Here is a 144,179-nt window from a genome sequence, read left to right as displayed (position 1 = left end):
ATGAAACATCTTCAGCATGTCTATAGGACAACACAACAAGACAATATGAAACATATTCAGCATGTCTATAGGACAACAAGACAATATGAAACATCTTCAGCATGTCTACAGGAAAACACAACAAGACAATATGAAACATCTTCAGCATGTCTTCAGGAAAACACAACAAGACAATATGAAACATCTTCAGCATGTCTATAGGACAACAAGACAATATGAAACATCTTCAGCATTTCTAATGGACAACACAACCAGACAATATGAAACATCTTCAGCATGTCTACAGGACAACAAGACAATATGAAACAACTTCAGCATGTCTACAGGACAACAAGACAATATGAAACATCTTCAGCATGTCTACAGGAAAACACAACAAGACAATATGAAACATCTTCAGCATGTCTACAGGACAACACAACAAGACAATATGAAACATCTTCAGCATGTCTGTAGGACAACAAGACAATATGAAACATCTTCAGCATGTCTACAGGACAACAAGACAATATGAAACATCTTCAGCATGTCTATAGGACAACACAACAAGACAATATGAAACATCTTCAGCATGTCTACGGGACAACAAGACAATATGAAACATCTTCAGCATGTCTATAGGACAACAAGACAACATGAAACATCTTCAGCATGTCTACAGGACAACACAACAAGACAATATGAAACATCTTCAGCATGTCTACAGGACAACAAGACAATATGAAACATCTTCAGCATGTCTATAGGACAACAAGACAATATGAAACATCTTAAACATGTCTACAGGACAACACAACAAGACAATTTGAAACATCTTCAGCATGTCTATAGGACAACACAACAAGACAATATGAAACATCTTCAGCATGTCTATAGGACAACAAGACAACATGAAACATCTTCAGCATGTCTACAGGAAAACACAACAAGACAATATGAAACATCTTCAGCATGTCTACAGGAATACACAACAAGACAATATGAAACATCTTCAGCATGTCTTCAGGAAAACACAACAAGACAATATGAAACATCTTCAGCATGTCTATAGGACAACAAGACAATATGAAACATCTTCAGCATGTCTACAGGACAACAATACAATATGAAACATCTTCAGCATGTCTATAGGACAACACAACAAGACAATATGAAACATCTTCAGCATGTCTACAGGACAACAAGACAATATGAAACATCTTCAGCATGTCTATCGGACAACAAGACAATATGAAACATCTTCAGCATGTCTACAGGAAAACACAACAAGACAATATGAAACATCTTCAGCATGTCTACAGGACAACACAACAAGACAATATGAAACATCTTCAGCATGTCTATAGGACAACAAGACAATATGAAACATCTTCAGCATGTCTATAGGACAACACAACAAGACAATATGAAACATCTTCAGCATGTCTACAGGACAACAAGACAATATGAAACAACTTCAGCATGTCTACAGGACAACAAGACAATATGAAACAACTTCAGCATGTCTACAGGACAACAAGACAATATGAAACATCTCAGCATGTCTACAGGAAAACACAACAAGACAATATGAAACATCTTCAGCATGTCTACAGGAAAACACAACAAGACAATATGAAACATCTTCAGCATGTCTACAGGACAACACAACAAGACAATATGAAACATCTTCAGCATGTCTACAGGACAACAAGAGAATATGAAACATCTTCAGCATGTCTATAGGACAACACAACAAGACAATATGAAACATCTTCAGCATGTCTACAGGACAACAAGACAATATGAAACATCTTCAGCATGTCTACAGGACAACAAGACAATATGAAACATCTTCAGCATGTCTACAGGACAACACAACAAGACAATATGAAACATCTTCAGCATGTCTACAGGACAACAAGACAATATGAAACATATTCAGCATGTCTATAGGACAACAAGACAATATGAAACATCTTCAGCATGTCTATAGGACAACACAACAAGACAATATGAAACATATTCAGCATGTCTATAGGACAACAAGACAATATGAAACATCTTCAGCATGTCTACAGGAAAACACAACAAGACAATATGAAACATCTTCAGCATGTCTTCAGGAAAACACAACAAGACAATATGAAACATCTTCAGCATGTCTATAGGACAACAAGACAATATGAAACATCTTCAGCATTTCTAATGGACAACACAACCAGACAATATGAAACATCTTCAGCATGTCTACAGGACAACAAGACAATATGAAACAACTTCAGCATGTCTACAGGACAACAAGACAATATGAAACATCTTCAGCATGTCTACAGGAAAACACAACAAGACAATATGAAACATCTTCAGCATGTCTACAGGACAACACAACAAGACAATATGAAACATCTTCAGCATGTCTGTAGGACAACAAGACAATATGAAACATCTTCAGCATGTCTACAGGACAACAAGACAATATGAAACATCTTCAGCATGTCTATAGGACAACACAACAAGACAATATGAAACATCTTCAGCATGTCTACGGGACAACAAGACAATATGAAACATCTTCAGCATGTCTATAGGACAACAAGACAACATGAAACATCTTCAGCATGTCTACAGGACAACACAACAAGACAATATGAAACATCTTCAGCATGTCTACAGGACAACAAGACAATATGAAACATCTTCAGCATGTCTATAGGACAACAAGACAATATGAAACATCTTAAACATGTCTACAGGACAACACAACAAGACAATTTGAAACATCTTCAGCATGTCTATAGGACAACACAACAAGACAATATGAAACATCTTCAGCATGTCTATAGGACAACAAGACAATATGAAACATCTTCAGCATGTCTACAGGACAACACAACAAGACAATATGAAACATATTCAGCATGTCTACAGGACAACAAGACAATATGAAACAACTTCAGCATGTCTACATGACAACAAGACAGTATGAAACATCTTCAGCATGTCTACAGGACAACACAACAAGACAATATGAAACATCTTCAGCATGTCTATAGGACAACACATCAAGACAATATGAAACATCTTCAGCATGTCTATAGGACAACAAGACAAAATGAAACAGCTTCAGCATGTCTATAGGACAACAAGACAATACGAAACATCTTCAGCATGTCTACAGGACAACAAGACAATATGAAACATCTTCAGCATGTCTACAGGACAACACAACAAGACTATATGAAACATCTTCAGCATGTCTACAGGACAACACAACAAGACAATATGAAATATCTTCAGCATGTCTACAGGACAACAAGACAATATGAAACAACTTCAGCATGTCTACAGGACAACAAGACAATATGAAACATCTTCAGCATGTCTACAGGAAAACACAACAAGACAATATGAAACATCTTCAGCATGTCTACAGGACAACACAACAAGACAATATGAAACATCTTCAGCATGTCTGTAGGACAACAAGACAATATGAAACATCTTCAGCATGTCTACAGGACAACAAGACAATATGAAACATCTTCAGCATGTCTATAGGACAACACAACAAGACAATATGAAACATCTTCAGCATGTCTACAGGACAACAAGACAATATGAAACATCTTCAGCATGTCTATCGGACAACAAGACAATATGAAACATCTTCAGCATGTCTACAGGAAAACACAACAAGACAATATGAAACATCTTCAGCATTTCTACAGGACAACACAACAAGACAATATGAAACATCTTCAGCATGTCTATAGGACAACAAGACAATATGAAACATCTTCAGCATGTCTATAGGACAACACAACAAGACAACATGAAACATCTTCAGCATGTCTACAGGACAACAAGACAATATGAAACAACTTCAGCATGTCTACAGGACAACAAGACAATATGAAACAACTTCAGCATGTCTACAGGACAACAAGACAATATGAAACATCTCAGCATGTCTACAGGAAAACACAACAAGACAATATGAAACATCTTCAGCATGTCTACAGGAAAACACAACAAGACAATATGAAACATCTTCAGCATGTCTACAGGACAACACAACAAGACAATATGAAACATCTTCAGCATGTCTACAGGACAACAAGAGAATATGAAACATCTTCAGCATGTCTATAGGACAACACAACAAGACAATATGAAACATCTTCAGCATGTCTATAGGACAACAAGACAATATGAAACATCTTCAGCATGACTACAGGACAACAAGACAATATGAAACATCTTCAGCATGTCTACAGGACAACAAGACAATATGAAACATCTTCAGCATGTCTACAGGAAAACACAACAAGACAATATGAAACATCTTCAGCATGTCTACAGGACAACACAACAAGACAATATGAAACATCTTCAGCATGTCTACAGGACAACAAGACAATATGAAACATCTTCAGCATGTCTATAGGACAACACAAAAAGACAATATGAAACATCTTCAGCATGTCTACGGGACAACAAGACAATATGAAACATCTTCAGCATGTCTATAGGACAACAAGACAACATGAAACATCTTCAGCATGTCTATAGGACAACACAACAAGACAATATGAAACATCTTCAGCATGTCTACGGGACAACAAGACAATATGAAACATCTTCAGCATGTCTATAGGACAACAAGACAACATGAAACATCTTCAGCATGTCTACAGGACAACACAACAAGACAATATGAAACATCTTCAGCATGTCTACAGGACAACAAGACAATATGAAACATCTTCAGCATGTCTATAGGAAAACAAGACAATATGAAACATCTTAAACATGTCTACAGGACAACACAACAAGACAATTTGAAACATCTTCAGCATGTCTATAGGACAACACAACAAGACAATATGAAACATCTTCAGCATGTCTATAGGACAACAAGACAATATGAAACATCTTCAGCATGTCTACAGGACAACACAACAAGACAATATGAAACATATTCAGCATGTCTATAGGACAACAAGACAATATGAAACATCTTCAGCATTTCTAATGGACAACAAGACAATATGAAACATCTTCAGCATGACTACAGGACAACAAGACAATATGAAACATCTTCAGCATGTCTACAGGACAACAAGACAATATGAAACATCTTCAGCATGTCTATCGGACAACAATACAATATGAAACATCTTCAGCATGTCTACAGGAAAACACAACAAGACAATATGAAACATCTTCAGCATGTCTACAGGACAACACAACAAGACAATATGAAACATCTTCAGCATGTCTGTAGGACAACAAGACAATATGAAACATCTTCAGCATGTCTACAGGACAACAAGACAATATGAAACATCTTCAGCATGTCTATAGGACAACACAACAAGACAATATGAAACATCTTCAGCATGTCTACGGGACAACAAGACAATATGAAACATCTTCAGCATGTCTATAGGACAACAAGACAACATGAAACATCTTCAGCATGTCTACAGGACAACACAACAAGACAATATGAAACATCTTCAGCATGTCTACAGGACAACAAGACAATATGAAACATCTTCAGCATGTCTATAGGACAACAAGACAATATGAAACATCTTCAACATGTCTACAGGACAACACAACAAGACGATTTGAAACATCTTCAGCATGTCTATAGGACAACACAACAAGACAATATGAAACATCTTCAGCATGTCTATAGGACAACAAGACAATATGAAACATCTTCAGCATTTCTAATGGACAACAAGACAATATGAAACATCTTCAGCATGACTACAGGACAACAAGACAATATGAAACATCTTCAGCATGTCTACAGGACAACAAGACAATATGAAACATCTTCAGCATGTCTATCGGACAACAATACAATATGAAACATCTTCAGCATGTCTACAGGAAAACACAACAAGACAATATGAAACATCTTCAGCATGTCTACAGGACAACACAACAAGACAATATGAAACATCTTCAGCATGTCTGTAGGACAACAAGACAATATGAAACATCTTCAGCATGTCTACAGGACAACAAGACAATATGAAACATCTTCAGCATGTCTATAGGACAACACAACAAGACAATATGAAACATCTTCAGCATGTCTACGGGACAACAAGACAATATGAAACATCTTCAGCATGTCTATAGGACAACAAGACAACATGAAACATCTTCAGCATGTCTACAGGACAACACAACAAGACAATATGAAACATCTTCAGCATGTCTACAGGACAACAAGACAATATGAAACATCTTCAGCATGTCTATAGGACAACAAGACAATATGAAACATCTTCAACATGTCTACAGGACAACACAACAAGACGATTTGAAACATCTTCAGCATGTCTATAGGACAACACAACAAGACAATATGAAACATCTTCAGCATGTCTATAGGACAACAAGACAATATGAAACATCTTCAGCATGTCTACAGGACAACACAACAAGACAATATGAAACATATTCAGCATATCTACAGGACAACAAGACAATATGAAACAACTTCAGCATGTCTACATGACAACAAGACAGTATGAAACATCTTCAGCATGTCTACAGGACAACACAACAAGACAATATGAAACATCTTCAGCATGTCTATAGGACAACACATCAAGAGAATATGAAACATCTTCAGCATGTCTATAGGACAACAAGACAATATGAAACATCTTCAGCATGTCTATAGGACAACAAGACAATACGAAACATCTTCAGCATGTCTACAGGACAACAAGACAATATGAAACATCTTCAGCATGTCTACAGGACAACACAACAAGACAATATGAAACATCTTCAGCATGTCTACAGGACAACACAACAAGACAATATGAAACATCTTCAGCATGTCTACAGGACAACAAGACAATATGAAACAACTTCAGCATGTCTACAGGACAACAAGACAATATGAAACATCTTCAGCATGTCTACAGGAAAACACAACAAGACAATATGAAACATCTTCAGCATGTCTACAGGACAACACAACAAGACAATATGAAACATCTTCAGCATGTCTGTAGGACAACAAGACAATATGAAACATCTTCAGCATGTCTACAGGACAACAAGACAATATGAAACATCTTCAGCATGTCTATAGGACAACACAACAAGACAATATGAAACATCTTCAGCATGTCTACAGGACAACAAGACAATATGAAACATCTTCAGCATGTCTATCGGACAACAAGACAATATGAAACATCTTCAGCATGTCTACAAGGAAAACACAACAAGACAATATGAAACATCTTCAGCATTTCTACAGGACAACACAACAAGACAATATGAAACATCTTCAGCATGTCTATAGGACAACAAGACAATATGAAACATCTTCAGCATGTCTATAGGACAACACAACAAGACAACATGAAACATCTTCAGCATGTCTACAGGACAACAAGACAATATGAAACAACTTCAGCATGTCTACAGGACAACAAGACAATATGAAACAACTTCAGCATGTCTACAGGACAACAAGACAATATGAAACATCTCAGCATGTCTACAGGAAAACACAACAAGACAATATGAAACATCTTCAGCTTGTCTACAGGAAAACACAACAAGACAATATGAAACATCTTCAGCATGTCTACAGGACAACAAAACAAGACAATATGAAACATCTTCAGAATGTCTACAGGACAACAAGAGAATATGAAACATCTTCAGCATGTCTATAGGACAACACAACAAGACAATATGAAACATCTTCAGCATGTCTATAGGACAACAAGACAATATGAAACATCTTCAGCATTTCTAATGGACAACAAGACAATATGAAACATCTTCAGCATGACTACAGGACAACAAGACAATATGAAACATCTTCAGCATGTCTATAGGACAACACAACAAGACAATATGAAACATCTTCAGCATGTCTACAGGACAACAAGACAATATGAAACATCTTCAGCATGTCTATCGGACAACAAGACAATATGAAACATCTTCAGCATGTCTACAGGAAAACACAACAAGACAATATGAAACATCTTCAGCATGTCTACAGGACAACACAACAAGACAATATGAAACATCTTCAGCATGTCTATAGGACAACAAGACAATATGAAACATCTTCAGCATGTCTATAGGACAACACAACAAGACAATATGAAACATCTTCAGCATGTCTACAGGACAACAAGACAATATGAAACATATTCAGCATGTCTACAGGACAACAAGACAATATGAAACAACTTCAGCATGTCTACAGGACAACAAGACAATATGAAACATCTCAGCATGTCTACAGGAAAACACAACAAGACAATATGAAACATCTTCAGCATGTCTACAGGAAAACACAACAAGACAATATGAAACATCTTCAGCATGTCTACAGGACAACACAACAAGACAATATGAAACATCTTCAGCATGTCTACAGGACAACAAGAGAATATGAAACATCTTCAGCATGTCTATAGGACAACACAACAAGACAATATGAAACATGTTCAGCATGTCTACAGGACAACAAGACAATATGAAACATCTTCAGCATGTCTACAGGACAACAAGACAATATGAAACATCTTCAGCATGTCTACAGGACAACACAACAAGACAATATGAAACATCTTCAGCATGTCTACAGGACAACAAGACAATATGAAACATATTCAGCATGTCTATAGGACAACACAACAAGACAATATGAAACATCTTCAGCATGTCTACAGGACAACAAGACAATATGAAACATCTTCAGCATGTCTACAGGACAACAAGACAATATGAAACATCTTCAGCATGTCTACAGGACAACACAACAAGACAATATGAAACATCTTCAGCATGTCTACAGGACAACAAGACAATATGAAACATATTCAGCATGTCTATAGGACAACAAGACAATATGAAACATCTTCAGCATGTCTATAGGACAACAAGACAACATGAAACATCTTCAGCATGTCTATAGGACAACACAAAAGGACAATATGAAACATCTTCAGCATGTCTACAGGACAACACAACAAGACAATATGAAACATCTTCAGCATGTCTATAGGACAACAAGACAATATGAAACATCTTCAGCATGTCTATAGGACAACACAACAAGACAATATGAAACATCTTCAGCATGTCTACAGGACAACAAGACAATATGAAACATATTCAGCATGTCTACAGGACAACAAGACAATATGAAACAACTTCAGCATGTCTACAGGACAACAAGACAATATGAAACATCTCAGCATGTCTACAGGAAAACACAACAAGACAATATGAAACATCTTCAGCATGTCTACAGGAAAACACTACAAGACAATATGAAACATCTTCAGCATGTCTACAGGACAACACAACAAGACAATATGAAACATCTTCAGCATGTCTACAGGACAACAAGAGAATATGAAACATCTTCAGCATGTCTATAGGACAACACAACAAGACAATATGAAACATCTTCAGCATGTCTACAGGACAACAAGACAATATGAAACATCTTCAGTATGTCTACAGGACAACAAGACAATATGAAACATCTTCAGCATGACTACAGGACAACAAGACAATATGAAACATCTTCAGCATGTCTATAGGACAACACAACAAGACAATATGAAACATCTTCAGCATGTCTACAGGACAACAAGACAATATGAAACATCTTCAGCATGTCTATAGGACAACAAGACAATATGAAACATCTTCAGCATGTCTACAGGACAACACAACAAGAAAATATGAAACATCTTCAGCATGTCTATAGGACAACACAACAAGACAATATGAAACATCTTCAGCATGTCTATAGGACAACAAGACAAAATGAAACAGCTTCAGCATGTCTATAGGACAACACAACAAGACAATATGAAACATATTCAGCATGTCTACAGGACAACAAGACAATATGAAACATCTTCAGCATGTCTACAGGACAACACAACAAGACAATATGAAACATCTTCAGCATGTCTACAGGACAACAAGAGAATATGAAACATCTTCAGCATGTCTATAGGACAACACAACAAGACAATATGAAACATCTTCAGCATGTCTACAGGACAACAAGACAATATGAAACATATTCAGCATGTCTACAGGACAACAAGACAATATGAAACATCTTCAGCATGTCTACAGGACAACACAACAAGACAATATGAAACATCTTCAGCATGTCTACAGGACAACAAGACAATATGAAACATATTCAGCATGTCTATAGGACAACATAAGGACAACAAGACAACATGAAACATCTTCAGCATGTCTACAGGACACAACAAGACAATATGAAACATCTTCAGCATGTCTACAGGACAACAAGACAATATGAAACATCTTCAGCATGTCTACAGGAAAACACAACAAGACAATATGAAACATCTTCAGCATGTCTACAGGTCACAACAAGACAATATGAAACATATTCAGCATGTCTATAGGACAACAAGACAATATGAAACATCTTCAGCATGTCTATAGGACAACAAGACAACATGAAACATCTTCAGCATGTCTACAGGACAACACAGACAATATGAAACATCTTCAGCATGTCTACAGGACAACACAACAAGACAATATGAAACATCTTCAGCATGTCTACAGGACAACAAGACAATATGAAACATCTTCAGCATGTCTATAGGACAACACAACAAGACAATATGAAACATATTCAGCATGTCTACAGGACAACAAGACAATATGAAACATCTTCAGCATGTCTACAGGAACACAACAAGACAATATGAAACAACTTCAGCATGTCTACAGGACAACAAGAGAATATGAAACATCTTCAGCATGTCTACAGGAAAACACAACAAGACAATATGAAACATCTTCAGCATGTCTACAGGAAACAACAAGACAATATGAAACATATTCAGCATGTCTACAGGACAACACAACAAGACAATATGAAACATCTTCAGCATGTCTACAGGAAACACAACAAGAGAATATGAAACATCTTCAGCATGTCTACAGGAAACAACAAGACAATATGAAACATATTCAGCATGTCTACAGGACAACAAGACAATATGAAACATCTTCAGCATGTCTATAGGACAACAAGACAACATGAAACATCTTCAGCATGTCTATAGGACAACACAACAAGACAATATGAAACATCTTCAGCATGTCTACAGGACAACAAGACAATATGAAACATATTCAGCATGTCTATAGGAAACAACAAGACAATATGAAACATCTTCAGCATGTCTACAGGAAACAACAAGACAATATGAAACATCTTCAGCATGTCTACAGGACAACACAAAAGGACAATATGAAACATCTTCAGCATGTCTATAGGACAACAAGACAATATGAAACATCTTCAGCATGTCTACAGGAAAACACAACAAGACAATATGAAACATCTTCAGCATGTCTACAGGACAACAAACAAGACAATATGAAACATCTTCAGCATGTCTACAGGAAAACACAACAAGACAATATGAAACATCTTCAGCATGTCTATAGGACAACAAGACAATATGAAACATCTTCAGCATGTCTACAGGACAACAAGACAACATGAAACATCTTCAGCATGTCTACAGGACAACAAGACAATATGAAACATCTTCAGCATGTCAACAGGACAACACAACAAGACAATATGAAACATCTTCAGCATGTCTACAGGACACAACAAGACAATATGAAACATCTTCAGCATGTCTACAGGACACAACAAGACAATATGAAACATCTTCAGCATGTCTATAGGACAACAAGACAATATGAAACATCTTCAGCGTGTCTACAGGACAACACAACAGGACAATATGAAACATCTTCAGCATGTCTACAGGAATACACAACAAGACAATATGAAACATCTTCAGCATGTCTACAGGAAAACAACAAGACAATATGAAACATCTTCAGCATGTCTATAGGACAACAAGACAATATGAAACATCTTCAGCATGTCTACAGGACAACAAGACAATATGAAACATCTTCAGCATGTCTACAGGACAACACAACAAGACAATATGAAACATCTTCAGCATGACTACAGGACAACAAGACAATATGAAACATCTTCAGCATGTCTATAGGACAACAAGACAATATGAAACATCTTCAGCATGTCTATAGGAACAACAAGACAACATGAAACATCTTCAGCATGTCTACAGGACAACAAGACAATATGAAACATCTTCAGCATGTCAATAGGACAAACAACAAGACAATATGAAACATCTTCAGCATGTCTACAGGACAACAAGACAACATGAAACATCTTCAGCATGTCTACAGGACAACACAACAAGACAATATGAAACATCTTCAGCATGTCTATAGGACAACAAGACAATATGAAACATCTTCAGCATGTCTACAGGAAAACACAACAAGACAATATGAAACATCTTCAGCATGTCTACAGGAATACACAACAAGACAATATGAAACATCTTCAGCATGTCTTCAGGAAAACACAACAAGACAATATGAAACATCTTCAGCATGTCTATAGGACAACAAGACAATATGAAACATCTTCAGCATGTCTACAGGACAACAAGACAATATGAAACATCTTCAGCATGTCTACAGGACAACAAGACAATATGAAACATCTTCAACATGTCTACAGGACAACACAACAAAACAATTTGAAACATCTTGAGCATGTCTATAGGACAACACAACAAGACAATATGAAACATCTTCAGCATGTCTATAGGACAACAAGACAATATGAAACATCTTCAGCATGTCTATAGGACAACAAGACAATATGAAACATCTTCAGCATGTCTACAGGACAACACAACAGGACAATATGAAACATCTTCAGCATGTCTATAGGACAACACAACAAGACAATATGAAACATCTTGAGCATGTCTACAGGACAACAAGACAATATGAAACATCTTCAGCATGTCTACAGGACAACAAGACAATATGAAACATCTTCAGCATGTCTATAGGACAACAAGACAATATGAAACATCTTCAGCATGTCTATAGGACAACACAACAAGACAATATGAAACATCTTCAGCATGTCTACAGGACAACAAGACAATATGAAACATCTTCAGCATGTCTACAGGAAAACACAACAAGACAATATGAAACATCTTCAGCATGTCTACAGGAAAACACAACAAGACAATATGAAACATCTTCAGCATGTCAACAGGACAACACAACAAGACAATATGAAACATCTTCAGCATGTCTATAGGACAACAAGACAATATGAAACATCTTCAGCATGTCTACAGGACAACAAGAAAATATGAAACATCTTCAGCATGTCTACAGGACAACAAGACAATATGAAACATCTTCAGCATGTCTACAGGACAACACAACAAGACAATATGAAACATCTTCAGCATGTCTATAGGACAACACAACAAGACAATATGAAACATCTTCAGCATGTCTATAGGACAACAAGACAATATGAAACATCTTCAGCATGTCTACAGGACAACACAACAAGACAATATGAAACATCTTCAGCATGTCTATAGGACAACACAACAAGACAATATGAAACATCTTCAGCATGTCTACAGGACAACAAGACAATATGAAACATCTTCAGCATGTCTACAGGAAAACAACAAGACAATATGAAACATATTCAGCATGTCTACAGGACAACAAGACAATATGAAACATCTTCAGCATGTCTACAGGACAACACAACAAGACAATATGAAACATCTTCAGCATGTCTACAGGACAACAAGACAATATGAAACATCTTCAGCATGTCTATAGGACAACAAGACAATATGAAACATCTTCAGCATGTCTACAGGAAAACAACAAGACAATATGAAACATCTTCAGCATGTCTACAGGACAACAAGACAATATGAAACATCTTCAGCATGTCTACAGGACAACAAGACAATATGAAACATCTTCAGCATGTCTACAGGACAACAAGACAATATGAAACATCTTCAACATGTCTACAGGACAACACAACAAAACAATATGAAACATCTTCAGCATGTCTATAGGACAACACAACAAGACAATATGAAACATCTTCAGCATGTCTATAGGACAACAAGACAATATGAAACATCTTCAGCATGTCTACAGGACAACACAACAAGACAATATGAAACATCTTCAGCATGTCTATAGGACAACACAACAAGACAATATGAAACATCTTCAGCATGTCTACAGGACAACAAGACAATATGAAACATCTTCAGCATGTCTACAGGACAACAAGACAATATGAAACATCTTCAGCATGTCTACAGGACAACAAGACAATATGAAACATCTTCAGCATGTCTATAGGACAACACAACAAGACAATATGAAACATCTTCAGCATGTCTACAGGACAACAAGACAATATGAAACATCTTCAGCATGTCTATAGGACAACAAGACAATATGAAACATCTTCAGCATGTCTACAGGACAACACAACAAGACAATATGAAACATCTTCAGCATGTCTATAGGACAACACAACAAGACAATATGAAACACCTTCAGCATGTCTACAGGACAACAAGACAATATGAAAAATCTTCAGCATGTCTACAGGACAACAGAACAAGACAATATGAAACATCTTTAGCATGTCTACAGGACAACACAACAAGACAATATGAAACATCTTCAGCATGTCTATAGGACCACAAGACAATATGAAACATCTTCAGCATGTCTATAGGACAACAAGACAATATGAAACATCTTCAGCATGTCTATAGGACAACACAGCAAGACAATATGAAACATATTCAGCATGTCTACAGGACAACAAGACAATATGAAACAACTTCAGCATGTCTACAGGACAACAAGACAATATGAAACATCTTCAGCATGTCTAAAGGAAAACACAACAAGACAATATGAAACATCTTCAGCATGTCTACAGGAAAACACAACAAGACAATATGAAACATATTCAGCATGTCTACAGGACAACACAACAAGACAATATGAAACATCTTCAGCATGTCTATAGGACAACAAGACAATATGAAACATCTTCAGCATGTCTACAGGACAACAAGACAATATGAAACATCTTCAGCATGTCTATAGGACAACAAGACAATATGAAACATCTTCAGCATGTCTACAGGACAACACAACAAGACAATATGAAACATTTTCAGCATGTCTATAGGACAACAAGACAATATGAAACATCTTCAGCATGTCTACAGGACAACAAGACAATATGAAACATCTTCAGCATGTCTATAGGACAACAAGACAATATGAAACATCTTCAGCATGTCTACAGGACAACACAACAAGACAATATGAAACATATTCAGCATGTCTATAGGACAACACAACAAGACAATATGAAACATCTTCAGCATGTCTACAGGACAACAAGACAATATGAAACATCTTCAGCATGTCTATAGGACAACACAACAAGACAATATGAAACATCTTCAGCATGTCTACAGGACAACAAGACAATATGAAACATCTTCAGCATGTCTACAGGACAACACAACAAGACAATATGAAACATCTTCAGCATGTCTACAGGACAACACAACAAGACAATATGAAACATCTTCAGCATGTCTATAGGACAACAAGACAATATGAAACATCTTCAGCATGTCTATAGGACAACAAGACAATATGAAACATCTTCAGCATGTCTATAGGACAACACAACAAGACAATATGAAACATCTTCAGCATGTCTACAGGACAACAAGACAATATGAAACATCTTCAGCATGTCTACAGGAGAACACAACAAGACAATATGAAACATCTTCAGCATGTCTATAGGACAACACAACAAGACAATATGAAACATCTTCAGCATGTCTACAGGACAACACAACAAGACAATATGAAACATCTTCAGTATGTCTACAGGACACAAGACAATATGAAACATCTTCAGCATGTCTATAGGACAACACAACAAGACAATATGAAACAGCTTCAGCATGTCTACAGGAAAACACAACAAGACAATATGAAACATCTTCAGTATGTCTACAGGACAACAAGACAATATGAAACATCTTCAGCATGTCTATAGGACAACACAACAAGACAATATGAAACATCTTCAGTATGTCTACAGGACAACACAACAAGACAATATGAAACATCTTCAGCATGTCTATAGGACAACAAGACAATATGAAACATCTTCAGCATTTCTAATGGACAACAAGACAATATGAAACATCTTCAGCATGACTACAGGACAACAAGACAATATGAAACATCTTCAGCATGTCTATAGGACAACACAACAAGACAATATGAAACATCTTCAGCATGTCTACAGGACAACAAGACAATATGAAACATCTTCAGCATGTCTATAGGACAACAAGACAATATGAAACATCTTCAGCATGTCTACAGGACAACACAACAAGACAATATGAAACATCTTCAGCATGTCTACAGGACAACACAACAAGACAATATGAAACATCTTCAGCATGTCTATAGGACAACACAACAAGACAATATGAAACATCTTCAGCATGTCTACAGGACAACAAGACAATATGAAACATATTCAGCATGTCTACAGGACAACAAGACAATATGAAACAACTTCAGCATGTCTACAGGACAACAAGACAATATGAAACATCTCAGCATGTCTACAGGAAAACACAACAAGACAATATGAAACATCTTCAGCATGTCTACAGGAAAACACAACAAGACAATATGAAACATCTTCAGCATGTCTACAGGACAACACAACAAGACAATATGAAACATCTTCAGCATGTCTACAGGACAACAAGAGAATATGAAACATCTTCAGCAAGTCTATAGGACAACACAACAAGACAATATGAAACATCTTCAGCATGTCTACAGGACAACAAGACAATATGAAAGATCTTCAGCATGTCTACAGGACAACAAGACAATATGAAACATCTTCAGCATGTCTACAGGACAACACAACAAGACAATATGAAACATCTTCAGCATGTCTACAGGCACAACAAGACAATATGAAACATATTCAGCATGTCTACAGGACAACAAGACAATATGAAACATCTTCAGCATGTCTATAGGACAACAAGACAACATGAAACATCTTCAGCATGTCTATAGGACAACACAAAAGGACAATATGAAACATCTTCAGCATGTCTACAGGACAACACAACAAGACAATATGAAACATCTTCAGCATGTCTATAGGACAACAAGACAATATGAAACATCTTCAGCATGTCTATAGGACAACACAACAAGACAATATGAAACATCTTCAGCATGTCTACAGGACAACAAGACAATATGAAACATCTTCAGCATGTCTACAGGAAACACAACAAGACAATATGAAACAACTTCAGCATGTCTACAGGACAACAAGACAATATGAAACATCTCAGCATGTCTACAGGAAAACACAACAAGACAATATGAAACATCTTCAGCATGTCTACAGGAAAACACAACAAGACAATATGAAACATCTTCAGCATGTCTACAGGACAACACAACAAGACAATATGAAACATCTTCAGCATGTCTACAGGACAACAAGAGAATATGAAACATCTTCAGCATGTCTATAGGACAACACAACAAGACAATATGAAACATCTTCAGCATGTCTACAGGACAACAAGACAATATGAAACATCTTCAGCATGTCTACAGGACAACAAGACAATATGAAACATCTTCAGCATGTCTACAGGACAACACAACAAGACAATATGAAACATCTTCAGCATGTCTACAGGACAACAAGACAATATGAAACATATTCAGCATGTCTATAGGACAACAAGACAATATGAAACATCTTCAGCATGTCTATAGGACAACAAGACAACATGAAACATCTTCAGCATGTCTATAGGACAACACAAAAGGACAATATGAAACATCTTCAGCATGTCTATAGGACAACAAGACAATATGAAACATCTTCAGCATGTCTATAGGACAACAAGACAACATGAAACATCTTCAGCATGTCTATAGGACAACACAAAAGGACAATATGAAACATCTTCAGCATGTCTACAGGACAACACAACAAGACAATATGAAACATCTTCAGCATGTCTATAGGACAACAAGACAATATGAAACATCTTCAGCATGTCTACAGGACAACACAACAAGACAATATGAAACATCTTCAGCATGTCTACAGGACAACAAGACAATATGAAACATATTCAGCATGTCTACAGGACAACAAGACAATATGAAACATCTTCAGCATGTCTACAGGAACAACAAGACAATATGAAACATCTCAGCATGTCTACAGGAAAACACAACAAGACAATATGAAACATCTTCAGCATGTCTACAGGAAAACACAACAAGACAATATGAAACATCTTCAGCATGTCTATAGGACAACACAACAAGACAATATGAAACATCTTCAGCATGTCTACAGGACAACAAGACAATATGAAACATCTTCAGCATGTCTACAGGACAACAAGACAATATGAAACATCTTCAGCATGTCTACAGGACAACACAACAAGACAATATGAAACATCTTCAGCATGTCTACAGGACAACAAGACAATATGAAACATCTTCAGCATGTCTATAGGACAACAAGACAATATGAAACATCTTCAGCATGTCTATAGGACAACAAGACAACATGAAACATCTTCAGCATGTCTATAGGACAACACAAAAGGACAATATGAAACATCTTCAGCATGTCTATAGGACAACAAGACAATATGAAACATCTTCAGCATGTCTACAGGAAAACACAACAAGACAATATGAAACATCTTCAGCATGTCTACAGGAAAACACAAGACAATATGAAACATCTTCAGCATGTCTTCAGGAAAACACAACAAGACAATATGAAACATCTTCAGCATGTCTATAGGACAACAAGACAATATGAAACATCTTCAGCATGTCTACAGGACAACAAGACAATATGAAACATCTTCAGCATGTCTACAGGACAACAAGACAATATGAAACATCTTCAACATGTCTACAGGACAACACAACAAAACAATTTGAAACATCTTCAGCATGTCTATAGGACAACACAACAAGACAATATGAAACATCTTCAGCATGTCTATAGGACAACAAGACAATATGAAACATCTTCAGCATGTCTATAGGACAACAAGACAATATGAAACATCTTCAGCATGTCTACAGGACAACACAACAAGACAATATGAAACATCTTCAGCATGTCTATAGGACAACACAACAAGACAATATGAAACATCTTCAGCATGTCTATAGGACAACAAGACAATATGAAACATCTTCAGCATGTCTACAGGACAACAAGACAATATGAAACATCTTCAGCATGTCTACAGGACAACAAGACAATATGAAACATCTTCAACATGTCTACAGGACAACACAACAAAACAATTTGAAACATCTTCAGCATGTCTATAGGACAACACAACAAGACAATATGAAACATCTTCAGCATGTCTATAGGACAACAAGACAATATGAAACATCTTCAGCATGTCTACAGGACAACACAACAGGACAATATGAAACATCTTCAGCATGTCTATAGGACAACACAACAAGACAATATGAAACATCTTCAGCATGTCTACAGGACAACAAGACAATATGAAACATCTTCAGTATGTCTACAGGACAACAAGACAATATGAAACATCTTCAGCATGACTACAGGACAACAAGACAATATGAAACATCTTCAGCATGTCTATAGGACAACACAACAAGACAATATGAAACATCTTCAGCATGTCTACAGGACAACAAGACAATATGAAACATCTTCAGCATGTCTATAGGACAACAAGACAATATGAAACATCTTCAGCATGTCTACAGGACAACACAAAAAGAAAATATGAAACATCTTCAGCATGTCTATAGGACAACACAACAAGACAATATGAAACATCTTCAGCATGTCTATAGGACAACAAGACAAAATGAAACAGCTTCAGCATGTCTATAGGACAACACAACAAGACAATACGAAACATATTCAGCATGTCTACAGGACAACAAGACAATATGAAACATCTTCAGCATGTCTACAGGACAACACAACAAGACAATATGAAACAGCTTCAGCATGTCTACAGGACAACAAGAGAATATGAAACATCTTCAGCATGTCTATAGGACAACACAACAAGACAATATGAAACATCTTCAGCATGTCTACAGGACAACAAGACAATATGAAACATATCCAGCATGTCTACAGGACAACAAGACAATATGAAACATCTTCAGCATGTCTACAGGACAACACAACAAGACAATATGAAACATCTTCAGCATGTCTACAGGACAACAAGACAATATGAAACATATTCAGCATGTCTATAGGACAACAAGACAATATGAAACATCTTCAGCATGTCTATAGGACAACAAGACAACATGAAACATCTTCAGCATGTCTATAGGACAACACAAAAGGACAATATGAAACATCTTCAGCATGTCTATAGGACAACAAGACAATATGAAACATCTTCAGCATGTCTACAGGAAAACACAACAAGACAATATGAAACATCTTCAGCATGTCTACAGGAAACACAACAAGACAATATGAAACATCTTCAGCATGTCTTCAGGAAAACACAACAAGACAATATGAAACATCTTCAGCATGTCTATAGGACAACAAGACAATATGAAACATCTTCAGCATGTCTACAGGACAACAAGACAATATGAAACATCTTCAGCATGTCTACAGGACAACAACAAGACAATATGAAACATCTTCAGCATGTCTACAGGACAACACAACAAGACAATATGAAACATCTTCAGCATGTCTATAGGACAACACAACAAGACAATATGAAACATCTTCAGCATGTCTATAGGACAACAAGACAATATGAAACATCTTCAGCATGTCTACAGGACAACAAGACAATATGAAACATCTTCAGCATGTCTACAGGACAACACAACAAGACAATATGAAACATCTTCAGCATGTCTATAGGACAACACAACAAGACAATATGAAACATCTTCAGCATGTCTATAGGACAACAAGACAATATGAAACATCTTCAGCATGTCTACAGGACAACAAGACAATATGAAACATCTTCAGCATGTCTACAGGACAACAAGACAATATGAAACATCTTCAGCATGTCTACAGGACAACACAACAAAACAATATGAAACATCTTCAGCATGTCTATAGGACAACACAACAAGACAATATGAAACATCTTCAGCATGTCTACAGGACAACAAGACAATATGAAACATCTTCAGCATGTCTACAGGACAACACAACAGGACAATATGAAACATCTTCAGCATGTCTATAGGACAACACAACAAGACAATATGAAACATCTTCAGCATGTCTACAGGACAACAAGACAATATGAAACATCTTCAGTATGTCTACAGGACAACAAGACAATATGAAACATCTTCAGCATGACTACAGGCACAACAAGACAATATGAAACATCTTCAGCATGTCTATAGGACAACACAACAAGACAATATGAAACATCTTCAGCATGTCTACAGGACAACAAGACAATATGAAACATCTTCAGCATGTCTATAGGACAACAAGACAATATGAAACATCTTCAGCATGTCTACAGGACAACACAACAAGAAAATATGAAACATCTTCAGCATGTCTATAGGACAACACAACAAGACAATATGAAACATCTTCAGCATGTCTATAGGACAACAAGACAAAATGAAACAGCTTCAGCATGTCTATAGGACAACACAACAAGACAATATGAAACATATTCAGCATGTCTACAGGACAACAAGACAATATGAAACATCTTCAGCATGTCTACAGGACAACACAACAAGACAATATGAAACATCTTCAGCATGTCTACAGGACAACAAGAGAATATGAAACATCTTCAGCATGTCTATAGGACAACACAACAAGACAATATGAAACATCTTCAGCATGTCTACAGGACAACAAGACAATATGAAACATATTCAGCATGTCTATAGGACAACAAGACAATATGAAACATCTTCAGCATGTCTACAGGACAACACAACAAGACAATATGAAACATCTTCAGCATGTCTACAGGACAACAAGACAATATGAAACATATTCAGCATGTCTATAGGACAACAAGACAATATGAAACATCTTCAGCATGTCTATAGGACAACAAGACAACATGAAACATCTTCAGCATGTCTATAGGACAACACAACAAGACAATATGAAACATCTTCAGCATGTCTATAGGACAACAAGACAATATGAAACATCTTCAGCATGTCTACAGGAAAACACAACAAGACAATATGAAACATCTTCAGCATGTCTACAGGAATACACAACAAGACAATATGAAACATCTTCAGCATGTCTACAGGACAACACAACAAGACAATATGAAACATCTTCAGCATGTCTATAGGACAACAAGACAATATGAAACATCTTCAGCATGTCTACAGGACAACAAGACAATATGAAACATCTTCAGCATGTCTACAGGACAACACAACAAGACAATATGAAACATCTTCAGCATGTCTACAGGACAACAAGACAATATGAAACATATTCAGCATGTCTATAGGACAACAAGACAATATGAAACATCTTCAGCATGTCTATAGGACAACAAGACAACATGAAACATCTTCAGCATGTCTACAGGACAACACGACAATATGAAACATCTTCAGCATGTCAATAGGACAACACAACAAGACAATATGAAACATCTTCAGCATGTCTACAGGACAACAAGACAATATGAAACATCTTCAGCATGTCTACAGGACAACACAACAAGACAATATGAAACATCTTCAGCATGTCTATAGGACAACAAGACAATATGAAACATCTTCAGCATGTCTACAGGAAAACACAACAAGACAATATGAAACATCTTCAGCATGTCTACAGGAATACACAACAAGACAATATGAAACATCTTCAGCATGTCTTCAGGAAAACACAACAAGACAATATGAAACATCTTCAGCATGTCTATAGGACAACAAGACAATATGAAACATCTTCAGCATGTCTACAGGACAACAAGACAATATGAAACATCTTCAGCATGTCTACAGGACAACAAGACAATATGAAACATCTTCAGCATGTCTACAGGACAACACAACAAGACAATATGAAACATCTTGAGCATGTCTATAGGACAACACAACAAGACAATATGAAACATCTTCAGCATGTCTATAGGACAACAAGACAATATGAAACATCTTCAGCATGTCTATAGGACAACAAGACAATATGAAACATCTTCAGCATGTCTACAGGACAACACAACAAGACAATATGAAACATCTTCAGCATGTCTATAGGACAACACAACAAGACAATATGAAACATATTCAGCATGTCTACAGGACAACAAGACAATATGAAACATCTTCAGCATGTCTACAGGAAACAACAAGACAATATGAAACATCTTCAGCATGTCTATACGACAACAAGACAACATGAAACATCTTCAGCATGTCTATAGGACAACACAACAAGACAATATGAAACATCTTCAGCATGTCTACAGGACAACAAGACAATATGAAACATCTTCAGCATGTCTACAGGAAAACACAACAAGACAATATGAAACATCTTCAGCATGTCTACAGGAAAACACAACAAGACAATATGAAACATCTTCAGCATGTCTACAGGACAACACAACAAGACAATATGAAACATCTTCAGCATGTCTATAGGACAACAAGACAATATGAAACATCTTCAGCATGTCTACAGGACAACAAGACAATATGAAACATCTTCAGCATGTCTACAGGACAACAAGACAATATGAAACATCTTCAGCATGTCTACAGGACAACACAACAAAACAATATGAAACATCTTCAGCATGTCTATAGGACAACACAACAAGACAATATGAAACATCTTCAGCATGTCTATAGGACAACAAGACAATATGAAACATCTTCAGCATGTCTACAGGACAACACAACAAGACAATATGAAACATCTTCAGCATGTCTACAGGACAACAAGACAATATGAAACATCTTCAGCATGTCTACAGGACAACAAGACAATATGAAACATCTTCAGCATGTCTATAGGACAACAAGACAACATGAAACATCTTCAGCATGTCTATAGGACAACACAACAAGACAATATGAAACATCTTCAGCATGTCTACAGGACAACAAGACAATATGAAACATCTTCAGCATGTCTACAGGAAAACACAACAAGACAATATGAAACATCTTCAGCATGTCTACAGGAAAACACAACAAGACAATATGAAACATCTTCAGCATGTCTACAGGACAACACAACAAGACAATATGAAACATCTTCAGCATGTCTATAGGACAACAAGACAATATGAAACATCTTCAGCATGTCTACAGGACAACAAGACAATATGAAACATCTTCAGCATGTCTACAGGACAACAAGACAATATGAAACATCTTCAACATGTCTACAGGACAACACAACAAAACAATTTGAAACATCTTCAGCATGTCTATAGGACAACACAACAAGACAATATGAAACATATTCAGCATGTCTACAGGACAACAAGACAATATGAAACATCTTCAGCATGTCTACAGGACAACAAGACAATATGAAACATCTTCAGCATGTCTATAGGAAACACAACAAGACAACATGAAACATCTTCAGCATGTCTATAGGACAACACAACAAGACAATATGAAACATCTTCAGCATGTCTACAGGACAACAAGACAATATGAAACATCTTCAGCATGTCTACAGGACAACACAACAAGACAATATGAAACATCTTCAGCATGTCTACAGGACAACAAGACAATATGAAACATATTCAGCATGTCTATAGGACAACAAGACAATATGAAACATCTTCAGCATGTCTATAGGACAACAAGACAACATGAAACATCTTCAGCATGTCTATAGGACAACACAAAAGGACAATATGAAACATCTTCAGCATGTCTATAGGACAACAAGACAATATGAAACATCTTCAGCATGTCTATAGGACAACAAGACAACATGAAACATCTTCAGCATGTCTACAGGACAACACAAAAGGACAATATGAAACATCTTCAGCATGTCTACAGGACAACACAACAAGACAATATGAAACATCTTCAGCATGTCTATAGGACAACAAGACAATATGAAACATCTTCAGCATGTCTATAGGACAACACAACAAGACAATATGAAACATCTTCAGCATGTCTACAGGACAACAAGACAATATGAAACATCTTCAGCATGTCTACAGGACAACAAGACAATATGAAACATCTTCAGCATGTCTACAGGACAACAAGACAATATGAAACATCTCAGCATGTCTACAGGAAAACACAACAAGACAATATGAAACATCTTCAGCATGTCTACAGGAAAACACAACAAGACAATATGAAACATCTTCAGCATGTCTACAGGACAACACAACAAGACAATATGAAACATCTTCAGCATGTCTACAGGACAACAAGAGAATATGAAACATCTTCAGCATGTCTATAGGACAACACAACAAGACAATATGAAACATCTTCAGCATGTCTACAGGACAACAAGACAATATGAAACATCTTCAGCATGTCTACAGGACAACAAGACAATATGAAACATCTTCAGCATGTCTACAGGACAACACAACAAGACAATATGAAACATCTTCAGCATGTCTACAGGACAACAAGACAATATGAAACATATTCAGCATGTCTATAGGACAACAAGACAATATGAAACATCTTCAGCATGTCTATAGGACAACAAGACAACATGAAACATCTTCAGCATGTCTATAGGACAACACAAAAGGACAATATGAAACATCTTCAGCATGTCTACAGGACAACACAACAAGACAATATGAAACATCTTCAGCATGTCTACAGGACAACAAGACAATATGAAACATATTCAGCATGTCTATAGGACAACAAGACAATATGAAACATCTTCAGCATGTCTATAGGACAACAAGACAACATGAAACATCTTCAGCATGTCTATAGGACAACACAAAAGGACAATATGAAACATCTTCAGCATGTCTATAGGACAACAAGACAATATGAAACATCTTCAGCATGTCTATAGGACAACAAGACAACATGAAACATCTTCAGCATGTCTATAGGACAACACAAAAGGACAATATGAAACATCTTCAGCATGTCTACAGGACAACACAACAAGACAATATGAAACATCTTCAGCATGTCTATAGGACAACAAGACAATATGAAACATCTTCAGCATGTCTATAGGACAACACAACAAGACAATATGAAACATCTTCAGCATGTCTACAGGACAACAAGACAATATGAAACATATTCAGCATGTCTACAGGACAACAAGACAATATGAAACAACTTCAGCATGTCTACAGGACAACAAGACAATATGAAACATCTCAGCATGTCTACAGGAAAACACAACAAGACAATATGAAACATCTTCAGCATGTCTACAGGAAAACACAACAAGACAATATGAAACATCTTCAGCATGTCTACAGGACAACACAACAAGACAATATGAAACATCTTCAGCATGTCTACAGGACAACAAGAGAATATGAAACATCTTCAGCATGTCTATAGGACAACACAACAAGACAATATGAAACATCTTCAGCATGTCTACAGGACAACAAGACAATATGAAACATCTTCAGCATGTCTACAGGACAACAAGACAATATGAAACATCTTCAGCATGTCTACAGGACAACACAACAAGACAATATGAAACATCTTCAGCATGTCTACAGGACAACAAGACAATATGAAACATATTCAGCATGTCTATAGGACAACAAGACAATATGAAACATCTTCAGCATGTCTATAGGACAACAAGACAATATGAAACATCTTCAGCATGTCTATAGGACAACACAAAAGGACAATATGAAACATCTTCAGCATGTCTATAGGACAACAAGACAATATGAAACATCTTCAGCATGTCTACAGGAAAACACAACAAGACAATATGAAACATCTTCAGCATGTCTACAGGAAAACACAAGACAATATGAAACATCTTCAGCATGTCTTCAGGAAAACACAACAAGACAATATGAAACATCTTCAGCATGTCTATAGGACAACAAGACAATATGAAACATCTTCAGCATGTCTACAGGACAACAAGACAATATGAAACATCTTCAGCATGTCTACAGGACAACAAGACAATATGAAACATCTTCAACATGTCTACAGGACAACACAACAAAACAATTTGAAACATCTTCAGCATGTCTATAGGACAACACAACAAGACAATATGAAACATCTTCAGCATGTCTATAGGACAACAAGACAATATGAAACATCTTCAGCATGTCTATAGGACAACAAGACAATATGAAACATCTTCAGCATGTCTACAGGACAACACAACAAGACAATATGAAACATTTTCAGCATGTCTATAGGACAACACAACAAGACAATATGAAACATCTTCAGCATGTCTATAGGACAACAAGACAATATGAAACATCTTCAGCATGTCTACAGGACAACAAGACAATATGAAACATCTTCAGCATGTCTACAGGACAACAAGACAATATGAAACATCTTCAACATGTCTACAGGACAACACAACAAAACAATTTGAAACATCTTCAGCATGTCTATAGGACAACACAACAAGACAATATGAAACATCTTCAGCATGTCTATAGGACAACAAGACAATATGAAACATCTTCAGCATGTCTACAGGACAACACAACAGACAATATGAAACATCTTCAGCATGTCTACAGGACAACACAACAAGACAATATGAAACATCTTCAGCATGTCTACAGGACAACAAGACAATATGAAACATCTTCAGTATGTCTACAGGACAACAAGACAATATGAAACATCTTCAGCATGACTACAGGACAACAAGACAATATGAAACATCTTCAGCATGTCTATAGGACAACACAACAAGACAATATGAAACATCTTCAGCATGTCTACAGGACAACAAGACAATATGAAACATCTTCAGCATGTCTATAGGACAACAAGACAATATGAAACATCTTCAGCATGTCTACAGGACAACACAAAAAGAAAATATGAAACATCTTCAGCATGTCTATAGGACAACACAACAAGACAATATGAAACATCTTCAGCATGTCTATAGGACAACAAGACAAAATGAAACAGCTTCAGCATGTCTATAGGACAACACAACAAGACAATACGAAACATATTCAGCATGTCTACAGGACAACAAGACAATATGAAACATCTTCAGCATGTCTACAGGACAACACAACAAGACAATATGAAACAGCTTCAGCATGTCTACAGGACAACAAGAGAATATGAAACATCTTCAGCATGTCTATAGGACAACACAACAAGACAATATGAAACATCTTCAGCATGTCTACAGGACAACAAGACAATATGAAACATATCCAGCATGTCTACAGGACAACAAGACAATATGAAACATCTTCAGCATGTCTACAGGACAACACAACAAGACAATATGAAACATCTTCAGCATGTCTACAGGACAACAAGACAATATGAAACATATTCAGCATGTCTATAGGACAACAAGACAATATGAAACATCTTCAGCATGTCTATAGGACAACAAGACAACATGAAACATCTTCAGCATGTCTATAGGACAACACAAAAGGACAATATGAAACATCTTCAGCATGTCTATAGGACAACAAGACAATATGAAACATCTTCAGCATGTCTACAGGAAAACACAACAAGACAATATGAAACATCTTCAGCATGTCTACAGGAAAACACAAGACAATATGAAACATCTTCAGCATGTCTTCAGGAAAACACAACAAGACAATATGAAACATCTTCAGCATGTCTATAGGACAACAAGACAATATGAAACATCTTCAGCATGTCTACAGGACAACAAGACAATATGAAACATCTTCAGCATGTCTACAGGACAACAAGACAATATGAAACATCTTCAGCATGTCTACAGGACAACACAACAAAACAATTTGAAACATCTTCAGCATGTCTATAGGACAACACAACAAGACAATATGAAACATCTTCAGCATGTCTATAGGACAACAAGACAATATGAAACATCTTCAGCATGTCTATAGGAAAACAACAAGACAATATGAAACATCTTCAGCATGTCTATAGGACAACACAACAAGACAATATGAAACATCTTCAGCATGTCTATAGGAAACACAACAAGACAATATGAAACATCTTCAGCATGTCTACAGGACAACAAGACAATATGAAACATCTTCAGCATGTCTACAGGACAACAAGACAATATGAAACATCTTCAACATGTCTACAGGACAACAAGACAATATGAAACATCTTCAACATGTCTACAGGACAACAAAACAATTTGAAACATCTTCAGCATGTCTATAGGACAACACAACAAGACAATATGAAACATCTTCAGCATGTCTATAGGACAACAAGACAATATGAAACATCTTCAGCATGTCTACAGGACAACACAACAGGACAATATGAAACATCTTCAGCATGTCTATAGGACAACACAACAAGACAATATGAAACATCTTCAGCATGTCTACAGGACAACAAGACAATATGAAACATCTTCAGTATGTCTACAGGACAACAAGACAATATGAAACATCTTCAGCATGACTACAGGACAACAAGACAATATGAAACATCTTCAGCATGTCTATAGGACAACACAACAAGACAATATGAAACATCTTCAGCATGTCTACAGGACAACAAGACAATATGAAACATCTTCAGCATGTCTATAGGACAACAAGACAATATGAAACATCTTCAGCATGTCTACAGGACAACACAACAAGAAAATATGAAACATCTTCAGCATGTCTATAGGACAACACAACAAGACAATATGAAACATCTTCAGCATGTCTATAGGACAACAAGACAAAATGAAACATCTTCAGCATGTCTATAGGACAACACAACAAGACAATACGAAACATATTCAGCATGTCTACAGGACAACAAGACAATATGAAACATCTTCAGCATGTCTACAGGACAACACAACAAGACAATATGAAACATCTTCAGCATGTCTACAGGACAACAAGAGAATATGAAACATCTTCAGCATGTCTATAGGACAACACAACAAGACAATATGAAACATCTTCAGCATGTCTACAGGACAACAAGACAATATGAAACATATTCAGCATGTCTATAGGACAACAAGACAATATGAAACATCTTCAGCATGTCTACAGGACAACACAACAAGACAATATGAAACATCTTCAGCATGTCTACAGGACAACAAGACAATATGAAACATATTCAGCATGTCTATAGGACAACAAGACAATATGAAACATCTTCAGCATGTCTATAGGACAACAAGACAACATGAAACATCTTCAGCATGTCTATAGGACAACACAACAAGACAATATGAAACATCTTCAGCATGTCTATAGGACAACAAGACAATATGAAACATCTTCAGCATGTCTACAGGAAAACACAACAAGACAATATGAAACATCTTCAGCATGTCTACAGGAATACACAACAAGACAATATGAAACATCTTCAGCATGTCTACAGGACAACACAACAAGACAATATGAAACATCTTCAGCATGTCTATAGGACAACAAGACAATATGAAACATCTTCAGCATGTCTACAGGACAACAAGACAATATGAAACATCTTCAGCATGTCTACAGGACAACACAACAAGACAATATGAAACATCTTCAGCATGTCTACAGGACAACAAGACAATATGAAACATATTCAGCATGTCTATAGGACAACAAGACAATATGAAACATCTTCAGCATGTCTATAGGACAACAAGACAACATGAAACATCTTCAGCATGTCTACAGGACAACACGACAATATGAAACATCTTCAGCATGTCAATAGGACAACACAACAAGACAATATGAAACATCTTCAGCATGTCTACAGGACAACAAGACAATATGAAACATCTTCAGCATGTCTACAGGACAACACAACAAGACAATATGAAACATCTTCAGCATGTCTATAGGACAACAAGACAATATGAAACATCTTCAGCATGTCTACAGGAAAACACAACAAGACAATATGAAACATCTTCAGCATGTCTACAGGAATACACAACAAGACAATATGAAACATCTTCAGCATGTCTTCAGGAAAACACAACAAGACAATATGAAACATCTTCAGCATGTCTATAGGACAACAAGACAATATGAAACATCTTCAGCATGTCTACAGGACAACAAGACAATATGAAACATCTTCAGCATGTCTACAGGACAACAATACAATATGAAACATCTTCAACATGTCTACAGGACAACACAACAAAACAATTTGAAACATCTTGAGCATGTCTATAGGACAACACAACAAGACAATATGAAACATCTTCAGCATGTCTATAGGACAACAAGACAATATGAAACATCTTCAGCATGTCTATAGGACAACAAGACAATATGAAACATCTTCAGCATGTCTACAGGACAACACAACAAGACAATATGAAACATCTTCAGCATGTCTATAGGACAACACAACAAGACAATATGAAACATATTCAGCATGTCTACAGGACAACAAGACAATATGAAACATCTTCAGCATGTCTACAGGACAACAAGACAATATGAAACATCTTCAGCATGTCTATAGGACAACAAGACAACATGAAACATCTTCAGCATGTCTATAGGACAACACAACAAGACAATATGAAACATCTTCAGCATGTCTACAGGACAACAAGACAATATGAAACATCTTCAGCATGTCTACAGGAAAACACAACAAGACAATATGAAACATCTTCAGCATGTCTACAGGAAAACACAACAAGACAATATGAAACATCTTCAGCATGTCTACAGGACAACACAACAAGACAATATGAAACATCTTCAGCATGTCTATAGGACAACAAGACAATATGAAACATCTTCAGCATGTCTACAGGACAACAAGACAATATGAAACATCTTCAGCATGTCTACAGGACAACAAGACAATATGAAACATCTTCAGCATGTCTACAGGACAACAAGACAATATAAAACATCTTCAGCATGTCTATAGGACAACAAGACAACATGAAACATCTTCAGCATGTCTATAGGACAACACAACAAGACAATATGAAACATCTTCAGCATGTCTACAGGACAACAAGACAATATGAAACATCTTCAGCATGTCTACAGGAAAACACAACAAGACAATATGAAACATCTTCAGCATGTCTACAGGAAAACACAACAAGACAATATGAAACATCTTCAGCATGTCTACAGGACAACACAACAAGACAATATGAAACATCTTCAGCATGTCTATAGGACAACAAGACAATATGAAACATCTTCAGCATGTCTACAGGACAACAAGACAATATGAAACATCTTCAGCATGTCTACAGGACAACAAGACAATATGAAACATCTTCAACATGTCTACAGGACAACACAACAAAACAATTTGAAACATCTTCAGCATGTCTATAGGACAACACAACAAGACAATATGAAACATATTCAGCATGTCTACAGGACAACAAGACAATATGAAACATCTTCAGCATGTCTACAGGACAACAAGACAATATGAAACATCTTCAGCATGTCTATAGGACAACAAGACAACATGAAACATCTTCAGCATGTCTATAGGACAACACAACAAGACAATATGAAACATCTTCAGCATGTCTACAGGACAACAAGACAATATGAAACATCTTCAGCATGTCTACAGGAAAACACAACAAGACAATATGAAACATCTTCAGCATGTCTACAGGAAAACACAACAAGACAATATGAAACATCTTCAGCATGTCTACAGGACAACACAACAAGACAATATGAAACATCTTCAGCATGTCTATAGGACAACAAGACAATATGAAACATCTTCAGCATGTCTACAGGACAACAAGACAATATGAAACATCTTCAGCATGTCTACAGGACAACAAGACAATATGAAACATCTTCAACATGTCTACAGGACAACACAACAAAACAATTTGAAACATCTTCAGCATGTCTATAGGACAACACAACAAGACAATATGAAACATCTTCAGCATGTCTATAGGACAACAAGACAATATGAAACATCTTCAGCATGTCTACAGGACAACACAACAAGACAATATGAAACATATTCAGCATGTCTACAGGACAACAAGACAATATGAAACATCTTCAGCATGTCTACAGGACAACAAGACAATATAAAACATCTTCAGCATGTCTATAGGACAACAAGACAACATGAAACATCTTCAGCATGTCTATAGGACAACACAACAAGACAATATGAAACATCTTCAGCATGTCTACAGGACAACAAGACAATATGAAACATCTTCAGCATGTCTACAGGAAAACACAACAAGACAATATGAAACATCTTCAGCATGTCTACAGGAAAACACAACAAGACAATATGAAACATCTTCAGCATGTCTACAGGACAACACAACAAGACAATATGAAACATCTTCAGCATGTCTATAGGACAACAAGACAATATGAAACATCTTCAGCATGTCTACAGGACAACAAGACAATATGAAACATCTTCAGCATGTCTACAGGACAACAAGACAATATGAAACATCTTCAACATGTCTACAGGACAACACAACAAAACAATTTGAAACATCTTCAGCATGTCTATAGGACAACACAACAAGACAATATGAAACATCTTCAGCATGTCTATAGGACAACAAGACAATATGAAACATCTTCAGCATGTCTACAGGACAACACAACAAGACAATATGAAACATCTTCAGCATGTCTATAGGACAACACAACAAGACAATATGAAACATCTTCAGCATGTCTACAGGACAACAAGACAATATGAAACATCTTCAGCATGTCTACAGGACAACAAGACAATATGAAACATCTTCAGCATGACTACAGGACAACAAGACAATATGAAACATCTTCAGCATGTCTATAGGACAACACAACAAGACAATATGAAACATCTTCAGCATGTCTACAGGACAACAAGACAATATGAAACATCTTCAGCATGTCTATAGGAAACACAACAAGACAATATGAAACATCTTCAGCATGTCTACAGGACAACACAACAAGACAATATGAAACATCTTCAGCATGTCTATAGGACAACAAGACAATATGAAACATCTTCAGCATGTCTACAGGACAACAAGACAATATGAAACATCTTCAGCATGTCTACAGGACAACAAGACAATATGAAACATCTTCAACATGTCTACAGGACAACACAACAAAACAATTTGAAACATCTTCAGCATGTCTATAGGACAACACAACAAGACAATATGAAACATCTTCAGCATGTCTATAGGACAACAAGACAATATGAAACATCTTCAGCATGTCTACAGGACAACACAACAAGACAATATGAAACATCTTCAGCATGTCTATAGGACAACACAACAAGACAATATGAAACATCTTCAGCATGTCTACAGGACAACAAGACAATATGAAACATCTTCAGCATGTCTACAGGACAACAAGACAATATGAAACATCTTCAGCATGACTACAGGACAACAAGACAATATGAAACATCTTCAGCATGTCTATAGGACAACACAACAAGACAATATGAAACATCTTCAGCATGTCTACAGGACAACAAGACAATATGAAACATCTTCAGCATGTCTATAGGACAACAAGACAATATGAAACATCTTCAGCATGTCTACAGGACAGCACAACAAGACAATATGAAACATCTTCAGCATGTCTATAGGACAACACAACAAGACAATATGAAACATCTTCAGCATGTCTACAGGACAACAAGACAATATGAAACATCTTCAGTATGTCTACAGGACAACAAGACAATATGAAACATCTTCAGCATGACTACAGGACAACAAGACAATATGAAACATCTTCAGCATGTCTATAGGACAACACAACAAGACAATATGAAACATCTTCAGCATGTCTACAGGACAACAAGACAATATGAAACATCTTCAGCATGTCTATAGGACAACAAGACAATATGAAACATCTTCAGCATGTCTACAGGACAACACAACAAGAAAATATGAAACATCTTCAGCATGTCTATAGGACAACACAACAAGACAATATGAAACATCTTCAGCATGTCTATAGGACAACAAGACAAAATGAAACAGCTTCAGCATGTCTATAGGACAACACAACAAGACAATACGAAACATATTCAGCATGTCTACAGGACAACAAGACAATATGAAACATCTTCAGCATGTCTACAGGACAACACAACAAGAAAATATGAAACATCTTCAGCATGTCTACAGGACAACAAGAGAATATGAAACATCTTCAGCATGTCTATAGGACAACACAACAAGACAATATGAAACATCTTCAGCATGTCTACAGGACAACAAGACAATATGAAACATATTCAGCATGTCTATAGGACAACAAGACAATATGAAACATCTTCAGCATGTCTACAGGACAACACAACAAGACAATATGAAACATCTTCAGCATGTCTACAGGACAACAAGACAATATGAAACATATTCAGCATGTCTATAGGACAACAAGACAATATGAAACATCTTCAGCATGTCTATAGGACAACAAGACAACATGAAACATCTTCAGCATGTCTATAGGACAACACAACAAGACAATATGAAACATCTTCAGCATGTCTATAGGACAACAAGACAATATGAAACATCTTCAGCATGTCTACAGGAAAACACAACAAGACAATATGAAACATCTTCAGCATGTCTACAGGAATACACAACAAGACAATATGAAACATCTTCAGCATGTCTACAGGACAACACAACAAGACAATATGAAACATCTTCAGCATGTCTATAGGACAACAAGACAATATGAAACATCTTCAGCATGTCTACAGGACAACAAGACAATATGAAACATCTTCAGCATGTCTACAGGACAACACAACAAGACAATATGAAACATCTTCAGCATGTCTACAGGACAACAAGACAATATGAAACATATTCAGCATGTCTATAGGACAACAAGACAATATGAAACATCTTCAGCATGTCTATAGGACAACAAGACAACATGAAACATCTTCAGCATGTCTACAGGACAACACGACAATATGAAACATCTTCAGCATGTCAATAGGACAACACAACAAGACAATATGAAACATCTTCAGCATGTCTACAGGACAACAAGACAATATGAAACATCTTCAGCATGTCTACAGGACAACACAACAAGACAATATGAAACATCTTCAGCATGTCTATAGGACAACAAGACAATATGAAACATCTTCAGCATGTCTACAGGAAAACACAACAAGACAATATGAAACATCTTCAGCATGTCTACAGGAATACACAACAAGACAATATGAAACATCTTCAGCATGTCTTCAGGAAAACACAACAAGACAATATGAAACATCTTCAGCATGTCTATAGGACAACAAGACAATATGAAACATCTTCAGCATGTCTACAGGACAACAAGACAATATGAAACATCTTCAGCATGTCTACAGGACAACAATACAATATGAAACATCTTCAACATGTCTACAGGACAACACAACAAAACAATTTGAAACATCTTGAGCATGTCTATAGGACAACACAACAAGACAATATGAAACATCTTCAGCATGTCTATAGGACAACAAGACAATATGAAACATCTTCAGCATGTCTATAGGACAACAAGACAATATGAAACATCTTCAGCATGTCTACAGGACAACACAACAAGACAATATGAAACATCTTCAGCATGTCTATAGGACAACACAACAAGACAATATGAAACATATTCAGCATGTCTACAGGACAACAAGACAATATGAAACATCTTCAGCATGTCTACAGGACAACAAGACAATATGAAACATCTTCAGCATGTCTATAGGACAACAAGACAACATGAAACATCTTCAGCATGTCTATAGGACAACACAACAAGACAATATGAAACATCTTCAGCATGTCTACAGGACAACAAGACAATATGAAACATCTTCAGCATGTCTACAGGAAAACACAACAAGACAATATGAAACATCTTCAGCATGTCTACAGGAAAACACAACAAGACAATATGAAACATCTTCAGCATGTCTACAGGACAACACAACAAGACAATATGAAACATCTTCAGCATGTCTATAGGACAACAAGACAATATGAAACATCTTCAGCATGTCTACAGGACACAACAAGACAATATGAAACATCTTCAGCATGTCTACAGGACAACAAGACAATATGAAACATCTTCAGCATGTCTACAGGACAACAAGACAATATAAAACATCTTCAGCATGTCTATAGGACAACAAGACAACATGAAACATCTTCAGCATGTCTATAGGACAACACAACAAGACAATATGAAACATCTTCAGCATGTCTACAGGACAACAAGACAATATGAAACATCTTCAGCATGTCTACAGGAAAACACAACAAGACAATATGAAACATCTTCAGCATGTCTACAGGAAAACACAACAAGACAATATGAAACATCTTCAGCATGTCTACAGGACAACACAACAAGACAATATGAAACATCTTCAGCATGTCTATAGGACAACAAGACAATATGAAACATCTTCAGCATGTCTACAGGACAACAAGACAATATGAAACATCTTCAGCATGTCTACAGGACAACAAGACAATATGAAACATCTTCAACATGTCTACAGGACAACACAACAAAACAATTTGAAACATCTTCAGCATGTCTATAGGACAACACAACAAGACAATATGAAACATATTCAGCATGTCTACAGGACAACAAGACAATATGAAACATCTTCAGCATGTCTACAGGACAACAAGACAATATAAAACATCTTCAGCATGTCTATAGGACAACAAGACAACATGAAACATCTTCAGCATGTCTATAGGACAACACAACAAGACAATATGAAACATCTTCAGCATGTCTACAGGACAACAAGACAATATGAAACATCTTCAGCATGTCTACAGGAAAACACAACAAGACAATATGAAACATCTTCAGCATGTCTACAGGAAAACACAACAAGAGAATATGAAACATCTTCAGCATGTCTACAGGACAACACAACAAGACAATATGAAACATCTTCAGCATGTCTATAGGACAACAAGACAATATGAAACATCTTCAGCATGTCTACAGGACAACAAGACAATATGAAACATCTTCAGCATGTCTACAGGCAAACAACAAGACAATATGAAACATCTTCAGCATGTCTACAGGACAACACAACAAAACAATATGAAACATCTTCAGCATGTCTATAGGACAACACAACAAGACAATATGAAACATCTTCAGCATGTCTATAGGACAACAAGACAATATGAAACATCTTCAGCATGTCTACAGGACAACACAACAAGACAATATGAAACATCTTCAGCATGTCTACAGGACAACAAGACAATATGAAACATCTTCAGCATGTCTACAGGAACAACAAGACAATATGAAACATCTTCAGCATGTCTATAGGACAACAAGACAATATGAAACATCTTCAGCATGTCTACAGGACAACACAACAAGACAATATGAAACATCTTCAGCATGTCTACAGGACAACAAGACAATATGAAACATCTTCAGCATGTCTACAGGAAAACACAACAAGACAATATGAAACATCTTCAGCATGTCTACAGGACAACACAACAAGACAATATGAAACATCTTCAGCATGTCTATAGGACAACACAACAAGACAATATGAAACATCTTCAGCATGTCTATAGGACAACAAGACAATATGAAACATCTTCAGCATGTCTACAGGACAACAAGACAATATGAAACATCTTCAGCATGTCTACAGGACAACAAGACAATATGAAACATCTTCAACATGTCTACAGGACAACACAACAAAACAATTTGAAACATCTTCAGCATGTCTATAGGACAACACAACAAGACAATATGAAACATCTTCAGCATGTCTATAGGACAACAAGACAATATGAAACATCTTCAGCATGTCTACAGGACAACACAACAGGACAATATGAAACATCTTCAGCATGTCTATAGGACAACACAACAAGACAATATGAAACATCTTCAGCATGTCTACAGGACAACAAGACAATATGAAACATCTTCAGCATGTCTACAGGACAACAAGACAATATGAAACATCTTCAGCATGACTACAGGACAACAAGACAATATGAAACATCTTCAGCATGTCTATAGGACAACACAACAAGACAATATGAAACATCTTCAGCATGTCTACAGGACAACAAGACAATATGAAACATCTTCAGCATGTCTATAGGACAACAAGACAATATGAAACATCTTCAGCATGTCTACAGGACAACACAACAAGACAATATGAAACATCTTCAGCATGTCTATAGGACAACAAGACAATATGAAACATCTTCAGCATGTCTACAGGACAACAAGACAATATGAAACATCTTCAGCATGTCTACAGGACAACAAGACAATATGAAACATCTTCAACATGTCTACAGGACAACACAACAAAACAATTTGAAACATCTTCAGCATGTCTATAGGACAACACAACAAGACAATATGAAACATCTTCAGCATGTCTATAGGACAACAAGACAATATGAAACATCTTCAGCATGTCTACAGGACAACACAACAAGACAATATGAAACATCTTCAGCATGTCTATAGGACAACACAACAAGACAATATGAAACATCTTCAGCATGTCTACAGGACAACAAGACAATATGAAACATCTTCAGCATGTCTACAGGACAACAAGACAATATGAAACATCTTCAGCATGACTACAGGACAACAAGACAATATGAAACATCTTCAGCATGTCTATAGGACAACACAACAAGACAATATGAAACATCTTCAGCATGTCTACAGGACAACAAGACAATATGAAACATCTTCAGCATGTCTATAGGACAACAAGACAATATGAAACATCTTCAGCATGTCTACAGGACAGCACAACAAGACAATATGAAACATCTTCAGCATGTCTATAGGACAACACAACAAGACAATATGAAACACCTTCAGCATGTCTACAGGACAACAAGACAATATGAAAAATCTTCAGCATGTCTACAGGACAACAGAACAAGACAATATGAAACATCTTTAGCATGTCTACAGGACAACACAACAAGACAATATGAAACATCTTCAGCATGTCTATAGGACCACAAGACAATATGAAACATCTTCAGCATGTCTATAGGACAACAAGACAATATGAAACATCTTCATCATGTCTATAGGACAACACAGCAAGACAATATGAATCATATTCAGCATGTCTACAGGACAACAAGACAATATGAAACAACTTCAGCATGTCTACAGGACAACAAGACAATATGAAACATCTTCAGCATGTCTACAGGAAAACACAACAAGACAATATGAAACATATTCAGCATGTCTACAGGACAACACAACAAGACAATATGAAACATCTTCAGCATGTCTATAGGACAACAAGACAATATGAAACATCTTCAGCATGTCTACAGGACAACAAGACAATATGAAACATCTTCAGCATGTCTATAGGACAACAAGACAATATGAAACATCTACAGCATGTCTACAGGACAACACAACAAGACAATATGAAACATCTTCAGCATGTCTATAGGACAACAAGACAATATGAAACATCTTCAGCATGTCTACAGGACAACAAGACAATATGAAACATCTTCAGCATGTCTATAGGACAACAAGACAATATGAAACATCTTCAGCATGTCTACAGGACAACACAACAAGACAATATGAAACATATTCAGCATGTCTATAGGACAACACAACAAGACAATATGAAACATCTTCAGCATGTCTATAGGACAACAAGACAATATGAAACATCTTCAGCATGTCTATAGGACAACACAACAAGACAATATGAAACATCTTCAGCATGTCTACAGGACAACAAGACAATATGAAACATCTTCAGCATGTCTACAGGACAACACAACAAGACAATATGAAACATCTTCAGCATGTCTACAGGACAACACAACAAGACAATATGAAACATCTTCAGCATGTCTATAGGACAACAAGACAATATGAAACATCTTCAGCATGTCTATAGGACAACAAGACAATATGAAACATCTTCAGCATGTCTATAGGACAACACAACAAGACAATATGAAACATTTTCAGCATGTCTACAGGACAACAAGACAATATGAAACATCTTCAGCATGTCTACAGGAGAACACAACAAGACAATATGAAACATCTTCAGCATGTCTACAGGACACAAGACAATATGAAACATCTTCAGCATGTCTATAGGACAACACAACAAGACAATATGAAACAGCTTCAGCATGTCTACAGGAAAACACAACAAGACAATATGAAACATCTTCAGTATGTCTAAAGGACAACAAGACAATATGAAACATCTTCAGTATGTCTACAGGACAACAAGACAATATGAAACATCTTCAGCATGTCTATAGGACAACACAACAAGACAATATGAAACATCTTCAGTATGTCTACAGGACAACACAACAAGACAATATGAAACATCTTCAGTATGTCTACAGGACAACAAGACAATATGAAACATCTTCAGCATGTCTATAGGACAACACAACAAGACAATATGAAACATCTTCAGCATGTCTATAGGACAACACAACAAGACAATATGAAACATCTTCAGCATGTCTACAGGACAACACAACAAGACAACCGGTTGGTCAGGAAGTTAATCCAATGAGCCACAGAATAACAACAGACCAGGGAGGATGTCTATCATAGGTTTCAGAGTAGCAGTGCTGATCTAGGATCAGGTCCCCCCTATCCATGTAACCTTATTAATTGTTATCTAAAAGACCATAGTCCTACTCTGAGACCAATGATACAGACAACCCCAGGCCTACTAGTGACTCTAACAGAGGAGAAACGTGTCGTGTCTAATTATACAGTTGTGTGTGAACCAGTGATAGCAGTGTTTTGTGTTTACGGCTGTCGCTGGGTGAATACAGGGTAACTAAAATAGTGTAGTGTGTTGTGAATTCCCCTGCCGGGGACTCTTATCAAGAGTCACCGACTGGGAATTCATAACACAGTGCGAAACACATCACACTCTTAGAAAAAAGGGTTCCAAAAGGGTTCTTCAACTGTCCCCATAGGAGAAACCCTTTTTGGTTCCAGGTAGAACCCTTTTTGATTCCAGGTAGAACTCTTTTGGATTCCATGTAGAACCCTGTGTGGAAAGGGTTCTACACGGAACTCAAAAGGGTTCTACCCACAGGAACAGCCAAAGAACCCTTTTAGCATATTTTTTTCTAAGAATGTAGGAGAGGATTTTAGGGATTTCAAGCTGTAATATTTCTCAACATCAAGTATTGATTGATAGTCAAATGAAATAACACATAATGTTCTGAACAGAACTGTGGTTTCACCCTGGTGACTGCCCAATGTTTACCTGTTTTCTTTGGCATCTTGGTGAGGGTCAGTTTGACAGTGCGACAGTGGGAGTTGTCCCCACCACAGACTCCACACTTGTCTTCTTGTTTGTACGAGCCAACCTCTTTGTCGCAGCCCACATGCTGGGAGAGAGAAGGGCACAGTCAGTCAATCAACCAAGGGGAGGCTCCATCTAGGCTGTCTGACTTTTACACTGACAGAGATTAGGCTGGGGGAGGCTCAGTCTAGGCTGTCTGACTTTTACACTGACAGAGATTAGGCTGGGGGAGGCTCAGTCTAGGCTGTCTGACTTTTACACTGACAGAGATTAGGCTGGGGGAGGCTCAGTCTAGGCTGTCTGACTTTTACACTGACTGAGATTAGGCTGGGGGAGGCTCAGTCTAGGCTGTCTGACTTTTACACTGACTGAGATTAGGCTGGGGGAGGCTCAGTCTAGGCTGTCTGACTTGCAGTGGAACACTACTCTCCAGACTTCTGCTATAGAAGTGATTGGTAAGGGAGACATAACATATGTTGAATCTGGTCCTCAATCTACAAACGTTTTGGTCTGGTCTGGAAAATGCCAACGTCTGTTATGGTATCTAACCTACAATCAAAACATTAAGTAGATTTCATGGAAAGACAGAGGGAGAGAGAGAAACAGAGAGAAAGAGAGGCACTGAAGCCACTGTAGATATAGAGAGGTATAGATAGAGAGGAATAGATAGAGAGGTGTAGATAGAAAGAGGTATAGATAGAGAGGTGTAGATAGAGAGAGGTATAGAAAATGAGGTATAGATAGAGAGAGGTGTAGATAGAGAGAGGTATAGATAGAAAGAGGTATAGATAGAAAGAGGTATAGATAGAGGTGTAGATAGAGAGAGGTATAGATAGAGAGAGGTGGAGATAGAGAGAGATATCGATAGAGAGCGGTATAGATAGAGAGAGGTATAGATAGAGAGAGGTATAGATAGAGAGAGGTATAGATAGAGAGGTACAGATAGAGAGGTACAGATAGAGAGAGGTATAGATAGAGAGGTACAGATAGAGAGGTGTAGATAGAGAGAGGTATAGATAGAGAGGTGTAGATAGAGAGAGGTATAGATAGAGAGGTATAGATAGAGAGGTATAGATAGAGAGGTATAGATAGAGAGTGGTATAGATAGAGAGGTATAGATAAAGAGGTATAGATAGAGTGGTGTAGAAAGAGGTATAGATAGAGAGGTGTAGATAGAGAGAGGTATAGATAGAGAGGTATAGATAGAGAGGTGTAGATAGAGAGAGGTATAGATAGAGGGGTGTAGATAGAGAGAGGTATAGATAGAGAGGTATAGATAGAGAGGTATAGATAGAGAGTGATATAGATAGAGAGTGGTATAGATAGAGAGTGGTATAGATAGAGTGGTATAGATAGAGAGTGGTATAGATAGAGAGTGGTATAGATAGAGAGAGAGCTATACTGTACATACCAGACATTCCCCCCGGGTGCAGACACTGAAAGGGTCTGTGTAGCTGCACCGCGTCCCATCATGCATCACCTGGTTCATGACCACCACCTCACCGGTCTCTTTGGACTGACAGCTCAACTCACACTTGTGAGCCTCTACACGGGTGAAGATCAATCAATCAATCAAATGTATTTTATAAAGCCCTTTTTACATCAGCAGTTGTTACAAAGTGCTTTTCAGATACCCAGTCTACCAGAGAGAAAGAAATACAGAGGCAGAAGCACAGTGGCTAGTAAAACTCCCTAACAGATACCCAGTCTAAGATAACAGAGAGAAAGAAATACAGAGGCAGAAGCACAGTGGCTAGCAAAACTCCCTAACAGATACCCAGTCTAAGATACCAGAGAGAAAGAAATGCAGAGGCAGAAGCATAGTGGCTAGTAAAACTCCCTAACAGATACCCAGTCTAAGATACCAGAGAGAAAGAAACACAGAGACAGACACACAGTGGCTAGTAAAACTCCCTAACAGATACCCAGTCTAAGATACCAGAGAGAAAGAAACACAGAGACAGACACACAGTGGCTAGTAAAACTCCCTAACAGATACCCAGTCTAAGATACCAGAGAGAAAGAAATGCAGAGGCAGAAGCACAGTGGCTAGTAAAACTCCCTAACAGATACCCAGTCTAAGATACCAGAGAGAAAGAAACACAGAGACAGACACACAGTGGCTAGTAAAACTCCCTAACAGATACCCAGTCTAAGATACCAGAGAGAAAGAAACACAGAGGCAGAAGCACAGTGGCTAGTAAAACTCCCTAACAGATACCCAGTCTAAGATACTAGAGAGAAAGCAACGCAGAGGCAGAAGCACAGTGGCTAGTAAAACTCCCTAGAGAAAGAAAACAAAATGAACACATACTTTAGTCCTGACTGAGGGAAGATAAACTAAATAAATGACAGAGAAAGTTTGCATTGTATCTCTTCTGCTTTCTTTCACCTCAAGAACACAAGGCCAGAGATGATAGAGATCCTATGTTCAGTTCACATGTGGGCATCTGAAATGGTTACACTGCTGTGTGTGATGTTGATGTTCCTGTATGTTATTGGACACCACAAATGTGTTATTGTTCTTTCAGGAAGTTCTAATTAATGTCCAGATACTGTGGACTTCTGTCCGTGTCTGTCTCACCAGCACTAGTCTGACTTTAGACATTAATGAGGAAAACCCTGAGTCACACACTCTACATGACCAAAAGTATGTGGACACCTGCTCGTCAAACATCTCATTCCAAAATCATGGGCATTAATATGGAGTTGTTCCCTTCCTTTGCTGCTATAACAGCCTCCACTCTTCTGGAAAGGCTTTCCACTAGATGTTGGAACATTGCTGTGGGGACTTGCTTCCATTCAGCCACAAGAGCATTAGTGAGGTCGGGAACTGATGTTGGACTCGTAGTCAGCGTTTCAATTCATTTCAAAGGTGTTCGATGGGGTTGAGGTCAGGGCTTTGTGCAGGCCAGTCAAGTTCTACCACACCGATCTCGACAAACTCTTTCTGTATGGACCTCGCTTTGTGCACAGGGGCATTGTCATAGGAATGGCCTTCCCCAAACTGTTGCCACAAAGTTGGAAGCATAGAATTGTCTAGAATGTTATTGTATGCTGTAGCATTAAGATTTCCCTTCACTGGAACTAAGGGGCCTAGCCCGAACCATGAAAAACAGCCCCAGACCATTATTCCTCCTCCACCAAACTTTACAGTTGGGACTATGCATTCAGGCAGGTAGCGTTGTCCTGGCTGATGGTGAAGCGGGATTCATCACTCCAGAGAACATGTTTCCACTCCTTCAGAGTCCAATGGCGGCGAGCTTTACACCACTCCAGTCGACACTTGGCATTGTGCATGGTGATCTTAGGCTTGTGTGCGGCTGCTCGGCCATGGAAACCCATTTCATGAAGCTCCCGATGAAAATTTGTTGTGCTGACGTTGCTTCCAGAGGCAGTTTGGAACTCAGTAGTGAGTGTTGCAACCGAGGACAGATGATTTTACGCGCTACAACACTCGCCGGTCCCATTCTGTGAATTTGTGTGGCCTACCACTTCGCAGTTGAGCCGTTGTTGCTCCTAGGAATTTCCACTTCACAATAACAGCACTTACAGTTAATTGGGGCAGCTCTAGCAGGGTAGAAATTTCACAAACTGACTTGTCGGAAAGGTGGCATACTATGACGGTACCACTTTGAAAGTCACTGAGCACTTCAGTAAGGCCATTCTACTGTCAATGTTTGTCTATGGCGATTGCATGGTTATGTCCTTGATTTTGTACCCCTGTGTGTGGCTGAAATAGCCAAATCCACTAATTTGAAGGGGTGTCCACATACTTTGAATAAATATATATATATATATATATATATATATATATATATATATATATATATATATATATATGAGAGTCTCTCCCTCCCACCCATCTTCTATTTATCTCTTTGTTACAGCCATATTGTTCTTGTTGTGTGTGCCGTGCAGAACCCCTCTGTATTCTGCACATCTCATTGTTACAGCCATATTGTTTGTGTTAAAGAAAAACGTATTATAAATGTATAAAACGGATTTGGTTGATTCATATTTGCTTATGTAAGATATATAATTAATATCGAAATTACTATTATTGTATGGAAACTGTCTTATTATGGTAAATATGTATTAGAATCCTTTCACAAGTAGTGCACCGTCTAGGGAATAGGGTTCGATTTGTGATGCAGACATTGACATTCTGAGTTTCTTTACTGCAAGTTTAACATTACTCCCTACAACAACCCAGCTGCATCATTTCATCTCTGAGTTTCTTTACTTTAAGTTAATATTACTCACTACAACCCATTTGACTTTTGACCTTGGTCTAAAGTAGCGCACTAAAAGCATAGTGTTCCATATGGGAAGCAGGCTGTGTCCTACCATCTGGGTGTTCGTAAGGTAGCCAGGTGTGCTTGGTGTTCTTGTGGTATTTGTTGCTCCTCTGGACACACTGTTGAGCGCGGAAGTCTTCATAGGGTCCAGCACACTCCTCCATGTTACACATCTGGTAATCAAAGGTGGACCCGGGGCAATCCCGCCCGCCGTACGCAGGCCTGGAGACAGGGGGGGCGACAACACAGAAACAATAAACAACAACAGAGTAATCAACACCTATCGTGTATCCCAAATGGCACCCTATTCCCTATGGACCCAAGTCAAAAGTAGTGCAGTGAATAGGGAATAGAGTGCAATTTGAGATGCAGAACAGGAGGGCCTGTCGTCCAGGTTCAGTGATTAGATCCATTTAACTGTAATGTGGATCATGGTAGAACTGGGCCTGGCGTCCAGGTCCAGGGATTAGATCCATTTAACTGTAATGTGGATCATGGTAGAACTGGGCCTGTCGTCCAGGTTCAGTGATTAGATCCATTTAACTGTAATGTGGATCATGGTAGAACTGGGCCTGTCGACCAGGTCCAGTGATTAGATCCATTTAACTGTAATGTGGATCATGGTAGAACTGGGCCTGTCGTCCAGGTCCAGTGATTAGATCCATTTAACTGTAATGTGGATCATGGTAGAACTGGGCCTGTCGTCCAGGTCCAGTGATTAGATCCATTTAACTGTAATGTGGATCATGGTAGAACTGGGCCTGTCGTCCAGGTTCAGTGATTAGATCCATTTAACTGTAATGTGGATCATGGTAGAACTGGGCCTGGCGTCCAGGTTCATTGATTAGATCCATTTAAGTGTAATGTGGATCATGGTAGAACTGGGCCTGTCGTCCAGGTCCAGTGATTAGATCCATTTAACTGTAATGTGGATCATGGTAGAACTGGGCCTGTCGTCCAGGTCCAGTGATTAGATCCATTTAACTGTAATGTGGATCATGGTAGAACTGGGCCTGTCGTCCAGGTCCAGGTCCAGTGATTGGTGGATCATGGTAGAACTGGGCCTGGCGTCCAGGTCCAGGGATTAGATCCATTTAACTGTAATGTGGATCATGGTAGAACTGGGCCTGTCGTCCAGGTCCAGTGATTAGTGGATTATGGTAGAACTGGGCCTGGCGTCCAGGTCCAGGGATTAGATCCATTTAACTGTAATGTGGATCATGGTAGAACTGGGCCTGTCGTCCAGGTCCAGGTCCAGTGATTAGTGGATCATGGTAGAACTGGGCCTGGCGTCCAGGTCCAGGGATTAGATCCATTTAACTGTAATGTGGATCATGGTAGAACTGGGCTTGTCGTCCAGGTCCAGTGATTAGATCCATTTAACTGTAATGTGGATCATGGTAGAACTGGGCTTGTCGTCCAGGTCCAGGGATTAGATCCATTTAACTGTAATGTGGATCATGGTAGAACTGGGTCTGTCGTCCAGGTCCAGGGATTAGATCCATTTAACTGTAATGTGGTTCATGGTAGAACTGGGCCTGTCCTCCAGGTCCAGGGATTAGATCCATTTAACTGTAATGTGGATCATGGTAGAACTGGGCCTGTCGTCCAGGTCCAGGGATTAGATCCATTTAACTAGCTCTGAGTAATGAGTCTCTAGTGAGGGTCATGATGTAGTACACAGGGTTAATTATTATTTAGATGACACGTACGCACATACAGTACACGCATAAAGTCACGCACGCACGGAAACATGCATGCACACAAACACACACACACACACAAATATCCAAGGAAAGTTCAGCGTAAAGAAACACATGATCCTCTTTGACTTTCCTTCAGACATCCTCTGACACGTCTCTGACTAAAGAGACAAAGTATCTGTGAACTACATGTCACATTATGTGTATGACTCATATAGCCTGTATATAGAAGTCCCAACAGGATGTATATAGAAGTCCTAACAGGATGTAGGTAGAAGTCCTAACAGGATGTAGAGGGTAACGTCAGTAAGGAGACCTAAGAACCCACCCCAGAGCCAGATTTATACATCTCTATCCACACTACCCACAATGCCCCACACCTGTTCCCCTGTGACAGACACTCACACAGGGTTGTTACAAGTTCTGCTCCGGGAGCGTACTCCACCTCCACAGGTTCTGGAGCAGGACCCAAACTTAGTCCAGGACCCCCAGTTACCGTCATGGCCCTGAGGTTGGTTAGAGGAGCGCCAGATACAGTGGCCCTTGAAGCACCACTAAACAAACAGACAGGACACAGGAGAGTCAACAGGGCATACAGACATGGGGCGGCAGGTAGCCTAGTGGTTAGAATGTTGGACTAGTAACCAAAAGGTTGCAAGATCAAATCCCTGAGCTGACAAGGTACAAAAATCTGTCGTTCTGCCCCTGAACAAGGCTGTTCCTAGGCCGTCATTGAAAATAAGAATTTGTTCTTAACTGACTTGCCTAGTTAAATAAAGGTAAAAAAACATACAGTACATAGACTATCTGTCCATTTATTGGCCCTATTACCATTAAAACCCTGGCTAGAATGGAGCCCTGACCATGTCAATGGTATATAAGAACTCTTAGAGCGATGACGGCTAAAGGAACATGAATCATGACTAGCCAACTTCATGCTAATTAAAAGCTTAGTAAGTACATTCAAACTGTTCCTTCTGTTTATCCATTTGAACTATTGTGTACTTTTACAAGGACTTTTTATTTTTTTAACTTCAGAAAGGAGACGGTGGAGTCAACAGTGCGTACATGTATACAATATCTTTCCATTCATTGGCTCCATTAGCATTTAAACCATGACTAGAATGAGCCCTGAACATCTTCTGGGTCAGAGTTCACAACAACTGTTATGCTTCGAGCAATCCTGGCTAAAGGAACATGGATAGAACATGAGAACGAAGAGTATTCATCCATGAGGTATGAATAGCTGATTAAATACTTGTTTAATGCTGTTTAAATGTATGGGTAAGGTGCCACCTGTGTTACACATCCATTGCAGTTGGACATGTAGAACATAGAACAAATATATGCACCCACCAAAAAGTATTATTATAACATTCAAACGGGCCGATATGTTCTTTCTAATATTAATTTAGGAAAAGTTCTTCAAGTAATTGTGTACTTTTTGGAGAACTGTTTCTAAAGATGAAGTATAGCACTGTATATTATTAGGTCTATCTATTGTCACCAGAAATCCATGGTTTCTTTTTGAACCATTTCCCACCTTCGACGGTGCACACTCTGTCCCATCCACCGGCGGACCCTTCTTGGTCTTACAAAAGTACTGGTTGTCAGGGTGACTACACCACAGCTGCTTGCAGGGATCGTAGGTCCGGAACTGTAGGAGGAGAGAGACAGACACAGAGAGAGAGAGAGAGAGAGAGAGAGAGAGAGAGAGAGAGAGAGAGAGAGACAGAGACAGAGACAGAGAGAGAGACAGAGACAGAGAGAGAGACAGAGACAGAGAGAGTGTTAAGAAAGAGGATGTCAGAGAGAAGAGAGAGAATGGAAGAGGTAGTCAGAGAGAGAGATAAGAGGTAGTTAGTGCATTTCCGTGACCAGACTACGGGTCACCTAGTCTCTTCCCAGAAGTCATGGCCCCTCTGCAATCTCAAACAGGGAAAGTAGGACCCAGCAAAAAGCAGCCCACTCTATCTAAGCCTATGGACCAGGGAGATAACAAGGAGAACGCAGGACCAACCCTGCTCCAAAACTAACCTTTGGAATATTTGAATCCCATTCTCAGAAGATCAAAGTCCTGAGTGGTACTGAGAGCCCCATGCAGTCCTGAATCTGCGTCCCAAATGGCAAGCTATTCACGATGGGCCCTGGTAAAAAAGCAGTGCACTATATATGGAATAGGGTGCCATTTGGGACACACATTGACAGGCTGCCCCGTCACCAATGGTCACAGTTGTTATTCTCAGATCTCAGGGGTCTAGCTAGCTAGTGGAGTGGACTTACAGCGGTGCACATCTTGTAGCCCACGCCGAAATCAAAACGACACTGCTCGTCCATGGAGTAGTTAATCCCAGGTAGCTCAGGAAGCTTGGGCCACTTGTGTTCAAAAGGGTTGTCCAGGAGACAGTCATAAGAGCTGGAGGAGGATAAAACACATCAGAACAGAGACAGTCATAAGAGCTGGAGGGATAAAACACATCAGAACAGAGACAGTCATAAGAGATGGAGGAGGATAAAACACATCAGAACAGAGACAGTCATAAGAGCTGGAGGGATAAAACACATCAGAACAGAGACAGTCATAAGAGCTGGAGGAGGATAAAACACATCAGAACAGAGACAGTCATAAGAGCTGGAGGAGGATAAAACACATCAGAACAGAGACAGTCATAAGAGCTGGAGGAGGATAAAACACATCAGAACAGAGACAGTCATAAGAGCTGGAGGAGGGTAAAACACATCAGAACAGAGACAGTCATAAGAGCTGGAGGAGGGATAAAACACATCAGAACAGAGACAGTCATAAGAGCTGGAGGAGGATAAAACACATCAGAACAGAGACAGTCATAAGAGCTGGAGGAGGGTAAAACACATCAGAACAGAGACAGTCATAAGAGCTGGAGGAGGATAAAACACATCAGAACAGAGACAGTCATAAGAGCTGGAGGAGGATAAAACACATCAGAACAGAGACAGTCATAAGAGCTGGAGGAGGGATAAAACACATCAGAACAGAGACAGTCATAAGAGCTGGAGGAGGGTAAAACACATCAGAACAGAGACAGTCATAAGAGCTGGAGGAGGATAAAACACATCAGAACAGAGACAGTCATAAGAGCTGGAGGGATAAAACACATCAGAACAGAGACAGGCATAAGAGCTGGAGGAGGGTAAAACACATCAGAACAGAGACAGTCATAAGAGCTGGAGGAGGATAAAACACATCAGAACAGAGACAGTCATAAGAGCTGGAGGAGGATAAAACACATCAGAACAGAGACAGTCATAAGAGCTGAAGGAGGATAAAACACATCAGAACAGAGACAGTAAGAGCTGATCAAATTGATCAGAAATACAGTGTAGATATTGTTAATGTTGTAAATGACTACTGTAGCTGGAAACGGCTGAATTGTTATGGAATATCTACATAGGCGTACAGAGGCCCATTGTCAGCAACCATCACTCCTGTGTTCCAATGGCACGTTGTGTTAGCTAATCCAAGTTTATCATTTAAAAAGGCTAATTGATCATTAGAAAACCCTTTTGCAATTACGTTAGCACCGATGAAAACAGTTCTGATTAAAGAAGCAATAAAACAGGCCTTTAGACTAGTTGAGTATCTGAAGCATCAGCATTTGTGGGTTTGATTACAGGCTCAAACTGGCCAGAAACAAATAACTTTTTTCTGAAACTCGTCAGTCTATTCTTGTTCTGAGAAATGAAGGCTATTCCATGCGAGAAATTGCCAAGAAACTGAAGATCTCATACAACGCTGTGCACTACTCCCTTCACAGAACAGCGCAAACTGGCTTTAACCAGAAAGAGGAGTGGGAGGCCCCAGTGCACAACTGAGCAAGAGGACAAGTACATTAGAGTGTCTAGTTTGAGAAACAGATGCCTAACAAGTCCTCAACTGGCAGCTTCAATAAATAGTACAAAACACCCGTCTCAACGTCAACAGTGAAGAGGCGACTCCAGGATGCTGGCCTTCTAGGCAGAGTTGCAAAGAAAAAGCCATATCTCAGACTGGCCAATAAAAAGAAAAGATTAAGACGGGCAAAAAAACACAGACACTGGACAGAGGAACTCTGCCTAGAAGGCCAGCATCCCGGAGTCGCCTCTTCACTGTTGACCTGATATAGGTCAGTGATATATGTCTCTGATAAGTCAGTGATATAGTTCAGTGAAATAGGTCAGTGATAGGTCAGTGATGGAGGTCAGTGATGGAGGTCAGTGATGGAGGTCAGTGATGTATGTCATTGATAGGTCAGGATGATAGGTCAGTGATGGAGGTCAGTGATGGAGGTCAGTGATATAGGTCAGTGATAGGTCAGTGATATAGGTCAGTGATATAGGTCAGTGATATAGGTCAGTGATTCATATCTCTGATAGGTCAGTGATAGGTCAGTGATAGGTCAGTGATATAGGTCAATGATATAAGTCAGTGATATAGATCAGTGATATAGGTCAGTGATATCAGTGTTATGTCAGTGAACAGGATTCCTGGAAAAGCTGTGAATTCTGGGAAAGTTGTCAGAACCCTAGTCAGTGGTATGGTGAAGGCTGCACTTACTGGATGTATCGGTTCAGTTCCTGTTTACTGCAGCGTGACCAGTGGTAGCGATGGAAGGCTGCTTGGACCAGCGGTGCCATGATACTCCCCATACTGGTCTCGTCAGAACAACGATTCCCCTGTCCGTCATGTTCCATACCTAACCTGTTGAAATGGTACCTGAGTTATTGATGAGCAAAACACACTATTACGCTCAAACACAAAGCCTGCGTCTCAAATGGCACTCTATTCCCTATATAGGGCACTACTGTTGACTCTCTATTCCCTATATAGGCCACTACTGTTGACTAGGGCCCATAGGCCTCAGATCAAAAGTAACGCACTGTATAGTGAATACGGTGTGGTTTAGTAAGTAGACAAATTCTCTGTGCTTAACACTTAAGATACTTCTTATAATTATGCAATGGTCCTGGCTAGACTAAGTAGAGCAGCAGCTCTTATGTAATGGTCCTGGCTAGACTCTATAGAGCAGCAGCTCTAATGTAATGGTCCTGGCTAGACTCTATAGAGCAGCAGCTCTAATGTAATGGTCCTGGCTAGACTAAGTAGAGCAGTAGCTCTTATGTAATGGTCCTGGCTAGACTAAGTAGAGCAGCAGCTCTAATGTAATGGTCCTGGCTAGACTAAGTAGAGCAGTAGCTCTAATGTAATGGTCCTGGCTAGACTAAGTAGAGCAGTAGCTCTTATGTAATGGTCCTGGCTAGACTAAGTAGAGCAGCAGCTCTTATGTAATGGTCCTGGCTAGACTAAGTGGAGCAGCAGCTCTTATGTAATGGTCCTGGCATGACTAAGTAGAGCAGCAGCTCTTATGTAATGGTCCTGGCTAGACTCTATAGAGCAGCAGCTCTTATGTAATGGTCCTGGCTAGACTAAGTGGAGCAGCAGCTATTATGTAATGGTCCTGGCTAGACTAAGTAGAGCAGCAGCTCTAATGTAATGGTCCTGGCTAGACTCTATAGAGCAGCAGCTCTAATGTAATGGTTCTGGCTAGACTAAGTAGAGCAGCAGCTCTTATGTAATGGTCCTGGCTAGACTCTATAGAGCAACAGCTCTAATGTAATGGTCCTGGCTAGACTAAGTAGAGCAGCAGCTCTTATGTAATGGTCCTGGCTAGACTCTATAGAGCAGCAGCTCTAATGTAATGATCCTGGCTAGACTAAGTAGAGCAGCAGCTCTTATGTAATGGTCCTGGCTAGACTCTATAGAGCAGCAGCTCTAATGTAATGATCCTGGCTAGACTAAGTAGAGCAGCAGTTCTTATGTAATGGTCCTGGCTAGACTAAGTGGAGCAGCAGCTCTTATGTAATGGTCCTGGCTAGACTAAATGGAGCAGCAGCTCTAAGGTAATGATCCTGGCTAGACTAAGTGGCGCAGCAGCTTTTATGTAATGGTCCTGGCTAGACTAAGTAGAGCAGCAGCTCTTATGTAATGGTCCTGGCTAGACTCTATAGAGCAGCAGCTCTAATGTAATGGTTCTGGCTAGACTAAGTGGAGCAGCAGCTCTTATGTAATGGTCCTGGCTAGACTAAGTGGAGCAGCAGCTCTTATGTAATGGTCCTGGCTAGACTAAGTGGAGCAGCAGCTATTATGTAATGGTCCTGGCTAGACTAAGTAGAGCAGCAGCTCTAATGTAATGGTCCTGGCTAGACTAAGTGGAGCAGCAGCTCTTATGTAATGGTCCTTGCTAGACTAAGTAGAGCAGCAGCTCTTATGTAATGGTCCTGGCTAGACTAAGTGGAGCAGCAGATCTTATGTAATGGTCCTGGCTAGACTAAGTGGAGCAGCAGCTCTTATGTAATGATCCTGGCTAGACTAAGTAGAGCAGCAGCTCTTATGTAATGGTCCTGGCTAGACTCTATAGAGCAGCAGCTCTAATGTAATGGTTCTGGCTAGACTAAGTAGAGCAGCAGCTCTTATGTAATGGTCCTGGCTAGACTCTATAGAGCAGCAGCTCTAATGTAATGATCCTGGCTAGACTAAGTAGAGCAGCAGCTCTTATGTAATGGTCCTGGCTAGACTCTATAGAGCAGCAGCTCTAATGTAATGATCCTGGCTAGACTAAGTAGAGCAGCAGCTCTAATGTAATGATCCTGGCTAGACTAAGTAGAGCAGCAGTTCTTATGTAATGGTCCTAGCTAGACTAAGTGGAGCAGCAGCTCTAATGTAATGATCCTGGCTAGACTAAGTGGAGCAGCAGCTCTAATGTAATGATCCTGGCTAGACTAAGTGGTGCAGCAGCTCTTATGTAATGGTCCTGGCTAGACTAAGTAGAGCAGCAGCTCTTATGTAATGGTCCTGGCTAGACTCTATAGAGCAGCAGCTCTAATGTAATGGTTCTGGCTAGACTAAGTGGAGCAGCAGCTCTTATGTAATGGTCCTGGCTAGACTCTATAGAGCAACAGCTCTAATGTAATGGTCCTGGCTAGACTAAGTGGAGCAGCAGCTCTTATGTAATGGTCCTGGCTAGACTCTATAGAGCAGCAGCTCTAATGTAATGATCCTGGCTAGACTAAGTAGAGCAGCAGCTCTTATGTAATGGTCCTGGCTAGACTCTATAGAGCAGCAGCTCTAATGTAATGATCCTGGCTAGACTAAGTAGAGCAGCAGCTCTTATGTAATGGTCCTGGCTAGACTAAATGGAGCAGCAGCTCTAATGTAATGGTCCTGGCTAGACTAAGTGGAGCAGCAGCTCTAAGGTAATGGTCCTGGTTAGACTAAGTAGAGCAGCAGCTCTAATGTAATATGTAATTCACTCAATGTATAATTGGAAAAGCAGTCACACATACTTGTTGCAGGTTAATTATTCAATGATAAACTTGAAAGAAAATAACTAGAATTACAATTTACTTCCTGAATTGACCGACTTGAAATGGAATCGACCCCCATCTGGAGTGTGTCTTAGTTCTGTGTTTTCCAGCTGTGTCCATGTCTCTGTTCCCAATGGCAGCCTATTTCCTTTGCAGTGCAGAGAAACCCAGACACGCAGCTCTTTGCTTGTATCCCTTTAGTTTCTTCAAGCTATGGGGCTCATAGGTCCCGTAGGACTCTGGTCAACAGTAGTGAACAACAGGGAGGAGGGCGCCATTTGGGACGCAGCCTGTGTGCTGCGATGACTTACACATGTCCGGTCTCGTGCGCCACCACGAAGGCCGAGGAGAATCCGTCCTCGTGGTTCAGAGTGCAGCTCCTCAGAGGGTGGCACATGCCTGTCACCGGGGCATAACCTAGGCAACACAGATCACACACAGCACTGATAACAAACCCGCTAGGCAGGCATACGCAAAGATGAAGGGTTGTATAGCTGTTACATCACACCTGGGTTCAAATACTACTTGAAATCATTTGAAATACTTCAGCTGGGCTTGATTGAGCTTGCCTGGCGCTATGGAACCAATGGAATAGTTGCATAAGCGCAAAACCCCGCCCCCCTGGCACTCCAGGCAGACTAAACGTGGTGCTTAAAGTATTACAATTAAAAACAAATATTACTTGAACCCAGGTCTGGTACATATGCCTCTCTAAGGCTCTGCTCAAACCCTGGTTATGATGATGTGGTGCGGTTCGATAAAGGTGAGACTAGGTCGGCCTGCTTTTAGATGTCTGTCTGTGTTTCGGGAGACGTCTTCAATACCAATTGATCTAGTAAATCATACATTAATCATACATTCATATCTTGGTCAGTGGTCATCTTCATCAACAGGGAGGCCAATTAAGAACACATTCCTATTTGCAACGACAACCTGTCAAGAGGCATATAAAGTACCTATTGCATTTTGCAATAGGTTTGTGTACATGAGAAATAGTACGTATGGTCTCCTGACACTGGTAGGTACTTCTAGTTGTCAGAATTCTCAGAATGCGCGCACATTTTTAAAGCTAGTAGTTGTGTAAACAAAGCTACTGCGTAAACATTGCTGCTAATACAGGATGTTTGATTGACTTCAGCTCTAAGTGTTTTTTTTACATAAGAGAAAATGATGAATTATCCCAACAGAGCCATTGCTATTATAATTATAGTGTCTGACACATACATACTGACATTAACAAAAAACTAATAATTGGACACAAATCAGAACTAATATGAAAATGAACATAGATTACTGTATATAAAGCATGTCGTCTTCATGTGTGGCTAAATCCCAAATGGCACCCTGTTCCCTATATAGTACACTACTTTTGACCAGGGACCATAGTGCACATCATAGGGAATAGTGTGCCATCTGGGACAGATGCACATGAAAAAGACTTGCTTTATAGTCTGTGTTAATTTTCGTAGTAGATGTTCTGATTTGTGTCCAATGAGCAGTTTGTTGTTGATAGCAGTAAGTACGTGTCTCTGTCGTTAGCTGATACGTGCTGCTGAACAGATTAGTAAAATACCCTTTAAAAATATACTGTGTCAATAATCAGGAAATGCCCAAAGGCAGGAAATTATGCTACGAAAAAATTGAAAAACTGTCAAACTTTGAGAAAGACCTGAAGATTTTGTCTGTGTACTTGCTTGTGTTGAAATTCCTCCTCTATGTACTAAAATAGACAGTAAGCTTGAAAGCATTTTGTTAAACCCAGCAGACAGACCAACACAAGCTTGTTAAAACCAAACACAACCGTATAATATAACCCAACAATACAGTAATGACACATATTTAAACACAAAGCACAAAGGACACATGAATATAACTACTATACTATATACTATATATAACTACTATACATAAGTACTATACTATATACTATACATAAGTGCTATACTGTATACTATATATAAAACTACTATACACTAACTACTATATTATATACTATATATAACTACTATACATAAGTACTATACACAAGTGCTATACTGTATACTATATATATATATATATATATATATATATATATATATATATATATATATATATATACACATACACACACACACAACTACGTATACACTATATATAACTACTATACTACATACTAACTACTATACACTATATATAACTACTATACTATATACTAACTACTATACTATATATATATATATATATATATATATATATATAACTACTATACATAAGTACTATACTATATACTATACATAAGTGCTATACTGTATACTATATATAAAACTACTATACACTAACTACTATATTATATACTATATATAACTACTATACATAAGTACTATACACAAGTGCTATACTGTATACATATATATATATATATATATATATATATATATATATATATATATATATATATATACACATACACACACACACAACTACTATACACTATATATAACTACTATACTACATACTAACTACTATACACTATATATAACTACTATACTATATACTAACTACTATACTATATATATATATATATATATATATATATATATATATATATATATATATATATATATAACTACTATACTACATACTAACTACTATACACTATATATAACTACTGTACACTATATATAACTACTATACTATATATTAACTACTATACTATATATAACTACTATACTCGATCAAGAGATGTGCAGCGATCCAGATTAGCTAAGCGTTTTGTTTGGTTCAAATGGAACATTTTTGGGGGGTTTGTTGTTCAAACAAATGATCATGCTCTCTGACCATGTGAAGACCTTTGGCATGCAGGTAAAAAGCAGAAAATGCAGACACAGACAGATATTGATGATCGGGGCTGCTTCAGTTGGCCATGTCCCAAATGCCAATCTATTCCCTATATAGAGGACTACTTTTTTGACAAGAGCTCTATTGGTCCTGGTCCAAAGTAGTGCACTACATAGTGAATGGGGTACCATTTGGGACACATGCTCTGTGGTGATTAGCTAGAACCCAGTTGCAATGATGTCACTATAACCACATTTCAACCAGTTCTGGTTGTAATCTGGTTGTTGTAATGGCGTTATTTCATCTAGCTCTGCCCGATGGGAAAGAACTACAATGAACATGGCGGCATCCAATGGTTATGTAGTTATATCAAATGGTCAAATGGTTATGTTATAATGTTTATGTAGTTATATCAAACAGTTATGTTATAATGGTTATATAGTTATATCAAATGGTTATGTTATAATGGTTATATAGTTATATCAAATGGTCATGTTATAATGGTTATGTAGTTATATCAAATGTTAAAATGGTTATGTTATAATGGTTATGTAGTTATATCAAATGGTTAAATCAAATGGTCAAATGTTTATGTTATAATGGTTATGTAATTATATTAAATGGTCAAATGGTTATGTAATAGTCATGTTATATTCATATCCAATAGTTACTCTGTTTATAGGAAGATGACGTTCCCTATTACATGCCACTGACATAAAGGTGTCGTATGATCACCGTCAGAGTTGGGCACAATTATATTTCAATCAATTCCGTCAATTCAGGAAGGAAACTGAAATTGGAATTGACCCCAAACCTAGTTTGAATGACTTAGTTAGAATGGCTTAGTTAGACTTAGTGAGAATGGCTTAGTTCTACTTAGTTAGAATGTCTTAGTTAGACTTAGTTCTACTTAGTTAGAATGGCTTAGTTAGACATAGTTATACTTAGTTAGAATGGTTTATTTAGAATGGCTTAGTTAGACTTAGTTGTACTTCCTTAGAATGGCTTAGTTAGGCTTAGTTGTACTTAGCTAATCTTAGTTATACTTAGTTAGAATGGCTTAGCTAGACTTAGTTGTACTTAGACTTAGTTCTACTTAGTTAGAATGGTTTAGTTAGACTTAGTCTACTTAGTTATAATGGCTTAGTTAGGTTTAGTTGTACTTAGTTAGACGTAGTTATACTTAGTTAGAATGGCTTAGTTAGACTTAGACTTAGTTCTACTTAGAATGGTTTAGTTAGACTTAGTCTACTTAGTTAGACTGGCTTAGTTCTGCTTAGTTAGAATGGCTTAGTTAGGCTTAGTTGTACTTAGTTCTACTTAGTTAGAATGGCTTAGTTCTACTTAGTTAGAATGGCTTAGTTAGACTTAGTTCTACTTAGTTAGAATGGCTTAGTTAGACTTAGTTAGACTTAGTTAGAATGATGGATGGTGTTTCTTCTTCCATGAAATTTTAGTTGCTCATCACCTATTTAAATGCTGCAAGCAAAATGGCACAACATGAAAGCAATGGAGATGCGCTAGCTAAGCCCTTTATCTGAAGACAGATAAAAGATATTCAAGAGAATGTAGACTATAAACATTCCCATGAAAAAGCCATGGTGAGCTTGGCATGGAAGAGTATGAGAAAAAGTTGCAGTAGGTACAGTAGCTATGGTACAGTAGCTATAGTACATTAGCTATAGTGCAGAAGCTATAGTACAGTAGCTATAGTACAGTAGTTATAGTACAGTAGCTATGGTATAATAGCTATAGTACAGTAGCTATAGAACAGTAATTATAGTTATACACTGAACAAAAATGTAAACGCAACATGCAACAATTTCAAAGATTTTACTGGGTTACTGTTCATATAAGGAGAGCTGTCATTGGAAATAAATTCATTAGGCCCTAATCTATGGATTTCACATGACAAGAAATACAGATACATCTCCTCCGCATAGAGTTGATCAGGCTGTTGATTTTGGGCTGTGTAATGTTGTCCCACTCCTCTTCAATGGCCGTGCGAAGTTTCTGGATATTGGCGGGAACTGGAACATGCTGTCATTCACCAGTGGTCCCGTGTGGCTCAGTTGGTAGAGCATGGTGTTTGCAACGCCAGGGTTGTGGGTTCGATTCCCACCAGTACATAAAAAATAAAATAATACACAAATTTAAAAATGTATGAAATGTATGCATTCACTACTGTAAGTTGCTCTGGATAAGAGTGTCTGCTAAATGACTAAAATGTAAATGTAAAAATGTTCACGTCAACCCAGAACATCTCAAACATGCTCAGTGGGTGGCATGTTTGGTGAGTATGCAGGCTGTGGAAGAACTGGGACATTTTCAGCTTCCAGGAATTCTTTACAAATCCTTGTGACATGAGGCTGTGCTTTATCATGCTGAAACATGAGGTGATGGTGGCGGATACATGGCACGACAATGGGCCTCAGGATCTCGTCAAGTTATCTCTGTGCATTCAAATTGCCATTGATAAAATGCAATTGTGTTCATTGTCCGCAGCCTATACCGTAACCCCATCGCCACCATGGGGCACTCTGTTCACAACGTTGACATCAGCCACGCTTGCCGACACGATGCCATACACACTGTCTGCCATCTACCTGGTACAGTTGAAACCGGGATTCATCCTTGAAGAGCACACTTCTCCAGCGTGCCAGCGGCCATTAAAGGTGAGCTTTTGACCACTGCAATCAGGTCAAGACCCTGGTGAGGACAACGAGCACGCAGTTGAGCTTCCCTGAGACGGTTTCTGACAGTTTGTGCAGAAATTATTCGGTTTCAGACAATCCCACAGGTGAAGAAGCCGGATGTGGAGGTCCTGGGCTGCCGTGGTTACACGTGCTCTGCGGTTGTGAGGCCGGTTGGACGTAATTCTCTAAAACAACATTGGAGGCGGCTTATGGTAGAGAAATTAACATTACGTTCTCTTGCAACAGCTCTGGTGGACATTCATGTAGTCAGCATACCATTTGTGGCATTGTGTTTTAGAGTGGCCTTTTATTGTCCCCAGCACAAGGTGCACCTGTGTAATGATCATGCTGTTTTATCAGCTTCTTGATATGCCACACCTGTCAGGTGGATTAATTATCTTATCAACGGAGAAATGCTCACTAACAGGGATGTAAACAAATTTGTGCACAACATTTGTGAGAAATACATTTTTTGTGCGTATGGAACATTTATGGGATCTTTTAATTCAGCTCATGAAACATGGGTCCAACACTTTACATGTTGCGTTTATATTTTTGTTCAGTATAAATCACACCTATATATTCCATGAATGATATGAGAGGATGACATGAGACAGTAATTTAGATATTTTTATTTATTTAATTAGGCAAGTCAGTTAAGAACAAATTCTTATTTACAATGACGGCCTACACCGGCCAAACCCGGACGACGCTGGGCCAATTGTGCGCCGCCCTACGGGACTCCCAATCACGGCCGGTTGTGATACAGCCTGGATTCGAACCAGGTTGTCTGTAGTGAAACCTTAAGCACTGAGATGCAGTGCCTTAGACGGCTGTGCCACTCGGGAGATACGGTATATAGTATCATAAATGACACAGATCCTAGAGATAAATCACTCAACATACCTGTCAGTGGTTACTGCTACAGTGAGAGGACAATCACATACATACTACATACCTGTCAGTGGTTACTGATACAGTGAGAGGACAATCACATTCATTCAATAACAAAATCTTCAGATTTAGTTTATGATTTTCATCCCTCTTTAATCTCATCAGAGTTGCATTGAGATGTTAAGATTTAAGATATTAAAGTTTAAAATAAAGCGTTACATAGATTCTGGACCGTTTCCATGTATTTCTTTTTGCTGACTCGTTATAAATAGGAGTTTCCTCTAAGGTCTTGTGGTCTGTATTTGGGTGTAAAATCCTCCAAGTCATCATAAAACTCTGGCAACAGAGTGTGATGTTTACCCCTAAGCCTGGAAGGTTGTTCCCTAGTTGAAGAGGCCAGTCCCAACCCATCCCACGGTGCCTTAGAGATGGGCCTGTTATGGCCATAACATCGCTGGCTGCTACGGTAACATTTGAAGTTTTTAAACATGACGTGCTTCAAAGTTAAACCAAAGTCAAAAGTCAATATGTGACAGTGAACTTCAAAAGAAGGAAGCAAGAGGTTTGTTTCTCAAAGCCTTGCGTTGCAGTGACCGAGTATCAAGAAATGGTGCTGTGACGCAAAAAATAACTGTACAGATCTTGTTCCAAAATACATACTGTCATGTAATGTGGATGTGTAATGTAATGTAATGTGAATGTGTACATTTTATAACAAATACTAAGTAATATACCTTCAGGATAATAAACACTTTAACCTTGAACTTGAAGTGTTCCCTCTATAGAGGTTACTCAGAGAGAAAATAGTTGCTGTAGTACTTACATTCTTTGTCTTTAAACGATTTCAAGTCTATGCGTATTAAAGTCAACATGTCTATCTTCATTCACTTGTCTTACAAATAGACAGAGTGGGAGTACTTCAGTACACATTGATTCAGGTAGAGATGATCTTAGATGAGTTGTATTATGTAAAACAACACAGAGAGGACATTTCCTATTTCTGTTTAAATTAGAAGTTACTTACAGACTACCTGGAAACTATAAATACTGGAAAAAGGAAAAATCAAACCATTTCTGAGCATTTTCATGTTTTTTCCCTACATGCCAGAAACCATTATTTTGTAGATCTGATGGTACTTTTGGAAACATAGGTTGGCACCAATGCCCAGTCAGTCAGCAAAGGGTTGGAAAATACTCAATGATGTGCTCAGTGTTATGTGAGGTCACCACTGGAGGATGTAGACATGCTCAGGACCATGTCAGCATCACAAAATGGCTCCCTGTTTCCTTTATGCACTACTTTTGGCCATGGCCCCATTGGGTTCTGGTCACAAGTAGTGCACTATATAGGGAATAGGGTGCCACTTGGGATGGAGCCCATTTCTGGACCACAGCAGCAGCTGCCTGCTTCCCTGTAAGTTCCCAGCATGGTTGGGGTCCAGTCCATCACTATTAAAACAATTCCGTAAGTAAACTGACAATCCAATTCCAATTGAAAAGCAATAAGGGGAAAAAAATCCAGAATTGGAATTTCAGTTTACTTCTGGAATGGACTTGGAATTGAAACTGACCCCAACTCTGTCAAGTTTCCAGAGACCTTACCTGAGCTAGCCTTGAAAGGAGCCAACCCTTGTGAATGGAAGGAGATATCTGTCGTATCAGTCTGCACAGGCCTCGATCGAGAGAAATACAGTACCTTGCATACCTGCGGGACCAAAATCTTGCCTTGTGAGGAAGATGGCATGGTCATGGTACTCAGCATGATCGGGGTCCCGGCGCTGCTGCGTGTTGGCCCAGCGACACACCTGCTCCAGGCTACGGGATGGGTTCCCACGCTCGATCAGGCTGATGGACTGAGGAAAGAAGAATACCGTTCTCATTTCAGAAACAATCTACGAGCCTGATCCCAGATCTGTTTGTGCTCTTGCCAACTCCATTGCTGTCATTGTTAAGCCAATGAGCGACAAGGAGTTGGCATGATACCCCAAACAGCAGGCACTCAGGCTAACAGCCTACCATAACTGCTGAATAGGATCATCTCACAGTGTTTAATCATCGTTATTACTCTTACTAGCGCTCATTCAGCAGATAGATGACTACTTCAAAATGGTTTTACCTGCAATGAAAGGGATCAGCATGCTTGTTTTAGCTACTTGAGTTGAAAGCACTGATTTTTAGTTGCCCTGGATAAGAGTATCTGCTCAATGACTAAAACATAATGTAATTATTAGATATTGAGAACATACTGTACCTAGGGTGTACTAACATCCCTGGTCAAAAGTAGTACACTATATAAGGAAAAGTAGTACACTTCATAGGGAATGGAGTACCATTTTGGAGGCATCTTTATTGTTTTACAGCAACAGCCTGGAGAGGGTTCTTGTGCTTGAGGAGAATATATATATTTTTTTTATTTAATCTTCATTTAACAAGGCAAGTCAGTTAAGAATAAATTCTTATGTACAATGACAGCCTACACCGGCCAAACCCAGACAACGCTGGGCCAATTGTGCGCCGCCCTATGGGACTCCCAATCATGGCCGGTTATGATACAGCCTAGAATCGATCTAGGGTCTGTAGTGACCCCTCTAGCACTGAGATGCAGTGCCTTAGATCGCTGTGATACAGCCTGGAATGGAACCAGGGTCTGTAGTGATGCCTCTAGCACTGAGATGCAGTGCCTTAGACCACTGTGATACAGCCTGGAATGGAACCAGGGTCTGTAGTGATGCCTCTAGCACTGAGATGCAGTGCCTTAGACCGCTGCTCCACTCGGGAGCCCCACTAACCTTATCTAAAAGGTTAGTGACTATAATTGTTAGTGACTATAATTGGCAACAATTTCATTTAGTTATTTTTGCCAAATAGAATGTTATTTAAGTTCCTGATCTAATAGCTCATTTCTGTAGGCTATGGCAGGTGTCCTAGAATGTTATTTAAGTTCCTGAGGTAATAGCTCACTTCTGTAGGCTATGGCAGGTGTTCTAGAATGTTATTTAATTCCCTGAGCTAATAGTAATGGCTATGGAGTGTTCTAGAATGTTATTTAATTCCCTGAGCTAATAGCTAATTTCTGTAGGATATGGCAGGTGTTCTAGAATGTTATTTAAGTTCCTGAGCTAATTGCTAATTTCTGTAGGCTATGGCAGGTGTTCTAGAATGTTATTTAATTCCCTGAGCTAATAGCTAATTTCTGTAGGATATGGCAGGTGTCCTAGAATGTTATTTAAATCCCTGAGCTAATAGCTAATTTCTGTAGGCTATGGCAGGTGTTCTAGAATGTTATTTAAATCCCTGAGCTAATAGCTAATTTCTGTAGGCTATGGCAGGTGTTCTAGAATGTTATTTAAGTTCCTGAGCTAATAGCTCATTTCTGTAGGCTATGGCAAGTGTTCTAGAATGTTATTTAAGTCCCTGTGTAGAAATACAGTAAATTAGCTTCAACTCGCCAAAAATCCCTTGGAGGGAAAACAATCTTTAGATGGGAGGAACCACTGAACATCTAACTTGAATATTTGTATTCCTGTTATTTAACCAGGAAGGCCAGTTGAGAACAAGTTCTCATTTACAACTGCGACCTGGCCAAGATAAAGCAAAGCAGTGCGACACAAACAATACAGAGTTACACATGGGATAAACAAACGTACAGTCAATAACACAACAGAAAAATCTATATACAGTGTGTGCAAATGTAGTAAGATTAGGGACGTAAGGCAATAAATAGCCCATAGTGGCGAAATAATTACAATTTAGCAATTAAACACTGGAGTGATAGATGTGCAGAAGATGAATGTGCAAGTAGAGATACTGGGGTGCAAATAAGCAACAACAAAAAAATAACAATATAGGGATGAGGTAGTTGGATGGGCTATTTACAGATGGGCTGTGTACAGGTGCAATGCTCAGTAAACTGCTCTGACAGCTGATGCTTAAAGTTAGAGAGGGAGATATAAGACTCCAGCTTCAGTGATTTTTGCAATTCGTTCCAGTCTTTGGCAGCAGAGAACTGGAAGGAAAGGCAGCCAAAGGAGGAGTTGGCTTTGGGGATGACCAGTGAGATATACCTGCTGGAGCGCGTGCTACGGGTGGATGCTGCTATGGTGACCAGTGAGCTGAGATAAGGCAGGGTTTTACCTAGCAAAGACTTATAGATGACCTGGAGCCAGTGGGTTTGGCGACGAATATGAGGTCGAGGGCCAGCCAACGAGAGCATACAGGTCGCAGTGGTGGGTAGTATAGGGGGCTTTGGTGACAAAACAGATGGCACTGTGATAGACTACATCCAATTTGCTGAGTAGAGGCTATTTTGTAAATGACATCGCCGAAGTCAAGGCTCGGACGGATAGTCAGTTTTACGAGGGTATGTTTGGCAGCACGAGTGAAGGATGCTTTCTTTGCGAAATAGGAAGCCGATTCTAGATTTAATTTTGGATTGGAGATGCTTAATGTGAGTCTAGATGGATCAAGATGGATCACTTCAAATTGATTGATTTGAATAAATTAGGGCAAATACAAATGAACAGTTGAAACAGTTAGTCAATACAATGAATCCTAGTTTCAGCCAATTTAAACACTATTTGTTTCACAATCCATTTCCCATGGCCACCCCTTATCGGCCCTGGAGAGAGAGAGAAAGAGAGCGTGAGAGAGACAGAGGGAAGGAGACGAGAGAGAGACAGAGGGAAGGAGACGAGAGAGACAGAGAGAAGGAGAGGAGAGAGAGAGAGACAGAGCGAGCGACGGGTGTAATGTAAACTCTTACCTGTCTGTACCTGACCGTGATCAGGAAGATGAGAAGTCTTACCTGTCTGTACCTGACCGTGATCAGGAAGAAGAGAAGTCTTACCTGTCTGAACCTGACCGTGATCAGGAAGAAGAGAAGTCTTACCTGTCTGAACCTGACTGTGATCAGGAAGATGAGAAGTCTTACCTGTCTGTACCTGACCGTGATCAGGAAGAAGAGAAGTCTTACCTGTCTGAACCTGACCGTGATCAGGAAGAAGAGAAGTCTTACCTGTCTGAACCTGACCGTGATCAGGAAGATGAAGTCTTACCTGTCTGAACCTGACCGTGATCAGGAAGATGAGATGTCTTACCTGTCTGAACCTGACCGTGATCAGGAAGATGAAGTCTTACCTGTCTGTACCTGACCGTGATCAGGAAGATGAAGTCTTACCTGTCTGAAACTGACCGTGATCAGGAAGATGAAGTCTTACCTGTCTGAACCTGACCGTGATCAGGAAGATGAGATGTCTTACCTGTCTGAACCTGACCGTGATCAGGAAGATGAAGTCTTACCTGTCTGTACCTGACCGTGATCAGGAAGATGAAGTCTTACCTGTCTGAAACTGACCGTGATCAGGAAGATGAGAAGTCTTACCTGTCTGAACCTGACCGTGATCAGGAAGATGAGATGTCTTACCTGTCTGAACCTGACCGTGATCAGGAAGATGAAGTCTTACCTGTCTGAACCTGACCGTGATCAGGAAGATGAGAAGTCTTACCTGTCTGAACCTGACCGTGATCAGGAAGATGAGAAGTCTTACCTGTCTGAACCTGACTGTGATCAGGAAGATGAGAAGTCTTACCTGTCTGTACCTGACCGTGATCAGGAAGATGAGAAGTCTTACCTGTCTGTACCTGACCGTGATCAGGAAGATGAGATGTCTTACCTGTCTGAACCTGACCGTGATCAGGAAGATGAAGTCTTACCTGTCTGAACCTGACCGTGATCAGGAAGATGAAGTCTTACCTGTCTGTACCTGACCGTGATCAGGAAGATGAGATGTCTTACCTGTCTGAACCTGACCGTGATCAGGAAGATGAAGTCTTACCTGTCTGAACCTGACCGTGATCAGGAAGATGAGAAGTCTTACCTGTCTGAACCTGACCGTGATCAGGAAGATGAGAAGTCTTACCTGTCTGAACCTGACCGTGATCAGGAAGGTGAGAAGTCTTACCTGTCTGAACCTGACCGTGATCAGGAAGATGAAGTCTTACCTGTCTGTACCTGACCGTGATCAGGAAGATGAGAAGTCTTACCTGTCTGAACCTGACCGTGATCAGGAAGATGAAGTCTTACCTGTCTGTACCTGACCGTGATCAGGAAGATGAAGTCTTACCTGTCTGTACCTGACCGTGATCAGGAAGATGAGAAGTCTTACCTGTCTGAACCGGACCGTGATCAGGAAGATGAAGTCTTACTTGTCTGTACCTGACCGTGATCAGGAAGATGAGAAGTCTTACCTGTCTGTACCCAACCATGATCATGCGGACGAGGACGATGTTGATGTTGGTTCCCAAGGACTCATCGTGGTAGATCTCATCAACCTAAGGGAAGCAGCCAGAGAGATAAACAACATTAATTTATTTATTTAGTGAATTCCTTTAGCCAAGCCCTTGCTTCCGGTCCTGCTGAGTTGAGGGTGATTAGGCCCTCCGCTGAGTTGGTAGATTGGACAGACCTTAGGAATGTGGTGCATGGTTTGCTCCACCCCACAGGCACTAAGGGGTGAAGGAGTCTATAGCTTGGTCTCAGATCTGTTTGTGCTGTCTTGCCAACTCTTATGGTCATTGTCACGCCAATGGTAACAAACATGGGCCCTGGTCAAAAGTAGTGCACTATACAGGGAATAGGGTTCCATTTGGGACGCTGTCACATATGAGATTGCTTCTGATGCTAGATTCATCATCTCATAGTGTGCTTCTTAATACGCGATGTGATGATAGCTCATAGTACACAGACGTACACAGGCCTACATCAGAGTCTACATCAAAGAGTCTACACAGCACGTCACATCTGGCAAAAACACAGCTGGTAGTTTGTTTAGCTTTCAGAAGAATAAGACAGCCATCCAGCCAGGGCCGGCCCTCCAGAAGGATAAGACAGCCAGTCAGCCAGGGCCGGCCCTCCAGAAGGATAAGACAGCCAGCCAGCCAGGGCCGGCCCTCCAGAAGAATAAGCCAGCCAGCCAGCCAGGGCCGGCCCTCCAGAAGGATAAGACAGCCAGCCAGCCAGGGCCGGCCCTCCAGAAGGATAAGGCAGCCAGCCAGGGCCAACCTTCCAGAGGTAGGACGAGCAAGTTAACAGAACCGCAAAGTCTCTCTCACTAAATATCTCTATTCTACCTACAAACTGGTATCTATGCTGCTACAGTAAACATACTCTGTATCAAAAACTCTCTCTTAACATGAACAGCAAGCATTAACTAGCATCCATAGCTCGGTCTATGAACTTGAGTAGTTGCATTTCTCCAGCGCCATCCCTCAGCTGTTCACCCCCAAAAAAGTGGTGGGTGTACACTTGTTGTTTAAATCCCAGATTGCCCCTTTAACACTAATATCATGCTAATAACCTGTAATAACCTGACACAAAACCTGACAGGACAAGCACCCTACTGAACAATAACCTGTAATAATCTGACATAGAACCTGACAGGACAAGCACACCTACTGAACAACAACCTGTAATAATCTGACATAGAACCTGACAGGACAAACACCCCTACTGAACAATAACCTGTAATAATCTGACATAGAACCTGACAGGACAAACACCCTACTGAACAATAACCTGTAATAATCTGACATAGAACCTGACAGGATAAACACCCTACTGAACAATAACCTGTAATAATCTGACATAGAACCTGACAGGAAAAACACCCCTACTGAACAATAACCTGTAATAATCTGACAAAGAACCTGACAGGACAAGCATCCTACTGAACAATAACCTGTAATAATCTGACATAGAACCTGACAGGACAAACACCCCTACTGAACAATAACCTGTAATAATCTGACATAGAACCTGACAGGATAAACACCCTACTGAACAATAACCTGTAATAATCTGACATAGAACCTGACAGGACAAACACCCCTACTGAACAATAACCTGTAATAATCTGACATAGAACCTGACAGGACAAGCACCCCTACTGAACAACAACCTGTAATAATATGACATAGAACCTGACAGGACAAACACCCCTACTGAACAATAACCTGTAATAATCTGACATAGAACCTGACAGGAAAAACACCCCTACTGAACAATAACCTGTAATAATCTGACAAAGAACCTGACAGGACAAGCATCCTACTGAACAATAACCTGTAATAATCTGACATAGAACCTGACAGGACAAACACCCCTACTGAACAATAACCTGTAATAATCTGACATAGAACCTGACAGGACAAACACCCTACTGAACAATAACCTGTAATAATCTGACAAAGAACCTGACAGGACAAGCACCCTACTGAACAATAACCTGTAATAATCTGACATAGAACCTGATAGGATAAACACCCCTACTGAACAATAACCTGTAATAATCTGACATAGAACCTGACAGGACAAACACCCTACTGAACAATAACCTGTAATAATCTGACATAGAACCTGACAGGACAAACACCCTACTGAACAATAACCTGTAATAATCTGACATAGAACCTGACAGGACAAACACCCCTACTGAACAATAACCTGTAATAATCTGACATAGAACCTGACAGGACAAACACCCGACTGAACAATAACCTGTAATAATCTGACATAGAACCTGACAGGAAAAACACCCCTACTGAACAACAACCTGTAATAATCTGACATAGAACCTGACAGGACAAACACCCTACTGAACAATAACCTGTAATAATCTGACATAGAACCTGACAGGACAAACACCCGACTGAACAATAACCAGTAATAATCTGACATAGAACCCGACAGGACAAACACCCTACTGAACAACAACCTGTAATAATCTGACATAGAACCTGACAGGACAAACACACCTACTGAATACTGATCCACTTGGCTCAATAGTTCACACCAATGTGCTTCCACTCGACAGCACAGGAGTGGAAGCAATCCCCTTTACAGAGAGAATGTGTGTGTGTGTGTGTGTGTGTGTGTGTGTGTGTGTGTGTGTGTGTGTGTGTGTGTGTGTGTGTGTGTGTGTGTGTGTGTGTGTGTGTGTGTGCGCATCTGTCTGTCTGCTCTTTGATGGCTTGGTTTTGCATACATGGAATGGGATGCTGCTGTCCACAGTGGGTGGGTGGTAATAGGATGCTGCTGTCCACAGTGGGTGGCTGGTAATGGGATGCTGCTGTCCACAGTGGGTGGCTGGTAATGGGATGCTGCTGTCCACAGTGGGTGGCTGGTAATGGGATGCTGCTATCCACAGTGAGTGGGTGGTAATGGGATGCTGCTGTATAAGTGAGTGGGTGGTAATGGGATGCTGCTGTCCACAGTGGGTGGCTGGTAATGGGATGCTGCTGTCCACAGTGGGTGGCTGGTAATAGGATGCTGCTGTCCACAGTGGGTGGCTGGTAATGGGATGCTGCTATCCACAGTGGGTGGCTGGTAATGGGATGCTGCTGTCCACAGTGGGTGGCTGGTAATGGGATGCTGCTGTCCACAGTGGGTGGCTGGTAATGGGATGCTGCTATCCATAGTGAGTGGGTGGTAATGGGATGCTGCTGTATAAGTGAGTGGGTGGTAATGGGATGCTGCTGTCCACAGTGAGTGGGTGGTAATGGGATGCTGCTGTCCACAGTGAGTGCTTGTCATGCTTGTGCTGGGCCTTCCTGGCCATGGGACTGTGGAGTTGTTCTCCCTCTATTGTTATGAGTTGTGATTCAACAGGCAATCATGTGCGATATCTTGTTAAAACATTGGCACGCGTCCAAATGAAATCACTGTTATTATGCAATGGCTGAGCTAGTCTGACCTAGAGATGCTTTGATGACTGCAACATGGTCCCATAATGATGCTCTGGAATGTGTGGAGACTTAATGGAGGAGCTTCAAACCAACATGGAAGTCCAATCAAAAGTCAAACCAAGTCTGCACTGTAAGTTGTTTCAACTCATTATTATTTACTAACTGGTTCCACAGCCTTTTTTAGTTGACTCAACTTTTCGGTCTAAGTGTTACCTGAACTAAAAAAAATATAGTTGGGCCAAATTTACTGTAGGTCCAACTGGAGAAAAATGAAAGGCCGAAATTCAGTGAACATAAAATTATGTTTATTCAACTTGTCTCATGTGTTCATTCAACAAAAAATATTATTTGCGCATCTTAAAACCTCTTACATCTAGATGTTCCGCTAGCGGAACACCACTCCAATATACAATGATAGGGCGTGGCGCGAATTACAAACTCCTCAAAAATCCCAAAACTTCCATTTTTCAAACATATGACTATTTTACACCATTTTAAAGACAAGACTCTCCTTTATCTAACCACATTGTCCGATTTCAAAAAGGCTTTACAGTGAAAGCAAAACATTAGATTATGTCAGGAGAGTAACCTTTGATTATCTTCTTCAGATGACACTCCTAGGACATTATGTTATACAATACATGCATGTTTTGTTCAATCAAGTTCATATTTATATCAAAAAACAGCTTTTTACATTAGCATGTGACGTTCAGAACTAGCATACCCACCGAAACTTCCGGTGAATTTACTAAATTACTCAGGATAAACGTTCACAAAAAACATAACAATTATTTTAAGAATTATAGATACAGAACTCCTTTATGCAATCGCGGTGTCCGATTTTAAAATAGCTTTTCGGTGAAAGCACATTTTGCAATATTCTGAGTAGATAGCCCGGCCATCATGGCTAGCTATTTTGACACCCACCAAGTTTGGCACTCACCAAACTCAGATTTACTATAAGAAAAATTGGATTACCTTTGCTGTTCTTCGTCAGAATGCACTCCCAGGACTTCTACTTCAACAACAAATGTTGGTTTGGTTCCAAATAATCCATAGTTATATCCAAATAGCTGCGTTTGTTCTTGCGTTCAAGACACTATCCGAAGGGTGACGCGCCGGCGCATATCGTGACAAAAAATTTCAAAATATTCCATTACCGTACTTCGAAGCATGTCAAACGCTGTTTAAAATAAATTTTTATGCGATTTTTCTCGTAAAATAGCGATAATATTCCGACCGGGCGACGTTGTTTTCGTTCAAAGACTGAAAATGTAAAATGGACTCTTCACGTGCACACGCGCACCCGTTTCATTGTTCTCAGATCGACCACTATCCAAATGCGCTACTGTTTTTCAGCCAGGGACTGCAGAGTCATCATTCAACGTTCTGGCGCCTTCTGAGAGCCTATGGGAGCCTTAGAAAATGTCACGTTACAGCAGAGATCCTCTGTTTTCGATAAAGAGGATATAGAAGGCCAAGAAATGGTCAGAGAGGGCACTTCCTGTATAGAATCTTCTCAGGTTTTTGCCTGCCATATGAGTTCTGTTATACTCACAGACACCATTCAAACAGTTTTAGAAACTTTAGGGTGTTTTCTATCCAAATCAAACAATTATATGCATATTCTAGTTTCTGGGCAGGAGTAATAACCAGATTAAATCGGGTATGTTTTTTATCCGGCCGTGAAAATACTGCCCCCTATCCTAAACAGGTTAACTAAAACAAAAAGCTCTGGAACTAGATAGACACACAAACAGTGCTTTTAATATACAATGTTTTCAACTGACTTATTTGACACAGTCTCCGTTCATTTATACAGTAATTGTTATTCTACATGTTGTTCTCTGGGATTTGAGCTCACAATTTCTTGGTTCACAGCATTCCAATCTTCCTACGTCTCCACCATGTCTGGGTCAATGACTGATTTCACCTGTATTGCTACACTTTGCACTTCAAAGTAAATCTCACCTCTGTTAAAAGGACACAAAACTATTTTATTCATTATAGTAATTAAGAAGTACCATTTTAACAGAGTAATATGCCCCACCTACATTAGACAACAATAAGTAAATGAATGATGAGAGAATAGTCAGATTAACTGATACCAGACAGACATGGTGGTTTAGCAGGAAGATGGGGATGATGTAAATCAAGAGGTTGTGAGTTCAAATCCCAGGTGAGGACATATATATAAATGAACATGCATTGAAAACATTGTATGTTAAAAGCACTGTGCTTGTAACCACATGCACTTTTTTTTAGTTAAGATGCCCAAATAATAATTTATAGTTTAATGAACATATGAAACAAGTTGAGCAAACAGATCATTTTAAGTTGACTTTTTCCCCCCCTAGGTTTACTCAACCCATAAGGCTCTGGTCAAACATAGTGCACTACGGAATACGGAGCCATTTGTGACGCAGACTAAGTAACATTTCCATCCGAGCATGTTTTATCCTCATCAAACCATCCACTACATGTCAACACTCCCTCTAGGGTCCTATAGAGTCAATCAACAGCTTCAATTTGTGGTTTTCTGAATGCGGGTTTGAGGAAAAGAACCAGGGATGGGTGGAGGGATGTGGAATCTTGTTTCTGTTTCCATAGCTACATATAGAAGTCTTAGAACAGGAACAGCTTGGTTATGGATCATGATGATCAACATGCCGAGTCAGCTGACTGGAGACCAGAAGGGACCAGGAGACACAGGGTTCATTGAGTTCCACATAAAAAAACAACCTTTCTAATGATTCTTTCCTCACAGGTGTCTCTTTAACCTGTTGTCCTAGAAAATATATATGCTATGAAAACATATATGTAAGCTATACATACAATCAGTCTTCTATGGTTGGTTTGTTTTGAACTTTGTATGTCTGCCCAAACATGAACTTGATGTACTGGCTGCGGTTACTAGACAGTTTGTGTGAATATGTCTCGATGCTTTACTGTGTCATTTTCCTTTTTCTTCAAGTGTGTCTTAAACTAAAATGTATGGATGAAATAGGCTGCCGTTGGGCCTCCTGAGTGGTGCAGCCTTCCTAGGTACTGCTTCGCAGTGTTGCAGCGTCACTACAGTCTGGGATCGAACCCAGGCTCTGTCACAACCGTCTGTGACCGTGAGTCCCATAGGGCGGCGCCCAATAAGCCCAGCGTTGTCATAATTAGGGGAGGGTTTGGCCCGCGGGGGCTTGACTTGGCTCATTGCGCTCTAGCGACTTCTTGTGGCGGGCCAAGCGCCTGCAGGCTGACCTGTCATCAGTTGAATGGTGCAGCTGGCTTCTGGGTTAAGCGGCTGGTCTTAAGAAACGCGGCTTTGGGGGGTGGTCATGTTTCGGAGGACACATGATTTGACCTTTGCCTCCCCCGAGCCCGTTGTGGAGTTGCAGCGATGAGACAAGATCGTGAGAAAATGCAAATACAAATAATAATAATAATAATAATAATAATAAGGACATTATATAGGATATTGACCACAACAAAACATGGAAGATATATGTTATTCTCTTCCAGTTTTATGCCTTTTCAAAGTTAACTTCAAAGCATAATTTAACAATAAAGTGTGCAGAAACCATCACAAACACACACGCCCAGATATGTTTCAAAATACACACACACACACACACACACACACACACACACACACACACACACACACACACACACACACACCACACACACACAGCCCAGATGTGTTTCAACACACACACGCCCAGATATGTTTCAAAACACACACACACACGCCCAGATATGTTTCAACAACACTAGACCAGCTATGTTTCAACACACACATTCGCCCAGATATGTTTCAACAACACTAGACCAGATATGTTTCAACAAAACTAGACCAGATATGTTTCAACAACACTAGACCAGATATGTTTCAACAACACTAGACCAGATATGTTTCAACAACACTAGACCGGATATGTCTCAACAACACTAGACCGGATATGTCTCAACAACACTAGACCAGATGTCTCAACAACACTAGACCGGATATGTCTCAACAACACTAGACCGGATATGTCTCAACAACACTAGACCGGATATGTCTCAACAACACTAGACCGGATATGTCTCAACAACACTAGACCAGATGTCTCAACAACACTAGACCGGATATGTTTCAACAACACTAGACCGGATATGTCTCAACAACACTAGACCGGATATGTCTCAACAACACTAGACCGGATATGTTTCAACAACACTAGACCGGATATGTCTCAACAACACTAGACCGGATATGTCTCAACAACACTAGACCAGATGTCTCAACAACACTAGACCGGATATGTCTCAACAACACTAGACCGGATATGTCTCAACAACACTAGACCGGATATGTCTCAACAACACTAGACCAGATATGTCTCAACAACACTAGACCGGATATGTCTCAACAACACTAGACCGGATATGTCTCAACAACACTAGACCGGATATGTCTCAACAACACTAGACCAGATGTCTCAACAACACTAGACCGGATATGTTTCAACAACACTAGACCGGATATGTCTCAACAACACTAGACCAGATGTCTCAACAACACTTGACCGGATATGTCTCAACAACACTAGACCAGATGTCTCAACAACACTAGACCAGATATGTTTCAACAACACTAGACCATGGTGAGTTAGGTCAAATGGTCTCCTCCCAGCAGAGCGAAGGTCGGCCATATTGATTTATCTGTGTTAGTGACAGTCTCTCTCCTGTTTACCAGAATACTGGAGGTCTGAGCTGATGCACTTTGTTTTCGAGTGATGCTTTAAACACAGCCGAGGAAGGCCCTGGGATGGCCTGCCTGTCTATGATGTCATTATCCCAGTAAGTCATAAACACAGCAGTCACAGTGATAAAGGCAGGCGTTGCACATGCCGCCTCTCAGGTCACTCTAAGTACGGTGGTGCTCCTTACAAATTACAGAACCGAAATAAGGAAGCATTTTTGCTTTGCTGGTCTCTCTGTAACTATGTCATGAATGTAAATAAACCCAGCTGGGGGGAGTCTGCGCCAAGTTCTCCAAAACAAGACGTGACGTTTACCCTCTCCCCAAGGACACATCACCCATCTATCATCCTTCTATCTGTGCACATATAGCTGAATTAAGAGGGAAGAGATGTCTAACACACTAGATAAATGATAAGCTAAATGTCAATAGGCAGGACAGCACACAATGTTTAAAAAACCACAGTACAAACATATAAACGACTGTGTAACTGACGCAAGACTGGAACTTGGCAACAATCCAACATTTACACAGCAAAGGAACGTAGACTAGGCTACACATCAACCAAATAGCCTTATTCATTCACTTCCAGAACAGTAATTCAGCTATTTAATGAAACCGTGTATAAGTAAAGTAAAGGCAGATGACGCCAGATTCCCCTTGACTTTGTGTGATGTAATGTATTCAGATCTCCATACTGAGTTGAATGCTGACCTGTATAAATGTCGGGTTGATATTGGACGTTAAACTGAGCAGCTGTTGAACAATGACGACAAACATCAGAAATAGCCACAGCCATTTCCTGCCATAGTGGAGCATACTCTAAACTGTAAGCTAGCTGGAGGGATATACAGTGCCAGTCAAAAGATTTAGAACACCTACTCATTCAAAAGCTTTTTCTTTATTTTTACTATTTATGACATTGTAGAATAATAGTGAATACATCAAAACTATGAAATAACACATATGGAATCATGTAGTAACCAAAAAAGTGTTAAACACATGAAAATACATGACAAGTCCAAATTTGAGATTTTTGGTTCCAACCGACGTGTCTTTGTGAGACGCAGATAAGGTGAACGGATGATCTCGGCATGTGTTGTTCCCACCGTGAAGCATGGAGGAGGAGGTGTGATTGTGTCGGGGTGCTTTGCAGGTGACACTGTCAGTGATTTATTTAGAATTCAAGGCACACAGCATTCTGCAGCGATACGCCATCCCATCTGGTTTGCACTTAGTGGGACTATCATTTGTTTTTCAATGACCCAACACCTCCAGGCTGTGTAAGGGCTATTTGACCAAGAAGGAGAGTGATGGAGTGCTGCATCAGATGACCTGGCCTCCACAAACACCCAACCTCAACCCAATTGAGACGTTTGGGATGAGTTGGGCCGCAGAGTGAAGGAAAATCAGCCAGCAAGTGCTCAGCATATGTGTGAACTCCTTCAAGACTGTTGGAAAAGCATTCCAGGTGAAGCTGGTAGAGAGAATGCCAGGAGTATGCAAAGCTGTCATCAAGGCAACGGGTGGCTACTTTGATTTGTTTAACACTTTTTTGGTTACTACATGATTCCATGTGTTATTTCATAGTTTTGATGTCTTCACTATTATTCTAAAATGTAGAAAATAGTAAAAAATAAAGAAAAACCCTTGAATGAGTAGGTGTGTGCAAACGTTTGACTGGTGCTGTATATCTCATCCTACCTGCCTGCCTTGTGTACAACATAACATCAACATGGACAAAACCCCTCGTGGGTTTTCTCTAACAACACAGCCATTGTGCTCAGGCAGGCACCTCATAGGCTCCTAGCATGGCTTTGTCCAGGCAGGCACCTCGCAGGCTCCTAGCATGGCTTTGTCCAGGCAGGCACCTCGCAGGCTCCTAGCATGGCTTGGTCCAGGCAGGCACCTCGCAGGCTCTGCAGGCTCCTAGCATGGCTTGTTCCAAGCAGACACCTCACAGGCTCTGCAAGCTCCTAGCATGGCTTGGTCTAGACAGGCACCTCACAGGCTCTGCAGGCTCCTAGCATGGTTTGTTTCAGGCAGGCACCTCGCAGGCTCTGCAGGTTCCTAACATGGCTTGTTCCAAGCAGGCACCTCGCAGGCTATGCAGGCTCCTAGCATGGCTTGGTCCAGGCAGGATGTGCTTTAATCAGTTCCTTGGCCCGGGAGATTTTCTCCAAGTGGTATTGTACTAGCTCTACATTCTGTACTGGTGGCTGGGAAGGATTGGTGGGATTTGGGTGGGTAGAGCTATTTCAGACACAGCAAGCCACTGGCTTAACCAGAAGAGCTACAGTATTTACCTTGTTTGTAGAAACTTAGACCTCTCAGTCTAAAGAGACTGGGAGCAACAAACCATCTCTCTCCTCACTTGCTCTTGCTCTCTCTGAGTGAATGTTGTTAGAATGTAAACATTATTAGAATGTAAAGTTTCAAGTTTAAACTTTTATTTGTCACATGCACAGGATACAGCAGGTATAGAATAGTACAGTCGTGGCCAAAGGTTTTGAGAATGACACAAATATTCATTTTCACAAAGTCTGCTGCCTCCGTTTGTATCATGGCAATTTGCATATACTCCAGAATGTTATGAAGAGTAATCAGATGAATTGCAATTAATTGAAAAGTCCCTCTTTACCATGCAAATGAACTGAATCCCCCAAAAAACATTTCAACTGCATTTCAGCCCTGCCACAAAAGGACCAGCTGACATCATGTCAGTGATTCTCTCGTTAACACAGGTGTGAGTGTTGATGAGGACAAGGCTGGAGATCACTCTGTCATGCTGATTGAGTTCGAATAACAGACGAAGCTTCAAAAGGAGGGTGGTGCTTGGAGTCATTGTTCTTCCTTTGTCAACCATGGTTACCTACAAGAGAACACGTGCCGTCATCATTGCTTTGCGCAAAAAGGGCTTCACAGGCAAGGATATTGCTGCCAGTAATATTGTACCTAAATCAACCATTTATCGGATAATCAAGAACTTCAAGGAGAGCGGTTCAATTGTTGTGAAGAAGGCTTCAAGGTACCCAAGAAAGTCCAGCAAGCGCCAGGACTGTCTCCTAAAGTTGATTCAGCTGCGGGATTGGGGCACCACCAGTACAGAGCTTGCTCAGGAAGGGCAGCAGGCAGGTGTGAGTGCATCTGCACGCACAGTGAGGCGTAGACTTTTGGAGGCAAGAAGGGCAGCAAAGAAGCCACTTCTCTCCAGGAACAACATCAGGGACAGACATATTCTGCAAAAAGTACAAGGATTGGACTGCTGAGGACTGGGGTAAAGTCATTGTCTCTGATGAATCTCTTTCCGATTGTTTGGGGCATCCGGAAAAAAGCTTGTCCGGAGAAGACAAGGTGAGCGCTACCATCACTCCTGTGTCATGCCAACAGTAATGCATCCTGAGACCATTCATGTGTGGGGTTGATTCTCAGCCAAGGGAGTGGGCTCACAATTTTGGCTAAGAACAGAGCCATGACTAAAGAATAGTACCAACACATCCTCCGAGTGCAACTTCTCCCAACCATCCAGGGACAGTTTGATGACGAAAAATGCCTTTTCCAGCATGATGGAGCACCTTGCCATAAGGCAAAAGTGATAACTAAGTGGCTCGGGGAACAAAACAGAGATATTTTGGGTCCATGGCCAGATAACTCCTCAGACCAAACATTTGTCATTTTTGATACTGTCGCAAAGCTAACTAAAAAGCAGCATTCCCCAAGAGAGGATGACTTTCACTTCAGCAGTGATAAATACATGAACTTCTTTGAGGAAAATATCATGATCATTAGAAATAAATTACGGACTCCTCTTTAAGTCTGCGTATTCCTCCAAAGCTCAGTTGTCCTGAGTCTGCACAACTCTGCCAGGACCTAGGCTCAAGGCAGACACTCAAGTGTATTAGTACTATATCTCTTGACACAATGATGAAAATAATCATGACCTCTAAACCTTCAAGTTACATAATGGACCCTATTCCAACTAAACTACTGAAAGAGCTGCATCCTGTGCTTGGCCCTCCTATGTTGAACATAATAAACGGCTATCTATCCACCAGATGCGTACCAAACTGGTTTAGATCTTATCTGTCGGAAAGATATCAATTTGTCTCTGTGGATGGTTTGTCCTCTGACAAATCAACTGTACATTTCGGTGTTCCTCAAGGTTCTGTTTTAGGACCACTATTGTTTTCACTATATATTTTTCCTCTTGGGTATGTCATTCAAAAACATAATGTTAACTTTCACTGCTATGCGGATGACACACAGCTGTACATTTCGATGAAACATGGTGAAGCCCCAAAATTGCCCTCGGTAGAAGCCTGTGTTTCAGACATAAACTCGGACAAAACAGAGATGCTTGTTCTCTCCCAAGAAACAAAGAGATCTTCTGTTGAATCTGACAATTAATCTTGATGGTTGTACAGTCGTCTCAAATAAAACTGTGAAGGACCCCGGCGTTACTCTGGACCCTGATCTCTCTTTTGTCACTTCGAGGTTAGACTACTGCAATGCTCTACTTTCCGGCTACCCGGATAAAGCACTAAATAAACTTCAGTTAGTGCTAAATACGGCTGCTAGAATCTTGACTAGAACCAAAACATTTGATCATATTACTCCAGTGCTAGCCTCTCTACACTGGCTTCCTGTTAAAGCAAGGGCTGATTTAAATGTTTTACTGCTAACCTACAAAGCATTACATGGGCTTGCTCCTACCTATCTTCCCGATTTGGTCCTGCCGTACATACCTACACGTACGCTACGGTCACAAGAAGCAGGCCTCCTAATTGTCCCTAGAATTTCTAAGCAAACAGCTGGAGGCAGGGCTTTCTCCTATAGAGCTCCATTTTTATGGAATGGTCTGCCTACCCATGTGAGAGACATGAGATGATTGAGTGTAGTCTGGCCCAGGAGTGTGAAGGTGAACGGAAAGGCACTGGAGCAACGAACCGCCCTTGCTGTCTCTGCCTGGCCGGTTCCACTCTCTCCACTGGGATTATCTGCCTCTCACCCTATTACAGGGGCTGAGTCACTGGCTTACTGGTGTTCTTCCATGCCGTCCCTAGGAGGGGTGCGTCACTTGAGTGGGTTGAGTCACTGACGTGGTCTTCCTGTCTGGGTTGGCGCCCCCCCCTTGGGTTGTGCCGTGGTGGAGATCTTTGTGGGCTATACTCGGCCTTGTTTCAGGATGGTAAGTTGGTGGTAGAAGATATCCCTCTAGTGGTGTGGGGGCTGTGCTTTGGCAAAGTGGGTGGGGTTATATCCTGCTTGTTTGGCCCTGTCCGGGGGTATCATCGGATGGGGCCACAGTGTCTCCTGACCCCTCCTGTCTCAGCCTCCAGTATTTATGCTGCAGTAGTTTATGTGTCTGGGGGCTAGGGTCAGTCTGTTATATCTGGAGTATTTCTCCTGTCTTATCCGGTGTCCTGTGTGAATTTAAGTATGCTCTCTCTAATTCTATCTTTCTTTCTTTCTCTCTCTCTCTCTCTCTCTCTCTCTCTCTCTCTCTCTCGGACGACCTGAGCCCAAGGACCATGCCCCAGGACTACCTGGCATGATGACTCCTTGCTGTCCCCAGTCCACCTGGCCGTGCTGCTGCTCCAGTTTCAACTGTTCTGCCTGCGGCTATGGAATTCTGACCTGTTCACCGGATGTGCTACCTGTCCCAGACCTGCTGTTTTCAACTCTCTAGAGACAGCAGGAGCGGTAGAGATACTCTCAATGATCGGCTATGAAAAGCCAACTGACATTTACTCCTGAGGTGCTGACCTGTTGCACCCTCGACAACTACTGTGATTATTATTATTTGACCATGCTGGTCATTTATGAACATTTGAACATCTTGGCCATGTTCTGTTATAATCTCCACCCGGCACAGTCAGAAGAGGACTGGCCACCTCTCATAGCCTGGTTCCTCTCTAGGTTTCTTCCTAGGTTTTGGCCTTTCTAGGGAGTTTTTCCTAGCCACCGTGCTTCTACACTTGCATTGCTTGCTGTTTGGGGTTTTAGGCTGGGTTTCTGTACAGCACTTTGAGATATCAGCTGATGTAAGAAGGGCTATATAAATACATTTGATTGGATTTGATTTAGGCTATGGAATCATCAACAGACGAACCATAGAGCAGCAGGCCTCCTCAACAGACATTAGGATATGGAATCATCAACAGATGGACCACAGAGCAGCAGGCCTCCTCAACAGACATTAGGATATGGAATCATCAACAGATGGACCACAGAGCAGCAGGCCTCCTCAACAGACAGTAGGCTATGGAATCATCAACAGATGGACCATAGAGCAGCAGGCCTCCTCAACAGACAGTAGGCTATGGAATCATCAACAGATGGACCATAGAGCAGCAGGCCTCCTCAACAGACAGTAGGCTATGGAATCATCAACAGATGGTGAACCATATAGCAGCAGGCCTCCTCAACAGACAGTAGGCTATGGAATCATCAACAGATGGACCACAGAGCAGCAGGCCTCCTCAACAGACATTAGGCTATGGAATCATCAACAGACGGACCATAGAGCAGCAGGCCTCCTCAACAGACATTAGGCTATGGAATCATCAACAGATGGACCACAGAGCAGCAGGCCTCCTCAACAGACAGTAGGCTATGGAATCATCAACAGATGGACCACAGAGCAGAAGGCCTCCTCAACAGACAGTAGGCTATGGAATCATCAACAGATGGACCATTGAGCAGCAGGCCTCCTCAACAGACAGTAGGCTATGGAATCATCAACAGACGGACCATAGAGCAGCAGGCCTCCTAAACAGACATTAGGCTATGGAATCATCAACATATGGTGAACCATAGAGCAGCAGGCCTCCTCAACAGAGAGTAGGCTATGGAATCATCAACAAATGGACCACAGAGCAGCAGGCCTCCTCAACAGACAGTAGGCTATGGAATCATCAACAGATGGGCCATAGAGCAGCAGGCCTCCTCAACAGACAGTAGGCTATGGAATCATCAACAGATGGACCATAGAGCAGCAGGCCTCCTCAACAGACAGTAGGCTATGGAATCATTAACAGACAGACCATAGAGCAGCAGGCCTCCTCAACAGACAGTAGGCTATGGAATCATCAACAGATGGTGAACCATAGAGCAGCAGGCCTCCTCAACAGACAGTAGGCTATGGAATCATCAACAGATGGACCATAGAGCAGCAGGCCTCCTCAACAGACAGTAGGCTATGGAATCATCAACAGATGGACCATAGAGCAGCAGGCCTCCTAAACAGACATTAGGCTATGGAATCATCAACAGATGGTGAACCATAGAGCAGCAGGCCTCCTCAACAGACAGTAGGCTATGGAATCATCAACAGATGGACCACAGAGCAGCAGGCCTCCTCAATAGGCATTAGGCTATGGAATCATCAACAGATGGACCATAGAGCAGCAGGCCTCCTCAACAGACAGTAGGCAATGGAATCATCAACAGATGGACCATAGAGCAGCAGGCCTCCTCAACAGACAGTAGGCTATGGAATCATCAACAGACGGACCATAGAGCAGCAGGCCTCCTCAACAGACAGTAGGCTATGGAATTATCAACAGATGGTGAACCATAGAGCAGCAGGCCTCCTCAACAGACAGTAGGCTATGGAATCATCAACAGATGGACCACAGAGCAGCAGGCCTCCTCAATAGACATTAGGCTATGGAATCATCAACAGACAGACCATAGAGCAGCAGGCCTCCTCAACAGACAGTAGGCTATGGAATCATCAATAGATGGACCACAGAGCAGCATGCCTCCTCAACAAACATTAGGCTATGGAATCATCAAGAGATGGTGGACCACAGAGCAGCAGGCCTCCTCAACAGACAGTAGGCTATGGAATCATCAACAGACGAACCATAGAGCAGCAGGCCTCCTCAACAGACAGTAGGCTATGGAATCATCAAACAGATGGACCACAGAGCAGCAGGCCTCCTCAACAGACAGTAGGCTATGGAATCATCAACAGATGGACCATAGAGCAGCAGGCCTCCTCAACAGACAGTAGGCTATGGAATCATCAACAGATGGACCACAGAGCAGCAGGCCTCCTCAACAGACAGTAGGCTATGGAATCATCAACAGACGGACCATAGAGCAGCAGGCCTCCTCAACAGACAGTAGGCTATGGAATCATCAACAGATGGTGAACCATAGAGCAGCAGGCCTCCTCAACAGACAGTAGACTATGGAATCATCAACAGATGGACCACAGAGCAGCAGGCCTCCTCAATAGACATTAGGCTATGGAATCATCAACAGACGGACCATAGAGCAGCAGGCCTCCTCAACAGACATTAGGCTATGGAATCATCAACAGATGGACTACAGAGCAGCAGGCCTCCTCAACAGACATTAGGCTATGGAATCATCAACAGATGGACCACAGAGCAGCAGGCCTCCTCAACAGACAGTAGGCTATGGAATCATCAACAGATGGTGAACCATAGAGCAGCAGGCCTCCTCAACAGACAGTAGGCTATGGAATCATCAACAGATGGACCACAGAGCAGCAGGCCTCCTCAACAGACATTCACTGTAGCCTGAAGTTGTTTAATATGCTGTGTTAGTGTCAGCCTGGCCTGGCAGAGCAGACCAGCAGGGCTGAACAGCAGCAGATCCTCTAGTCGGGTGGATGTGTGTTCTGATTGGCTGCCATGCAAAGCAGCAGTCCAGCACCAGCCAGCCCCATCCCGCCCCCCCCCCTCTCCACTCCCGGGCAACTCACAGTGGATGCCGCCCAAATGGAAACCAATTCCATATATAATGCACAACTTTTAACAAGCAGCGCCGTTTAAGATACAACAGTGACAGGTCTAGTGCAGCTAATCAGACCACCCTGCTGGACCCAAATGGTAACTGTTACAGAGTGACACCAGCACCTTGTGAAAATCTGACTTGGTGGATTAGGGTTGTGGAATCAGATTAAGGTGGTAGGAGCTGCCTGAGACTGCAATGAACAAACTGACAGGTTTTTCTCTTTCATTAGTAATCCATCAACATTCAGAGAGAGAGAGGCGAGGGATACATAATGTGTCAACGTCCACTATGTGAGAGGAGGGGACAAGTACAGTAACAACCAGGCCCTGAGGGGAATCTATACACATTGGGGGGGGGGGGAGAATCAGTCTGGCCAGCGAGCCAGCAACAAAGCTGTTACTACTCTATCATGGAAAGTCATTCCCACGAGAGAGCACAGTTTTCCAATTTCCACAAACAGTCATCTTGTACTGCAGGCAAAGGTCAACTGGTTTGGTCAATTACATTCCAATAGCTTTTTGGAATTTCAGTTTACATAAGTGAATTTAAATGGAATTGACCCCCAAACTCTGGTCTGAATTGTGAATAGTACAGTAAGCTGTTCACAGGAAAGTTAAAGCACTCACACACAGAAAAACAGTGCATTGGGGACAAACAGTTAGGAAAGATTTAAAGGTCCCGAACACTCATTCTGATTCCCATGTAAAATTGCCTTTTGAGTGACAAAAACAACACCAACAATATTTTTCACCAATAAAACATTTCAAAATTTGAAGTTAGGAAGTCTGAAAGGACAGATTGAGTAGGCAGGGAGCTAATTGGCTGAGTGGGCGGGGACCTAGTAGGCTGAGTGGGCGGGGACCTAGCAGGCTGAGTGGGCAGGGACCTAGCAGGCTGAGTGGGAAGGGACCTAGGAGGCTGAGTGGGCGGGGACCTAGCAGGCTGAGTGGGCGGGGACCTAGTAGGATGAGCGGGCGGGGACCTAGTAGGCTGAGTGGGCGGGGACCTAGCAGGCTGAGTGGGCGGGGACCTAGTTGGCTGAGTGGGCGGGGACCTAGCAGGCTGAGTGTGCGGGGACCAAGCAGGCTGAGTGGGCGGGGACCTAGTAGGCTGAGTGGGTGGGGACCTAGTAGGCTGAGTGGGGAGGGAGCTAGTTGGCATGTGGCTGAGTGGGCGGGGAGTTCACCTTGAATGACGGTTCTTTGAAAACGTCTATGCGAAGCCCCGTGGACACAGTGAGCAGTGTTGCAGTCACATTATCTCAAGCAAATTTTCTGATACACAAATCAACTCAAACAACAATGAAATTGCATGCAACATCCAATCCTGTCATACATACTCTCTCACGGTTTCACAAATTATGTATCAATCCTGTTTGGTTATTGAATAAAGCATCAATATAGACCAAATGCTACTTCCATGACCAGGTGAAAGTGATGATCCCTTATTGCTGTTACTTCAAATCAGTGTAGATGAAGGGGAAGAGACAGGTTAAAGAATTGTTTTGAAGCCTTGAGACAATTGAGACATTGATTGTGTATGTGTGCCATTCAGAGGTTGAATGGGCAAGACAAAAGATTGAAGTGCCTTTGAATGGGGTATGGTGGTAGGTGCCAGGAGCACCGGTTTGAACTGCAACACTAGTGGGTTTTTCCAACTCAGTATTAGGAAGGTGTTCCTAATGTTTGGAATATTCAGTGTATATTACCTCTTAGACAATGTTCAAAACTCATGATTATCAATGATGTCAAGAAGTCTGTATGAATCTCCTGTTTGAAACGTCTCTCGACGTTATGACATGACAACTGTGTTGGGGGTTTTTGGCAACCCTTCCCCTTGCTTTTGTTAAATGCTGGCTAAAGACCTAGCTAGCCAGCAACTTCTCTAGCGAACACCAGAACCAGATGAAAGCTGAAACCTATAAGTACATTTGCCTTAGAATAGATGAGTAGGAGAAACCTCTAATTATATTTGTTGACACGCTGCAGTCAACTTTAGGCATCAGTTGACCAGCTAACTAGCTATGTAAACTATACCCCTCTGCAAACACGCCTTCTGCCATGTTGGTTACAAGGCGTACCTTATTTAAATTAGGTAAGAGAATAAGACGTTACCATTGGTGTATTAAAATGAGAGCCTTTTTGTGATGTCACAAAAAAACCTTAATAATCCCGCCTCCTGAATCCAAGTGTGACTTTATGATCAAACTTTAGAAGCAACAGTCATTTGTTATACTTTGGTCATCTTCCATCTCGTTTCATCCTAATATAATCCAATTTCATTAAAAACATGATTTTTAACTGTACGGGACCTTTTAAGGTAACACTTAAGTAGAGTGGTGGGTATGTGATGTGTAACATTCACATAGGGCGATTCCATGCCAGCGTAGACCCCATATATTTTATATCTCAGATTGTTCTGCCAGTTATCACATAGATACTTCATTGGGAGGAAGGATATTTAACATGCTTTTTACATTTGTATCACAAACTATTTTTTCACTAATTGGTATTTAAATTGTATTAATCATAATGAAAGTAGACCCTTTTTAAACCTATACATGCCTCCTGTAATACCCTATGATCTGTGAAATATACATGACACATACAAATTCTTTATAGTGTGCTCTAAAATGCGGAGTATCTCTTGATTCTGAAATACTATTTTCACATTCATTTATGCAACATTTAAAATATGAATATCTCAACAGTATTGTTTGGATCAATATACTCTACAAGTACATACAATTTCCAGAGTGGACTCTCTGCTAACTCTGAAGATACGATTTATGAGCCCCGCCAACACAGTGAATGGGAAAATGGATACAAAAGGGAACTCCCTCTGTTGGTGATTTGCTGAATGTGCAATCCTAAAGGAGGGCTGTGATTGGTTAATGACCTATAATATCAATTTATATGTATAAAATGGGTCATATCATTAAAAGTACCAGAGAGCCCACTCTGGAAATGTGATGTGTTTGAAGAATATATTGTTACAACCAATATGTAAAAAAAGGGTACTTTTGAGATATTAATACAAGTATTTTAAATGCTGATGAAATTAGTGTGAAAAATTGTATTCCAAAATCTAAACATACTCCATATTTGAGAGAACAATATAAGGAGTATGACAACACTAAGATGTTGTCTGTGTCATGTACGGTTCACAGACCTAAGGCTGCGTTTACACAGACAGCCCAATTCTGATCTGTTCTTCACTATTTGGTCTTTTGACCAATCAGTTTAGCTCTGAAAAAGATCTGATGTTGAAAAGATCTGATGTGACTGATCAAAAGACCAATTAATTGAGAAAAAAAAATATCAGAATTGGGCTGCCTGTGTAAACGCAGCCATAGGGTTTAAAAAGGGCCTACAAAGGCCACTTTCATCATGATTTTCCCCACAATTGTTGGTGATACAAATATAAAAAGCAGATCAAACATCCTTCCTGCCAATAGAAGTTACTATGTGAGCATTGCCAGAAAAACCTGACATACCAAAAGTATTTTCGGCCTACACTAGCGTTGAACCGCCAATAGCATTCATAAAGTATTTATATGTGTGGCATAAAGAGTAAAAATGGACTTACTATGTTGATGAGTGTGAGGACATAGTTCTGTACGTGCTCCTTGCCATGGAAGCGCACCACAGAGTCGTCCACAGCCAGCAGCACCTCGATGTTGTAGTCGTCCTTCTTGGCATGCCGCCGTTTGCGCTCAGACTCTGTCACCTTGTGCTCCAAGAGGTCCAGAGCACCAGGGAGGTTAGCAATCCCAAAGTCTGTCACTGTGTGGAAGAGAAGAGACATGAGGAATTACAACAAGTAACATTTAAAATACAGCAGTATGTTTACATGAGGAATTACAACAAGTAACATAGCAACATTTAGCATACAGCAGCATGTTTACATGAGGAATTACAACAAGTAACATTTAAAATACAGCAGTATGTTTACATGAGGAATTACAACAAGTAACATAGCAACATTTAGCATACAGCAGCATGTTTACATGAGGGTGAGGAGATAGTATGGCCTCCTCTCCGATGGCACCCAATTCCCTATTTAGTACACTCCTTGTAGGTGCTTCATAACATTAAAAAGGGAAAACAGTGCCATTGGGGACATAACCTACTGCTGCTCAAGCGTTGGTCAAGCGTTGGTCAAAAGTAGTGCACTTAAATAGGAAATGGGGAGAAATATGGGACACAACCAAGCTTTGGAATCGTCTCGTGTCGTCTCAATGATGCAGACAGTCCAGACATGAACAGGAGAGACTGTACAAGGCTGAACTGAGACCTGTACAATGATGCAGACAGCCCAGACATGAACAGGAGAGACTGTACAAGGCTGAACTGAGACCTGTACAATGATGCAGACAGTCCAGACATGAACAGGAGAGACTGTACAAGGCTGAACTGAGACCTGTACATTACAACGACCCCTTGATCCCATCACCTGAACACCATCTCTAATCATACATCAACAACAGCATGACACGTCAACATCCTCTTCCTGTTCAACCCCCTAGAACTATGTACACTATATATAATGACAGAAACCTCTGTATAGCCCATATCTGGAATATAATGTTGATGTCCTGTATGTCAGAGATCATCTTCTGGAATATACAACTTAAAGAAACAGGTGAATGTGCATTCTCAGTAGGATATGATTTGGCATTTTAGTTATTTTATTTTTAAGCTGTATGTGTCCCTGGAAAATGACTCGGCTAAATGCAACAGTTACTTGTAAGTCAACAATGGATAGAATGGAAACCATCCGAAATAACAGTAAAGTGAAATAGCAAACATAATAATGTTTTTAATTTCCTTATTGAACATTATTGTTGTCGACAGCAACAGGAATGTGTCTGGATACATTTTTTTATTACCGTGTAAAAACAGCCTGGTGTTATAAAACATGGAATTTGGCTATGGGCAGCTGGAAATGATCACATTCCACCATGACGGCAAGGAATCTCTGCCACCTCACTACGCTGTCTGAGACCCACACACTAGACCAGATGGGCATCCAGCCACCAGACCTGGGCTCAATACTGTTCCAAATCAAGGACTTTCAGCGCTTGCTCTAGCCTGCTTCCTTATGGAGACAGTTCCAGGAAGGTGATGAAGGTAAATCATATAAATGTTCCTAGGTGAGAAACAGCACAACATAGAGAAGAGAAAATACTACTGTGTCGTTAGAATGAATTCTTGGAATCTGTCAGACAAATAATAGGCTGCCACAGAAGGAAGGTTTGTCTCAGTGGCTAGAAAAACAAGGGCTCTCTATGTGTCTAAGGTAAAATCATCCACTACTCTATAGAAAAACAAGGGCTCTCTGTGTCTAAGGTAATATCATCCACTACTCTATAGAAAAACAAGGGCTCTCTATGTGTCTAAGGTAAAATCATCCACTACTCTATAGAAAAACAAGGGCTCTCTATGTGTCTAAGGTAAAATCATCCACTACTCTACTCTATAGAAATACAAGGGCTCTCTATGTGTCTAAGGTAAAATCATCCACTACTCTACTCTATAGAAATACAAGGGCTCTCTATGTGTCTAAGGTAAAATCATCCACTACTCTACTCTATAGAAATACAAGGGCACTCTATGTGTCTAAGGTAAAATCATCCACTACTCTACTCTATAGAAATACAAGGGCTCTCTGTGTGTCTAAGGTAAAATCATCCACTACTCTACTCTATAGAAATACAAGGGCTCTCTGTGTGTCTAAGGTAAAATCATCCACTACTCTACTCTATAGAAATACAAGGGCTCTCTATGTGTCTAAGGTCCAATCATCCACATGGGAGGTTGGAGACAGCAGGTGTCCATTTGACATGATTGAGATAATATCAGGACAAACTGAGAGAAGGGAAGTAGGCCACATGTTGCATGCTGTCAGTAACAATGTGACAAACATGGAAGTGGCTAAACTTGACAAATAGGATGTATGATTGTAAATCACCCAGCCAGCTGCCTACATTCCAGTACTTTCAGAACCACATCATTGCTTAACTGCTGGAAATATGACATCAGGACTCAGATTCTGAAGGCCCTCAATATGTCATTAAAAAACTGAATTACAGAACTCTGATAATGATGACATAGAATCCAGATAATGATGACATAGAACACAGATAATGATGACATAGAACCCAGATAATGATGACATAGAACCCAGATTATATAGAACCCAGATAATGCTCTGCTGTTCTTCCAGTGGCATCCTACCACACAGTGGGCTCTGCTGTTCTTCCAGTGGCATCCTGCCACACCGTGGGCTCTGCTGTTCTTCCAGTGGCATCCTGCCACACCGTGGGCTCTGCTGTTCTACCAGTGGCATCCTACCACACAGTGGGCTCTGCTGTTCTTCCAGTGGCATCCTGCCACACCGTGGGCTCTGCTGTTCTTCCAGTGGCATCCTGCCACACCGTGGGCTCTGCTGTTCTTCCAGTGGCATCCTGCCACACCGTGGGCTCTGCTGTTCTTCCAGTGGCATCCTGCCACACCGTGGGCTCTGCTGTTCTTCCAGTGGCGTCCTACCACACCGTGGGCTCTGCTGTTCTACCAGTGGTATCCTGCCACACCGTGGGCTCTGCTGTTCTTCCAGTGGCATCCTGCCACACCGTGGGCTCTGCTGTTCTACCAGTGGCATCCTACCACACCGTAGGCTCTGCTGTTCTTCCAGTGGCATCCTGCCACACCGTGGGCTCTGCTGTTCTACCAGTGGTATCCTGCCACACCGTGGGCTCTGCTGTTCTACCAGTGGCATCCTGCCACACAGTGGGCTCTGCTGTTCTACCAGTGGCATCCTACCACACTGTGGGCTCTGCTGTTCTACCAGTGGCATCCTGCCACACCGTGGGCTCTGCTGTTCTTCCAGTGGCATCCTGCCACACAGTGGGCTCTGCTGTTCTTCCAGTGGCATCCTACCACACCGTGGGCTCTGCTGTTCTACCAGTGGCATCCTGCCACACCGTGGGCTCTGCTGTTCTACCAGTGGCATCCTGCCACACCGTGGGCTCTGCTGTTCTACCAGTGGCACTGGAGCATTAGTCAGAAGTTAATAGTGCTATTCCTCGTGACCTTGTTGGTATGAGTCAGCCATACTTTCAACCGAACTGACGGTATGAAAAGTATGAAGTAGAACGGAAGTTAAGAATGTAACTATGGTTCTACGAATACCTGGAAGACCGTCAGTGCTTTCCCGTCACTCTGAATCTTTTGGCGAGAAGATTCTCTGAGACAGTGCATGGTCTGATGTGCAGTTTTATATGAACCGCGGGGGCACGTTCTCCCACGCTGTCTCGTCACCAGCGTGACTTGTTGTTATTATTACTGGACCTGCGGGGAGCGCACGGGATATAATCCATACTTTACACCGTACTGATGGTCTGAATGGTATTCATACGACCATAGTTACATTTGTAACTTCCGTTCTAGTATCAGATAGGAGTTCTTTGGCTTGTAACCATAGCAGATCGTTTTTGGTGCTCTATAGAACCCTTTTTTAAGGTTCTATAAAGAACCATGCTCATGAGGTTCTAAATGGAACCTGTATGGTGATATGAAGAACCCTTTCCTCAGGTTCTATATTCATGGGTTGCACGTTGCGTCACAATATTATTTTGAAGGTTCGTTTTTAGGACTGATGCTCAACAGAGCATTCTACTCAATGCATCCTCATTGGACGCTGATGACGGTTTGATCTGAAGTGCATTACTGAGGCTTGAAAACACAAATTACATTTCTAAAGGCAAATAATTAGTAGGAAAACCTTTTGATGTAGCCAGATTGACTTTAGATGCAGTATAATGTTAGCTAGCTAGCTAAGCTTGAGGGGAGACCTCCAGATTTTAACTAGCTAATGTTAGCATTGCTAGCTAATTACAACATACTTTGCTACCTATTGACATTGCCATCTGTCAGTTACAACCCTGTCTGGTGCTATGGTTAGAACCCTGTCTGGTGCTATGGTTATAGCCCTGTCTGGAGCTATGGTTACAGCCCTGTCTGGCGCTATGGTTAAAACCCTGTCTGGTGCTATGGTTACAACCCTGTCTGGTGCTATGGCTACAACCCTGTCTGGTGCTTTGGCTACAACCCTGTCTGGTGCTATGGTTACAGCCCTGTCTGGCGCTATGGTTACAGCCCTGTCTGGCGCTATGGTTACAACCCTGTCTGGCGCTATGGCTACAACCCTGTCTGGTGCTTTGGCTACAACCCTGTCTGGTGCTTTGGCTACAACCCTGTCTGGTGCTATGGTTACAGCCCTGTCTGGCGCTATGGTTACAACCCTGTCTGGCGCTATGGCTACAACCCTGTCTGGTGCTTTGGCTACAACCCTGTCTGGTGCTTTGGCTACAACCCTGTCTGGTGCTATGGTTACAACCCTGTCTGGTGCTATGGCTACGACCCTGTCTGGTGCTATGGCTACAACCCTGTCTGGTGCTATGGTTACGACCCTGTCTGGTGCTATGGCTACAACCCTGTCTGGTGCTATGGTTACGACCCTGTCTGGTGCTATGGCTACAACCCTGTCTGGTGCTATGGCTACAACCCTGTCTGGTGCTATGGCTACAACCCTGTCTGGTGCTATGGCTACAACCCTGTCTGGTGCTATGGTTACAACCCTGTCTGGTGCTATGGCTACAACCCTGTCTGGTGCTATGATTACAACCCTGTCTGGTGCTATGGCTACAACCCTGTCTGGTGCTATGGTTACAACCCTGTCTGGTGCGATGGCTACAACCCTGTCTGGTGCTATGGCTACAACCCTGTCTGGTGCTATGGCTACAACCCTGTCTGGTGCTATGGCTACAACCCTGTCTGGTGCTATGGTTACAACCCTGTCTGGTGCTATGGCTACAACCCTGTCTGGTGCTATGGTTACAACCCTGTCTGGTGCTATGGTTACAACCCTGTCTGGTGCTATGGTTACAACCCTGTCTGGTGCTATGGCTACAACCCTGTCTGGTGCTATGGCTACAACCCTGTCTGGTGCTATGGTTACAACCCTGTCTGGTGCTATGGTTACAACCCTGTCTGGTGCTATGGTTACAACCCTGTCTGGTGCTATGGTTACAACCCTGTCTGGTGCTATGGCTACAACCCTGTCTGGTGCTATGGTTACAACCCTGTCTGGTGCTATGGTTACAACCCTGTCTGGTGCTATGGTTACAGCCCTGTCTGGCGCTATGGTTAAAACCCTGTCTGGTGCTATGGCTACAACCCTGTCTGGTGCTATGGTTACAACCCTGTCTGGTGCTATGGCTACAACCCTGTCTGGTGCTATGTAGAACCCTTTTCTTATGGTTCTTTATAGAACCTTTATGGAGAATGGTTCTATAAAGAACCTTCTTTAATCTTAAATGTTCTTTGTATATCCTATTGAAAACCACACAGGGTTTTATTCTGGTCAGACATGTTATATTGTTAAAATACCGTAGGTGTTATTATTGACAAGTTGAATCAAATGAGCTTCCTCTGGAACAGCTGGGGTCCCTGAGGAGAGAATTCCCAAAGAACAATTGAGGAACCCTCATTTGTTTAGAATGTATGACTGTACATCAACTTTACAGTCACAGACACTGGAGAGAGAATCTATGGCACCTATAACAGTAGGACAGCCTACCGCCAGATGCTCAAGCTGTTGTTGACGGACAGGAGGGAATCCATGGAGCAGTCAGGTCCATTTTAACTGCAGAGCAGAGAGACAGACTTTTCACCACTGCTTTCATAGGGGCCTAGCATTCCTCACAGCTGGTGCAGTGAACAGTCTGTCCGCTGTGTGTGTGTGTGTGTGTGTGTGTGTGTGTGTGTGTGTGTGTGTGTGTGTGTGTGTGTGTGTGTGTGTGTGTGTGTGTGTGTGTGTGTGTGTGTGTGTGTGTGTGTGTGTGTCTGGGTGTGTGTGTGTGTGTGTGTGTGTGTGGGTGTGTGTGTGTGGGTGGATGTGTGTGTGTGTGTGTGTGTGTGTGTGTGTGTGTGTGTGTGCGCTTGTGTGCACTCACCCCTCCTCTTTCCACTACACTGGTGGTGTTCCCTTCCTTTACCTTCATTGTGGAGGTCCTTCCTTCTTTGGACTGGTTCACTTTTGATGGCAGATCTCCTGTAGACCACATGGACACGACCTTTCACCTCCACATCCTGCTGACCCTTCTCTAAAGGCTCGATGAAAAACTCCCCGTTATCAGTCCGGATCAGGCCTGCCTGGAAAATGACACAGGTCTTCACATAATGTGGTTTATAGTACTTAAGTAAAAATACTTTAAAGTACTACTTAAGTAGTTTTTTTGGGTATCTGTACTTTACTTTAATATTTCTATTTTTGACAACTTTTACTTCACTACATTCCTTAAGAAAATATTGTACTTTTTACTCCATACATTTTCCTTGACACCCAAAAGTACTCGTTACGTTTTGAATGCTTAGCAGGACAGGAAAATGGTCCAATTCATGAACATAACAGAACATCCCAGTAGGGATCTACTGCCTCTGATCTGGTGCACTCACTCGACACAAATACTTTGTTTGTAAATGATGTCTGAGTGTTGGAGTGTCCCCCTGGCTACCCGCAAATTGAAAAAAAAAATAGAAGTAAATGATGCCATCTGGTTTGCTTAATATAAGGAATTTGAAATTATTTATACTTTTACTTTTGATACTTAAGTATATTTTAAACCAAATACTTTTAGACTTTTAATCAAGTAAAATTCTACTGGGTGACTTTTACTTAATAATTTTCTATTAAGGTATATTTACTTTTTTCCAACCACTGTTCACATTAGTACACAGGCCTCTACATTAGTACACAGGCCTCTACATTAGTACACAGGCCTCTACATTAGTACACAGGCCTCTACATTAGTACACAGGTATTCACATTAGTACACAGGTATTCACATTAGTACACAGGCCCCTGTATTAGTACACAGACCTCCGTATTAGTACACAGACCTCCGTATTAGTACACAGACCTCCGTATTAGTACACAGACCTCCGTATTAGTACACAGACCTCCGTATTAGTACACAGGTTATAGTCTTTCCTGTGGCTCAGTTGGTAGAGCATGGTGTTTACAACGCCAGCATGGTGTGTGCAACGCCAGGGTTGTGAGTTCCATTCCCACAGGGGGCCAGTACAAAAAAAATGCATGAAATGAAATGTATGCATTCACTACTGTAAGTCACTCTGGATAAGAGCATCTGCTAAATGACTAAAATGTAAAATGTTATTTTTTAAATGATTTCCCTTCTCTTCCATGTCCATCCTTGAGTAATCTCCTCTTCTTTCAAGCTGTAATTGTAGAGGAGCTTATAATTATCAATAGGAAGTTAGCCTACAGTGTATGGGGGAATCAAATGGGAAATTACATAGGTCATAATAATTGAGATAATTATTTCAACATTCAACAATGTTACTTTCAAAATGATTGGAAAACGTTTGACTGTGTGTTTTTCTCCAAGCAAATTATATATCTGATTGTTCAGTCTAGCATCTCTATTCATACGGTTTTATTCAATAATTTGAACAATAATAGGAAAAAAAAAATAAGAAGGAAACATTCAATTGTGGGGCTACTGTGAGGTAAACTAATTTTTAACCAATCACTGGAGAGGCAGAGGTCCATAATGACTTCTAAACTGTAAAGGACACAATACCAGCTCTCTCTCCAATGTGTCTCATCTCAACTCTGTATGACCCCTGAGAGTTTGATTCAAAGCATAGAGAGAGAGATGGCAGAGCCCAGGGTCTTCCATACTGGTTCTGAGAGTATTTCATGAGTCCAGACTGCAGAGCCATGCCATCTGGCACAGTCATTTCTGCATGATTGTAGAGCACTCCTTTCCTCTCCAATCCTCCCCTCTCTTCCTTTCCTCTCTCCTCTCCTCTCCACCCCTCTCCTCTCCCCCATCCATCCACCCCTCTCCTCACCCAATCCACCCCTCTCCTCCTCCTCCCCTCTCTCCACTTGTCTTCCTCTATTCTCCCCCATCCACTCCTCTCCCTCTCCTCCTCCTCTCTTCTCTCCTCCTCCTCTCTCTCCATCCTCCTCCTTTCCTCTCTCCTCCTCTCTCCTCCTCTCTCCTTCTCCTCTCCTCCCCTCTCTCCTCCTCTCTCCTCCTCCTCCTCCCCTCTCCTCTCTCCTCCTCCTCTCTCCTCCTCCTCCTCCCCTCTCCTCTCTCCTCCTCCTCCTCTCCTCCTCCTCTTTCCTCCTCCTCTCCTCTCTCCTCCTCCCCTCTTCTCCTCTCCTCCTCCTCCTCCTCCTCCTCTCCCCTCTCCTCTCTCCTCCTCCTTCTCTCCTCACTCCTCCTTCTCTCCTCACTTCTCCTCCTCTCCTCTCTCCTCCTCTCTCTCCTCCTCCTCCTCCTCTCCTCTCTCCTCCTCCTCCTCCTCCTCCTCTTCTCTCTCCTCCTCCTCTCCTCTCTCCTCCTCATCCTCCTCCTATAATTAACTAGTTCAGTTCTCCAGTAGTTTGATGATGCAATCCCATGACGGAGAGACGTTAACAATTACTCTCACATTTATAAATGGGTGATGACATTTGTTTGGTAATGACATGAACAGTGGTAGATTCCTTTTGAAATGTGTGACACAGTAAACTTAGTTGAAATGTGTGACACAGTACATTTTGTTGGATGTGATGCTTTAGAGTCTGTACTCATGTCCAACATTCTCTGAGGAACCCACACCCTTTCCTTTAGAAAATACAGTGGTCCATCATTATGCTGGTAAAAATGAGAAAAAAAAACATCTGCATTTTGGCAGTGAGAGATATGTATTTCCAGATCCCAGACAAAATGGTACACAACTTAATATGCACAAGAAGTGAGAACAACTGTTTTGCAGCCAAATTTAACCTACACACACACACACACACACACACACACACACACACACACACACACACACACACACACACACACACACACACACACACAGCTAAATGTAACCCCTATCATAAAGAATCCTAAGCATCTTCTCATACATAACTTGTTGTGAGGGAAAACAAACTCAAGTTGGACAGGTAACAATAACACACTGGAGGAGGTGTAGCCAATAGGAAAGAACGGAGGGATCCATCACTTTAAAACCAGGAAATGCCAGGCAAACAAATGTATGAATACTTCCTCTGTGGTCTTTTATTTTACCAGCCAGCTGGTCGGTGGGCGGAAACTGAACTGGGGCTGTCTGGGGGAGGACGTCTAGCGACACCACTCTAGAACACTACAGCAGCCAAACATCTGGGAGGCTGGGAGAGGAGATGGGGAATAGCCTGGCCTACTGAGTTTAATGGGAGGCTGGGAGAGGAGATGGGGAATAGCCTGGCCTACTGAGTCTAATGGGAGGCTGGGAGAGGAGATGGGGAATAGCCTGGCCTACTGAGTCTAATGGGAGGCTGGGAGAGGAGATGGGGAATAGCCTGGCCAACTGAGTTTAATGGGAGGCTGGGAGAGGAGATGGGGAATAGCCTGGCCTACTGAGTCTAATGGGAGGCTGGGAGAGGAGATGGGGAATAGCCTGGCCTACTGAGTCTAATGGGAGGCTGGGAGAGGAGATGGGGAATAGCCTGGCCTACTGAGTTTAATGGGAGTCTGGGAGAGGAGATGGGGAATAGCCTGGCCTACTGAGTTTAATGGGAGGCTGGGAGAGGAGATGGGGAATAGCCTGGCCTACTGAGTTTAATGGGAGGCTGGGAGAGGAGATGGGGAATAGCTCAACCTGCAGAGTCTAATGGTGCTCACATGGTGGAGCTTTAAAACAACCACTGATCTTTTCCCTGCTTAACTAATGAGGTGGTCCTGTCATCGTGGCTCAGTTGGTAAGAGTAGAGTGTGGTGCTGTCAACATCAAGGTTGTGGGTTCAATTCCCACAGGGATTACATAGACACACTGAAAAAGTATACACTCAGTGTACAGTCAGTTTCTACGGATAAAAAAAACTGACAAGTGTAATAACTGTCTAATGAAAGTGTAATAAAGTGCACACGCTCTATCTATGTAATGGATATAATAATAACTATGCATTCATACTATGACTCCCATTCTATGGAATGTCCACCACCCTCATATGACATGTCTGCTAAAATGTTTTATCTGGTTCTTCAATGATAGACGGAACACACTTGGTGTCACGTCCTGACCATTGAGTGCTCTTATTTTCTATGGTAGAGTAGGTCAGGGCGTGACTGGGGGGTTTATCTAGTTTCTTTTTCTATGTTGTGTTCTAGTTTCTTTTTTCTATGTTGGGGTTTTTGTATGATTGCCAATTAGAGGCAGCTGGTCATCATTGTCTCTAATTGGGGATCATATTTACGTAGTTGTTTTTCCCACCTGTGTTTGTGGGAGATTATTTTGAGTTTGTGCATGTTGCACCTCTGTCGTCACGGTTTGTTGTTTGTTTATAGGTTATTGTTTGTTTGGCTAAGTTTCACAATATAATAAAGATGTGGAATGATACGCACGCTGCGCCTTGGTCCATTCCTACACACAGTCGTGACACTTGGATTTTATACAAGACCAATAAAATCCAACTTATTACATGGAATGTGGGGGGGGGAGCACAAGGTTCTTGAACACTTAAAGACATTGTCAGCAGATGTGGTTTTCCTGCAAGAGTTACATAAAAAAATAAAAAAATAGAAATGGAATATTTAAAGAGGAGCTGGGGTGAAGAGGCCTATACCGCCACCTACTGTAGCAACAGCAGAGGTGTAGGCATCCTGATAAATAAGAACAAACCCTTTTCCATTATATCCCAGCACACGGACCAAGAAGGCCGTTTTCTAATGTTGAATTGTACCTTACATGGTGAAAAATACACATTGATTTCATTGTATATCCCACCAGGGGCATATCTTGTGTTTTTGGATAGAATTCAAACTATATTAGATCAAATCCAGACACAAACTATTATTCAAGCAAGAGACCTAAATCATACATTAGATAAGATTGACAGATGTTGAAATAAGAAAAGGGCAAATTCAAGGAACCTGCACAAAGAGGCTGAAAATGTTCATCTCTACAAATAATTTACAGGACACTTGGAGATTACTATTCCCAACTTCAAAAAAACACTCCTTTTTTTCTCAAAGTAAGAAAATCTATTCAAGAATTGACTAGATTTATATTTTAAACAATGCTCTGAACAATTTACTGGGTTAAAAAATCTGTGAAATAGTGATATGGGATCATTCTCCGGTATCATGCTGAATTACACCAACAGCAAATACACTTAATGACAGAACGTGGAGAATGAACAGAGCACATCTTCAAGACCCGACATGTATTAAATACGTGAATGTAAAAAATGTAACATTACAAATGTAAACATAGAGGACAGAGAAGTGTGTGCCCCGATATCATCTGAGATGCTTTTAAGGCGTACATTAGGGAAATTATAATCTCATACTCGGCCAAAATTAAATCTGAGTTAGAAATTAAAATGAAAGAAAAATAAATTACTATTTTAAAATAAGCCCATAAAAAAATCTTTACAAGGTTTAAAGGTTAAAAAAAATAGGAGAGTTTAACATCTTTCTAAGTCTGAGGGTGGTTTTGTCCTTCCAGAACTGGAATTGTATCAACTCACCACCCAGGCCTTTTAATTGTGACAAATAGTTAAATGCACTAAAGAAGAACAAGGGGCACATATTGAAGATGCGCACGCTCATCCCAATAATATTTTCACATGTGTTACGTCCTGACCATAGAAAGCCTTTATTTTCTATGGTAGAGTAGGTCAGGGTGTGACTAGGGGTTTCGTCTAGTTAATATTTTCTATGTGGGGTTCTAGTTTGTTTTTTCTATGTTGGTGTTTTAGTATGATCCCCAATTGGAGGCAGCTGGCTATTGTTGTCTCTAATTGGGGATCATACTTAAGTAGCATTTTACCACCTGTGTGTTATGGGATATTGTTTTGAGTAGTGCACGGTGCACCGCTGTAGTCACGGTTTGTTGTTTGTTTGTTTTGCTAAGTTTCACTTTATAATAAATTATGTGGAACTCTACATTCGCTGCACCTTGGTCTGTTTTTACAAACGGACGTGACAACGTGTCTATTTTCAAAGGATAAAGCTGAGAACATCAACAACTTCATAGACTATAACAATATGGAAGAAAATTTTACTTATTCTACAAGAACCAATATCACTCCCTAAAAACACCTGATGGAACAATCCTTGGATAGCTCTTCAGAATTCACAGATTAGTTTTCCATGTGGACCAATTTAAGGCATAGAAACTTTAAATTACCTGCTAATAGGAAATACATGTATTTTCATGACAAAATTCAAAATACATTTTGGATTGACCAATGTACATATTTTCAAATACACGCAATTTAAAAGTTTCATATCAAGAAAGAGACAAAAGTCTCAAATTCTACAGCACAATGGCAAAGTCATGTCTTAAGTGACACAATGACTCAATAATCCATGCTTCATGGGAATACTATGAAGTCCAAAAGTTATGGGCAGAGCTAGAAAGTTGTCTGTCAGAAGTATTTCAAAGTAAATTCATTTTAATCCGTCTGTCTGCATATTTTAAGACATGGCATATGAGGGTGCAGTGAGATACCCGATGGATTGGACAATACTTTTCTCATCCATTATTTAAAAAAAAAACAATACTTAAAAACTGGAAATCAACCAAGACTTCATCGTTAACACAATGGAAAGGTAAAACGCTTTATTTTCTAGATGTTGAAAGTGCGTGGGCGACGGAGAGAAACATATTGGTGCAGTTTGAGGGCACGTGGCAGAGAGTGATGCAGGTGCTGGAGATAGGGGTGTGAGCAGGTGGGTTTGGGCAGTGGAGATAGGGGTGTGAGCAGGTGGGTTTGGGCAGTGGAGATAGGGGTGTGAGCAGGTGGGTTTGGGCAGTGGAGATAGGGGTGTGAGCAGGTGGGTTTGGGCAGTGGAGATAGGGGTGTGAGCAGGTGGGTTTGGGCAGTGGAGATAGGGGTGTGAGCAGGTGGGTTTGGGCAGTGGAGATAGGGGTGTGAGCAGGTGGGTTTGGGCAGTGGAGATAGGGGTGTGAGCAGGTGGGTTTGGGCAGTGGAGATAGGGGTGTGAGCAGGTGGGTTTGGGCAGTGGAGATAGGGGTGTGAGCAGGTGGGTTTGGGCAGTGGAGATAGGGGTGTGAGCAGGTGGGTTTGGGCAGTGGTGATGTTGTGGTTGCTTGTGAACGTCTGTATGTTGTCGTTTGTATGTGTATGTTTTGTAGTGTTTCAAAAATTATAATCTTACAGATCTTACAAAAAGAAGAAAGTTTAATAAAGTGTAATATAAATTAAAGAACTTTCATATTCATACACACTTCCTCGATAGCCTGTAAACGAAAGGTCGCTGTTTCGAATCCCTGAGCTGGCAAGGTGGAAAAATCTGCCGTTCTGCCCTTGAGCAAGGCAGTTAACCCCCAACAACAACTGCTCCCTGAGTGCCAATGACAGGGTTTGGTTAAATGCGGAAGACACATTTCGGTTGAATGCATTCAATTGCGCAACTGACTAGGTAAGCACTTTCCCTTCCCTTACAGTTCTGATCATTAGACCAGGGAGGTTTTCCAAACGCTCGCAAACAAGGGCACCTATCGGTAGATGCGTAAAAAAATAAAAGCAGACATTTAATATCTCTTTGAGCATGGTATTTTTAAATACTCTTTGGATGGTGTATCAATCCACCCAGTCACTATAAAGATATAGGAGTGATAGGCTGTAATAGGAGAAAACTGAGGATGGATCAACAACATTGTAGTTACTTCACAATACTAACCTAAATAACAGTGAAAAGAAGGCAGCTTGTACAGAATTCAAATATTACAAAACATGCATCCTGTTTGCAACAAGGCACTAAAGTAATACTGCAAAAAACTGTGGCAAAGCAATTCGCTTTTTGTCCTGAATACAGTGTTATTTTTGGGGCAAATCCAATACAACACATTACTGAGTACCACTCTCCCTATTTTCAAGCTTAGTGGTGGCTGCATCATGTTATGGGTATGCTTGTAATCTGGGGAGTTTTTCAGGATAAAAAAAATGTACGGAATGGAGCTAAGCATAGGCAATCCTAGAGGAAAACCTGGTTCAGTCTGGGAGATGAATTCCTCTTCCAGCAGGACAACAACTTAAAACAAGGCCAAATCTACGCTGGAGTTGCTTACCAAGAGGACAGTGAATGTTCCTGACTGGCTGAGTTACACTTTTGAATAAAATCTACTTGAAAATCTATGGCAAAACCTGAAAATGGTTGTCTAGCGATGATCAACAACCAATTTGAAAGAGCTTAAAGAATTTTGAAAAGAATAAATGGGCAAATGTTGCACAATCCAGGTGTGCAAAGCTCTTAAGGCATCAGCCTCAGTTCAGCTGGCACCTAGCCAAAGTCAGCTAGCCAAAACCCAACGAGTGTGCTCATATAGTGCCTTAAAAGACCTTCGCTTGAAAAACGCAAAAAAAGCAGCAATAGTACGGTTTATTCATTTTGACAGACAGCAGCCAGTATACACTTCCTCAAAATAGTCAGAATTAATCTAAGATAACTAAAGAAATCTGTCGTTCATTTTGACGGTTTAGCAGAGGAGATCTTAGTCACGCAATTTTACATCTAACATTTTTTTGGTCTCTCGTTGGATTACAACAAAGACTTTATGGAGAGGTAAATACCTGTCTATTTATGGGAAAATTGCCCTGATTAACTCCTTAGTCATATCTCAGTTTACTCACTTACTTATGGCGCTGCCTACTCATGATGATTCGTTTTTCAAATCATATGAGCAAAAAATATTTTGCTTTATCTGGGACACTAAACCAGACAAAATAAAACGAGCCTACCTATATAATGAATATGAACTGGGTGGGTTGAGATTATTAAATATAAAAGCACTAAACCTCTCTCTAAAAGCTTCACTCATTCAAAAGTTTTACTTGAACCCTAAATGATTCTCAAGTAGATTAATATGAAAAGCTCATCCATTGTTTAAAAATGGCCTTTTTGCCATTGTGCAGATTGCCATGTCTCATTTTCGATTAATTGAAAATGATACTTTTTTTCAAAGTATCTGTCTTTTTCAAACAAGCATTGCAGAGCTGGCTACAATTTCAATTTCATCCCCCTGAAAAGATAGAACAAATATTACAACAAATATTATGGCTGAACTCAAATGTGCTGGTTGATAAAATACCTGTATTTATGGGAAATATGTTTGAAAAGGGTATTTTGTTCTTAAATGATATTGTAAATTGTAATGGTAGAGTTATGTCCTTCATGGAGTTATCAGAATTGTACGGGAAGGTCTGCTCAATCCAAGAGTACAACCAATTGATTACAGCATTGCCCCAAAAATGGAGGAGGCGGGTGGCAGCAGGAGGAGGTAGGGAACTGGTCTGTCTGCCCAATTTAAAGGATCAAAACTGGCGGAGGAATAAAAATAGCATAAATAGGAAAGTATACCAGTTTCATTTGAGGACCAGGATGTTGACAACTGTGCCATACAGATTGCAAAATAGTTGGGAAGAGATTTTTGATGTACCAATTCTATGGTACAGGGTGTATGAGTTGATATATAAAACAACGCAAGATTCAAGACTTTGTGCTTTTCAGCTAAAATTATTATATAGAATTCTTGCCACCAACAAAATGTGGAATATTTGGGGCATAAAATCATCGAAGCTCTGCAGATTTTGTTGTGAGGATACAGAATCAATAGACCATTTATTTTGGTATTGCCCTCTGGTAGCCTGTTTCTGGTCTCAGGTTCAGGAATGGCTGAAAATGCATAGCATTGATCTAAAATTGACCCTAGAGATAGTGCTGTTAGGAGATCTGGAGAGACCGGGTCAGTCAATTACTAATATACTAGTACTCTTAGTAAAAGTATTTATCTTCAACACGCAATCTGTGGATTCTATACAATTTCAATCTATCTAATTGAATGTTAAACATCATAGCATAGTTGATAGATATGTGTTGCGTAGAAACACGAAGTGGGTGGCCAGCAGCGATAGATGGGATGGGCTGAGGGAAGCTGAGGGTTGGTATGTGGAATTGGAGACAAGTGGGAATGGAGTTGCTGTGTGAGAGATAGAATGACGGTCAAAAGGTAAAGGGAAAAAAAAGTCAAAATAAAACATAATAAAAGTACATTTGAATGACACTAAATGGCAATGTTTTTACAACTAATGCCGGTTTGCCTGAGGCTGATGCCGTGCAGGTGTTTGTACACATGCATATACACACACACTCATTCAAATAAACACCTACAAGAACACACACATACATACATGTAATAGTGCCAGACATGCACACAAACATATACAGTTGGCATTGCTGTTATGATTTCAGTTGTCCTTGATGTCCTTAGTTTTAAATGTATAATTTTTTTATTTTATTTTTTGCATTATTATTTGCTGTTTTCTTCTGTCTTTTCCTTTTTTCTCTTTAGTTCATTCTCTTGGTTGTTGGTGCATTGGGAGGTTCTTCGGGGTGGGGAATGGAATTAATTGTATTTTTTATTTTATTTTCTTCTGGGGGACGGGACGGGGGGGGACTGTGGGGGGATCTTGGAGGGTTCAGGCTTCACAAGATTGTGATCATGAAAAAGGAAACTATGACATATATTTATATCACTATCATGCACACACACCCTCACACATAAGGATGGCTCTGTTGTGGAAAGACTGATACATGTTTGATAGTGTCTTGATGCTGTATTATTTGTCCTTCATGTTCTAATACTTTAATGTTACCCCTTCCTTGTGTTTTTTGTAATAAATAATAAATAAATAAAAAATAAAAAAATACTTTACGAAGAATCCCTACTGTTGACCAATCACCGACGAAGGGGCGTAGACTTCGGCTCTGAACTGCCTCCAGAAAAACACCCCTCACTTGGAAAGCATGCGGATGCCTTTAGAGACTTACCCAGAAAGACTCACAGCTACAATTGCAGCCAAAGGTGCTTCTGCACAGTATTGACTCAGTGGTGTGGATACTTATGTAAATTACATCTTTCTGTATTTTATTCTCAATAACGTTTCTTAAAACATGTTTTCACTTTGTCATTATGGGGTATTGCGTGTCGATGTGTAGATGTGTATGAAAAAAAAATATTTCATCCATTTTGAATTCAGGCTGTGACAACAAAATGTGGAATAAGTCAAGGGGTATGAACACTTTCTGAAGGCACTGCAGATCTTTACATAGTGTAGATCTTTACATAGTGTAGATCTTTACATAGTGTAGATCTTTACATAGTGCAGATCTTTACATAGTGCAGATCTTTACATAGTGCAGATCTTTACATAGTGTAGATCTTTACATAGTGTAGATCTTTACATAGTGTAGATCTTTACATAATGTAGATCTTTACATAATGTAGATCTTTACATAATGTAGATCTTTACATGGGGGTGCCACAGGGTTCAATTCTCGGGCCGACTCTCTTCTCTGTATATATCAATGATGTCGCTCTCGCTGCTGGTGATTCTCTGATCCACCTCTACGCAGACGACACCATTCTGTATACCTCTGGCCCTTCGTTGGACACTATGTGTAAACTAACCTCCAGACGAACTTCAATACCATACAATACTCCTTCCGTGGCCTCCAACTGCTCTTAAATGCAAGTAAAACTAAATGCATGCTCTTCAAACGATCGCTGCCCGCACCCGACCGCCCGTCCAGCATCACTACTCTGGATGGTGCTTACTTAGAATATGTTGACAACTACAAATACCTAGGTGTCTGGTTAGACTGTAAACTCTCCTTCCAGACTCACATTAAACATCTCCAATCCAAAATTAAATCTAGAATTGGCTTCCTATTTCGCAACAAAGCATCCTTCACTCATGCTGCCAAACATACCCTCGTAAAACTGACCATCCTACCGATCCTTGACTTCGGCGATGTCATTTACAATATAGCCTCCAACACTATACTCAACAAATTGGATGCAGTCTATCACAGTGCCATCCATTTTGTCACCAAAGTCCCATATACTATTCACCACTGCAACCTGTATGCTCTCATTGGCTGGCCCTCGCTTCATACTCGTCGCCAAACCCACTGGCTCCAGGTCATCTATAAATCTCTGCTAGTTAAAGCCCCGCCTTATCTCAGCTCACTGGTCACCATAGCAGCACCCACCCGTAGCACGCGCTCCAGCAGGTATATCTCACTGGTCATCCCCAAAGCCAACACTTCCTTTGGCCGCCTTTCCTTCCAGTTCTCTGCTGCCAATGACTGGAACGAACTGCGAAAATCTCTGAAGCTGGAGACTCTTATCTCCCTCACTAGCTTTAAGCACCAGCTGTCAGAGCAGCTCACAGATCACTGCACCTGTACATAGCTCATGTGTAAATAGCCCATCCAATCTACCTCATCCCCATACTGTATTTATTTATCTTGCTCCTTTGCACCCCAGTATCTCAACTTTCACATTCTGCACATCCTACCATTCCAGCGTTTAATTGCTAAATTGTAATTACTTTGCCACCATGGACTATTTATTGCCTTACCTCTCTTATCCTTCCTCATCTGCACATGCTGTATATAGATTTCCCTACTGTATTATTGATTGTTTGTTTATTCCATGTGTAACTCTGTGTTGTTGTATGTGTTGCATTGCTTTGCTTTATCTTGGCCAGGTCGCAGTTGCAAATGAGAACTTGTTCTCAACTAGTCTACCTGGTTAAATAAAGGGGAAATAAAAATAAATAAACAAACATAGTGTAGATCTTTACATAGTGCAGATCTTTACATAGTGCAGATCTTTACATAGCGCATAATCTTTACATAGCATAGATCTTTACATAGCGCAGATCTTTACATAGTGCAGATCATTACATAGTGCAGATCATTACATAGTGCAGATCTTTACATAGTGTAGATCTTTACATAGTGAAAATCTTTACATAGTGTAGATCTTTACATAGTGCAGATCTTTACATAGTGCAGATCTTTACATAGTGCAGATCTTTACATAGTGCAGATCTTTACATTGTTTAGATCTACATATAGTCCAAATCAAATCAAATTGTATTTGTCACATGCGCTGAATACAACAGGTGTTGTACCTTACAGTGAAATGCTTACTTGCGAGCCCCTAATCAACAATTCAGTTTGAAGAAAATACCCCCAAAAAGTAAGAGATAAGAATAACAAATAATTAAATAGCAGCAGTAAATAACAGTAGTGGGGCTGTATACAGGGGGTACCGGTACAGAGTCAATGTGTCAATGTGTATTCCTAAATGTCATGGTTCCAGTCCCATCAGTTGTATTCCTAAATGTCATGGTTCCAGTCCTATCAGTCGTACTCCTAAATGTCATGGTTCCAGTACTATCAGTTGTATTCCTAAATGTCATGGTTCCAGTCCTATCAGTTGTACTCCTAAATGTCATGGTTCCAGTCCTATCAGTTGTACTCCTAAATGTCATGGTTCCAGTCCTATCAGTTGTATTCCTAAATGTCATGGTCCAGTCCTATCAGTTGTATTCCTAAATGTCATGGTTCCAGTCCTATCAGTTGTATTCCTAAATGTCATGGTCCAGTCCTATCAGTTGTATTCCTAAATGTCATGGTTCCAGTCCTATCAGTTGTATTCCTAAATGTCATGGTTCCAGTCCGATCAGTTGTATTCCTAAATGTCATGGTTCCAGTCCGATCAGTTGTATTCCTAAATGTCATGGTTCCAGTCCTATCAGTTGTACTCCTAAATGTCATGGTTCCAGTCCTATCAGTTGTATTCCTAAATGTCATGGTTCCAGTCCTATCAGTTGTACCCCTAAATGTCATGGTTCCAGTCCTATCAGTTGTATTCCTAAATGTCATGGTTCCAGTCCTATCAGTTGTACTCCTAAATGTCATGGTTCCAGTCCTATCAGTTGTACTCCTAAATGTCATGGTTCCAGTCCTATCAGTTGTATTCCTAAATGTCATGGTTCCAGTCCTATCAGTTGTACTCCTAAATGTCATGGTTCCAGTCCTATCAGTTGTACTCCTAAATGTCATGGTTCCAGTCCTATCAGTTGTATTCCTAAATGTCATGGTTCCAGTCCTATCAGTTGTATTCCTAAATGTCATGGTCCCAGTCCTATCAGTTGTACTCCTAAATGTCATGGTTCCAGTCCTATCAGTTGTATTCCTAAATGTCATGGTTCCAGTACTATCAGTTGTATTCCTAAATGTCATGGTTCCAGTCCTATCAGTTGTATTCCTAAATGTCATGGTTCCAGTCCTATCAGTTGTACTCCTAAATGTCATGGTTCCAGTCCTATCAGTTGTATTCCTAAATGTCATGGTTCCAGTCCAATCAGTTGTACTCCTAAATGTCATGGTTCCAGTCCTATCAGTTGTGTGCATGGAGCAGGACATGACAAAGCATCGTACTAAAGTCAGACCTAGTAGAACACACCACTGAACTGGCATGGCTAGATCTGTTGATGTGATATCTAACTCCAATCCAACGGGTCAAGTGCTTGAAAGTGACTGACGCATTAGTTTCATCATGTACAGTAGTGAACTAAACACAGACTAATCTGCACCGACATACTGTAGTTGGACACGTAAAGAATTCAATATCACATGATGGTAGGAATCTGGAATCTGTCCCTGTCAATTTGGATGGGGTAACCCAACACCATCCTAACACACCCATCAGTTAGTTGATGTGATCCCAGTCTGCATTCCAAATGGCACCCTATTCTCTATTTAGTGCACTACTTTTGAACAGGGCCCATAGGGGGAATAGGGTGCCATTTGTGACGCATGCCATCTCCGGCGCTGCTGTTGCTAGGTGGCCCTCTCTGTATTTAACTGACGGTAACAGAAATAGCCTGTCTTCTCTTCCTAGTTCCCAGTCAGCGCAGTCATCCATCCCAGTACTCATGTTTCACTAACAGATGTCATTCCATCACACGTCATTGGTGTTAATTCCCCAACCATGAGAAATAGCACCTGTGTAATCATAGCCATCGTTCATCGGCACCTAGAACAACAATGGGCTAGAGCTATCCTAGTACAGCTGTCATGGTGTTATCACTATCCTAGTACATCTGTCATGGTGTTATCACTATCCTAGTACATCTGTCATGGTGTTATCACTATCCTAGTACATCTGTCATGGTGTTATCACTATCCTAGTACATCTGTCATGGTGTTACCACTATCCTAGTACATCTGTCATGGTGTTATCACTATCCTAGTACAGCTGTCGTAGTGTTATCACTATCCTAGTATAGCTATCATGGTGTTATCACTATCCTAGTACATCTGTCATGGTGTTATCACTATCCTAGTACATCTGTCATGGTGTTATCACTATCCTAGTACAGTTATCATGGTGTTATCACTATCCTAGAACAGCTGTCATGGTGTTATCACTATCCTAGTACATCTGTCATGGTGTTATCACTATCCTAGTACATCTGTCATTGTGTTATCACTATCCTAGAACAGCTGTCATGGTGTTATCACTATCCTAGTACAGCTGTCATGGTGTTATCACTATCCTAGAACAGCTGTCATGGTGTTATCACTATCCTAGTACAGCTATCATGGTGTTATCACTATCCTAGTACATCTGTCATGGTGTTATCACTATCCTAGTACATCTGTCATGGTGTTATCACTATCCTAGAACAGCTGTCATGGTGTTATCACTATCCTAGTACAGCTATCATGGTGTTATCACTATCCTAGTACATCTGTCATGGTGTTATCACTATCCTAGTACATCTGCATGGTGTAATTAGCAGCTATCATGGTGTTATCACTATCCTAGTACATCTGTCATGGTGTTATCACTATCCTAGTACATCTGTCATGGTGTTATCACTATCCTAGTACATCTGTCATGGTGTTATCACTATCCTAGTACAGCTGTCGTAGTGTTATCACTATCCTAGTATAGCTATCATGGTGTTATCACTATCCTAGTACATCTGTCATGGTGTTATCACTATCCTAGTACATCTGTCATGGTGTTATCACTATCCTAGTACAGTTATCATGGTGTTATCACTATCCTAGTACATCTGTCATGGTGTTATCACTATCCTAGTATAGCTATCATGGTGTTATCACTATCCTAGCAGAGGGGATGCTGTTCCTCGCTGTCTTTCATTGTGCTGCAGCCTGCATATCATTCATCACCATTACCATCCATACACTGACTACATATCATTCATCACCATTACCATCCATTACACTGACTGCATATCATTCATCACCATTACCATCCATTACACTGACTACATATCATTCACCACCATCACCATGACAACAGTCGTGTTGCAAATGGCACCCTATTAATTATATAGTCCAGAGACAGACGTTGACCAGAGAGACAGATGTTGACCAGAGACACAGACGTTGACCAGAGACACAGACGTTGACCAGAGACACAGACGTTGACCAGAGACACAGACGTTGACCAGAGACAGATAGTGACCAGAGACAGATAGTGACCAGAGAAACAGACGTTGACCAGAGACACAGACGTTGACCAGAGACACAGACGTTGACCAGAGACAGATAGTGACCAGAGAGACAGACAGTGACCAGAGAGACAGACAGTGACCAGAGAGACAGACGTTGACCAGAGACACAGACGTTGACCAGAGACACAGACGTTGACCAGAGACACAGACGTTGACCAGAGACAGACGTTGACCAGAGACAGACGTTGACCAGAGACAGACGTTGACCAGAGACAGACGTTGACCAGAGAGACAGACGTTGACCAGAGACAGACGTTGACCAGAGACACAGACGTTGACCATAGAGACAGACGTTGACCAGAGACAGACGTTGACCAGAGAGACAGACGTTGACCAGAGACAGACGTTGACCAGACACAGACGTTGACCAGAGACACAGACGTTGACCAGAGAGACAGACGTTGACCAGAGAGACAGACGTTGACAAGAGAGACAGACATGGACCAGAGAGACAGACGTTGACCAGAGAGACAGACGTTGACCAGAGACACAGACGTTGACCAGAGACACAGACGTTGACCAGAGAGACAGACGTTGACAAGAGAGACAGACAGTGACCAGAGAGACAGACGTTGACCAGAGAGACAGACATTGACCAGGAACACAGACGTTGACCAGAGACACAGACGTTGACCAGAGACACAGACGTTGACCAGAGACACAGACGTTGACCAGAGACACAGACGTTGACCAGAGACAGATAGTGACCAGAGAGACAGACGTTGACCAGAGACACAGACGTTGACCAGAGAGACAGACGTTGACAAGAGAGACAGACGTTGACAAGAGAGACAGACGTTGACAAGAGAGACAGACGTTGACAAGAGAGACAGACAGTGACCAGAGAGAAAGACGTTGACCAGAGAGACAGACATTGACCAGGAACACAGACGTTGACCAGAGACACAGACGTTGACCAGAGACACAGACGTTGACCAGAGACACAGACGTTGACCAGAGACACAGACGTTGACCAGAGAGACAGACGTTGACCAGAGACACAGACGTTGACCAGAGACACAGACGTTGACCAGAGACAGACGTTGACCAGAGACAGACGTTGACCAGAGAGACAGACGTTGACCAGAGACAGACGTTGACCAGAGAGACAGACGTTGACCAGAGAGACAGACGTTGACCAGAGACAGACGTTGACCAGAGACACAGACGTTGACCAGAGAGACAGACGTTGACCAGAGAGACAGACGTTGACCAGAGACACAGACGTTGACCAGAGACACAGACGTTGACCAGAGAGACAGACGTTGACCAGAAACACAGACGTTGACCAGAAACACAGACGTTGACCAGAGACAGACGTTGACCAGAGACACAGACGTTGACCAGAGACACAGACGTTGACCAGAGACACAGACGTTGACCAGAGACACAGACGTTGACCAGAGAGACAGACGTTGACCAGAGACACAGACGTTGACCAGAGAAAGACGTTAACCAGAGAGACAGACGATGACCAGAGAGACAGACGTTGACCAGAGACAGACGTTGACCAGAGAGACAGACGTTGACCAGAGAGACAGACGTTGACCAGAGAGACAGACGTTGACCAGAGACAGACGTTGACCAGAGACACAGACGTTGACCAGAGAGACAGACGTTGACCAGAGAGACAGACGTTGACCAGAGAGACAGACGTTGACCAGAGAGACAGACGTTGACCAGAGACAGACGTTGACCAGACAGACAGACGTTGACCAGAGACACAGACGTTGACCAGAGACACAGACGTTGACCAGAGAGACAGACGTTGACCAGAGAGACAGACGTTGACCAGAGAGACAGACGTTGACCAGAGACAGACGTTGACCAGAGAGACAGACGTTGACCAGAGAGACAGACGTTGACCAGAGACAAACGTTGACCAGAGAGACAGACGTTGACCAGAGACACAGACGTTGACCAGAGACACAGACGTTGACCAGAGACAGACGTTGACCAGAGACAGACGTTGACCAGAGAGACAGACGTTGACCAGAGAGACAGACGTTGACCAGAGAGACAGACGTTGACCAGAGACACAGACGTTGACCAGAGACACAGACGTTGACCAGAGAGACAGACGTTGACCAGAGACAGACGTTGACCAGAGAGACAGATGTTGACCAGAGACACAGACGTTGACCAGAGAGACAGACGTTGACCAGAGACACAGACGTTGACCAGAGACACAGACGTTGACCAGAGACACAGACGTTGACCAGAGAGACAGACGTTGACCAGAGACACAGACGTTGACCAGAGACAGACGTTAACCAGAGAGACAGACGTTGACCAGAGAGACAGACCTTGACCAGAGACAGACGTTGACCAGAGACAGACGTTGACCAGAGACACAGACGTTGACCAGAGACACAGACGTTGACCAGAGAGACAGACGTTGACCAGAGAGACAGACGTTGACAAGAGACAGACGTTGACCAGAGACACAGACGTTGACCAGAGACAGACGTTGACCAGAGAGACAGACGTTGACCAGAAACAGACGTTGACCAGAGACACAGACGTTGACCAGAGAGACAGACGTTGACCAGAGAGACAGACGTTGACCAGAGAGACAGACGTTGACCAGAGAGACAGACGTTGACCAGAGAGACAGACGTTGACCAGAGAGACAGACGTTGACCAGAGACACAGACGTTGACCAGAGAGACAGACGTTGACAAGAGAGACAGACAGTGACCAGAGAGACAGACGTTGACCAGAGAGACAGACGTTGACCAGAAACACAGACGTTGACCAGAAACACAGACGTTGACCAGAGACACAGACGTTGACCAGAGACACAGACGTTGACCAGAGACAGACGTTGACCAGAGAGACAGACGTTGACCAGAGAGACAGACGTTGACCAGAGAGACAGACGTTGACCAGAGACACAGACGTTGACCAGAGACAGACGTTGACCAGAGAGACAGACGTTGACCAGAGACAGACGTTGACCAGAGACACAGACGTTGACCAGAGACACAGACATTGACAAGAGAGACAGACGTTGACCAGAGAGACAGACGTTGACCAGAGAGACAGACGTTGACCAGAGACAGACGTTGACCAGAGACAGACGTTGACCAGAGAGACAGACGTTGACCAGAGACACAGACGTTGACCAGAGACACAGACGTTGACCAGAGACAGACGTTGACCAGAGACACAGACGTTGACCAGAGAGACAGACGTTGACCAGAGACAGACGTTGACCAGAGAGACAGACGTTGACCAGAGAGAAAGACGTTGACCAGAGACAGACGTTGACCAGAGACACAGACGTTGACCAGAGAGACAGACGTTGACCAGAGAGACAGACGTTGACCAGAGAGACAGACGTTGACCAGAGACACAGACGTTGACCAGAGACACAGACGTTGACCAGAGACACAGACGTTGACCAGAAACACAGACGTTGACCAGAGACACAGACGTTGACCAGAGAGACAGACGTTGACCAGAGAGACAGACGTTGACCAGAGACACAGACGTTGACCAGAGACACAGACGTTGACCAGAGAGACAGACGTTGACCAGAGAGACAGACGTTGACCAGACAGACAGACGTTGACCAGAGACACAGACGTTGACCAGAGACACAGACGTTGACCAGAGAGACAGACGTTGACCAGAGAGACAGACGTTGACCAGAGAGACAGACGTTGACCAGAGACAGACGTTGACCAGAGAGACAGACGTTGACCAGAGAGACAGACGTTGACCAGAGAGACAAACGTTGACCAGAGAGACAGACGTTGACCAGAGACACAGACGTTGACCAGAGACACAGACGTTGACCAGAGACAGACGTTGACCAGAGACAGACGTTGACCAGAGAGACAGACGTTGACCAGAGAGACAGACGTTGACCAGAGAGACAGACGTTGACCAGAGACACAGACGTTGACCAGAGACACAGACGTTGACCAGAGAGACAGACGTTGACCAGAGACAGACGTTGACCAGAGAGACAGATGTTGACCAGAGACACAGACGTTGACCAGAGAGACAGACGTTGACCAGAGACACAGACGTTGACCAGAGACACAGACGTTGACCAGAGACACAGACGTTGACCAGAGAGACAGACGTTGACCAGAGACACAGACGTTGACCAGAGACAGACGTTAACCAGAGAGACAGACGTTGACCAGAGAGACAGACCTTGACCAGAGACAGACGTTGACCAGAGACAGACGTTGACCAGAGACACAGACGTTGACCAGAGACACAGACGTTGACCAGAGAGACAGACGTTGACCAGAGAGACAGACGTTGACAAGAGACAGACGTTGACCAGAGACACAGACGTTGACCAGAGACAGACGTTGACCAGAGAGACAGACGTTGACCAGAAACAGACGTTGACCAGAGACACAGACGTTGACCAGAGAGACAGACGTTGACCAGAGAGACAGACGTTGACCAGAGAGACAGACGTTGACCAGAGAGACAGACGTTGACCAGAGAGACAGACGTTGACCAGAGAGACAGACGTTGACCAGAGAGACAGACGTTGACAAGAGAGACAGACAGTGACCAGAGAGACAGACGTTGACCAGAGAGACAGACGTTGACCAGAAACACAGACGTTGACCAGAAACACAGACGTTGACCAGAGACACAGACGTTGACCAGAGACACAGACGTTGACCAGAGACAGACGTTGACCAGAGAGACAGACGTTGACCAGAGAGACAGACGTTGACCAGAGAGACAGACGTTGACCAGAGACACAGACGTTGACCAGAGACAGACGTTGACCAGAGAGACAGACGTTGACCAGAGACAGACGTTGACCAGAGACACAGACGTTGACCAGAGACACAGACATTGACAAGAGAGACAGACGTTGACCAGAGAGACAGACGTTGACCAGAGAGACAGACGTTGACCAGAGACAGACGTTGACCAGAGACAGACGTTGACCAGAGAGACAGACGTTGACCAGAGACACAGACGTTGACCAGAGACACAGACGTTGACCAGAGACAGACGTTGACCAGAGACACAGACGTTGACCAGAGAGACAGACGTTGACCAGAGACAGACGTTGACCAGAGAGACAGACGTTGACCAGAGAGAAAGACGTTGACCAGAGACAGACGTTGACCAGAGACACAGACGTTGACCAGAGAGACAGACGTTGACCAGAGAGACAGACGTTGACCAGAGAGACAGACGTTGACCAGAGACACAGACGTTGACCAGAGACACAGACGTTGACCAGAGACACAGACGTTGACCAGAAACACAGACGTTGACCAGAGACACAGACGTTGACCAGAGAGACAGACGTTGACCAGAGAGACAGACGTTGACCAGAGACACAGACGTTGACCAGAGACACAGACGTTGACCAGAGAGACAGACGTTGACCAGAGAGACAGACGTTGACCAGAGACACAGACGTTGACCAGAGAGACAGACGTTGACCAGAGACACAGACGTTGACCAGAGACAGACGTTGACCAGAGACAGACGTTGACCAGAGAGACAGACGTTGACCAGAGACAGACGTTGACCAGAGACACAGACGTTGACCAGAGACACAGACGTTGACCAGAGACACAGACGTTGACCAGAGAGACAGACGTTGACCAGAGGGACAGACAGTGACCAGAGAGACAGAGAGTGACCAGAGAGACAGACGTTGACCAGAGACACAGACGTTGACCAGAGACAGACGTTGACCAGAGAGACAGACGTTGACCAGAGAGACAGACGTTGACCAGAGAGACAGACGTTGACCAGAGACAGACGTTGACCAGAGACAGACGTTGACCAGAGAGACAGACGTTGACCAGAGACACAGACGTTGACCAGAGACAGACGTTGACCAGAGACAGACGTTGACCAGAGAGACAGACGTTGACCAGAGAGACAGACTTTGACCAGCGAGACAGACGTTGACCAGAGAGACAGACGTTGACCAGAGACACAGACGTTGACCAGAGACACAGACGTTGACCAGAGACACAGACGTTGACCAGAGAGACAGACGTTGACCAGAGAGACAGACGTTGACCAGAGAGACAGACGTTGACCAGAGAGACAGACATGGACCAGGGACAGACGTTGACCAGAGAGACAGACGTTGACCAGAGACACAGACGTTGACCAGAGACAGACGTTGACCAGGGACAGACGTTGACCAGAGACACAGACAGTGACCAGAGACAGATGTGTCCTGGTCTAAAGTAGTGAACTATAAAGGAAATACGGTGCCATTTGGGATGCATCCACAATTTCCCAATTTCCTGCCAAAACAACCACCCCTGTGAGTCTGAGTCTGGTCAGTTTCAGCCATATAGTCCAAACCCTCTGGATGGGCTCGCTTGGTAAACTGTCCATCTACAGCACCTTGCAAAAGTATTCATCCCCCTTGGCATTTTTCCTATTTTGTTGCTTTACAACCTGTAATTAAAATGTATTTTTATTTGGACTTCATGGTAATGGACATACACAAAATAGTCCATCTTGGTGAAGTGAAATTGAAAAAATAACTTGCCTGCATATGTATTCACCCCTTTGCTATGAAGCCCCTAAATAAGAACTGGTGCAACCAATTACCTTCAGAAGTCACATAATTCATTAAATAAAGTCCACCTCTGTGCAATCTAAATGTCACATGATCTGTCACATGATCTCAGTATATATACACCTGTTCTGAAAGGCCACAGAGTCTGCAACACCACTAAGCAAGTGGCACCACCAAGCAAGCGGCACCATGAAGACCAATGAGCTCTCTAAACAGGTCAGGGACAAAGTTGTGGAGAAGTACAGATCAGGGTTGGGTTATTAAAACACATCAGAAACTTTGAAAATCCCACAGAGCACCATTAAATCCATTATTAAAAAGTGGAAAGAATATGGAACCCCAACAAACCTGCCAAGAGAGGGCCGCCCACCAAAACTCACAGATCAGGCAAGGAGGGCATTAATCAGAGAGGCAACAAAGTGACCAAAGATAACCCTGAAGGAGCTGCAAAGCTCCACAGCGGATATTGGAGTATCTGTCCATAGGACCACTTTAAGCCGTACACTTCACAGAGCTGGGCTTTACGGAAGAGTGGCCAGAAAAAAAGCCATTGCTTAAATAGAAAAATAAGCAAACACATTTGGTCTTCGCCAAAAGGCATGTGGGAGACCCCCCAAACATATGAAAGAAGGTACTCTGGTCAGATGAGGCAAAAATGTAGCTTTTTGGCCATAAAGGAAAACGCTATGTCTGGCGCAAACCCAACACCTCTCATCACCCGGAAAACACCATCCCCACAGTAAAGCATGGTGGTGGCAGCATCATGCTGTGGGGATGTTTTTCATTGGCAGGGACTGGGAAACTGGTCAGAATTGAAGGAATGATGGATGGCGCTAAATACAGGGAAATTCTTAAGGGAAACCTGTTTCAGACTTCCAGAGATCTGAGACTGGGACGGAGGTTCACCTTCCAGCAGGACAATGACCCTAAGCATACTGCTAAAGCAACACTCGAGTGGTTTAAGGGGAAACATTTAAATGTCTTGGAATGGCCTAGTCAAAGCCCAGACCTCAATCCAATTGAGAATCTGTGGTATGACTTAACGATTGCTGTACACCAGCGGAACCCATCCAACTTGAAGGAGTTGGAGCAGTTTTGCCTTGAATAATGGGCAAAAATCTTAGCGACTAGATGTGACAAGCTTATAGAGACATACCCAAAGAGACTTGCAGCTGTAATTACTGCAAAAATTGGCTCTTCAAAGTATTGACTTTGGGGGGGTGAATAGTTATGCACGTTCAAGTTTTCAGTTTTTTTGTCTTATTTCTTGTTTATTTCACAGTGGTAGGCATGTTGTGTAAATCAAATGATACAAACCCCTAAAAAAATATATTTTAATTCCAGGTTGTAAGGCAACAAAATAGGAAAAATGCCAAGGGGGGTGAATACTTTCGCAAGACACTGTATGAAGGCTATGTGGCAGGGAAGAGAGCCATGAAGAACAAATATATCCAGAGAAAATCCATCAATATAAATACATGTGAATGTTGATAGTGTAGCTGAGAAGCTGTTACACAGGGCCCTGGATCTAACTGTCATGTGAATGTTGATAGTGTAGCTGAGAAGCTGTTACACAGGGCCCTGGATCTAACTGTCATGTGAATGTTGATAGTGTAGCTGAGAAGCTGTTACAAAGGGCCCTGGATCTAACTGTCATGTGAATGTTGATAGTGTAGCTGAGAAGCTGTTACACAGGGCCCTGGATCTAACTGTCATGTGAATGTTGATAGTGTAGCTGAGAAGCTGTTGCACAGGGCCCTGGATCTAACTGTCATGTGCTGGATGCCTGGGATCAACAGAGGGCTGAACAGGGAAAGGGGGGTACCTAGTCAGTTGTACAACTGAATGCATTCAACTGAAATGTGTCTTCCGCATTTAACCCAACCCCTCTGAATCAGAGAGGTGCGGGGGAATGCCTTAATCAACATCCACAGCACCCAGGGAACAGTGGATTAGGGGCAGAAGGACAGATTTTTACCTTGTCAGCTCGGGGATTCAATCCAGAAACCTTTCGGTTACTAGCCCAACGCTCTAACCACTAGGCTACCTGCCACCCCAACAGAGGGATGAACAGAGGAAGGATGAACAAAGGAGGGATGAACAGAGGAGGGATGAATAGAGGAGGGCTGAACAGAGGAGGGATGAACAGAGGAGGGATGAACAGAGGAGGGCTGAACAGAGGAGGGCTGAACAGAGGAGGGATGAACAGAGGAGGGATGAACAGAGGAGGGATGAACAGAGGAGGGATGAACAGAGGAGGGATGAACAGACGAGGGCTGAACAGAGGAGGGCTGAACAGAGGAGGGCTGAACAGAGGAGGGATGAACAGAGGAGGGCTGAACAGAGGAGGGATGAACAGAGGAGGGATGAACAGAGGAGGGCTGAACAGAGGAGGGCTGAACAGAGGAGGGCTGAACAGAGGAGGGCTGAACAGAGGAGGGCTGAACAGAGGAGGGATGAACAGAGGAGGGATGAACAGAGGAGGGATGAACAGAGGGCTGAACAATCTTGCCCCTCTGGGTACATGGCAGGGTACCAAGATAACGTAACTGTTACTGGGTGATGTCATGCCCTCTTTGAGAGAGGACTGACTTCATGTCGGCGTGGGGGGGTGAAAGAGGAGGGAGAGGACTAACTATAGGGTGTTGGGAGATGTTCCCTCTGAGAGAGGAGAGAGGACTGACTCTATGGGGAGTCGAGAGATGTTCCCTCTGAGAGAGGAGAGAGGACTGACTCTATGGGGAGTCGAGAGATGTTCCCTCAGAGAGGAGAGATGACTGACTATGGGGAGTCGAGAGATGTTCCCTCTGAGAGAGGAGAGAGGACTGACTCTATGGGGAGTCGAGAGATGTTCCCTCTGAGAGAGGAGAGAGGACTGACTCTATGGGGAGTCGAGAGATGTTCCCTCAGAGAGGAGAGAGGACTGACTCTATGGGGAGTCGAGAGATGTTCACTCTGAGAGAGGACTGACTATGGGGAGTCGAGAGATGTTCCCTCTGAGAGAGGAGAGAGGACTGACTCTATGGGGAGTCGAGAGATGTTCCCTCTGAGAGAGGACTGACTATGGGGAGTCGAGAGATGTTCCGTCTGAGAGAGGAGAGAGGACTGACTCTATGGGGAGTCGAGAGATGTTCCCTCTGAGAGAGGAGAGATGACTGACTATGGGAAGTTGGGAGCTGTTCCCCCCTCTGAGAGAGGAGAGAGGACTGACTAGCTATGCTGAATTTGAACGACTGTTATCCACAGTCAGCGTATCTCTAAGTTGTCAATCAAATGTACTTGGCATCGATCAAATGAGCTGGTGGGACAGGCAGGAAAGTTCCCATTCACTTGTCAAAACGTGGGTTGGGACAAGCATGCATTGGCAGGCAAGCTGCAGAAGGACGTGGAGGCTACAATTCCCCATCGTTTATCAGTGTAATTTTGACGGCCAACTAGCTGAAAAAAGTTTGAGAGGGTTTATCTAATGTTCCTTCATTAGATTTTAGCTCATCTTGCTCTGGCTAGCATTAGTTGTTGATCTTGTTGATGTGCATAACTGAGGGAGAGAGCCTACCTTCTCATGGTTATTTGATCAATAGGACTGTAAAGTTCCCAAATGGAAGAGGACTCCTGTGGTATTTACATATTTTCAGAAATCTATTCAGGTGTATTTTGTGGCTTTTGGCGAATGCTTTCTAATGATCTAATGTCTCGCTGTTGCAACAGTCTGTAAACACACAGTCCAGTTCATAGTGAATGATGACAGGCCCTACAGCCTGTAAACACACAGTCCAGTTCAAAGTGAATGATGACAGGCCCTACAGTCTGTAAACACACAGTCCAGTTCATAGTGAATGATGACAGGCCCTACTGCCTATAAACACACAGTCCAGTTCATAGTGAATGATGACAGGCCCTACAGTCTGTAAACACACAGTCCAGTTCATAGTGAATGATGACAGGCCCTACAGTCTGTAAACACACAGTCCAGTTCAAAGTGAATGATGACAGGCCCTACTGCCTCTAAACACACAGTCCAGTTCAAAGTGAATGATGACAGGCCCTACAGTCTGTAAACACACAGTCCAGTTCATAGTGAATGATGGCAGGCCTGTGTGGCAAATGGCATATTTGCATATAGGCCTGCTGTAGCTCTGATTGGCTATAGCACACCGGTCTGTGTAGACTCCGGTCCTGGACAAGACAGATGTTTTTATTAGATTTTATTTGCTGCAGTGTCTATTAATTGTTCAAGCGGATGGCCGCTTTCCCACTCTATACTGCTATAGAATTTTCACAAATGCCTCACTATGCACCATTCCCAAACATTCTATTAATTTATGAAAAACATGAAAATGACCATATCTAAGTCCTTGCTTGTCAGAAAATGTAAAAAAAAAAAAAGTGTTATTTTTCAAGGGTGTTTATATGAACCGATTTTAATAAGATTTCATGTTGCTTAAACGCTGTCAGTTCCACTTTAAAGATAGAACGCCCCGCGGCCCCGCCCACCTGTGGGGAAAACAACCTGTGGTTACCTAGGTTACCCCATTGGCTCACAGCAAAAAACTTTGACTTGTTTTAGTCAATTACAAAACGACATTTAAGAAAAGTACAACATGTCTAATGATTAATTTTCAACATTGCCTGCTACCGAGTGTTCTCACTACTTAACATGGTAGGGCTTCCCTCATGCCCCTTTTCATAACGGTGCTAGCTAGCTACGCGAGTGAGTGTTAGCTAGCTAGCTACAGACCGGAACATTAATCTAGCCAAGACCAACAACTTAAATAAACGGACTATACAGCTACAAGTAGTGAGTGGAGTTAAAAACGGACTAAACAAGTTAATTGTCTTACCTGTGATTCAATGTTTTCTCTAGCTACTTGAAGCCTACTTGGACTCCAAATAGCCTGGAGCCACAGGGCTCTTCTAGCAGGTTCTATTTCCCTACGTGGGAGCATTGCAAACCATAGGTCGGGATTTTTGACCTGCTTACATGTACATTGAACAACACAGCAGCTTTTTCGGCATGTTTTGTTATTTTTCTATAACTCTAAATCAACAACAATATTGGCTCTTTTACACTGGGGGTCAATGGGAAAGAATGTGGGCGTGGTCAAGGGGAATTCCTAATTATTAGGTGAATATCGGCTCGGAGTATCCCATTATCCTTTGCGAGATATGAGACAGATCAGTGCAGGCGGAATCAGTGTCAGTCAGCCACTAACAGTCATTCTGACGGCTAGTACATCTAACATCAATCATTCATTTATGTTGTGTTATGAGCAACAGTACTGTGAAGGGAAGGCACCAAAGACTTTAACTTGTTATGGATAGGGGGCAGTATTTTCACGGCCGGATAAAAAATGTACCCGATTTAATCTGGTTATTACTCCTGCCCAGAAACTAGAATATGCATATAATTATTAGCTTTGGATAGAAAACACTCCAAAGTTTCTAAAACTGTTTGAATGGTGTCTGTGAGTATAACAGAACTCAAATGGCAGGCCAAAACCTGAGAAGATTCTGTACAGGAAGTACCCTGTCTGACCATTTCTTGGCCTTCTTTGCCATCTCTATCCAAAACAGAGTATCTCTGCTGTAATGTGACACTTCCTGAGGCTCCCATAGGCTCTCAGAAGGCGGCAGAACGTTGAATGATGACTTTGCAGTCTCTGGCTGAAAAACAGTAGCGCATTTGGTAAGTGGTCGATCTGAGAACAATGAGACGGGCGTGCGTGTGCACGAGACGACTCCATGTTTACATTTTCAGTCTTTGAACGAAAACAACGACTCCCGGTTGGAATATTATCGCTATTTTACGAGAAAAATCGCATAAAAATTGATTTTAAACAGCGGTTGACATGCTTCGAAGTACGGTAATGGAATATTTTTAAAAAATTTGTCACGATACGCGCCGGGCGCGTCACCCTTCGTTACCCTTCGGATAGTGTCTTGAACGCACAACAAAAAGCCGCTATTTGGATATAACTATGGATTATTTGGAACCAAAACAACATTGGGTGATGAAGTAGAAGTCCTGGGAGTGCATTCTGACGAAGAACAGCAAAGGTATTCCAATTTTTCTTATAGTAAATCTGAGTTTGGTGAGTACCAAACTTGGTGGGTGTCAAAATAGCTAGCCATGATGGCCGGGCTATCTACTCAGAATATTGCAAAATGTGCTTTCACCGAAAAGCTATTTTAAAATCGGACACCGCGATTGCATAAAGGAGTTCTGTATCTATAATTCTTAAAATAATTGTTATGTTTTTTGTGAATGTTTATCGTGAGTAATTTATTAAATTCACCGGAGGTGTTCGGTGGGAATGCTAGTTCTGAACGTCACATGCTAATGTAAAAAGCTGTTTTTTTATATAAATATGAACTTGATTGAACAAAACATGCATGTATTGTATAACATAATGTCCTAGGAGTGTCATCTGATGAAGATCATCAAAGGTTAGTGCTGCATTTAGCTGTGGTTTTGGTTTTTGTGACATTATATGCTAGCTTGAAAAATGGGTGTCTGATTATTTCTGGCTGGGTACTCTGCTGACATAATCTAATGTTTTGCTTTCGCTGTAAAGCCTTTTTGAAATCGGACAGTGTGGTTAGATAAAGGAGAGTCTTGTCTTTAAAATGGTGTAAAATAGTCATATGTTTGAAAAATGGAAGTTTTCGGATTTTCGAGGAGTTTGTATTTCGCGCAACGCCCTATCATTGGATATTGGAGCAGGTGTTCCGCTAGCGGAACGTCTAGATGTAAGAGGTTTTAAGTTACTCAAACATACAGCCATTATGTAACAGAGATCTGTGTGTGTGTGTGTGTGTGAGAGAGAGAGATACATACATACATACAGCCGTAGTGTAAGGGAGATGGAATGACCCACATCTGATGTTGCTGCACCTAAACAGGCTCCCTCTCTCTTTCTCTCTCTCCATCTCTGTCTCTCTCTGTCTGTCTGTCTCTCTCTCTGTCTGTCTGTCTCTCTGTCTCGCTCCCTCTTTCGCTCTCTCTCCATCTCTCTCTGTCTGTCTCTCGCTCTCTGCTTCTCTCTCCTCTCTCTCTCACCCTCTCTCTTTTCTCTCGCTCTCTCCTATCTCTCTGTCTGTCTCTGTCTCTCTCTTGCTCTCTCTCTCTCTTCTTTCACTCTCTCTCTCTGCTTCTCTCTCTCTCCCTGTCTTTGCTTCTCTCTCTCGCTCTCTGTCTCTGTCTCCTTTCATCAGTCATCAGTCATTATCTATGGCTTTAATTCAAATTCGATTCAAAGTGCTTTATTGGCATGGTATACATATTCTCACAATGCCAAAGCAAGTGAACTAGATAATAAACAAAAGTGAAATAAAAAAACTAACAGTAAACATTACACTCACAAAAGTCCAAAAGAATAAGGACATTACAAATGTTAATGTACAAAAGGGAAAATAAATAAACATAAATATGGGTTGTATTTACAATGGTGTTTGTTCTTCACTGATTGCCCTTGTCTTGTGGCAACAGGTCACAAATCTTGCTGCTGTGATGTCACAATGGTATTTCACCCAATAGAAATTAGAGTTTATTGGGTTTGTTTTTTAATTCTTTGTGGATCTGTGTAATCTGAGGGAAATATGTGTCTCTAATATGGTCATATATTTGGCAGGAAGTGCAGCTCAGTTTCCACCTCATTTTGTAGGCAGTGTGCACATAGCCTGTCTTCTCTTGAGAGCCAGGTCTGCCTATGGCAGCCTTTCTCAATAGCAAGGCTATGCTCACTGAGTCTGTACATAGTCAAAGCTTTCCTTAAGTTTGGGTCAGTCACATTGGTCAGGTATTCTGCCACTGTGTACTCTCTGTTTAGGGCCAAATAGCATTCCAGTTTGCTCAGTTTTTTTGTTAATTCTTTCCAATGTGTCAAGTAATTATCTTTTTGTTTTCTCATGATTTCGTTGGGTCTAATTGTGTTGCTGTCCTGGTTCTCTGTGGGGTCTGTTTGTGTTGGTGAACAGAGCCCCAGGACCAGCTTGCTTAGAGGACTATTCTCCAGGTTCATCTCTCTGTAGGTGATGGCTCTGTGGGGTGTTTTTGTGAACAGAGCCCCAGGACCAGCTTGCTTAGGGGACTCTTCTCCAGGTTCATCTCTCTGTAGGTGATGGCTTTGTATTGGAAGGTTTGGGAATCACTTCCTTTTAGGTGGTTGAAGAATTTAACGTCTCTTTTCTGGATTTTGATAATTAGCGAGTATCGGCCTAATTCTGCTCTGCATGCATTATTTGGTATTTTACGTTGTACACAGAGGATATTTTTGCAGAATTCTGCATGCAGAGTCTCAATTTGGTGTTTGTCCCATTTTGTGAATTCTTGGTTGGTGAGCGGACCCCAGGCCTCACAACAATAAAGGGCAATGGGTTCTATAACTGATTCAAGTATTTTTAGCCAGATCCTAATTGGTATGTCGAATTTTATGTTCCTTTTGATGGCATAGAGGGCCCTTCTTGCCTTGTCTCTCAGCTCGTTCACAGCTTTGTGGAAGTGACCTGTGGTGCTGATGTTTAGGCCGAGGAATGTATAGTTTTTGTGTACTCAGGGTCAACAGTGTCTTGATGGAATTTGTATTTGTGGTCCTGGCGACTGGACTTTTTTTGGAACACCATTATTTTTGTCTTACTGAGATTTACTGTCAGGGCCCATGTCTGACAGAATCTGTGCAGAAGATCTAGATGCTGCTGTAGACCCTCATTGGTTGGGGACAGAAGCACCAGATCATCAGCAAACAGTAGACATTTGACTTCAGATTCTAGTAGGGTGAGGCCGGGTGCTGCAGACTGTTCTAGTGCCCTTGCCAATTTATTGATATATATGTTGAAGAGAGTGGGGCTCAAGCTGCATCCCTGTCTCACCCCACGGCTCTGAGGAAAGAAATCTGTGTGTTTATTACCAATTACCAATTCACACGGCACATCTGAGACTAAACCATTTGCCTGGGAGCAGTAGTCTGTAGTCAGTAGTCTGGTCTGTAGTTTGTAGTCTATAGTCAGTGGTCTGTCTCTACACCTTCAAACTGCGCTCTCTCCCTCTCTCTGCTCTCTCTCTCTCTCTCTCTCTGCTCTCTCTCTCTCTGCTCTCTCTCTCAGAAAAGCTCCGGCTGGTAGGCATGTACAGACGTGCCTGGAGTGTTTATTTTGGCTGTGGCTCAATGAAACACATGGACTGTCTTCTCTCCTCCTGACTGTGGTCAAGATCACTTCCCTTCAGGAGATGATACCCCATTTTCACATGTTCCGCTGCCATGTCAAACTCATAGCTTTTTAGACACAAGAGACTATTCAATCATTCTGTGAGAGAGCCGAAGCCAGGGAAGAAGAAGAAGAAGAAGAAGACATGCCTTGAAATAGCTGACATTGCTGGGGTGCCTGTGGTGGGAACCTAGCCCTTATCTACAAATGTACAGACATCAGCAATGTCTAACTAACCAATGAGAGGGGTAGTCCATCTACAGGGCTGCTGTTATGCCAGCTTCATAGCATTGGCCCAGAACTCTCTGCCAAAATAACCAGTTCAAACTTATAGAGAATAGAGAAGAGGCTGCTCATTCAGCACTATTATTAGTGTGTGTGTGTCTGTGTGTGTGTGTGTGTGTGTGTGTGTGTGTGTGTGTGTGTGTGTGTGTGTGTGTGTGTGTGTGTGTGTGTGTGTGTGTGTGTGTGTGTGTGTGTGTGTGTGTGTGTGTGTGTGTGCAAGCGTGTGCTCGTACGTGTGTTCATGTGTGAGTGTGTCTGTGTGTGTATATGTGTGTCTGTGTGTCTGTCTGTGTGTGTATGTGTCAGTGTGTGTATATGTGTCTGTGTGTGTGTATATATGTGTGTGTGTATATGTGTGTGTATATGTGTCTATGTGTGTATATGTGTGTGTGTGTGTGTGTGTGTGCCTGGTGTTTTTTTGTTTAGCATTGATCAGATAGTTCATCAGTCTCTGGATGGATGGGCATGGAATCAACTAGACATATTGTGGATGGGAGCCATTGGCTACAGTCGATAGTTCTATCAGGGCCAACTACTGTAAGGCAGTACACGGTATTAACACTGTACCAGACAGTCTCAGCCCGGTGGTCCTCTGTGGCTCAGTTAGTAGAGCATGGCACTTGCAATGCCAGTATTGGGGGTTCGATTCCTGCTGGGGCCACTAATACGGGAAATATATGCATGCATAAAAGCAGCAGATAAATGATGTATATTATATATATAACCACTGATTATGGCGGGGGGTCCATACAGTTACATATCACAATATTATTTGGGGACAATATTAAATCGATATTTGACTTTAGTTGCTGTAGGTATCATTAGTTACTGTAGGTATCATTAGCTACTGTAGGTATCATTAGTTACGGTAGGTATCATTAGTTACTGTAGGTATCATTAGCTACTGTAGGTATCATTAGTTACTATAGGTATCATTAGCTACTGTAGGTATCATTAGCTACTGTAGGTATCATTAGTTACTGTAGGTATCATTAGTTACTATAGGTATCATTAGCTACTGTAGGTATCATTAGTTACTGTAGGTATCATTAGCTACTGTAGGTATCATTAGTTACTATAGGTATCATTAGTTACTGTAGGTATCATTAGTTAGCGTTAGTCGGCTGTTCCTGCGCCAAAACATCTGGTTCTCCATCTTCTTTTTAAATAGTGAGCCAACATGTTTTCAGAACATTTCTCTGAGTGATCAAAACTAACTTTCTCATGCTCTCTCAACACTGAGTGTACAAAACATTAGGAACACCTTCCTTATATTGAGTACCACCCTCAGAACAGCCTCAGTTCCTCGGGACATGGACTCTACAAGGTGTGGAAAGAGTTTCACAAGGATTCTGGCCCATGTTGACTCCAATGCTTCCCACAGTTATTTCAAGTTGGCTGGATGTCCTTTGGGTGGTGGACCATTCTTGATACACACAGGAAACTGTTGAGTGTGAAAACCCTGGCAGCGTTGCAGTTCTTGACACATTCAAACTGGTGCGCCTAGCTCCTACTACCATACCCCGTTCAAATCACTTAAATATTTTGTCTTGCTGTTACGGATACAGGTATCCTGTGTATGTATCCTGTGTGTGTTTCTTGTCTCTCCTTCTCTTCTCTTCTATTGTCTTTACTGACACCCATGCCGCTCGTGCAACTTATTGTAGTGGTCTAGTTCAGTGTTGAGCGTCATAGCATTAGTGTTTGCTATTTGTTGGCTCTTGTGTAGTAGTTCAAGATGGCTACTTTTGAGTTGAAATCCTTTTTGGATAACCCTACGTTGGAGGTTTTTGACAAATGTCGTAGAGTTGATTTATTGACCTTGGCTGACCATTATTCTGTATCTATTCCGCAGAGTTTAGTTAAGGTGGAGGTTAAGCAACTGGTGTTAAATGTTTTGTTGGAAGAACAAGTGCTTGTATTACCGCTGCCTGAACCTACTACCCCTGTAGGGGATGCTGCTGCTCCTGTAAGCCCGTCGGTGTCTGGGAACGAGGGCGAGGCTAAAGCTCCAGCCACATTGCCCCGTTTTGATCCACTCTCCCCACTGTCAACCGGTGATGCCAGTTGGGATGTCCGTTCAATACAGTTCCAACTGGAGGCGGAAGAGAGAGCCCAAATTAGGCGAGAGAATCTCCAGTTGGAGATGTGTAAAATTGAGGCAGAAAAAGAACAAGAACAGCGGCAGTTAGAGTTGGAAATGTGTAAAATTGAGGCAGAAAGAGACCAGCGTCAGTTGGAGTTCAGAATGCGCCAGATGGAACTAGAGACAGCGAGGCTAGCCTCCGTTCCTACTGTGCCTGTTACTGAGTCGTCCTCACCAACTGGAGCTTCCAACACGTTTGACATTAGTAGGCAGATTACCTTAGTACGTTTGTTTAGAGAGTCAGAGGTTGACTCCTATTTTTGTGTGTTTGAGCGAATAGCCGTAGCATTGAAATGGCCTGAAGAAGTATGGTGCTTATTACTTCAGTGTAAATTAACTGGTAAAGCCCAAGGTTTTGTCAGCGCTACCTTTGGAAGACAGTTTGAACTATGAAGTGGTCAAAGCTACTGTTCTTTGTGCCTATGAGCTTGTGCCTGAGGCATACCGACAGAGATTTAGGTCTCATAGAAAGTCTTCTAGTAAGACTTATGTGGAATTTGCTAGAGACAAGGGAAATCTGTTTGATAAATGACATGCTGCTAGTAAGGTAACTGATTTCAACTCTCTCCGGGAGTTAATCTTGTTGGAAGAGTTTAAAAATTGCTTACCCGAACGCATTGTAGTTTACCTAAACGAACAGAAGGTATCCTCCCTGTCAGAAGCGTCTGTGTTGGCAGACGAGTTTGTGCTAACGCACAAGAGCGTGTTTTCGGCTCATACTGAGAGTAGAGCCACTGAGTTGCCTACTTTTAGTCCTAGTCGGCCAGTAGTATATCAAGCACGCCAGAAAAATGAGCGTCCCTGCTTCTATTGCCATAAAGTGGGACATATGATTAATGATTGCTTCCTGCTAAAACGCAAACAAGGGATGCCTATTCATGCCAAGCCGCCAACAGGTGTTGGGCTAATTCGTACGGTTGTGAGGTCTGAAACGAAACAAGTGCCTCAGGGTAAATGTAGTTTGAAAGTCTCAGTCCCTGACCGCAGTTACGAACCGTTCATTTTTGAGGGGTTTGTGTCCATAACGAATGACGAAGCATCTCAGCGCCCAGTTAAAATCCTTAGAGATACTGGTGCGGCGCAGTCATTTATATTGTCTGATGTGTTGCCCTTATCCGACAATACATACTGTGGTTCCAGTGTTTTAGTTCAGGGTATTGAAATGGGATTTGTCCCAGTGCCATTGCACTTTGTGTATGTTACACTCTGAATTAACCAGTGGAATATTCAGAGTGGGGGTACATCCTATGTTGCCAGTAAAAGGTGTGACCTTTATAATGGGTAACGATATTGCCGGAGGAAAGGTAGTACCCGTATTGGAAGTATTGGATAAAAGTGACCACTCTCTCTCCAATGAGCTGGCACAGAGTTATCCACATGTGTTCCCCGCTTGTGCTGTCACTCGTGCTCAGGCAAGACAGTGGGTGACGTGATAGATTTGTCGAACACTGTTCTGTTCAAAGAAGTTGATCAAGAGGATGGGTTGTGTGCTACTTCTGAGAAGCTGATCACCTCTGACAAACAGCCCAGGGAAGAATCGAAGTATGTTGAACTTATTGCTGATGCAATACAGTTACCAGTCACTCGTGAGCAGCTGATTGCTAACCTAAAGGTTGACAACAAGCTTGCTAAATGTTTTTCTAGTGTTGTCTCATTGGAAGAGGTAAAGAAGAAGAAGAACGTGGCTTACTTCCTTGATGGTAATCTCCTCATGCGTAAATGGACATCCCATGTTGACGCGGACGGAGATTGGAATGCTGTTTACCAAATAGTGATTCCTACAGCCTTTCGACAAAATGTGTTATCCCTTGCTCATGATCACCCGTGGTCTGGTCATTTAGGAATCACCAAGACTTATGATCGGGTCCTTCGACATTTCTTTTAGCCAGGTTTAAAACAAGATGTGGCTCAGTTCTGTCAGACATGCCACACATGTCAGATAACAGGAAAACCAAATCAGGTTATTCCTCCCGCTCCTCTTTGTCCTATACCTGTGGCTCAGTTGGTAGAGCATGGTGTTTGCAATGCCAGCATGGTGTGTGCAATGCCAGGGTTGTGGGTTCAATTCCCATGGGGGGGCTAGTACAAAAAAAAATGTTTAAAAAATAAAGAAAGAAAAAAAATGCATGAAATGAAATGTATGAAGTCACTACTGTAAGTCACTCTGGATAAGAGTGTCTGCTAAATGACTAAAATGTAAATGTGAACCAATTGAACATGTGGTGGTTGATTGTGTTGGACTGTTACCGAAGACAAAATCGGGTAACCAGTTTCTGTTAACGATTATGTGTATGGCAACAAGATACCCCGAAGCCATTCCTCTGAGAAGGATTACAGCTCTGGTAGTGAATAAAGCCTTAATTAAGTTCTTCATGACATTCAGGTTACCTAAGGTGGTACACATTTCCTGTCAAAGCTCTTCAAGCAGGTGTTAAAATCCTTGTCAGTTATGCACCGTGTGGCAAGTGCATATCACCCAGGGTGTGCTTGAGCGTTGGCATCAGACACTGAAGTCTATGTTACGTAAATATTGTTTGGAATCTGAGAAAGATTTGGATGAGGGAGTTCCTCTAGTTTTGTTTGCTGCTCGTGAAACTGTACAGGAGTCCCTAGGGTTCAGCCCGGCTGAACTAGTGTTTGGTCACACAGTGAGAGGACCAATGAAAGTCCTTAAAGAACAGTTTTTGGCCCAAGAGTTGTGTGTGGGAGATGAGAACGTGTTGGAACATGACATTAATGTCGGAAATACCGCCCCTATCAAGCAACACCCATATCGTGTCAATGCTTCTAAAAGGAAGATAATGAGGGATGAAGTGAGATATTTGTTGGAGAATGACCTGGCTATACCAAGTTCAAGCCCTTGGAGTTCTCCTTGCATTCTGGTTCCTAAATCTGATGGTACGTCTAGGTTATGTACGGATTATCGAAAGGTAAATTCTGTCACAATGCCAGATTCGTTCCCGTTACCCAGACTGGACGTCTGTATCGACACTGTTGGTGCTGCTACTTATGTAACAAAGTTGGACCTCTTAAAAAGTTACTGGCAGGTTCCATTAACCTCACGTGCTTCTGAGATTTCTGCTTTTGTTACCCCAGACAACTTCCTACATTTACATTTTACATTTACGTAATTTAGCAGACACTCTTATCCAGAGAGACTTACAAATTGGTGCATTCACCTTATGATATCCAATGGAACAACCACTTTACAATAGTACATCTATATCTTTTTGGGGGGGGGGGTTAGAAGGATTACTTAATCCTATCCCAGGTATTCCTTAAAGAGGTGGAGTTTCAGGTGTCTCCGGAAGGTGGTGATTGACTCCGCTGTCCTGGCGCCGTGAGGGAGCTTGTTCCACCATTGGGGGTGCCAGAGCAGCGAACAGTTTTGACTGCGTACTCTGTCATGGCTTTTGGGATGCGGAATGCACCAGCCACTTTTCAACGACTGGTTAACACCGTATTAGCTGGCATTCCCAATTGTAGTGCATACCTTGATGATCTAGTGATTTATTCATCTGAGTGGTCAGATCATGTTAACTCTCTAAGGGTAGTATGTGAGCATTTGGCAGCTGCTTCTTTAACCCTGAACTTGGCACAGTGCGAGTTTGGGAAGGCTACTGTTACCTATATCGGCAAAGAGGTCGGCCATGGACAGGTGCGCCCTGTTGATCCTAAGGTCTTGGCTATTACTGCATTCCCTGCACCTACCACCAGACGAGAGCTACGCCGCTTTTTAGGGATGGTTGGCTACTACCGTAGTTTCTGTAAAAACGTCTCTGCGGTAGTTGCTCCATTGACCGATTTGCTCAGTCCAGCAAGATCGTTTGTGTGGTCCCCAGATTGTAAGGTAGCTTTTGAAAATGCTAAAGCACTCTTATGTAATACCCCTGTACTTGCTGCTCCGGATTTTGAACAACCATTTAAACTTGAAGTAGATGCTAGTGCCAGAGGTGCTGGTGCTGTTCTACTACAGCAGGACAAGAGTGGAGTGGATCATCCTATGTGTTATTTCTCACGTAAATTTAACAAATGTCAGGCAAACTATGCCACCATCGAGCAAGAAGCTCTAGCTTTGCAATATTTTGAAGTATATATTGGTTCTAGTGCTCTACCAGTGATGGTATATACTGACCATAACCCCTTAGTGTTTCTCCACCGGATGTACAACCAGAACCAGCGCCTTATGCGTTGGCCGCTTATTGTACAGAATTATAATTTGGAGATACATTATCAGAACCCTTTTTGTGGCGTATTAGCAGATGCTTTGTCTCGTGTGTAATAATAATAATTTTGTATGTTTTGTAAGGTTGCCTTTGTTTATTGATATTGTGGGTATACTTTGTACATACTTTTGGTCACAATCCCCCCTAGGGTTACTCTTTTAAGGGTGGGAGTGTTACGGATACAGGTATCCTGTGTATGTATCCTGTGTGTGTTTCTTGTCTCTCCTTCTCTCCTTACAGGTGACAATCATCATTCCTCCAGTCAGTCATCAATCAGTCCCCAAACAGAAGACACCTGCTCCTCTTCCCTCACCCAATCACATCCCTCACCCTTGGTTTAAAAACCCAGTCAGTTGTTTTCTCCCCAGATCAAACTTTATTGTTGTTCATTCTCTCGCTATCTCTCGCTCTGTGTCCCCAGCTCTCTCTTTCTGTATTGATCTCTATTTTGTTTTGCAACTATATGTCACTTTGTCCATCCCACCTGTGAGTATTGTTTTTGTTAAAGTGTTGACTGTTTGTTTGTTGGTGGGAAAAGGGGGTACCAAGACAAGTCGCCCATGGGCATACACTACCCGTAGGTAACCCTTGTCTAAGTACCCTAGTTAGAACTGGGCGGACCACCCACTGTATTTTTGGTTAGTTATTTTTGGTTAGTTAGCTGTTCTTGAGGTAGGCTAGTCTAGCTTAGGGGTGTTTTGGATTATTGTTTCTTTGCTTGGGTCCAGCTCAGCCCCTTTTCCCACACCCCCATTACTGTGTGTTTAAAGAAATAAACCCTAAAGAGTTTGACGGTAGATTTAAGTTGTCTGTGGTTTTTGTTCTCACTGTTACTTGTCACTATTATAATTTGCAGGAGTTATGTTACGGGTCTCGTTGCCATCCCCCCCCCCTAGACTGCAGGGCCAAAAGGAATTCGTAACACTTGCCCATTCACCCTGTGAATGGCACACACACTTAAAAATCCTTATTTAAACTACCCTTCATCTACACTGATTGAAGTGGATTTTTTATTTATTTAACTATGCAAGTCAGTTAAGAACAAATTCTTATTTACAATGACGGCCTAGGAACAGATTTTTGTCAGCTCTGAGATTCGATCTAGCAACCTTTTGGTTACTGGCCCAACACTCTAACCACTAGGCTACCTGCCGCTCCAATTTAACAAGTGACATCAGTAAGCTTAGCTTTCCCTTGGATTCACCTAGTCATTCTATGTCATGGAAAGAGCAGGTGTTCTTAGTGTTTTGTCCACTCAGTGTATTGCGACCAATATGTTTGAAACATCATCTCAATTAAAATCGTAATCAAAATCTCAATAACCACAATAACATGTTCATAAAAATTTATCAATACTGTCCCTTAAGTCTGAGAATGTTTGTGAATTTGGTTAATCAAAATGTAACTCTTCCAGATCAATATTGTTCAGAAAAGTAATTGTTTGTTTTCTTCAGTCCCCGGAGAAATGCAGTCTGTTTGAGAGCACCAACATAATGTTTAACCAGAGACTACAGTCAGAGAAACAACAACATTCAGACCTTTTAGGCTACGGGACTGATTCCCTCTCTGAGTACACAGAACAGAACAGCATTGTCCTCATATGGTTGGTTTGTCATTTACAATGAACAAACAGATCTGGGACCCGGCTGATAGTACAGTAAAGTATACAGTACTAGGGTGAGTGTGTGTGCAAGCATGTCTGTAATTACCTCAGAGTGAGAAATCAATGTCTCTTTAATGAATGATCTCATTGTTCCTATGCTGAACAGTGGTACTATATTCTTCTGCCCCTGTCAGTGGAGTGGAGGGGGGGGGTGTTGACAGAAATAAATGCAATGTAATGGGGTAATGTAGGGTACCACTATGGTTTATATTAGACATAAACACACACAAATACACATAAAACAACATAGACAAAGGTCTTTTGACACTTGTGTCCTGTGTGAAATTAAGTATGCTCCCTCTAATTATCTCTCTCCCTCTCCTCCCAGAGGACCTGAGCCCTGGGACCATGCCTCAGGACTACCTGGCCTGATGACTCCTGGCTGTTCCCAGCCCACCTGGTTGTGCTGCTGCTCCAGTTTCAACTGACTGCTGCTATGGAACCCTGACCTGTTCACCGGACATGCTACCTTGTCCCAGACCTGCTATTTTTGTCTATCTTTCTCTACAGCACCTGCTGTCTCTAACTCTGAATAATCAACTATGAAAAGCCAACTGACATTTACTCCTGAGGTGCTAATCTGCTGCACCCTGTACAACCACTGTGATTATTATTATCTGATCCTGCTGGTCATCTATGAACATTTGAACATCTTGGCCATGTTCTGTTATGATCTCCACCCGGCACAGCCAGAAGAGGACTGGCCACCCCTCATAGCCTGGTTCCTCTCTAGGTTTCTTCCTAGGTTCCTGCCTTCCTAGGGAGTTTTTCCTAGCCACCATGCTTCTGCATCTGCATTTCTTGCTGTTTGGGGTTTTAGGCTGGGTTTCTGTACAGCACTTTGTGACATCGGCTGATGAAAAAAGGGCTTTATAAATACATTTGATTGATTGATATAAACACAATGCTTTTAGTACTCTAACAATTACTAGTAGCAGAGGCTACGAGCACTCATTTACAGCAAACACAGAAGGTTGGCAAATAATATTCATAGAGTTTAATCTCTCGTGGACGGACGCACGATCTAGCGCATTTACGTGAGATTTTAGTTCTGGGTGTCTGGTTTGTAGTTTTTTTGTTCTTGGTGTCTGCTTTGTAGTTCTTTAGTTCTGGGTGTCTGCTTTGTAGTTGTGGGTGTCTGCTTTGTAGTTGTGGGTGTCTGCTTTGTAGTTCTGGGTGTCTGCTTTGTAGTTCTGGGTGTCTGCTTTGTAGTTCTGGGTGTCTGCGGGTGTCTGCTTTGTAGTTCTGGGTGTCTGCTTTGTAGTTCTTTAGTTCTGGGTGTCTGGCTTGTCGCCTTCTTCCTAATAGTGTTATATGTTTACCATAGTGTTATTAAATGATTACACTATTAAAGCCAGTTATGACTGGCAGAATGAATGAATTGCTTGTAACATTTTCTGAATGACATCCCTAGGGGAAACCAGGAAGTTCCCCCTAGGTACAGATCTAGGATCAGCTTCCCTTCCCCTTATCCTAACCGTAAAGGTGCACTATGCAGGAATTGCTCCGCCATTTCCTGGTTGCTAAAATTCGAATAGTTCGGCTGATTTCAGTTAATTTCACAAAACAAGTAAGTATTGTGTAGAGAATCATTGTACCATCGAAACCGCTGTGAAATGTATTTTCCATTTTCCATTTCAGCTGTTTGAAGCTGTTGTACAAAACCGAAAGTAAAAGACGAAGAAGAAAAAAAACCTTATGAACAGGAAGCATAGAAATAGCGTACATAGAACAGATCTACCGCTTCTTAGACTTGCTTTCAATGAGAATGACATATCTATAACTCACAGTTCTATGTGAATTTGGTCGGTCGTCCACACAAAAGCCCTTAACTGGGGAAAATGTAAAACTGACCCAAGAACAGCGCCTAGGGGCAACTTCACCCTATACATTTTAGTAATTTAGCAGACGATCTTACACATTTTCTTACTTTTTCCTACTATAGGTGAAAACGTTTGTGACAGAGCAGCGACAGAGCAGCGACACTGCAGCGACAGTGCAGCGACAGAGCAGCGACAGTGCTGTAACATGAGCTCCTTGCATAAGTGTTGGAAAAAGAGAAAGTAACGCCTGGACAGCTTAACAGGAAACTATTCCCTCAACAGAGAAAGTAATGTCTGGACAGCTTAACAGGAAACTATTCCCTCAACAGAGAAAGTAATGTCTGGACAGCTTAACAGGAAACTATTCCCTCAACAGAGAAAGTAATGTCTGAACAGCTTAACAGAACTATTCCCTCAACAGAGAAAGTAATGTCTGGACAGCTTAACAGAACTATTCCCTGGAAGCAGCAGTGTAGGGCTGTAGGCTAAGTAGAGGCTACTGTATACTGAGTTCTCTATAGTTAACAGGGCTCCATAGCAAAGCAATGGACAAGCGTCATGTCTCCCTGCTGTTTACGTCAACTTCTTGTTATTAATTCAAGTTATTGTGTCCAGTGGACAATGCTACAGTGTAAACCCCGATGTGCTGTCATTACTCTAAACTTTCGAGGAAACCCGTTACACTTAAAAGGGATACTTCGGGACTCACGGAAACCATTTTTATGTCGCTGCATCCAGTATATAAAGGAAGTTAGAAAGAGTTTCAGAAAGCCAATGCTAACTGGCGTTTACACAATGACTGGAAGTTTATCTCTAGTTAGCAACCTCCTTCAAACTGCACACAGAGACATAAAACATGTTTATCCACGAGTTCAATTGACTGGGGAATTAGATAAATGACCTTGTTGCCAAAATTTCGATGTATCCCTTTAATATACATCAGTCCAGTTACTTAAAGGGATTTTGTAGTCATTACATTTTTTACATTTTAGTCATTTAGCAGACGCTCTTATCCAGAGCGACTTACAGTAGTGAATGCATACATTTAAAAAAAAAAAATCCGTACTTGTCCCCCGTGGGAAACAAACCCACAACCCTGGCGTTGTAAACACCATGCTCTACCAACTGAGCCACATGGGACCTATCCTTACACAAACGGATAGAGTCACTGTTTCAGCCCTGTGGCCTTCACTAAGTGAGTTCCTAGGTGAATGTTGTCATTGACAATGTATTACATATCTTATAAGGCCTTATTTTGAGGGCTAACTTTACCCTCACTCAGTGGCCTAAAACCAATGGTTTACAGACCACATGAGGCCTGCAAGTAGGGTTGCAAAATTCCGGTAACTTTCCAAAAGATTCTGGTTGAAGGATTTCCAGGAATCTTCCAACCAGTATTTCTGGAAATGTAGCAGAATTTTGCAATCCTACCTACATGTCACATTATGCTGGCTTGCAAAGTGATGTGTAATTCCTATTGGAATCCAGCCAGAGTTAGGATATCCTACCGCTGATTTTTATTCACCCGCAACCTGCATTCATAGTGACTGCCAGGGCTAGGAACAGTGTGAGGAGAATACCTAAGCCATTTAAACAGTGTACAGCAGCCTGGTCCCAGATCTGTTTGTGCTGTCTTGCCAACTCATATGGTTAGATTACAGTGTACAGCAGCCTGGTCCCAGATCTGTTTGTGATGTCTTGCCAACTCATATGGTTAGATTACAGTGTACAGCAGCCTGGTCCCAGATCTGTTTGTGATGTCTTGCCAACTCATATGGTTGATTTGTAATTTCCAATCCACAAACAGATCTGAGATCTGGCTGATAGTACAGTATACAGTACTAGCGTATGTGTGTGTGTGCGCTAACTCATTTGCACCATTGTATTGTATGGAATTCAGGGAGGGTGGGTTTGGTTATTGACTTACCAGTCCATCACAGTTGCTTATGGCAACAGTAGCCTCTGGCATGTCTGATACGTCTCCAGTGAAAACACAGTCCCCGTGGAGACGCTCCTTAGCCTTTTCCTCGAAGTCCTCCTGCCATTCCACAAATGCCCCCGGAGCCACCAGCCTCCTGTTTGCTTTGAGGCGAAGGTGCAACTCTTTCCCAAACACAGTGACGTTGAAAAACAGGTGTTTGCCTGTGCCAGAGGTGATAGAGGGAGTCTCGGGGGCGCTACGGGCCACACGCCTCTTTCCCGGACCAGGGGATGAGGAAGCACCAACACCACCACCTGCATCAGCACCTTCACTTTCACTTTCTCCCGTTGCAGCTGAGGCCCAGGCTCCTGAGACTGAGACCACGTGGGAGATATAGCGGCCGTGGGAGTCTGTGCTGAACGGCACGATAAGACCATATTCACTTAACTTTCCAGAGAGATGTTCTGATGAGACAAATAGTCAAGAATAACATCAGAGAAACAGAGACAACTGGACAGTTCTAATATAAACTCTTAGAAAAAAAGGTTCTCAAAAGGGTTCTTAGGCTGTCCCCATAGGATAACCCTTTTTGGATCCATATAGAACTCTTTTGGGTTCCAGGTAGAATCCTCTGTGGAAACGTTTTTTACATGGAACACAAAAGGGTTCTACCTGGAACCAAAAGGGTTCTTCAAAGGGTTATCTTATGGGGACAGCCAAAGACCGTTTTAGGTTCTAGACAGCACATTTCTTTCTCAGGGAGTAGGAACCTATGTACAGAAACATATGGGAACTTGGGGGATTGGGAACTTATGGGAACTTGGTGAAAGGCACAGAAAATAATATAGGATACTTTAATTGATACTGACTTGCCTAGTTAAATAAAGGTTAAATAAATAAATAAATAAAACAATTCTGATTATACTCTGTGTGGCTAAGAGTAATGCATGCTAGTTAAAGGAGAATTGGCCTACTAACAAATGGTTAATGAATAACGAAGATGATCTTTTTATTCTTTTTTGAACCTTTATTTAAAGATGATATTGAACTTCTGAACAGTGGAGACATAGGATAATGTGTCTCTAGTCTAGTTTGGTCTATGGGTTATGAGCCAGCCAGTTGCATCACGGTTTAGTTTGGCTAAACCCTTTCAGGTACAACTAAATTATTGGACTAGTTTGTGGCATTTCTGGACACGTTCATCAATAAGACCTCAGTCTCTATCAAACCCAGGGGGTTATATAACTTCAAATACAGTATGCCATACGTTTTATAGCCCTCTGCTCAAAATCCACATTAGGCTACTTCAAAGTTGAATAGCAAAAAGTTGGGGAAAAAAGTGTAAAATCATAAGAACTTACCATGTGATTTCACAGTATGTTTGTGATCTAAAAATATCAAGCTGAGAGAACAGCACGTCAATAAATATATACAATCCAAAGCGAAAGCCATTGTGGAATTACGAGCTGCCACTTCACTTCAGTCCACTCTAACGGGAGTTGAAGTTTCCTTTCTATTGTAAACGTTGTAGTAGGCAACCGCTGTTCCCTCTCCCTCCTCCTGTCCTGCTCCAGTCCTGAACGCCGCACAGTTTAGGAGAAAGAAAAACACTTCTCAATCTTTAACTTCTTCAGCGAAGCCGCCGTCGAGCATTCTTCTGAACGTTACCGCAAACGCAAACCAAACTGACGGGGGAATTCACAAGTTGTTCCAATCTTTCGGCTTCCGTTGAACTGTGCATGAAGCTGGACATCCCCATCCATTTAGAAAAGGGAAAAAACCGGGGGTGCTGCTGATGACGACAGCTCCCTGCCCGGCTAATCGGAGAGTTCAGGGAGGTACAGATAAACTAACTCACAGCCGGAGCCTGGAACTGTTTAGATGCCTTATGGTTGTTTAGAAAAAAGAGAGGTAGGCCTGCACCTTCATATGTACAGTCATTGGCCTACAACATACTAATTTGTATAAAATTCAACCCCAACCTCAGAAGTAAAAAAGCATTCCTGCACACAAACATCTGCGGCGCAGTCCCGCACCATTACGCACGGATGGGGAGGCGTTAGTACAAAAATTGAAGTCGGACTTCTCTAACTCCACGAAACTTTAAGCCACCGAGTTTTTAGGGTAAACGCATTCTGTCCACTGGTCTGAGAGAGAGACTCTGACACACAGGGAGAGAACAAGTCGTGGCGAATTGTTTAGTTTGTGAAACAAGTCTTGGAATGCACATTCAGTATGTAACTTTCTGTGGGCATGGATCTAACCTCCCGGACTATTCTTAAAATAAAAAAGAATACAGTATGTCTTCTGTTCAAATAAACGTTTTTACGGCATGATTTTATAAAAGTCATGGAAAAGTAATGATTCATGCATTTACCTAAAGGCTACCGTCTACAAGTTCCATCATCAGTAGGCTACGTTAACGTGTGAATATGATTTATGGGTAAGAATTTTATGTAATATCCTTGAAATGCTTCTGAATATATTTACAGTAGCACAGCCTACTGATAGGAAGTGGTGAGGAGTTTACCCATCACTTATCTCCAGCCGAGACTGAACTCGTTTCCGATGTAAATAGAAAATAAAAATGTCTGTTTTCTCTTGAAAAGAGTCGAATAATGATTTCACCAAAATGATTGATTGCTAGATTATATGATATAAATCTAGATTTGAGTTGAACAGATCATTTTCCCATTGCTGCGCCATACATCTTGGTGATGGGATGTGTCTATTCTACACAGCTAGGCTATTATCTGTACTACTGTTGACCAATGTGTTTAGACAAATATATATAAATAAAACACACTTCATAAGTCAACAATATCATGAAAGGGGATATTATATAAACCTGCAGATGTCACTAAATGTATATGACATTCATTCCACTTGTAGTAAAAAAGACTAAATGAATTCCTCCAGTCATTGAAAGGGTTTTTAAAGTATGAAATGTGAAATGACTTGTCGTTTCCACCAGTGGAATGGAAGGCTGCGGGCTAAGGGCTAAGACTCCTGGATGGCTGTTTTTATGACCGCCCACCTCGACCCTCACAGGTACTCAACCCAAACCACAGTAGTGAATCATAGAATGACTCCACACAAAATAACTACCCATGGAGCTCTGAGTCTACCTGTAAGGAAAGGCTTTAAAGGGTCCTTCAGAGGCAAGATAGAACTGACCTAAACTAAAAGTAACTATGTCTAGACTGAACCTTATTTTCCCCATCTTCAATTCTAAACAAGTTCCCTCCCTGAGAGGAAACTGCCTGCCTGCCTTCCTGTCTCTCTGTCTGTCTGCGTGTCTGACTGCCTGCCTGTCTGTCTGTATGTCTGTGCCTGTCTGGTTTTCTGTCTGTCTGTCTGTCTGTCTGTCTGTCTGTCTGTCTGTCCCCCTGTCTGTCCCCCTGTCTGTCTGTCCCCCTGTCTGTCTGTCCCCCTGTCCGTCTGTCCGTCCGTCCGTCCGTCCGTCCGTCTGTCTGAATGCCTCCACACCCTGTCAGTCTTCAGGATAATTGTCTACATGTTTCTAGGATGGACAGTCAATGTGGAGCAGGTGTGTTTTTTATGCCGTGGTTCATCTATGATGGTACATGCACAGTCATCACTATAGACTAGTAGAGAGGGTTGATAGTATATATACAGTCATCACTATAGACTAGTAGAGAGGGTTGATGGTGTACAGTTGAAGTCGGAAGTTTACATACACTTAGGTTGGAGTCATTAAAACTCGTTTTTCAACCACTCCACAAATGTCTTGTGAACAAACTATCGTTTTGGGAAGTCGGTTAGGACATCTACTTTGTGCATGACACTAGTAATTTTTCCAACAATTTTTTACAGACAGATTATTTCACTTATAATTCACTGTATCACAATTCCAGTGGGTCAGAAGTTTACATACACTAAGTTGACTGTGCCTTTAAACAGCTTGGAAAATTACAGAAAATTATGTCATGGCTTTAGAAACTTCTCATAGGCTAATTGACATCAATTGAGTCAATTGGAGGTGTACCTGTGGATGTATTTCAAGGCCTACCTTCAAACTCAGGGCCTTTTTGCTTGACATCATGGTAAAATCAAAAGAAATCAGCCAAGACCTCAGAAAAACAATTGTAGAC

The 144,179-nt window shown here is 41.4% G+C and overlaps 1 protein-coding gene and 1 non-coding gene across 4 annotated transcripts; both read right to left on the bottom strand.

Moving 5' to 3' along the window:
• Positions 1–42,513: 42,513 nt before the first annotated feature.
• LOC106613836 (A disintegrin and metalloproteinase with thrombospondin motifs 14) lies at positions 42,514–142,196 on the bottom strand. Of its 3 annotated transcripts, none has more exons than XM_045687475.1 (14): positions 141,426–142,196; positions 140,071–140,528; positions 95,760–95,958; positions 89,330–89,526; positions 68,737–68,820; positions 64,187–64,343; positions 56,392–56,497; positions 53,274–53,417; positions 50,984–51,116; positions 50,244–50,357; positions 49,106–49,254; positions 47,047–47,219; positions 44,108–44,241; positions 42,514–42,781 (listed from the first exon to the last, which is right to left on the bottom strand). In XM_045687475.1, exons 1-14 carry the CDS (start codon positions 141,514–141,516, stop codon positions 42,548–42,550), a joined length of 2,373 nt encoding a protein of 790 aa, XP_045543431.1. In that variant the 5' UTR covers positions 141,517–142,196; the 3' UTR covers positions 42,514–42,547. The 3 variants fall into 3 exon arrangements, with proteins under 3 accessions (XP_045543431.1, XP_045543434.1, XP_045543436.1); XM_045687478.1 differs by having other exon boundaries at positions 64,196–64,343; XM_045687480.1 differs by having other exon boundaries at positions 95,802–95,958; positions 141,426–142,192.
• Positions 139,211–139,284, bottom strand: trnav-uac (transfer RNA valine (anticodon UAC)). Its single transcript has one exon. It is a non-coding gene; the product is annotated as a tRNA-Val (tRNA).
• Positions 142,197–144,179: the final 1,983 nt, after the last annotated feature.

Source organism: Salmo salar, chromosome ssa01 (genome assembly GCF_905237065.1).
Source record: "Salmo salar chromosome ssa01, Ssal_v3.1, whole genome shotgun sequence".
NCBI lineage: Eukaryota > Metazoa > Chordata > Actinopteri > Salmoniformes > Salmonidae > Salmo > Salmo salar.
This window is presented reverse-complemented; position numbering and strand designations above follow the sequence as displayed.

Coding starts and splice junctions, on each gene's coding strand:
- LOC106613836 (XM_045687475.1), bottom strand. CDS start 141,516: ATGGCTTTCGCTTTGGATTGTATATATTTATTGACGTGCTGTTCTCTC. Junction 64,344..68,736: donor TCATGGTTGGGTACAGACAG/GTAAGACTTCTC, acceptor TTCTTTCCTCAG/TCCATCAGCCTGATCGAGCG. Junction 53,418..56,391: donor GCGCACGAGACCGGACATGT/GTAAGTCATCGC, acceptor CCATTTCAACAG/GTTAGGTATGGAACATGACG.